The sequence below is a fragment of the Sinohyriopsis cumingii genome, chromosome 9, assembly GCF_028554795.1.
Source record: "Sinohyriopsis cumingii isolate HCF-2022 chromosome 9, ASM2855479v2, whole genome shotgun sequence".
Taxonomy (NCBI): Eukaryota; Metazoa; Mollusca; class Bivalvia; order Unionida; family Unionidae; genus Sinohyriopsis; species Sinohyriopsis cumingii.
In genome coordinates this window covers 18,346,760-18,490,938 of record NC_142969.1, presented here as the reverse complement: position 1 = coordinate 18,490,938, position 144,179 = coordinate 18,346,760, and the positions used below count along the sequence as shown (strand labels likewise).

At 35.3% G+C, this 144,179-nt stretch overlaps 1 protein-coding gene across 5 annotated transcripts; it reads right to left on the bottom strand.

Moving 5' to 3' along the window:
• Positions 1-27,624: 27,624 nt before the first annotated feature.
• LOC149791331 (uncharacterized) lies at positions 27,625-141,034 on the bottom strand. 5 transcript variants are annotated; one of them, XM_089969861.1, is made up of 34 exons: positions 139,237-141,034; positions 120,574-120,649; positions 115,852-116,229; positions 114,031-114,480; positions 89,615-90,079; positions 86,813-87,262; positions 83,330-83,446; positions 82,592-82,705; positions 81,594-81,710; positions 80,389-80,505; positions 78,545-78,658; positions 75,713-75,826; positions 72,859-72,983; positions 71,536-71,859; positions 70,878-71,073; positions 69,983-70,251; positions 67,894-68,107; positions 63,974-64,216; positions 63,489-63,629; positions 62,583-62,783; positions 62,062-62,307; positions 60,933-61,143; positions 49,561-49,730; positions 48,566-48,727; positions 44,645-44,767; positions 43,047-43,175; positions 42,363-42,494; positions 41,690-41,806; positions 41,109-41,366; positions 36,260-36,388; positions 35,777-35,902; positions 35,221-35,346; positions 28,343-28,468; positions 27,625-27,787 (listed from the first exon to the last, which is right to left on the bottom strand). In XM_089969861.1, the coding sequence occupies exons 2-34, from the start codon at positions 120,632-120,634 to the stop codon at positions 27,768-27,770; spliced, it is 6,285 nt and encodes a 2,094-aa protein (XP_089825987.1). In that variant the 5' UTR covers positions 120,635-120,649; positions 139,237-141,034; the 3' UTR covers positions 27,625-27,767. The 5 variants fall into 5 exon arrangements, with proteins under 5 accessions (XP_089825987.1, XP_089825988.1, XP_089825989.1 ...); XM_089969862.1 differs by lacking the exon at positions 78,545-78,658 and having other exon boundaries at positions 139,237-141,033; XM_089969863.1 differs by lacking the exon at positions 83,330-83,446 and having other exon boundaries at positions 139,237-141,033.
• Between the last annotated feature and the right edge of the window lie 3,145 nt (positions 141,035-144,179).

The following is a 144,179-nucleotide window of genomic DNA, read 5'->3' as shown; positions in this document are numbered from 1 at the left end:
AAAGCCAAGATACCGCTCATCATTTATTAATTCCATGCTTCTCCGCTTGTATTACTAACATGGGAATAATCTTTCGGATACTCATAGGTGTTACCTTCATTTACATAACTTGATTCAGACATTCTTCGTACATTGCATCGGTTGTGATGTGCATCACCAACGAGTTTTTGTTCGCATAGAACATCTCGCAGTAGTTAGGTTTGACATTCTAATAGCAGAATTTGAACATGAACAGCTTCGTCAAGTCCAAAATATCTGCACCAAAACAGAATAGCTTTGCTGACTTCAGCCTGGTTTCTTTGCCGTGAATGGCTACCAGTCATTAAAAGTAACTAAAATGCCTGGTCCACAGTGAATCAATTGTGTTTGTCGTGTTCAGTGTCACCGACAAAATATAGTTCGTGATAGTTTTGCCATAGACAGCATTATACGTCAATTTTACCAAATCTTTTTCATATTCGTTTGTGACCTTTGTACCCGGTGGACTTTGGTTACACTCATTCCTAATTGCAAGGAAAGCACAGGTTTCGTACATGCAATAAATAGTTGTTTTTGGACTGAAGAGATTGGACAAACATGGCTCATTCCGTAAACTTTCGCTTGGATTCGTCCACGCTTGCGCATTATATGGAGACAAGAAACACGAGGCACCATCATCGCTTCATCAAAGGTTTAGAACGTCTTTGGTAATATGCTCTTGGGATAATTGCCCGGTAATCGCGAACATTACGACAGCTGCTAAATTCTAGAACTCATCTACCTCAGTGGCAATAGTGGCTGAGATACATTGATGGTTTTGACTATCGTCGACTATACGTATACATTCTGCTCGTTTGACTTGTATAGAAATCATGGCATCTAATCGTACTGAAGTCGCATGCAGTTATCGCACAGTTATAAGTGATGCAAGTGTTAGACCTCAAAACTGAAGTATATCGGCTTTTCTTACGCTTCTTGGTATGTACATATTACGCTCATGCGTGGTTTTTTCACCTGTGCTCGTAATGGTGTTGTTACAACCATCTGTATTTGAAATTGATCCAAGTATGTCAGCTTTTCACGTACGGCTTGGTATTCGCATTGCACGCTGTTGCTAGATGGGAGTAAATTGCTTAACAGTGTGCATCCTGCTATATATGGGGAAAAATCATCGATCACTTGTAAATGCTGTTAATAACGTTTTAAACGTTTTACTTTACCACAATCAGGAACTGCAGTTGTTTAAATCCTGATTATTGTTTATTTGATATATGTATATATGTCAAATTTGTTAGGTACTTCTACAGTCCCTTTGCCGAGTACTTCAAGAGTTCTATCTTCGCGCGTTTCTGCAATCATAGGTTCAGAGATTCTTCCATGGTGCCCATGCTGATACTAGTGAGCACATCCGCACGGCTGGCACAGTTGATTACTAGACTTTGTTGTTGTAGTGTTTAACGCCATTTTCAGCACAAGATAGGCTATACATTGCGGCCAGTATAAATGTTGGAGGACAAACACTGGAAAACCCCAGAAAGAACCACCGGCCCACAATAATCTACTGGCAAGCTTTCTCACGTACCCACATTGGCTGAGCCCGAGACTCGAACCCTTGCAAAGGTGAGATGGCATTGACCCGTAACGGTGAGCGCTTTAGACCACTCGGCCACAATCCTGTACCACATTTAATGGCTTGATCGGCCCAGTACCGATCGCAATGCAAACAAATGTGATTTAAAGAATTCGTAATGGCATGTTCTTTAGCATAATTCATGCTTCCGAGGTATGCATCTAATACCACTGAATATCTTATTTCCAATGTCGTGCTTTATATATATTGAAATAAACATTTCGTTATCAAGAGGATAATGTTCGTATTTACGGCAATTAATTGTACGGAGTTTTTGCATCTGAGGTAAATTTTAATCTCGCATTAAGGTTCTCCTAAACAAAATGGCTCATCACCTTTGTCTTGCACAAATAAGTAAGGTCCCAAGTCAGACACAATTTCAATCAAATTTAAATCAGACCAAAGTACACATTTTGTAATTTGAGACTAGCTAGGATACGTTCTAGCTCCTTTGATATCCAGCAATCTCAATTGTTGTATACCAATTAAACATATAGCTCATGCTGCTGGTTCTGTGATTAAATACATATTTGGTAAATGTATCACATACAGCCATCTGCCTTGCTTCTGCATCTCCTTAATTATTTTATCCTTGATGATTTTCATTGCTACTAGATGTACTATATTCGCTACATTATCGGAAATGCAATGCATTGACCTAGTACCATGACCTCAGTTGAAGTTCACGACAGGGGAATAGTCACCAAGGGTTCGTGTACAGGTACTTAAATTATAAAATAACGTGTGATTTACTGGAAGCTGTGCAGTGAGAAAGGGATTTAACTCTTTACATTCCTAACATGTGCACGCAAATAAATGTAATTTAAAAAACTATTTCCAATATTTTCGGAAATTGTTCCTTAGTTTCTTTTATTCGATTGGTTTTATCGTTAATATTGATTAAAATAGAATTTGTTTAAATGAAGAAGAACACATTGTACTTTTAGTGTTCTGAACACTGAAAATGGTGTCTCTTACATCAGTCGAAACCCATAATAAGAACAGATGCTTATTATAAAGAATCAATCTGTGTATTTTGTGTTTTTGTTAGTCTATCAGCTGCAAGGCAAGTTAATGACAGGATCAAGACGGAACCGAATCAATGATATACAGCTGAAACTATAATTATATTGGCATTTATCTGTTATGAAGAATTCATTGTCATAGACCGACATTAATATTGATAACTAATATTGCTTGATACTAATACCTCCGAAGCAACGTTTAAGAAACGTCAGAAAAAGGTGAATAATGAAGAAAGCAGCATGGCAACCACATCAGATAGACACACATAAAGTGGGATTATTAAATATATAAGGCAGACTTTCATAAAACAAATTTCTCTACAAAGTTACAGATGATGCTGTCAATCTAGGTTAAGTCTCTGGATAAAATTATTATTGCCTGTTCTTTCAATGGATATGTAAGAATTGATAAAGAATAATTTCGCCATTTAAACAAGGATAAATAAGGATAGAACCCTGTATTGGTATAATTGTAGATAACTAACTTCTGCTTGTTTTTACAATGCGTCCATCCTACTTACCATTGTCATTTTTTCTGTAAACAAAAGTTTAAATGTTTAAAATATTTGTGTGGTGTTATTAATATATATATTTTGTAACATTTATACTAATGCATTTCAAAATATTTTACTTGTGTTATTCATCAGCAATATACAACAGTAATTTTTAACACATTTAATTACTTCACAGATAATGATAAATAACTAGTATGTGTAGAAATATCCAGAAAACCATCGTTTGCATAAAGAGTTGTGAAAAATATTGAAACGATGATTATAAGATTGAATCGAAGGTAAGTTCCATGAAAACATTCTATACAATCCTTATTACTATAGGACGTGTGGATTTGGCTTTTTCACGTAGCTTTGACAACGTTCATGCCGTAGACATGTAGCATCATGTCCCACCCAGTCACATTATTCTGACACCAGGTCAACTAGTCCTAACACTAGCCTCTTAATGCAAAGCTCCAAGTGCGGCAGCTGCTAGTACCATTTTTGTAATTCTTTAGAATTGCTTGGCTGGGGTTCCAAACCGCGACCTCCCGCATAAGAGGCTGATGCTCAAACCACTTATGCCACGGAGCGGTCACTAAACAACGTAATTATCTTTATTGCCGACAAATTTCTTTTAGGAAACAAATGCATATGTAGCCTTAAAATTGTAACCCAAAATTTACTTTAAAGAAATAGTCAGTCGTAGAGGGATGGTGATATCTGATATTGGAATCATCAAGAAGCTTTCAGCTTCTCAAGACGAACGAGCTCCTTGTCATGAAATTTCACATTTAACTACTTTTGCATTTCGCTTACTATTCTCACATATATATTTATTTTAAGATTTGTTTTGGTCTAACAATTGAAATCATAAACGTTGACAAAATCCTTATTTCAATTTGCCACATCATGTAAAATGACATATACCATGCATTATCCAGGTTCTTTTTAGACTTTTCGCCAAAGGCAGGCAGAATCGTAAAGAATAGGCTGGACTGGCATGTCACTTCCATGAAGACCGCTCCGGTGGTCTAGTGGTTAGAGCACCCGCCTCGGATGAGGAAGGTCGCAGGTTCGATCCCCGGCAAGTCATACCAAAGACTTGTAAAAATGGTACAAACAGCTGCCTCGCTTGGCGCTCAGCATTAAGAGGTTAATGTTAGGACTGGTCGGCCTGGTATCAGGATAATATGACTCGGTGGGACATGATGCTACATGTTTGCGGCATGATGCCCCAGTGCTGGACATCATTATAAACTGCCACAGCAGAGATCGTAGCGATATGACCGAAAATTTGCTAAAGCTACGTTAAAAATCCAAATCACACACGCACACATTTCCGAAACAGGTGGTTTGTTATTTTGTTAAACAAGATGACTCTGGTAGAATTTAAATTATGGAATAAGATTAAGCAGCATATGTTTGCAAGAAATCATTTCATATATCTATCTATTTATCTGTCTATATCTATCTATCTATCTATCTATCTATCTATCTATCTATCTATCTATCTATCTATCTTTCTTTCTTTCTTTCTTTCTTTCTTTACCTGCAGTCTGGTAATCCATCTGTAACCTTGCATACATAACCATCTTTGCATGTCGCAGAGGACATACGAAATATCTTGCAAAGGTCTTCGTCGGAGGGATTTGACGGAACTTGAAAAATGCATAAATGAATAATGCAAATTAAGCAAATGAGGAGTTGAACATATATGCTTATAAAATATAGTACGTATGTGTGCAAATGTAAAATATTATATACATTCCACCCGAGAGATTAGAAGCAACCTGAAAGAAACAACGGCTTTTGCAACATATATGTTGCAACAAGTGGTACAAATTTCAGACATTTTTAAAAATCTTCCTACAGCAAACTAAAGTCTTACAACGTAAATTTCAACATAAAAATATATTGATAATACACTTTTGTTTCGAACTGTAAAAATAAATTCATTTATAAAATGTAGTATCTTGGTTTTTGCCCTCCTTAGCATATTGATGCATGGTAGTATTAATAAGTAATGAACAAGAAAACGTGACAGATGTCTTTCGATACTTTGCACTGACGCTAATCCCCCTCTTCGCAATGTTGGTCTGTAGTAAGATATGTTTAATATACAACAAAGGACACTTCAAATATTTTCATTCCAGACATGTATGCGGAGCGAAAACGTCAGAGAGTACAAAATGGCATAAAATATGACAGTTACTAGCAAGTCATTTAGTTCTTTTCCTAAATACGATATAAACAGAAATTATGTGCCATTTTGGTAATGTTAGTGACGCATGCGTCGTTGATTATATAGTGCGAACTTCACAGGGCTCAGCATAGTCTGCTTAACATTTCTGCCACTGTATCTGTTTTCTGGAAAATGTGCTTTTACCCAAGCAGTAACGTGCATTTCTATTTTCATCTGTCAAATTTACACCGTGATGGTCATTCATTATTGTTGCTCCTCACTGTTATTATGTTGAATGATTATTTTATTCTTTCAGTAATGTAAACCCCATAAGCCTGGACAGCAAGTAATAGCTTGCATGATTGTGGATTTCAGTATATTTTAATTGATGCTAATTTTCTACACTCCTCCCTGGTGTCCCACAAACTTACATCAGATCACCCCTGCATTGTATGCAATCTTGACGTATCAGTCCCCAACCCTCCACCTTTATTTGCTACTAAGAGAAACCTCCGTATGATAAATAGAACCCAACTAATGCATGACATCCAAGCAAACCTAACAACTTGGGTACTTCCTACAGCAGAACAACTTGATAACTGTCTGCGTTCATTGGTTGACAAACATGCCCCGCAACCAAGTGCAGCGTATAGATTAAAAATGTGTTCTGCGTGAGATAGCAGTGTTAGGGATCAGCTTCGCACTGCTAAAAGAGACCACCGTAAAGCTGAGAGGCTTTGGCTTTCCATCAGACTCACTATTCATAAGCAAATCGATGAAGCCGCTAGGAAGAATGTCAGGAACAAATTTCCATGCAGCGAAATCAGCCCACTACAGTACTAAGATCACGGAAAGTTTCAGCTGTAAAGAGCTTTTCGAGATTACTAACAAGCTAATGTCAAGGAACAAATCAACACCACTTCCATCCACCTTCTCTGCAGTAGACCTACCGGACATGTTTGCAGATTTCTTCCTGGACAAAATATAAACCATTATATATAAGCTAGACAACATAATTTCAGTTGGCTCGTCGTCACCATACAGTTGCGATACAGAATCTCAGCGGCAACCGTTAGTTGCGTTTGCACCTGTCTCTGTGGCTCTAGTAAGTACAGTTGTGGTGAAGAATGCATCAAAGTCATGCGAAATTGATCCAATTCCATCATCACTGCTACCTGAATGCCTTCACTAATTGATGTTATTAACACCTCTCTCTCATCCTAGGAATTCCCATCATTTTTCAAAACTGCCATTGTAAAGCCTCTTGTTATGCATTTTTAAATTAAGTTTTTGTCTGTAAGTTTTAAATTTATTTCTTATTCCATTACATGATATTGTAATGTACATTACTTACTGGACTTGACCATGTCCAAAATTGAGTTCAGGTCTGTTTCACCAGATTGACATTGTCACGAAATTGTGTATGAGTCAATACCTAGGTTATACAACGCCATATTAGAAATAGTATGACTTGGTTCGAGTTAGCTATTGTAACTGAACAAACAAATATATATTTAATTATACGCTGCATGCATTGAACGATTAATGTACTGGGTAACGAATTCATGTGCGCGCATGCGCAACATATATCAGTGCAGAAGTATTTATCCGTGTCATATGTTCTACACGGTTTAGTTGTAACTGTAGCTGCCTTATGCCTGACCTTGTATATGGTTTGATATGGAGTCACCAGCTGAAGAGCTGCTTTATACATGCATGCCATGCCTTATACATCGTTGAATGTGGAGTCACATAACTCTGTGGTGTTTCGTGTGACGTATATCCTGTGTTATGGTGACGTTTGATCGGAAGAGTGGACTGGTTTTCTCGATGCGAGGGACTAGGGCTTCGCGACCCTCAGGTCTGTGATGTGGGGGCTCTAGAGTGATCCTTCAACAGACTGAGAAGAGCGAACCATGCATGGGTGCTTCTCTGGCCATTGACTAGAGCGCGCGGACGTCAAATGGGCGCCACTATAGTTATATATAGTGTTCCATGTTATTTCCACTATTGCACCTAATAATTTCATTCATTCCTATTACTATATCGTTATGTGAACGATCGATTGATTCGTAATTTCATTCATTCCTATTGCTATATCGTTATGTGAACGATCGACAGGTTCATAATATCATCCATTCCTATTGCTATATCGTTATGTGAACGATCGATAGGTTCATAATTTCATCCGTTCCTAATGCTATATCGTTATGTGAACGATAGATAGGTTCGTAATTTACCTGCGTTTCAATATCGTTTTATGAAATATACATCAAAATTACATTCTTTGCTAAATCGTTGTATGAACGATACATTCATGACTTTCTTTATATTGGGATGTAGATCACTTTTTTTTTGTCGATCGGTGATAGGAATTCACTTTTGTTTTGAAATTCCATTTGTTTAATTCATGTTTTTTTATCGTTGATTTAATTGTTTTTGATAGTTCCATGTTAGGAACTTTTTACTTTTCCTTATCTTTTTGTTCATAATGGTGTCAGATTTGTTAATATTTAAATTGCGTTCATAAATAAACATCTTGTAAACGCAGTTGCTTTTGGTGTCTTCCCTAAGCCAATCCCAACCCGGCGTCATCCTGTGACAGAAATTTTTTATTTCATTTATGTAAACATGTTGATTTGGGTCAGGGTTTTTGAGATTCCAATGTGAATTGTATAGACTATTATGTTTTAAATAAACACGGCCCATTAAATCATGCAAGAAAGTTATTTCCATTAGGTAATGGTTGCTTTTAGAAAATGCTAATTTGTGACCTGAGGTCAAACAGAGAACTGTATTATCTTGAGGCTGTCAGAATTTAATTAGTCGCGAGTCGTGCTTTAACACATAGCACTTTAAGTTGTGACCCGTTTTGGCTGAATATGTATTTTCTTTTAATTATTGAATTCAAGTGATTATTTTTCCTAGATATACAATAGTACTCTGCTATACAAGGCAATTCTTGGAGGCAGATAGTTACTGGATTTTTATACAGAATTCAAAACTGGAATAATATTTTCTGTGATTCAACAAGACGCTGTTGACACACCAATAAAACCCTGACTATTACATATGTCATCGCCTTCCATCTTGAATTTCATCAGGATTTGAACTGAGATTCACTTAGAACTTTTCATTGATAGGAATTGTGTTGTTTAATTATTTTATTACAATTTGGATGTAATTCGCAATACAGTAATTTCTTTTTATCATTTTTCACTATTTAGTCTAGGGAAATAAATTATTTGTTAAATTTTTTACAAAACTAGTTGTCTTCATTCTTTTTTGTTACTTATTTTAAGAGCAAAGATTCGTAACACGCTGCTGAAGAAGCCATCACTCGAACATACCGATTTAAAGAACTACCGCCCAGTCTACAATCTCTTCATGTAAAAAAAAACTTAGAAAAGTTGTTCTATCCCAACTTGTATCTTATCTGAATTCAGTCTTTTTAGCAATGTACAGTCTGCGTATCGCCCCCCCCCCCCGGGAGTCCGGGGTTGTAGAATTGGCCCGACGTGCCTCACTACGTGTCGTAAGAGGCGACTAAGTTGAGGCAACCTGTTTGCCGTGGGTTGCGTCCCGTGTCGACTTAGAAAAGGATTCTGGTACTTGAGCAGAGGCTTTCCGATGAAATGCACTTTGGCTTCTACTTCTTCTAGATGGGTGGTCGGGATGGGCCCGGTCTCGTTAAATCCGCCGGTTACGCCAAGCCCTAGGATGTTTTTATTTACTCGCTCACCTTCTTTATCTTTCTTGTATCTCTCTTGACATCACATTTGCCCCTACTATCTAACCGTTTATTTTTCCTTTGTCCTACTCTCAGAAGACTTAATAGAAGGTGGTTACTTAACGGGTCAATGGGGATGTGTCTTTACTTAACGAGTATACCATCCCTGACACTTGAAAAGTGTCTCTTTGTTGGAGTTCGTGGCGCCTGGGTGAACATGGGTGAGGAATATCAAACACAACATAATGGAAAACAAAAACAGAACTGAAGCGTTGTAAACCTCCTACAAACTCATATGACGAACCATGTAGCGTGGAATCATTCCCACGCTTCATGGTTATTCAGTCAAAAGATCAAACAAAACTGATTGCTTCGCTGTCACCATTTATAGTCGAAAAGACCAACCTTGGCCTAATCGGCACGTTAAAAAGTGTGAAGAAACTGAAATCGGGTAGCTTGAAAGTTTGATGTGAGCGCAAGGAGCAGACTGAGAATATTAGGAAAAATCAGACTTTCTATGATATTCCAGTTGTTACTTTCGCTCATTCGACATACAACTTGTCCAAAGGTGTCATTCGCTGCCGAGACTTCGTTAGCGTCACCGACACTAAAATCGTCGAGGGAATGAGAAATCAAGGTGTTACTGCAATTGGACGAACTCGTATTAAACACGGTACACAATTGCAGGACACGAACACCATCATACTTACCTTTAACACACCAACACTACCTAAGGTAGTAAAAGTTGGCTTTTTAAAGGTTAAAGTTGAAGTAAACATTTCAAACCCTGTACGTTATTTTAAGTGCCAGAAGTATTGTCACCACAAAGAGAGATGCTCCAGAAGCCCATGTGTGTGGCCGAAACGGTGACACCAGTCATCATGAAGCAGACTGCGGCGAGAACCCACTCTGCAAAAAGTGTGACAAATGTCAATAGGCCAATTTTAATGATTGCGAGGCCTGGAAACTAGAGAAGGAAGTCCGGAGGGTAAACTATACTTCTATCATCCTCTTTCCAGAGGCCAGAAAGATGGTCGAATCTCGAACCCATCTACATGGCCTAAACTTCTCAACTATTGTAAAAACCAGTCCATAGACAACCAAGGATGGACAAACTCAAACTGATCTACCCGATATAACATCAACTAGTAACATTTCACACTACATGGCACAAAGAAACACAATCTCCACGCAGACAACTTTCAACAACCCCCAGTACATAAATCTCCAAAAAAGAAAACTAAGCAACAAATAAAACAGGCAGCTAAAGGGGTCTGATGACCCCATTATACTACACAATAGGTTTTGGTGATTTTGAGCACATGGATGCAGAAGAAACTGCCCCGTTTTTCTCAGGGTAGCCCAAAACCTGCAACCAAAACATTTAACCCGATACGTCCTTCAGAAAAATAACCGAATGGAATACCGCAGCGAAAGGTCCCAGCTACATAATCTCTACTTTAAACTTATAATGAAGAACAATATCATATAACGGAACTGCAGATGATTTAAAACCAATTGCTTCTAAATGAATATGATACTGCTGTACTAGGCCTGCAGGAAACACAAATCTGCTAGCCATTACTGTAAGCGTCTCTCTACATCGAGTGATTACAGTTTGTTATATTTTCTTATCACCATAAACCAACATAGTACCAAACGAATTAGAAAATCTTGTTCAAGAACTTCGCACTATTTGTTTACTCTGGGATTTTAGTGCCCATACCATTTTATGGGGATCAAATCACATAAATGACAGAGGCCACAAAGTAAAAACCTTCATTTCTAGACACGATTTGTGTCTATATAACATCAAATCACCGAATATTTACACACAGGAACGGGTACATAGACGTGTATCGATTTTACAATTTGTTCCCCGTCGCTGCTTTAGAACTATAAATGGAAGGTCGCTGATGACCTTAACGCAGTGATCACTTTCCAGTCTCTTTTAAGTACACAGACGTTAGAATTGAATAAGCAATTCTACAATGGCATTTAAAGAAGGCCGACTAGGCCGAATTTGAAACTCTTTGCACAGCTTGGCTTAACAGGGATACCGTTTTAAACAACAATGACCATTTTCAATATTTTGCTTCTGATTTAATCGACGTTGCAGAAGAATCTCTTCCCAAGTCCTCACCACACTGTATAAGAACCCCAAAACCGTGGTTCACAGAAGAATGTAAAGAGGCCATTAGACATCGCCGAGAAGCAAAAAAATTAATCGTCCAACGCCCGAAAATTTAACTGAGTACCGTATTGTTCAGGCCAAAGTCCGCCGCATGATTAAAGAATGTAAAAGATCATCATGGAAAAATATGTTTCAACTTTAAATTCTAGTTCCTCTATAAAGAAAGTTTTGGGACACGAACCGCAAAATACATGGAAAGGGAAAACACAATTCCTTTCGACATCTCAAACTAAGCAACAATAATTTCATTTTCAAACTTGACATGGAAGTACGGGATACTAAATGACCTGCACGATCTGGGTATAAGAGGCCGTCTGCCTTCTTTCATATCAAACGTTCTCCCAGACAGAATTCAAGGTACGAGTGAGCTATACCCTCTCAGATCTGCACGAGCAAGAGATGGGTGTGCCCATAGGCAGTATTTTATCTGTGACGCTTTTCAGCATAAACATCAATAGCATCACCAAGTTTATGGCTCCTGGTGTGGATTGCTCGTTATACGTTGAAGATTTTCTAATATGTTATCATCAGAGCACATGCATACGATTGAAAGACAACTATGTCAGTTACGAAGACATCATCATGAACATAAACTCACGATGGATGAAACAACTATTCCAGCTGTTGAGGAAACAAAGGTTTTAGGTATTATCTTCGACAGAAAGCTGACGTGTATTCCACACCTTAAAAACTTGAAAGCTAAATGCTTAAAATCTTTAGATCTACTTAATGTAGTAGCGCACACTGACTGGGGTACTGTTAGAAAAGTCATCCTCAATTTGCATAGAACGTTTATTCGATCCAAATTAGAGACTATGGTTGCGCTCTTTATGGTTCAGCCAGAAAGTGGTATTTGAAAATGCTTGATTCAATCCATAATCAAGGAATACGAGTCACACTGGTCGCATTTAAGACATCCCCGTGTGTAAGCCTCCTCGCTGGAGCGAACGAACCACTTTTATCACATCATAGAGAAATGCGTTCCGCACATAATGCTCTCAAATTCAGATCAAACCCTCTGAACCCGCTTTTCGGCTGATTTGTATTCCACAAATAAACCAAACGCCATAGCTTCCTTTGGCATTAGAATATTATGTAGCCTTGACAGGACAAAGATTGCTCTTTCTAAAATGCAGAAAACGCCCATCTCTGAAACACCTCCCTGGCTTCTTAAACAACCACAAGTACTTTTTAAGCTGCACGATGGGAAAAAAAAATCCGAGACAAACGCCTCTATCTTCCACAACTCTTATGAACTCCTCACCGAATTTAAAAAATACTGAAGAATTAATACTGACTGATCAAACGATGAAGAAAAGGCTGTTGCAGCCTTCGTTAGTTGAAAACACACAAGTTTGCTTACCAAATAGCACATATGTTTTTTTTCTCCTGCCGAAATCAGAGCAAGAGACATTGGTCTGCAACATTTGGAGAACAAATGTATTTTAAACTACATCATCTTCTCAGACTTCTTATCTTTACTTCAGTCACTACACAATAGAAAACTGGAGAATCCATTGTTGAGCAATGTTCTCGTCAAAAATTGTAAGTTGTTTACGTACCACAATATCGTATACTGTTGGTTACCTAACAATGTTGGTATTAAAGGTAATGAAAAAGAAGATCGCGCTGCTAAAATGGCCATAACTCAAGAATCATCTGATTTTAAAATACCGTATACTGATTTTAGGCCTAGTATCAAGCATACTTAAATCAGATGTTGCCGACATCATGGATTGAAGCAGTGAATAATAAACTTCCTGCCATCAAGCCAACCATGGGAGAATGGACTCATCATGGAATGAAGCAGTGAATAATAAACTTAACGCCATCAAGCCAGCCCTAGGAGAATGGACTCCTTCCTATAGAACCATGCGTAGGGAGGAGGTAGTCATTGCAAGAATTCAAACTGGGCATACGCATATAACCAACTCCCACGTACTAAAAGACGAAGACCCACCAGAGTGCGTTTCTTGCAATGAAACATTCACTGTTAAACACTTTATGATAGAGTGCTTGGACCTCCAACCTACCCGCGATCACTGTTAGAATGTAAATGACATGAATGATCTTTCTGATACAATAAACGTGACTTGTATTATAGTATTCCTGAAAGCAGTAAACATTTACTCTAAACTCTAACTTTTATGCCATCACCTTGAGCATTTTTATGTAATTTGTTCCCGTCCATATTTTCAAGAGCTTCTAATTTGCCTTTATTAACATATACCATTTACCTTCCCCGTTAATCGGGAAGCTTTATATATTGCTCTTAACCATCGTATCGTTCTACTTTCAACTATTTGGGTTTGATATAAAATCTTTACTCAGTTTTAAATAATCATACATATAACCTTTTATATGGCGCTAAATAGCCTAACAGTGCTTGTGCCCCGTAACAAAAGCAATCAATCAATCAATCAATCAACAGTCGGCGTATCGCCCTTGCCGCATTACTGAAATTACTCCTCTGAAAGCAGTTAATGACCTTCTCTCTGCTTTGGATAGCGGTCAGATTACAGTCCTCACCCTCCCTGACTTGTATGCAGCATGTGACACAATGGACCATGATATATTACTTCACTGTCTCCAGCATGTATTTGGCATTCACGATACAGCCTTATTCTGGTTCAAGTCCTACTTGGTAAACATGACAGAAATTGTTTCCGGAAATGGAAAACACTCAAGCACAGTTGTTTTATGTAGTGGTGTTCTATAGGGGTGTTCCACAACGCGTCTGCCCTTGGACCTGTTCCTTTCATTCAATACACTCAGCCGCTCTCAAGTGTCATAGATCATCATCCAGGGTCTCACAAATTGTACGCTGACGACACCCAAATATACATATCTAGCCAACCAGCTGAAGTTGATGATACCATTCAAGGTGTAGAAAGGTGTATTTCCGGTCTTAAATCATGGATGACCTGTAACGAGCAGTAGATGAATGATGACAAAACTGAAGCCATCCTGATTACAAAACAAAGACTTTCTCATTCACATCCTTTACCTCAAATAATACATATCAGCAACACCAACATTAAATTCACACAGTCAGTAAAAAGAACTAGGTGTTGCTCTCGACAGTACTCTGTCATTGCACCAAATTGCCATGAACATATGCAAGGCTGCATATCTTGAACTGAAACGCATCAGCTCCAGTCCCAATAATCTTTCAGTTGATACTACTAAAAAAAAACTTGTGTGTTACTTGGTACATTCAAGACTGGACTATTGTAACTCAGTTATGTCTGGTTCATCTCAATATCTACTCCAGAAACTTCAAAACATAGCTGCCCGGATCATCCTTAGAGTACCAAGATCAGATCACACATCCCACTGCTCTGTACCCTACACTGGCTATCCATTCGATCCAGAATCAACTCAAAATGTGTTCTCTGTGCTACGTTTCACTGACGGTCTCCAGTCCAACATATGTATCCGACCTCATCCATGTGTACACACAAGCAAGTTACTTACGCTGAGCATCTGACACGCATTTACTTTTTATTCCAACATTGAAAATGAAGCCACATGTACAACGTTCTTTTGCAAACCATGGCCTATTAACGTGGAACGAATTGTCCACTGAACCTAGATACAAATACACAGTGATCTCATTCAAGAGCTCTTTTAAAGCTCATCTATTTCGATTGCAGGAACAGGCTTAAAGACCTAATAACGTTTCTTTACCTTAAATATTTCATCACGTCTTCTGTTTTTTTAAAAAATTCCATGGTGTTTGTTTTTTGCAATGATATTACTATATAGGTGTTTTGCAGTGTTGTAAATCCCGTAGAGCTTCTAAACATTAGGCGCTATACAAAGTCCTCCCCCTCCTCCTCCTCCTATTAGGAGGAGGAGGACCTTATTATTATTATTATTATTACTATGAAGCGCCACAGCCTTATCAGTCAACTATAGCTTGGTGATGCAATCCCACAGTTGTCCAGTAGGTAAAAGTAAACAGTGGACTGTGCCAGGGCCAGAGAGCTTAACTCATTTGGGCGTATCTAGGGTATAGATCTCTTATAATATTATTGATTGTCTACGTCTTTTGGTCACAATGGAACAGAGGTACATGGGATTGATTTATCATGCATGCTCCTTTGAGTATTTGGGGAAGGGTTTGGAAACGGTACATGTGGCTAAGTTTCAAGGATTATTTTCCTGGCTGTTTGCACCGGTATAGATGCATCTGAATTGGGCTAGTGTTCATTATGAATGTTTCCCTGTGTGTTTTGGAATGAATGGAAGGAGCTGGTGAGACCAAGTTGGGATGAACGGGTAATGAAAAGTACAAAATTAGTGTCACACTCTGCTACGTTATAGATCTAAGACTTGTGTGATACACATCCAAGACTTTGTATTACTGAAACGTTGGAACTCAAAAACCATAATAGTAAAGTCAGATCCATGAAGGCACGTTTTGTACCTTGACAAAACCTACTTGAATGAAATTTAGCAATCTAGTCGACGGTCTGAAAACTATTAAAGTATGCAGTTCTGAATCTATGGCATTGAAAGTCACTGCTTAAAGGTCTCAACCTTAGGCTACTGAAGAATCGTTTAGGGCTGTGTTTTCACAAATATTTCTCTGACTGTTTGGTTGGGAATGAACAAAAGGGATTGGTGCATGGAGTTGGCATGTATATTTCTGTCTTTTGGGGCTGGTATGATAGGCGATGCAAATCATTGAACTGACCAGTGTCACGAGCTGCTATGTTGCAGATTTATGCCTTATGTTATAAAAGTACAAAGCTTTGTATTCTCAAAACTATAATATTCGAAAGCGTAAAATCAGGTAATATACTTGGAGTAAATCTGCTGCAGTGACATTAGCAATCTGTTAGGTGTCAGAACGACTTAAATTCATTAGAATCGTTAAGTTTGAGAATTATTGTATGAAAAGCCATTGATTTAACATATTTTAATTTCAATCAAGTGCTTAAACGTTCTTGCTAACTGAGATCAACAATTGCTGGCGGGTTTGGGAAGTAATTTGTGAGCAGAATGTAAAATTATAGAATTACCGATTTATGCTGTTAGCGTTGTATTTTGGGAAACTGTGAACTCATTGTTTTCCATTAACTAATTTTTTTTATTTTCATGATATCTTGGTTTTCTCTACTGTAACTTTGCTTGTTTTGTTGACTGATCTAACTTATGTCTAGTTATGTTTCATTGTATTCATCGCACTAAAATTAGGACATACCTACTATTCCAGCAACTCTTACGTCTAGTACTCCAACAGACGAGTTTTCAAACCGAACTGAAGCACCGGAGGCTAGTTCCACGTTTGTTACTGTTAATTGGGCAACAACGTCTGGAGTATTGATGATGTAAATGTAGTAGTCAACTATCAAGCTACCTGATCTGAAAGCGGACACATTCAGTTAAAACGCTGAACACTCGAGATGTTTTCTTGGTTTTTATACATGATCAGGTAGAAACAGATAGCGAGGAAGCTGATACTATTAACGAAAATAAAGATGACGCGAATGAAGATGAGGATAAGGATGAAGGTGAAAACAAAGATCATGAAAGTGAAGATTAGTAAAATGAAGATTATGAGACTGGCACTAAAAGAGGGAAACGATAATTAAGAAGGAGAAGAGAAAGAAGAGGAAGAAAGATATGTATTCATTTGAATTAATGATTATTTGACTCATTTAATATGCCTGCACACCATGAATAACAGTCGGAAGTATCTGGATAATACACTAAACTAAATGAAACTAAATCTAGATTACAAATTAAATTTAAATTAGAGGATGTCCTATCTTGTAATAACATTATTAATTCAAAGAGTAAACAAGTTTAGAAATATTATAATTGCACTTACCGCTAAATAATGCAAGACATTTCACGTTTCATTTATTCGTCTTTAAATATAATAAGCACTATCAATGAATGATCTAAAGCTCATGACTACTTACAATAATTGTATCAACCAAATCAGACCAGAACGTTGGTTAATTCTTGCGAAACCGCTGATTAAATGGACTAAAATAGTAAGCCTTGCAAATATTGACGTAAAGGATAACAAAAGGACCTGCTTTTCTTAAACAAAATGAACTATATTAGATGATTGTCTTGGCTTTCTTTCTAATATCTCAAGTTAAACAGGTTTTCATTTAGTGCACAATGCAATACTGGAAAATGACCCTAGCTGTTATATGTCTTTTTTAGGTTGCTCAGATGTTTGGGTCCTTACTTTTTCCGCCAGTCTTTTTTTGTCTATGTGTATATGGTGTACAGAGACCGAAACTATTAATGAATATTTATACACAACTGTGTCATGCCATTATCCCAGTTAACGTTGATGATCACAGCAAATTTAAATTTAATAATGATACTCAGAATCAAACGTTAAGACGGAACTTTAAAGAGTTGTGTCGTACTTAAAGTAGTTAGACTTCATACTCAGAATTTACGAAAACTGTTTGACTACATACGCCAGTGATAAAATTACAATCCTTTTGAGATTATCCATCATCTTTTGGTGATAAAATCCTACAAGCTGGAAAGAAAAACAGAAATAGATGTATGTATATATATATATATATATATATATATATATATATATATATATATATATATATATATATATATATATATATATATATATATATATAGAGAGAGAGAGAGAGAGAGAGAGAGACAGAGACAGACAAAGACAGAGAGAACAGATTAGATACAATATTCTTAAAGCTGCCTTATGTTTATTATTCATCCATATATAACGGATTGGCATCTGCATACACTATTTGATTGGATAGTATCTTCACAATTTTTCAGTAGCATTGGTTAGTAACTAAACATGTTTCGAGCCTTATTTAACGATTTATCAGGTTTGTTATGCATCTGTTCTGGGATTTGCAAACGTAGTAGAAAAGAATAGTGGACAACAAACGATGCTGCTACATTGGCAATACCATTGGGAATTTACGTCAATACAAAATATATGGTTTCCCGTCACCTTTCAATGATTTAGAAACAATATTTACTTTCATTTCCAAACCCTTCATTTTTGCATGCCCCAAAAAGTTATATATGGACATAGGGAAAGATCAAATAATTTAGAAGATTTAACCCTGGGGCTATAGGTACGGGCCTCGGGATATGTATCAGTAGCATGCAAAAATGTGAGTTGCCTACAAAGGGTGTGTCGATGTTATTGGGTGGGGTCTGAATAATGTCGGAAATATAACATTGGGAGTAACTCTTCGTTTTATGTAGGAGCCTTGGGCACACTGTCAGTAGAATGTACAGATTCGACTTGTCATGACCAGTAGTTATATGTATGATAGTACGGTGAAGACCTCAATATTTTCAAGCAGAGGGTCACTGCTTTAAACCATCAGAGCATTGCCATCTGATCTTTTGCGAACCGCCAGATGACATTTGTTATGCTTGGATAAGCGACAGTACAGATGAACCCACATATACAAAGACGGCAGTTCTAAGACATTTTGGTCTCAAAAAGTTGAAGTTATTTTAAATTGATGCGAAACCACCCCAACGGCCAATGTTCACACTTACAGCACCCAGCATAATTTTTGTCAAATATATATATATATATATATATATATATATATATATATATATATATATATATATATATATATATATATATATATATATATATATATATATATATATATCTTTCTGCCTAAGCAATGTTATCATTGTAAATGTTTTCATTTTCCCTCGATTGTTGTCTAAATATCATTGACATGTGAAAGTTACAAAGAATGCTTACCGCAACTTTGGCTGCATTTGAAAGGTACTCGTACGTTGCCGTGACATTGAGATTCACACCTTTTTCTAAAGGTACACCCAGCTTTACAGACATCAAGACAACCGTCTCATCCACTTTTGTCATGCATTGCAATATAACATAAATGTAAAGTGATTTTCTATGCAACTTACAGGTTATTAATAGAGTGCAACGATGACTCATATGACATATATAATAACTTGACATTTAAAATCAGTTGTCAGCGGATATACTGTAAATCTAAATTTCAGTGCGTTTTCTCTACTCTTTCGCTCTCACGACACCCCCATATCTATCTATCTATCTTACTCTCTATCTATCTATCTATCTATCTATCTATCTATCTATCTATCTATATATATATATATATATATATATATATATATATATATATATATATATATATATATATATATATATATATATATATATATCTTATAGTAACTAGTCTGGATTGATATTCCTTACTCGGAAATATAAATGTGTTTACGTTGAAACTTTGTATACAGCTTTGCGAATGTAGCGATGATTGCTAAAATGAAAGTGATTGATATTCTGGTCCGTAGTTAAAATTTAACTTTGGTTGAATTTGTACTGTCAGCTTTTAATATTGATTTATGCAAAACACAGTACTTATTACTTATTGTTTTGTTCTTCCTCGTAATGACGTAACAAGAGTATATATCGCTATATCGTTGGATATCGGTAAAGTTTGAATATTTTATGCTCCATGACCTCCGATTCATTTAAAAACTCAGGTCATAAGACCTATTGTTGGAACTTACTTCTATCCAATTTCAGCATATCTTTCGACTGTAAGTTTAAATTCTGTAAGATGATTATCGTTTTCAAAAGTGAAGGATACTAAACTTTACGTATTGAACTATGTCTGTTCTCCTCATTAAAAAGTTTGTAACCTGGAGTTCAATCATACTGTTCATTTATTGGCCCTGATATATAACATAGCATATATATATATATATATAATCTCAATGGGTAATGATTTAATATTGAATTTATGAAACGAGTCCAGCTTTTTGCGAGCCTTTTTGAGATTCTTTTTATAACAGTTTTTATTTCAGTAGAACTTTAGATAGAAAGAAGAATGAACAATATCGTTCATTCTGACAGACGCTGTACTTTTCATTTGTTGTGCGTAAAAGAATAGTCCCAAACAATGTTGAAATAGTAAATGTAGATTATATATTTTTGATAACTATAAATTAAAGAATAAGCGTCCATCCCAAAAAAAACCCAGAAAATTTTTACAAACACAAAATCGTTTGTCAGCACAAAATGTTCAATATATGTGATTTGACATTGTTTGATACGATGCACATTACATGTTTGAACTGGCATACACAGCACAGTGCCAATGTTTAGCTTGAAATTCCATGTCGCAACTAAACATTACATTGTTGCAATATGTTTGTCAAATGAAGAATACTGGATGCAGAGATACACATATTTACTACAATGTGTTTTTGACCGGATATTTGCAGTATCTGAATTGGAACATTAAACTGTACAGAAGATGTAAACAAATCTCTTTTTGAGTCGGACTTGCATTGCATATTTAAGACGTAAATATGCTGTGGTTGGATAAAGTACTTTCAGTTTGGGTAGACCGGTTTATATCTACATTTTTCTGTGAAGAAAGGTGAGTTTATTTACTTCTGTTAAGTTAACATTTAAACCACGATTGATTATATGGTGTATTCCACGCTACATATATACTGCCTCTCCATCCCACCCAACCGCCGCTATCAACTGAGCAATACCTGTAGTTTTAATTCTTGTTATTGTTCTTGTCTTGGGGTTTTTAGCCATTTGTCATGTCATGATATGTTATAATTGACATAACAATACGTGTAGAGGTAAATTGGCCATATTGAACCAGACGAGAAAATTTTCCCCAATACCCTTTCGCGAGTCGAATAAAAAAATGGCGGCCCGAAAATATTCATTCAAAAGAAAAAATTCCAGAAGGAGGAGTTAAAAATGTTTTCCCACCATCGCAGCCAGTCACTAAACAGGATACTACACAATATGTGATTTAATTATATGGATCAATCAGAATCACATAAAGTGATATTTTAACGTGTGGTAATATAAAAAATATAAAACCGCACATACTGTAGAAAAACTGAATAATGTGATAATTGCTTGTATGATAGTTCGAAAATTGAACTATTAAACAGTATTTCTCCACCCAAATAGTAGATTGGGATATATATTTAAAATTCGTTGAAATAAATATTTAAAAATTAATGTGTCTCAGAAAAATGGAAGACGGACGGTCCTAAAACATAATTTCAGTAAAAATTAAATTGACGTTCTGTTGAATAAATATAACAGCTTGAGAAAATATATAAATTTAAAGATTATAAATTATACGTACCTTGTGGGGCAGGCGTTGATGTTGATGTACTGCTTGCATCTATAAAGTATTATTCAAAACGTTCAGAGAATAACCCGCGTTTGATTCAGCCCCCAGCCCCCCGACGACCAATAAGCTGTACAATTTATTTTAGAATATGAATTGCTACTGTGAAATACGCACGACCATTCGTGGTAAATATTTGCTGAAATTAAATGGAATGGAATCTGAGATAGCATAATTTCCAGTTCCTAAAGAAGATTAAAATAACTTTTTGACGATATGTTAATGCTTTTAATTTGATTTCATACACAAAGGTAAGTGAATCAAAATTGATCTTCATACATTGAATGCCTACTTAAGATGGAACAAATTTAAATTAGCATAATTCAGATAATATTCTTTGTTTCTTTCAACCAAAAAGTTTATTTTTGTGCAACATAACGAAAGGGATGTTTCAAACAGAAAACACCTGACATAACTATACCACAGGAACCCTAAAATTTATTTTTGAGTCCGACTATCATTGTAAATATAAACTTTAATACTTTGAAAGAGACTGTGCCATGTTAATTGTAAACAAAAAATATTTTTATCTGCAATATTGTTAAATGCGTCTTTTATTTGGATTTCTTTCTGGCAATGTATATGAATTTTGTCTCATTGGCGGCATTGGACAGAAAGAGAAATGTCTACAATTCTTTTTACAATGGTTTTATTTTAGCAATTAAAATATTGGAATTTAAAGTTAAAATAAACAGACGTTCCATGATATATGAGATGTGATTGAAAATCTCAATTTATGTTAAGTATTAAAGGTAATCATAATATGTCAATCGGAATCAACCTTTATCTTATTTAAACACTAACTACAAAACAATCTTTTTGCGAAGATAAACCGGGTAAAATCTGTTATCAAATTTAGATAATTCTCATATAGGGTTCCATTATACCTGCAATACATCGGTTGTTCTGCCGTGCATAGCCCCTGAGGCATGAACATTCATATCCTCCGATCGTATTATGGCAACCTGTATTTGGAATTTCCCTACATCTGTGAATGTTACGCGTGCACTCGTCAATGTCAAGGTCGCAGGTTCCCTCCCAACCATTTTTGCACATGCACGTTCCATTTACATGATTGCATGTCTGAGTCTCATCAGCTGCGTTATATTGGACACACTCACATTGCTTCGTGCACCCAGTGTCGTATGTGTTATTATCACAAGCTGCAATTATTTAGGAGTATTGATCAACATGATCAGAAGTAAATGTTGATAGTACGTCTATAGCTGAAGTTTAAACAGGAGAAATATATCCGCGATTGCGATTTTGTATATTTTTCATATTGTTTTTTCTTCGATAAAGTGTTATGCATATTATTTGGAACAAGTCAATGAGGATTCCATTAACTCCTTTCCTAGAGATTTGAAAGTAACTTATAGAACGATTGAATCAGTCGAATTCGACTGCTTATAACATTTACGTTTACTAGGTTTCTTTGTCATAGGTGCAAACAAAAGTATATTATATACATCAAATTAATGTGTGCCCAATTATGAGAAGCTACGCTAAACTGAGGTCGGCTTTGATTCTGCTTTCAATTACTATATGAGAAAATTTCCATTTTAGAAATGCTTTTAGAAAAATAGTTCTAATATTTGAATTATTGTTAGACGCAATATCATGTAAATTGCTCAATGGCTGTCGTATCTGCCAATACTTATAATTTTCACTGATTATATATGTTCGAAGAATGTTGGCAGGTTGAAATGTATTGAATACATTCCGCGATGAACAGCCATGTCGACTCATTGTTAAAGTAGTAAAAAAGTATTGACATACACCGATAAGGAGATAAATATATTAAAAAGTGTAGATCCGCACACACATAGATAGATAGATAGATAGATAGATAGATAGATAGACAGAAAAATAGATAATATCAGAAAAGTTCTTACCAACACATGTAATATTATTTTGCAGCAACCTATAGCCATCAGAGCAGGCACAAGTGTACCCGCCGATTCCTTCTATGCATTTTTGGTTACAACGTGCATTTGAATTGCAGTCTGGGATGTCTGAATGTATATAAATATGTGAATGGTACAAATTAAATTCCTTTGACATTACACAAATACTGAGAACCAGTTAGGTCCATGATCATTGATGCAGTATACTGATGCATGCCTAATACTTTTTTTGCATGCGAACAATCCGTCACGGAGGTTGTTAAGTTTATATTATTTTTCATTTCTTTGAAATGCTTTCTTGAAGCACATATCTCATTCTTTACTTAATAGTATAATTCTGTTTGAGAAATCTTAAAAGTTAGTTTGGGATTGCAATTATTTCTACACTTTTGTCTTCCAAGTATAACAACATATTTCAAAATGTTAAATTTCACAGATTAAACGGAGACATTGCCCTATAATGAGTTACAAAAAGACATGTGAGTGTACAATATTTCGTTAAATCTGCAGAAATAAATGTTATTTTGATGTTATGATATAGTTTTGAAAGCCGAGAAGCGTGAATTTGCATGAAATTGTTCATTGTATGGAAATACTTTGAAAAGAGTATACATTTTACAGGAATGAAATTCATAAAAGGTTTTTGAATAGCTCTCAAACATCTGATGCAACAAATTCCGTCTTTTACCTAATTAATGAATGCTTTCATACAGAAAATGCAATAATCTTTTACCTTAAAAGATGTTGTTTGAAAAAGAGAACTGGACTGGAAGTAGCAATATAGAGCAACTAGACTCAATATTTACCATATTTAAACTAAACTTATTAGCATGTAAATTTACTTATTAATGTGTCACGTACTTAGATTGTTTGTTCTCCTCTGAAAGGTAACTTTTGTAGCCATGACAGACTTGTAATTTAGTTTGATAAAAAGATGTTCCACCCAATGTTTGACAGCCAATTAATGTCGAGTTGTTTGGACCCGGTAATGTTGTTGGACAGCCAATTAATGTCGATTTGTTTTGACTTAATGTTAAGTTGTTTTGACCCGTTACTGTTGTTTGCAAGCATTACAATGAGTAAGCTATTTCAGTTCAGTTTATTAACCATAATTTAGTACTATATTAAGTCCAGAGTCTTGCCACATTTTTAAAAATATTTTTGGCATAGATTGTAAAGTTCTTTCAATAATATGTTTTAATATTTGTGTAACGGTCGGTTTTAAATACACCAAAGCATGAAAGTTACATGCTGGTTTTTCATTTTCCATAAAATTTTCAGTAAATTAAACTAAAATAAATGTTTGCAATACTTCCTCCTTGATTTCATAATATACAGTATTGACATCTTAAATGCGCATATTTCGTCTGTACGAGAGAGAGAGAAAGAGAGAGAGAGCAAGAAGGAAAAGAAGTATCACAGATTTAAGACTGAATGTCTTATTTGCTCAGTTGCTAAAAAAAAATTAAATTTCATATGTGATATCACCACAGGGACTTTTGTTATGGTCTCGTACTATTAATTTGGGAAAATAATATAAACTCTCTTTCTTCGCCATAAACCTCACTGCTATTCCAGTACCATTAATAAGTTTTCCTACAGATTTCAATTTACATAATATAATAAATCTAAAGCTCTAATCTAAAAATATTTTTGTTTTTGCAATGAGTCACTTATTCATACTCTAAGGATGCAATTTTCTTCCGCATTGTTTCTTGGTGCAATTTTATTTCGAACTTTTCTCTTGTTGTCTTAATCTCTTTTCAGCGGTAGGAAAATAATGGAAGTATTCTTTAGCAAACACCAAGAGTATTCACATTCGAATACTAATGTTTCAAAAATAGAATATACAAAAATACTTAGCTCTATATTTTGCATATAGTAAACAATGTACACCCAAATGAAGATTATTACCGTGTTGAATCTTACCTATACAGTCCTGTTTTTCCTTGTCCCACTGTAAACCTTTGCTGCATTGACAAAGGGCTTGTCCTCTGCTGATCGCACACTGTGCGCCTTTCGATGCACATAATTCAGTTTCATTTTGAGGACACTCTGTTATTGCTGCCAATAATAATAATAATAATAATAATAATAATAATTATTATTATTATTATTAATATAAAAAGTAAACTTGAAGATATATACCTTTAAGGAATGTTTAATAGCATATCGGTGCGTTACTGACAATAAATTGCCGAGTAGAAAATAATTTATGCAAATGTAATTATATTTATTTGCAAAATGCTTTCAATGATAAAACTTCCAAATCAACGAAATATTAAATGCTGTTAAATAAATAAGTACCAGCAGTCAAGTAGAAGGATATGGCATGAGTGAAACGTGATTCAGAATACACATTCGAACACTTTCATAGACATTATGTCGGGGAAGTATTATATTTAAGGCTGTAAGAATCTGGAAGATAGATTATATGGCTGAATCATTCCGGAATGATTAATGTAAGGAATATTGTAATTGGCATATTAATATATATAGTAAATGATAATTAATGTAAGGAATATTGTAATTGGCATGTTAATATATAAAGTAAATGATAATTAATGTAAGGAATATTGTAATTGGCATATTGATATATAAAGTAAATGATAATTAATGTAAGGAATATTATAATTGGCATATCAATATATATAGTAAATGATAATGACGCACATTTATGTTTGAGATTGATGAATAATGAGCTTGAAATCCTTACTTAGTTTTAACAGTATATTAACTAAACTGGAAAGTTCTTACGTTTGCATTTTGATTTGTCACCCACGTCAACCTTAAACCCAGTGTGGCATAAACAACGATAACTTCCTTGCAGATTGTAGCAAATGTGCTGGCAAGTATTAGGCCTTTCACATTCATCGACATCTGTAAAACAATGTTCACAATAAAGATTAATTACGATGTTAGTTCATTTGTTTATTTAAATGTATAAGCGAAAACGCTAACGGCTTATCAATGTGGAAAAATCATTATTCCTGATCAATGTGGAACTAGCCTCTGAAATATATGTAAGAACGTTCATTATATCAATTGCTATATTGTAGACGTTTATTCAGGAGTAACATCTAGGAATACCCAAAAGTTAACTGTAAAATGCAAAATAGAACCTGATCTATTGCATATGTTGCCTCCATTGTTAGATCTTCAGAAGGCATGTTTTATAACTTAACCTGTGAAAATATATTTCCAAATCAAAAGCTTCCCGTATTGGCTAATTGGTTTTCAAAATGATCAAAAATACAAAACATTCAAAAACAAATAAAAATAACAAAACTAAAAGAAGTTATACATTCTGAAAATTATATGCGACATCTTACCAACGCAGCGTGTTTCCTGTAATCGAAACCCCTCGTTGCAAGAACACATATAGGATCCATCTGTGTTGCTGCAATTCTGGTCACAATTATTCTGCTTTGTGTCTTCACATTCGTTTACATCTGATATAATACAACATAGACTACAGTTTCATTTTGGAAATATGAACCAAGGTCCATAACATTTGCTAACATTATTACGAATAGTAAATTAAAATGAGAAAGGTATGTCCATATATGTTCTATTACAATCAAAATGCAACAAAAACACTTTGTAATCATAGATTTAAAGGTCACTGTTATACAACATTCTGTTTCTGTTTTTTTATATCATGCAAATATTATTATCAACTATCATTGATCGTGTTGCACCAACTATTTCATATGCTGTAATCCTGAGGTTTTCCTTTTCGTTTGCTGATATTTCATTTGTTCAATTTAGATTTTACTTCGAATAAAGTCGGAAATTGTCGAAACGTTGCTGTGGCTCAGTGGCTATTATACCGGAATAGTAACCAGAAGGGTTGGTTCTGTCACCAAAGTGTTTGTCTGGCAATGGCACTTTATTCCAAATGCCTTGACACGACATGATCTTAGCTGTGTTGATATCGAGCTAAAACAGCAATTATATATATATATATATATATATACATATATATATATATATATATATATATATATATATATATATATATATATATATATATATATATATATATATATATATATATATATATATATATATATATATATATATATATATTTTGTTTTTTTTTGTTTGATTGTTTGAGGAATGTCATGTCTCACCATTGAAAAATTATTACCAGTGCATTCTAAACTAGTGTTACTCTTGAGACTGTATCCTTGCTCACAAATGCATCTATATGACCCTGCAGTGTTAATACATTTGTAGTTCTTTCCTGGACATATACTGTTATTCAAATAACATTCGTCGACGTCGTTGGCACATCCAAGTCCTTGCCATCCTGGTTTACACATGCAGCCTTTTATTTTATCACATTTGTTTGCTCCTATGCCGCAGTTGCACGTATTGTTACAGTTTTTTCCCTAGTGAAACTCATCACACTCTGAAATGAAATATCTTAGGATATGTAAAATGTATTCTGAAAGTTCCTAATAAAGCTAATTACTAATTTGATAATGCTAATTATTCCTTAGTGGCTGTTTTATATTTTTAGAAACTATAGATAAAACTGTACCTCGGTCATGGACAGAAGAAATATGTCCTACAGTTTCTGTTCTTTAAAACATTTAGAATATTGAAGTGGACATAAAGATAAAATATCATTTACAATAAACACGATTCAAGTAGTACCAAAATCGAAAATGATTAATACAGAAACAGTTTGTAATGCATTGCTTAGGTTTGTTACTCCCACGCAATACTAGAAATTAAATAATAGAACATTCATTTTTTTCACAACATCTTTGTAAAAGCCTGGAAACGGGTATTTTGATGTCTCACAAAATGATTTGTATCCTGGTGAATATTATAAGCCATCAATAGCAAAGAACTTTCAAATAATATTTATTGGCTAGTCAGGAAACTTCCTTTAGTTGCAACAAATCGATTTCGGAAGGCATTACTTCCCGCTCCCAAAAATTGTAAAATACTAATTTACCTCTACATGTAATCCCGTCGTTGTCCAGACGATATCCATCATCACAAAAGCAGGAAAAACTGCCATCTGTATTCACGCAATTACCTGGCTGACTACAGGGGGTATTCTTCCTACATTCATCTATATCTTGCAAAATAAAATAATGCACAGAGCTGACATTTTATCGTGTGTTCATATGTTATATTTAAAAAGCCATAATGACATAATCGTATATATATATATATATTTGTGCTCATATATATATATATATATATATATATATATATATATATATATATATATATATATATATATATATATATATATATGAGCACAAATATTGCCAGTTTTCTACATTGACATTTGAAATACTCCCTTTATATTTTCAAAGAAGAGGAAGAAATGTAAAACAAGATTTCCTCTCTATAATAATTGCGAAAATCTATGAGCTAGTTTTGCATCATTGATCCACGGTAAGTTTATCATGCTAGGCAGACTCGGAGGGAATGTACTTAGGGTCACAAATGGCACACATGATGTAACAATGCTAGCATTTAAAGAGCTGTTACGAAGAATGCGAATCGATTTCGGGGGTTCAGCTGATACAATAACGTAGTATGCTTTATATTACATTCACTATGACATGTACCATTTTATTATCGCGACAATGAGCAATTTCACGTTCGAAAACAATGACCATTTCGTCTATATTGAAAATAATGAATAGGAATCATAAATATAGTGAATCATATTTCACCAATGATAAAAACTCGCTGCTCGATGAAACTAGAAGAATGGAGATTGTGTTACTAATATTCCAAGGGAAGACAACCTAACATCATTACGGGAATTGCAGTTTTATCACGTAAGGTATCTGACAAAAGCATGCATAAATAACACTTGTCTCAGTATTATTGTGCTACGTATAAAAGATTTTAGCATGACCCCTCTTCTGAAATGGGGTCATTGTAATGACGGCTTAATTTGTGATGTCACGTGGATGTACCAAGTTGGTTTTGTCTTAGTGAAGACTCGTAGGCTGGTTATTCAAATAATACTATTTATAAGGTATGTTTATTAAGAAATGAAAACGTACCTACCCGAACATCAACAATTCCGGCCCCATATAGCTATACAATAAAATATGGATATGATGGACTATGTCAGTTAGCAAATTCGTTCTACAAGTATTCTACACATGAACTTAATACTGCTACGTGAACGGCACATGAACTCTAAAAGTAGTACTGATAATTGTTTTTAACATGTGATTTCAAAATATATCCGCTCATGTAACGGAACGTATTCTAATTGCCTATTCAACAATACACATTATCTGCTGCACATATATCCTTATGTTTATGAGCTAAACAGTTTGTTGAATCAGTTTAAACATTTGTACAAGTTAAGCTTATTATTTAATAATAATAATAATAATAATAATAATAATAATAGTAATTATTGTTATCATTATTATTATTATTATTATTATTATTATTATCATATGTTCTTTGCAACCATAATGTCCCCATGCGGGTCTGGGCTTGTAGAATTGGCCCGATGTGCCTCACGACGTGTCATAAGAGGCGACTAAGTAGAGATAACCTGTTTTCCGTGGGTTGCGTCCCGTGTCGGGGGAGGTAAGGATCCTGGTAGTTGAGCAGAGGATTTCCATGCAATAGACTACTTTGGCCTCTACTTCTTCTAGACGGGTGGTCGGGATGGGCCCGGTTTCGACATATCGGTTGGTCTCGCCGAGCCCTAGGAAGTCTTTATCTACTCCCTCACCTTCTTTATCTTTCTCGTTGAATCTCTCTTGATACCACTGTTGCCCCTATAGTCTTTTCCTTTATCTTTCCCTTTGCCAAGTCTTAGAAGACTTCCTAGAAGGCGGTGGCTTAACGGGTTAATTGGGAGGTAATTTTACCGACCATAGAAGGTGGTGACTTCACTTGTCAATCAAAGGTAATTTTATTATCTGAGTATGGCATCTGTGTATCCCTGGCACTTTAAAAATGTCCGCTTGTTGGGCTCCATGGTGGGCGGGGAGCACGGGTGCTGAGATTTTCAATACACCAACATGGAAAATCAAAAGAATCAAAACAAACGTACCAAAACTGGATCAGAGTCGGATGATGAATCATGTAGTGTGGAATCCTTTGCTCGGTTCATGGTGATCAAATCGAAAGACGAATCTAAACCACTTGCTGCACTATCGCCATTTATAGTCGAAAAGATTATACTTGGATTAGCCAAAAAGTGTCCAAAAAAAAAAACTAAAATCAGGCGGCCTACTTGTAGAGTGCGAGCGCAAAGCACATTTTGAAAATATCAACAAAATTAAAATGTTCTACGATATTCCAGTAACCTGTTTCGCCCACTCATCAGTTAATACATCAAAAGGCGTTATTCGTTGCCGTGACTTAGCTGGAGTCAGAAACAAAGAAATCTTCGAGGGGATGAAAAATGAAGGTGTCACTGCAGTCCGTAGAATTCGTATCAAACGAAACAACAATCTGCAGGACACCAACACCATTATACTCACCTTCAACAAGCCAACAGTACCTAAAGTGGTAAAAGTTGGATTGCTACAAGTTAAGGTTGAGATATACATACAAAATCCCCTCCGATGCTACAACTGTCAAAAATACGGCCGTCATGAAGACCGATGCTCCAGAGTCCAAATATGTGGCCGATGTGGAGACCCCTCTCATCGGGAATCCGAGTGCAAAGCCACTCCGCATTGCGTCAACTGCGGAAAGGAACACCATGCTAATTCAAAGAAATGAAACACATGGAAACAGGAGAAGGAGATATAGAGGGTTAAACACTCATCCAAAATCTCGTATCCAGAGGCCAGGAAGCTTGTACAAGCTAGAACATCACTCCCCTGCCCGTCCTTTTCAATTGTAGGGAAAAGTAACCAAAAAGCAAGAAAAACGCCCAAACCCAAACAAACCCACCTGAATCCCCTTCCGGCTCGAACATTCCGCACTACAAACCCCTGAAAATCTCAATATCTACTCAAACAATTTTCAACAATACACCACCACCACGATCACCAAACAGTAAAAAAGAGTCGCAAACAAATAGGCAACAAAAGGAGTTTGATGACCCCATAAAGCTGCACAATAGTTTTGGAGACTTTGAGGATATGGATGCAGAAGAAACTGCTCCATGTCCTCAAGGTGGCTCCAGACCTAACAACAAAAAATACACCCCCGTACTTCGTCCAGATAAATAACCAAACAGATTGCCTCCGCGAAAGGTCTAACCTAGCTCCAGAATCTTCAATATAAACTTGTAATGAAGAACACCATCATACAATGCAACTGTAGAGGACTTAAAGCCAACTACCATGTTATTCTTCTGCTTTTAAACGAACATGATCCTGCAGTACTATGTCTTCAGGAAACAGTGTTGAAAGATACTGATAACATCACACTTAAAAAAATACTCCCTGTTTAACACCTACTCTCAAAATGTTGACAGGGCCTCAGGAGGAGTCTCTGTTATTGTGAACAACATAGCCTCTCATAGCGTCACCCCTTTAAACACAAATTTACAAGCCATTTCTGTAAGCGTCACTCTAAATCGAGTGATTACCTTTTGTTCTGTTTACATACCATCAAACACCAACCTAGTACCAAACGAATTAGACAATCTTGTTAAATAACTCTCCGCACCCTTTGTTTTACTCGGGAATTTTAATGCCCATAATATTTTATGGGGATCAAATCACATAAGTGGCAGAGGCCACAAAATAGAAGACTTCATTTCCAGACACGATTTGTGTCTATATAACACCAAATCACCGACATATTTGCACCCAGGAACGGGAACATACACATGTATCGATTTGACAATATGTTCTCCTTGGACTATGAATGGAACGACGCTGATGACCTTCACAAGAGTGATCAGTTTCCAATATTCCTTGGAAAATATTAAGTCTACGATTGATGACGCAATTCCACAATGGAATATAAAGAAGGCCGACTGGGCTAACTTTGAAACACTCTGTAAAACTAGGCTTAATGAAGATACATTTTTCAATGGTAATGACCCTATTCACCATTTTACAACCATTTTAACCGAGACTGCAGAAGAATCTCTTCACATGTCCTCACCAAACTGTAAAAGAACCCCAAAACCTTGGCTCAATAAGGAATGAAACGAAGCCATAGACAACGCCGAGAAGCATTAAAAAAATTACAATCGTCCGACTCCCGAAAATTTAAGTAGATATCGTATTCTCCGGACCAAAGCTCGCCGCACAATCAAAGAAAGTAAAAGAGCATCATGGAAGAAATATGTTTCTTCTTTAAACTCTCGTTCCTCTATTAAGAAAGTTTGGGACACGATCCGCAAAATTAACGGAAAGAGAAAACACAATTCTCTCCGACATCTGAAACTGAACAATAACAATTTTAGTTCAAAACGTGACATAGCAAATGTTCTTACTGACACATTCTCTAAAACTTCCTCATCATCCAATTATTCAGAAGCCTTCCAAAAACTGAAAACTCAAAAGGAAAAGTCACGTTTAAAATTCACATCCAACAACTCGGAAAGTTATAACCAACTGTTCTCACTATCAGAGCTTATGGAGGCTTTAGATAAGGCCCATGATACATCCGTTGGACCTGATGAAATACATTACCAGTTTTTAAAACACCTTCCAGGATCATCATTAACATCTCTTTTGAAAAACTCTTCAATGATTTATAGATTACTGCTAATCTACCTAAGATTTGGAAAGAAGCAACAGTAATACCAGTTCCCAAACAAGGTAAAAATAGCGAAGATCCTACCAACTAGCGACCTATTGCACTCATAAGCTGCGTGTGCAAAACAGTGCAACGAATTATCAATTCTCCGCTTGTATGGTACCTGGAAACTAACAATTTAATATCTCCTTTCCAAAGTGGCTTTCGTTATGGACGGAGCACCAATGATTATCTGGTTAGAATGGAAACATTTATTCGCGACGCATTTATCAAGAAAGAACATTTAGTAGCGGTTTTCTTCGATTTAGAAAAGGCATATGACACGAACATGGAAGTACGGGATTCTAAATAACCTGCACGATCTGGGTCTAAAAGGCCGTCTGTCCTCTTTCATATCCAACTTTCTCTCCGACAGAGAATTCAAGGTACGAGTGGGCCCTACTCTCTCAGATACGCACGAGCAAGAGATGGTTGTGCCCCAGGGCAGTATTTTATATTTTACGCTTTTCAATATCAAAATCAATAGCATCCCAAAGTATTTGACTGCTGGTGTGGATTGCTCGCATTATGTTGATGATTTTCTAATATGTTATCGATCAAAGCACATGCATACAACTGAAAGACAATTACAGCAAAATATAAACAAGATTCAAAATTGGGCTAGTATGAGCGGCTTCAAATTCTCAAAATCAAAAACGGTACGGATGTATTTCTGTCCGTTACGACGACACCACGATGAACCTAAACTGACGCTGGACGGAACACCTATTCCAGTTGTTGAGGAAACAAAATTTTTAGGTATTATCTTTGACAGAAAACTGACTTTTATTCCGCACCTAAAGAACTTGAAAGCTAAATGCTTAAAAGCACTTAAACTACTTAAAATAGTAGCGCACACTGACTGTGGTGCTGATAGAAAAGTCATCCTGAATTTATACAGAACGTTTATTCGCTCCAAACTGGATTATGGTTGCGTTGTGTATGGTTCAGCCAGAAAATCGTATCTTAAAATGCTTGATCCAATTCATCACCAGGGAATAAGACTGGCTTTGGGAGCATTTAAAATATTCCCGTGTGAAAGCCTACTAGCTGAAGCGAACGAACCACCGTTATCACATCGTAGAGAAATGCTTTCCGCACAGTATGCTCTAAAATTAAAATCAAACCCTCTGAATCCTGCTTTTTCGGCTGTTTTTCAACCCAAATACAAAACATTCTACGAAAATAAACCAAACGCCATACCTTCCTTTGGCATTAGAATATCGTCTAGTCTTGACAGTACAAAAATAGATTTTTCTAAAATTCAGAAAACGTCCATCTCCGAAACACCACCCTGGCTACTCTAACAACCAAAAGTACTTTTTACGCTACATGATGGAAAAAATCCGAGACAAACCCTTTTGTCTTCCACAACTCTTACCATGAAGTCCTCGCCGAATTTAAAAACTACACAAGAATTTACACCGATGGATCAAAGGATGAGGAAAAGGCTGTTGTAGCCTTTGTTTGTGAAAATCACACAACGCAAGTTCGCTTACCCAATGGAACATCAATTTTTTCAGGCGAAATCAGAGCAATTGACCTTGCTCTGCAACATATAGAAAACAGACGTATTTTAAACAGCACCATCTTCTCCGACTCACTATCGGTACTTCAGTCACTACACAATAGAAAACTGGTAAATCCATTATTGTAAAAAATACTCGTCAAACATATCGACCTGAGTGTCTCCCACAATATAATATACTGTTGGTTACCTAGCCATATTGGCCCACCAGAGTGCCTTTCTTGCACTGAACCATTCACTATTAAGCACTTTATGTTAGAGTGTTTTGACCTGCAACCTACGCGCGATCAGTATTACAATGTGCATGACATGAAGGAACTTTTTGATACAATAAACAACACTTGTATTATAGAGTTCCTGAAAGCAGTGAACTAAACTCTAACTTTTATGCTATCATCTTGTGCAATTTTATGCAATATATATACCGTCCCTTTTTTAATACCTTGTCATCATTCTTCATTAACATACACCATTTACATCCCCCGTTGATCGTGAAGCTTATATATATATATATATATATATATATATATATATATATATATATATATATATATATATATATATATATATATATATCTTTATAATGTAATTAAACTGGGTACCTTTACATGTTCTGTTGTCTGTATCTATAAAATACCCCTTTTTACATTCGCATTTTGGCTGCCTATTTTCTACCAAGCATATGTGACTGCAGTTTGTATGGCCTATCTTAGCGCAGATGTCTTCCTCTGCAACAAGATTATTATGTAGGTGGATGGGTTGTATAATAAATGCTCTTAAAAACATTCTATACATTTTAAAATTTAATTTACTCTCTTTTAAGAAGGTCTTCTTTCGACAGCTGATGTTCACAAAAATGGTATTTTTCTTCAGTTACAACTACGCCAAATAACTTCTTTATTCCAACTGCATACATACAAAATTTTACTTTTCTTGCAATCTTTGTCATATGTGGAATAATTATAATTTGTAAGGGCAGGTTGTGTTCATGGTTATGACTATTACAATTGGATCAATACGGTAAAGACATTATACAGTAGCTGTTGGAGAAAAAAGTAATCCATACTATTGTTAAAATTTGGAGATCATATCGTTATTTAAATATAGATGTTTTTTCATCCACAGAAAGGAGAGAAAGAAGAATATTTACAAATTTACCTTTCTCACATGTCTTTCTGTCCGTTCTTAGTTTATATCCATACTCACAATAGCAGTTGAATAAACCTGGAGTATTTTCACATATATGTTCACATCCTGATTTTCCTATTTTACATTCATCGACATCTGTTTCATTAAAATGCAAAAGAAGTAATATAATATAATATAATATAATATAACGTTAATATAATATAATATAATATAATATAATGTAACGTAATGTAATGTAATATAATATATAATATTACACAATATAATACTATTCAGGTAATTATAACAACAGATATAGATATTATTCAAAACTGAATCTGCTCACCATCAAAAATATATATGAGCAACTAAGGTATCATCATTGAGTTTCTTCTAGAGAATATTATGAAGAAATATGAAGAGTTCAGGTATTATTTTCATAACTTTGAAGGGCTAATACTGTTTCTATGAGAACACATTGTAAACAACTTTAGAGAAGAAAAAGGTTCTTACCAATGCATTTGTATTCATCACCTTGATCAAGCTGGTATCCCTTTGTACATCCACATATGAAGCCACCCAGAGTGTTAGTACACAATTGCGAGCAATTATTGAAGTATGAGTAGGAACACTCGTCAATATCTGGGAAAATATGCAGAGTCGGATTACAAAATATTGAATATCAAAGATGTATAGCTGGTAGGAAACATTTCATGAGCTTCCTCTCACATACTGATTGGCCGTAATGACGTGTATATGCATTCAAGTGAAGATAATTAACTATGACTATATATAAAGAATACAAATCATATGGCGAATAACGATCCTTTCAAGTGCACTGGATCCAGCAAGGGATCACGTTTGTCAGGGATTGATTAAGATAAATGCAATAAACTGATTACGAACAGTGCAAAACTAGTATCTAGATAGCCGTAGCGCTTTCGGCTCTTTAATGAGTCTTTTTCAAAGGCAAATACAAAACATAGACAAGACAAATAAAACAGAATAATGCATATGTTAGTGAAACGTTACATGACTGATTCTACAGGACTTCAACCTTTGAACTATTATGTGTCAACTAGATTACTTCAGCTTGCTGCTGATACTAGAAAATATTTGTATTGACCTATAAATTGATGAGCTATAACGACAGCTGTTATTTTATTTAAACGTATGTAAGCGCAGATTATATCCCGTATGTTTCATTTTTAAAGTAGTCATAGGCTATTAAGCAAATTTAGAGAATTATTTAAAAGAAAATGCACCTTTATATCCTCAAATGCTTTTATATTTATACAATTAGGAAGTAATTACATGATTATCATGCTGGGTTATGGATGAAATTATGCGGGTCCTTTGCTAGAAGACTGATATTTGGGTGTGATTAACCGGGTCATAATGTTTTCAAAATATTAAAACTCAGTGTGTATAACGAAGACGAGTATATCGAAATCGCGTTGTCTTCTACGTTGTGACACGAATTATTGAAACAAAAAGTCATGATAAATAAATACATTTTGCGCTGACGATTGTCCTTTAGAAGTTTATATATTTTCAAGAGCAGATAACAACTACTGTTTTAGTGATGATAATGATGATGAAATTAATAATAAATATTGATTTCAATAGTATGAATGTAAATATATGAATACATGCATTAGCAAGACTGCTTCAAACTGAGCAATGGAATATTGGATGTTTATTTTTGCTTGCTTTGGTGCTTTTATAAAAATTATTTCACTCATTACCGGAACTAACTGACTTTTATCAGAGGATAATCCCGCGACTAACAGAAATGTAAATAACCCGAACGATAGAAAAGGAGTATTAAATATAAAAGAAACTTTTGGATTTTTGGATCCGTTTGGAGAATAAAATGCAGGATTAAATAGAAATAAAAGGAGAAGAAAACCTCCTCTAAAACAAGCTAGATTGGATTTCATTCTTGTCATAATTTCTGTTGTCAAATATAAGAAAAGTGACAGTTGAACCAAGTTATAGGTCTGACCTCTCCATGATAATATTGCATACTTTCATAAGTTCAATAATTTAATAAGAGGAAAAGGTCTATGGAAATTTAATATTTTACTGTTTGATAAAAACCATATTGGTGAAAACGAAAATTGCATGAAAAGAATAAGATCACTATGTTGCAAATGATTGGTGGAACTATTGACAATGTATTGAATTCAGATCTAAGTTTGACTGTATCATATTCCTTATTTTTAGATATATTTTGAAGAAAATCCGTGGAAAAACTATTTCATCTGCTTTATGTAAAAAGAAATGTAAATTACAGCCGGAAATAGAACTTGTGCAGAAAATACAGTCCATAGAAAATGGTTCCCTATGATCTTATGATTTAGACAATGGTCAGATAATTTAGTCCTTTCCATTTAAAAAGAGCGTTTTATAACAATAAGGGACGTAAAACTATTAGAAATCACTTTTCGAAAAATGATGTGATGTCAATCCAACTAGTGAAAATAAATTTAAGGAAATTTTTAATTTTAATTTGGCTATATGGCCTTATATATATGCTGAATTTAAAAAAACACGACAAGAAACGTAAAATTACAATGGTTTCAATTTCCTATTACTGATAGAATATTGCCATGAATGCACTTTTGTGTATAATAAAACTGTCCGATAACGATACATGTACTTTTGTAAAAAGGCACAGAAACTAATACTGCATTTGTTTCGGTCATGTAATGTGATACATAGGCAGTGATGGAATGATTTGTCCACTGGAGTCTGTAAAAAGTGAACATAGATATTTTGCCAAGTACAAAAACAATTAAATGTGAGAAATACAATTAAAGATAGAATATATAAAAAATCTTTATTTTTTTTCTAGCCAAATACTACACACACACACACACACACACACACACACACACACACATATATATATATATATATATATATATATATATATATATATATATATATATATATATATATATATATATATATATATATATATCTGTGTGTGTGTAAAATGAAAGGGATTATGCCTAAATTAAATGGGTCGAATGTTTTTCTTAAAGACCACTATAATCTCGAAATACATTGTCATACAATCGGAAAAGACAAAAGCATTTGTGTTGATTTGGGAACAGTGAAAGCCATTATTCCACCAGGAACTAAGAATGATGTGTTTTAACTCAAAAATGAATGTATAATAACATCATGCTATATTGTAAAATGTGGTTGTATTATATGTTAACAGCTAATCAAGCATAATTCAACGATTCTGATTCGATCGTAAACAGGAATAAAGGAATGTCATATAACAAAGTCTATGTAACCTAGATGATGCATGTTTTTATTGGTCTATCCAAAATGGGATTGTTTACTGTTTGAATGTGTGTATACATGATTGCATATGTGTCTGTATTATTTGTTCTTAGACCACATTTATTGTCCCTAAGTTATGTAAGGTTGCAAGGTGATCTTGGGATGGTTCCCCGACCCAACTGTCAACCCATTAATGGATACTAACAAATTATTATTATTATTATTATTATTATTATTATTATTATTATTATTGTTGTTGTTGTTGAATATCAGTTATAAGCAGTGCATGAACCAAAATTTGAAAAATAACGTTAAAATCTGTCTTTGAAAAAACTTGTTTACAGAATTATGCATCGGGTATTCTGGAATAGCTACAGATCAGAGTGATTACATTCTATTATTACTGTATTCTGCAATAGCTAGAGATTCAGATGATTACATTCTAGTGTAACAATATGCATGACCAGAATATATTTAATGCATTAAATTTATAAAGCAAACGGTACAACAGTTGTTGATGATGCTACTGCTGACTATTACAAATACCACAACTGCTGACTATTACAGCTACCATAATGCTGACTATTACAATTACCACTACTGCTGAATATTGCTACTACCACTACTGCTGACTATTAGAAATACCACTACTGCTGACTATTACAATTACCACTACTGCTGAATATTGCTACTACCACTACTGCTGACTATTAGAAATACCACTACTGCTGACTATTACTACTACCACTATGGCTGACTACTACTACTACCACTACTGCTGACTATTGCTACTACCACTACTGCTGACTATTACAAATACCGCTACTGCTGGCTATTACAGCTACCACTACTGCTGACTATTACCACTACCACTACTGCTGACTATTACAACTACCACTACTGCTGACTATTACAACTACCACTGCTGCTGACTATTACTACTACCACTAACGCTGACTATTGCAACTACCACTACTGCTGACTGTTACAACTACCACTAACGCTGACTATTGCAACTACCACTACTGCTGAATATTACAACTACCACTACTGCTGACATTTACATCTACTGCTGACTATTACATCTACCACTACTGCTGACTATTACAACTACCACTACTGCTGACTAATACATCTACCACTACTGCTGACTATTACAACTACCACTACTGCTGACTATTACAACTACCACTACTGCTGACTATTACAGCTACCACTACTGCTGAATATTACAGCTACCACTACTGCTGACATTTACAACTACTGCTGACTATTACATCTACCACTACTGCTGACTATTACAACTACCACTACTGCTGAATATTACAACTACCACTACTGCTGACTAATACATCTACCACTACTGCTGAATATTAGATCTACCACTACTGCTGACTAATACATCTACCACTACTGTTGAATATTACAACTACCACTACTGCTGACTATTACATCTACCACTACTGCTGACTATTACAGCTACCACTACTGCTGACATTTACAACTACTGCTGACTATTACATCTACAACTACTGCTGACTATTACATCTACCACTACTGCTGACTATTACATCTACCACTACTGCTGACTATTACAACTACCACTACTGCTGAATATTACAACTACCACTACTGCTGACTAATACATCTACCACTACTGTTGAATATTACAACTACCACTACTGCTGACTATTACATCTACCACTACTGCTGACTATTACAGCTACCACTACTGATGGCTATTACAGCTACCACTGCTGCTGACTATTACAACTACCACTACTGTTGACTATTACAACTACCACTACTGTTGACTATTACAACTACCACTACTGTTGACTTTTACAACTACCAGTACTGCTGACTATTACATCTACCACTACTGTTGACTATTACAACTACCACTACTGGTGACTATTACTACTACCACTACTGCTGTTATTGTTACTACTGCAATCACTATGATTAATGAAGCTAGTGCTACTAGCACAATGACTACTATTCCAGCTACTACTACTGAAGACTGCAACTACTTCTATTAAATGCTTGAATGGCAGACCTTGACAGCGTCCAGTGTCGTTCTTCTTGAAACCATGCACACATTGGCAAGTATACATTCCCGCCAAATTTTCACAATATGAGTAGGGATCGTCACAAATATTTGGATCTTGCGTACATTCATCGATGTCCTGCTGACAATCTTTACCCTCCCAGCCCTTTTCACATTTACACCCTTTTACAGGATCACACTGTACTCCGTGTGTACCGCAATTGCAAGTTTCTTGGCAATAATTACCATACTTTGGGTATGTGCATTCTGTAATAAAAATTATAATGAATTCGGAGTGTTTCGTTATGGTGATGATGATACGATTATTATTATTATTATTATTAGTGGTGGTAATGGTGTTATTGCTTTTGTTTTACTGTTGTATAATAGGCACTTCACTTTAATACTTCCTTTTCATTTTCAGCAAAACAAGGTGCGTACTTATCTTCATCTATTTTCTTTGTTCCGCTCTATATTTTAAACTTTTAAACATATATAATGAATTCAAAGTTATTTTTCTTACTATTGTATTGTAGAATCTAACATTTTCTGAGTGTTAGAGATTAAAAGGTAATACTGTTTTAACTAACCTACACAAGTGTGGTTATCCTTTTCTAATTCATATCCTTGAAAACAATGACAGCTAAATCCACCATCAAAATTGTTGCAACTTTGGGAGCATGGACTAGAGTCACATTCATCTATATCTGTAAGATTACACGAAAGAATATAAAGTAAATGAGCATAAATATGCGCTGCATTTTTGAGTTAACATGACAACTTATTTAATAAAGCTACATCTTTAGGTATGTGTGCGCGAGTGTGTGTATGTGTGTGTGTGTGTGTGTGAGAGAGAGAGAGAGAGAGAGAGAGAGAGACATTAAAATGAAGAAAAACGTTCAACAGTAAAAAATCTATTTACACACAAAAGGTTTTAATATTCATGGAAACGTAGATAATTTAAGGTATTTATTCGATTAAGCTTATGTTTTAAACCAATATAAAAAAAGAATTTGATGTTAGCAATAAAGTGAAATTAATCTGGTATTTTAATGTCCCCACAACACTTCCTTCGTAACTTTCAATTTATAGGTAAATTTTGTTCCCTTTCGCAAGCTGAAATTCTTGAACCATTTACAAGGCTTGTCATTTTTACCAAATAATTGTGTTTAGGCATGAATTTATGTCGCAGTGTTTAGGAGATGTTAACAATGTCTAGAGATAACGCTAGACTATGCATATTACATCCATCATTTTACTCACCTAAACAAGTTTTACCCTCCTTTGATAATTTGAAACCTTTTGCACAGAAACACATAGCGGTTCCATTATTCGATGTGCATCCAGCAGTTTGGTTACAATCTGTTTTGGATCTCTCACAAACATCAGGCACCACTGAAGAGAAATAATTGCTATAAGCTTACAAGGATTCTTAAGGTACCGACATAGATTTGTTTGAAAGCATATAGGTGTACATGTTAATGGAAGACATTGCAATTTTTTTTATTACATCTATACTTTCTGAATGACAGGTAAGAGCGAAACAATCTAACGTATAAAACAGATCAAATGACTGTGTTGAGAAAACCTTGGAATTCACACACGTCAATGATGTTTAAGTAATCTTTGCTCGATTTATACATTTGCATATGGAGGTGTGTAAGATAACATGATAATAAGATGGTAAATTGGAGATTGTTGATACATTATTGTTCATTATCTAAACAGTTTTATGTAGGATATGATGACACACAAATAACGGAGACGCTAAATATATTCAAGACAGCATCATTCACATCATCATCTGCGCTGTCGCTCTAACCGTTATCATTAGCATCAACTTAACGTAGCCAAAATTAGAGGCAAACAACATTATTTTCATTCAAGTTTACATCGATTATGGATGAATGTTTAAGAAACGTACAGAGAATGATATACAACATTTACCAGTTCGTATGCATACACGTATGGAGACATTGTAGCTGAACCCTGAAAAACATCCACACGTAAAATTCCCGATCCCGTTTGTGCATGTTTGTTCGCAGTTGTGCAGGTTTCGCTCACATTCATCAATGTCTGAAAGAGGAAATACCTTCGGCTTGTTTAATCCATTTAGGGTTACTGCAATCTGTTTTATCAGAGGGAGAAACAACATGTATCAACTAGTGAAACGTACGACACCAAATATGACAGAAACTTCGAATTATTACATATTTTAATAAAAGGGATGATCGACCGAGATAAATAGCTATATAAAATGCGCTTCATGCCTATTTGCATTTGGACCATACACTGAAGTGAGACTGAAAGTTTCCTATGTCTGCATTAAGATGATTAGATTGGTGTTTTTAGATCGAATTGCAGTTGTAACATTCATTATCACTCATACCCGTTCCTTGAATATAGGTCCATCTTAGGTTAGACTCGGTTTGCACCATCTCCAGGGTTTTGCTGTATTGTTTGCTGAGTTGTAGCTTTAATCCGGTTTAGCATTGATTTACTTGCAAATATGGCTATTGCTGTTATTAACTAATTGTCTCGATATAATTGTTTCGCCATCAAATTTTAAAGAATCGGTATTGCATGTCAGAATATATAATACGTTTCATGCTCGACATCCTTATTTCAGATTGTTAGCATAGTCAACAGTTCTAGTGAACCAGCAGAAAAACATGTATATATATATATATATATATATATATATATATATATATATATATATATATATATATATATATATATATATATATATATAAATATATATAATATATATATATATATATATATATATATATATATATATATATATATATATATATATATATATATATATATATATATATATATATATATATATATATATATATATATATATATATATATATATATATATATATATATATGACCTTCATGTTCATCTGTCGTATATAATACTATTTCATTTTTATTTTGTTCAATATATTCTTTCTTGTTATGATGAACAGTAAAAAAATTGGCAAAATCAGAATGTAATCTTCTCTAGTCACTTGACGTGTAAATTCTGCCTAACCGCATTGCTAGAAAAAATCAAAAGTGCAATGCTTACAGTTGTTCACAGAATACCTTTTCCTGTAGGACTTTCATAATTTGCATTATCATCTTTTTATTTTACATGAACCAATGCAGACATGACGAAGGAAGATATTATTTGCCACATAATTTCCTTAAAATGTTAGAACTAAAAAAAGATGCAGTGTTTTCGTTAGCAATTTGTTTTCATCGTAACAAATATACAAAGCAATATACAAATATATTGATGGTTTGCTACTGTTCATTTACAAGCTGAGACAGTCAGTTTAGTTTAGCGTCAGTCTCAATTTTATGAAGTTAGAGAGATTACAAGTTCATTTTATCCAGAACTATTGAATGTACAGTACGTTCAGAAACACGTGAAAAAGATCGAAATATTTTTACAGCCTGACAGATGGCATACAACATGACGTTTAGTAATTTACTGATTATGCGGCTCATTCCATTGAATAGCACACGAAACGCTAAAGGATTACCTTCGCATGTTCTTCTGTCAGTACTAAGTTCGAAGCCCTCCTCACATTCGCAAGAAAAACTACCATCTGAATTGACACATTTCTGGTTACACTCTTTTCGGATTTCACTGCATTCGTCAATATCTGTCAAAGAAGTATTTATTTTATTGACGAGGATGATTAAAACAACAATGCATATTTCTCCGTTATTGCATTGCTATTATGTTTGTTTCATTACTTTCGATGTCAAATTAGATACTAGTTTCCTAAGATGATCTTACAGCTGCTACTGGTGTTAAATATGAAAGATGATATTTTCAAAGTCATAGCCATGTGTTCCGTCAAACCATACGTCGAAAATCTGTATTCGTATGATTTCAGCATAAACCGTACATGTGACGTCACTATACCTATACAATATTAACATTGCTGACCATATTGCTTAAATAGACAAGACAGTCAGGAGAAGAACTCACATATCAGCATATAAATATATATTAGCGTATAAATATTAAGCCTATAGTAATATTGTTCCACATTTTCAGTTCAATACATCCAGCAACATATGCTAAGAATACTTAACATGAAACGATGCAATAAGCTTTCTTAAAAGGTTGGAATGTCTAGTATATCAGTGGAAATACAATACAAATGCTTCTGTTAAATGCAACAAAACTTGGAGCAGTTAAATGAGTATTCAAAACATCACATACAATTTTAGTATAATTCATTGTGACGAGTTTAGAGACAAACAAAACATAAACTCCCATCATATATCTGCCTTTAAAGTGTATATGGGAACATGATAATATTATCATAGAAATCTATTTGAATACAAAATACTGATGTAAAAGGTATTTTCTATCACTTGAATCCAAAAGTATTCACTATGTGAAAGCAGGTTAGCTGCTAAGACACGCTAGATAGGAACTTACAGCATATCAAGCCATAAACCACTACCAAGACCACTACCCAGTCTGTATAACTAGACATGTTCCGAAATCATCTAAAAATGGCCAACACATTGAAATTCAATACAGGGACTTCAAACAGTTTGATGAGGAAATGTTCTTAAATGATTTAGTTTGCAAACCTTTCCAATCAGTCTGCACTATAGCTGATGTCAACACTGCCTTGGACAAATGGTATCAGATGTTCAATGCAGCCTTAGACAAGCATGCCCCAATTAAAACAAAAAGGGTTAAACACCAAATTACACCCAAGTGGATTACCCCTGAGATCAATGAGGCTAGGCACCTAAGAGATAATTTCCACAAGAAAAAAGACATGAAAAGCTATAGAAAGTGGAGAAATAAAACTAAGTACCTGATAGATAAGGCAAAAGAGAACTACTATAAACAGGCTATTAATGAAAGTAAGAGTACCAAAACATTGTGGAAGCATCTAAAAGAGCTGAACCCACGCAAGAACAGTTGCCTTCCCCCTAGACTTAAGCAAAATGATGATATAGCAACATCTGTACAAGACATTGTGGAAATGTTCAACAATTTCTTCATAAGCATCTCCAGTAAGAGTATTCAGAACCAGACTAATATCCCAATTGAACTTGATGCTCTTCTATTATTTATAAAAGCTAAAATTCCTGATGAAAATTATTTTTCAATAGCTAATGTTAGTGAAGCTGATGTTTTTGATATGCTAATTAAGGTTAATATTAATAAATCCTCTGGATTGGATGGTATTGGTCCACGAATTCTTAAAATTACTGCACCAGTAATAACAAAGTCACTAACGCATATCATAAATTTAAGTATAATGAGTGGTAATTTTCCAGAAACATTCAAATGTGCAAAGGTTACACCTATCTTTAAGAAAGGAGAAAAGGAGGATCCAGGAAATTACAGACCAATATCAATTCTACCTGTATTGTCAAAACTATTTGAAAAGCATGTAGCCATTCAGGTCTATAAATTTTTCGAAACATACTCTCTATTTCATAAAGGTCAATCAGGATTTAGACAGTACCACTCGTGCCAAACAGAACTTACCAAATTAATTGATCTTTGGCTGAAGGATAATGGACATATGACTGGGATTGTTTTCCTTGACTTCAAGAAAGCCTTTGATCTTGTTGATCATGAAATTCTGCTGCAAAAGTTGAACTGTTACAGATTTGACAATCCTTCTTTAAACTGGTTTAGATCATACCTAAACCAAAGGTCTCAACAAGTAAGCATTGGCAATATTAGCTCTCAAACTCGCACTATTCATTCAGGAGTACCTCAAGGCTCAGTTTTGGGCCCTCTCCTCTTCCTTATCTATATCAATGATCTACCATTAAATAATGAATCCACAAACACAGACTTGTTTGCAGATGATGCAACTTTGTATACATCTAGTTCTGATACTGAAGTTATCCAAATGAAATTAAACTCAGACCTTATCAGAGTCCAAAACTGGGCACAACAAAATAGGATGGTAATTAATGAAGGTAAAACAAAATGTATGATTTTGGGGACACCACAAAAGCTACACAAGTCAGGGAACCCAACACTGTCTCTTGCAATAAATAATCATCCATTAGAAAATGTCAAACATGAAAGGCTTGTAGGTGTGTCTGTAGATAATAATTTATTATGGAATGACCATATTGATAAGCTTTGTAAAACACTGTCATCCAAAATTGCCCTTCTCAGCAGAATCAAGAAATATTTACCCATGGAAACTCGCAATCTATACTACAAGTCGTATATTCTTCCAACAATGGATTATTGTTCTAATGTATGGGGAAACTGTGCCAAATCTGAGCTTGACAGGATTTATAAACTTCAGAAACGAGCAGCACGTGTAATTTTAGATGCATCTGTTGATCATCCCTCAAAAGCATTATTTACAGAACTCAAATGGTTCACAATATATGAGAGGATAGATTTTCACAAGGCAGTTCTTTTATATAAATGTCTACATGGAACTGCACCAGAGTATCTTCAAGACTTATTCAGGCCTTTTTCAGCACAATACCAGTTGAGATCAATATCACATGGAAGCATTCTAATACCAAAACCAAGAACAATTTAAAAAGAGTTTTCAATATTCTGGTACAGTTCTGTGGAATAAGCTTCCACTACATGTAAAATCTGCTGAAAATATTAGAATATTTAAGAAAAGATATCATGAGCATGTATGTGTTTCTAACAGATAATGGAATTTAGTATTTTAATACTAAACATGTTAAAATAAACAGTAATTATTGCCATCTTCATATAATGTGCACTGTTATACTCTCCTTAAGAGGGCCTCAAGGGAGAATAGTCCTTGACTAATGAGTCACCCTCTATAAATAAAGCATTATTATTATTATTATTATTATTATTATTATTATTATTAAACATCAAACCTATAATGTTATCATTGCAAAAGTGCACTTGAATGCTGAAACTAATAAAGAATATATTTAAGTACAAAAACGTCAAATCACAAAACTGTAACATTGTTTGGAAAAATGCCTGCTACATCTCAACATGCTTTCGCATGTTAACAAAAGATAATAATAACATATATTATATTATTTCTTGGATTATGACGTAACACTAATTTCAATATTGTTACCGGGCTTGAAATTGGCATTATTTTAAAAGAAGCAAAATGGCAGATACAAAGAGCGGGCGACTGATATAAACGTTGAATTATGAAATAGTGATAGACAAGAGGAAATTTATTTGCAAATTGATTCAAGAACTAAAACTTAATTGCAATATCTTACATTTCAAAGCATGAGTGTTATGGATCTATTTACAACTGATTCTTGTTAAAGTTTTGAAAACGGTTTATGTGTGTTGAAAGACAATGGATTAAAACTGCATCTTTTAATCCTAAATTCTTTCAAGGAATAGTAAAATGGGCGAGAACAAGTTGAAATGGCATTCCTTGTCCTTAGCAGAAAAGGCAAATGATATATGATTTAAGATGAGGTAGCAGTACCTAGGCACTTGTCGCCGTCTGTCAAATAGCCTTGTGGACATTGGGAACACTTAAATGCTACCCCAGTATTCTTGTGTTCAGATGCATCCACGTCAGTACAGGAGCGATTCAACGAACACGGTGAACCGTTGCATCCATTAAAATCTAACTGACAGCTGCTGCCTGAAGAAAAAGATGATTTACATTGTTATATTAAGCGTGTATTTTTCACTTACAACTTAAGAATTCTACACTGAATAAATAAAGGAAAAGAGACACATCACAGCGCACGGATGAAGGAAACATAACAGAAAAATAAGAAACAGTATTGTTTATGTGATAGAATGTTTGCGATGCGTACCAGTATTTAGTTTAACCTATTTTATAATTGGTGTATATAAATGTTGGGCTACCCAAGCTAAATGTTATGCTATCAATTATGTCTCTCTAGGCCAACATGTAAACGGACTTGATTTAATATCTTATAACCATTCATTTCCATCACATTTATGTCATTTAGCCAAATTTTGGTTCTTCATTCTGTCAAGAGTAGGCACTTTCGTTTCTCAAATCATATTTTGATGTTTCGTATTCACCTTCTTTCCATAAAATTTTGTCACGCCAGTTATACATTCTTACTATACTTAATTAAGACACTCAAAAGAAGACAGGTCGCAAAGATATTATGTAGACGAATGACCTATTGTTTAATTAGGAAATAGATGAGTAAGAATGTCGGTGGTGTAGCAAGTAAGTATAAGAACGGACAAAACAGTACGAGCTTTGCAAAGTAAGCCAGTAAACAATTTTATATGCACTTATGTATATGTATCTTCGTATGATCACTTATTTAAACATTCACGGCTTTGGAAAAACGGGTGAAGTATGGCCATGGATCATGGGGTTTCGAATGCATCCTGTATGCAAGTGTCTTTCAGCGGCCAGTATTTCCATGTACGTGACAAATTCTTCAAATCATTATGCTAGAATTTAGAGAATAGTCAAGAGAGTGTTACCTTCCCAGTAGGGTTCACATATGCATTTGAGGATTTTTAAAGAGCACGTTCCATTATCTGTTTGGTATGTATTGAAGTCACATCTTCCATGTCCACTGCATCCATCGCATATATTCAAATCAAATATGATCGTCGGAGCAAAATAGCCTTGTTCGTCCTGAGCTGTGATGCTATAAAAGACCCATAATATCACTGCAATTTTTAAATAATTAATTACATTGAAAGCAACTTTTGTACCTATTTATTATAAATGTTGTCAGCTTGAATCTGAGCTGATTTAGATAATTGTTCCTTGCATTCTGTTTTTGTTTTCTTAGATATTTCTGGTTTGGATGGTATATTCTATAAATGCTATGTCATCAGCTAGCCGTAATAGCTTTTATTTTTGAAACAAGACCAATCAATTTTGTAAATTTATATGCTGATAAAATGGTCAATCACCAGTAGAGAGCGGTGCATTCGTACGTGTTCTATGACACATGTTTTCTAGCTTCCAATTAATAGCCATAGGGTTATGTTACATTTTAATGACTTCATAGTATTATTACTGAAGATCACATAAGCTAATTTTATTTATATGCATATTTCCATATCTGAAACTACTTCTCTATATATTTCTTAGATAATAAAGCATGATATGTGTCATTGGATTTATGCAGGTTGAATTGGATGAATGAATGGATGGATGGACGGTTTAAATGAATATAAAATGACGGCACGCTATGTGATGTCATATACGTAGGTACGTATGTATGTGTGTAGCTTTTAAATAACTGTCTATTTTAAATCTAATGTAATAATTAGAGTACCAATGAGGGTTTTGATTTTTATATGAAATACGTCAATGCCACCTATTCCCATTGATGTTTCCTCATTTTATCATAAAACCCACATACTATACACAAGTATCGATGGTGCAAAGTTTGTCTCTATGGCACATGTGGTGTTCATGTGATTGAGAATCAGCTTACGGCTGACACACCCACTAGAGCATTAGAATAGAGTTTGGTTGCAGTTCCGTATTGTGTGGAACAAATTGTAATTCCTATCACACAAATGTCCTGCTTGGTCGGCGAATATCACTCGGCATTAGTTCCCCCTCTGACAGCTTCAAACAGTAACCTGTTGATGGTCGTCGAGTATGGATCATCCGGAGATAGTAAATGCATCGCCGAACCAGTCCGGGTCAGTAGCACAACTTTGTCTCACGGTTCATACAGATACCGAAAAATTGATTTCCTAGGGGTTTTAACTGCGGTGGTTGTGAATTTAGTCCAATTATGTGTGTAATTTCATTATTCAATCCTGATTTGACTAATGGAAGTCGTGTTACCCAATCTGAGGTCACACAAAAGTGCTAGCCTTTTGGGTCCGATATCACACAGCCCTTGAAACGTTATACCTCGTCATATATTCATGCGCGTAGGAATGTTCGAATAACCGTTCTGCAAGTGTACATTAAATCGTTATATAATGGCTTGGCCACAACGCATATTAGTATATAAAACATGAACAGGTATTTGTAGTCTTTTTAACAGCACAGTAATAGATCCGAGACATTCATTACCAGGACCTATATGTAGTAATCGTGGTCATGTTAAGGTTGAACGTGTATTCCATCTGTAACACTTGCAGAACCTCTTACTGTCAACGGCTGTTTCTTTGTACCTGCTGGCTACATCGACTATGGTTAACGCGTATTCGTAGGTGTGTCCCTTGACATGATCATGTGGAATAAAGAAGAGATCAGCTTGATGAAACTCATTAGGTGTTGGGACATCAAACCATCCACATGAACTTTGTATTGGCACAGATAGGTATATTTGTAATAGTGACCTTTGGCGCACTTGCTTACTTTCTTCAGATGCTTCATGTGTCCAATACCCACGCGGACTGTATTATATATATTTGATAATGTCCGGCCTTTGTACCCATTATTTGCATTAACATATTTAACATTGCCCCCCCCCCCCAGCAATACTGGCGTTCATACCGCCTTTGATATTCAATCTAGCTATTCGTTCTCCATCACCTTGTCATACAATCGCATGCAGGTTTTGGATTAGATCCACGTCGTCACGTCGACGCACACGGAATTATTTGATGTTTCATACACAAGGAAATGTCGACAGCATCACTTGGTTGTTAGAATCAAATCTTATTTTCAGCCTTGTCCTGATCCAATATTAATTGTATCCATGTATATGTTGTTCACCGTGGTGTGTACTCCACTGTGGGTCTGGTAATTGCGGTAACATGTTGTTTTAAACCATGCATATTTACAGCCAATCAAGCTGGAAATGCGAATAAAAGTAAATGTGTTTGCCCAATATCGAACACAAGTTCCCTTGATTGTTGCCATACCAGTACTAGTCAGAACTCAATTTGGCTTTGCAGTGTGGGTTTAGCTTTGTGTGACATTGCACACAGTATCAAGACATGATTGTATTTTTATTAAACCATTGTGCTATAGAAAAATTTAAATTTTCAATGGCATCACGAAAATGAAAATTCACAGATGCTTTCAGGAAAATCAAAGATCTTTCCGCCATTGGTTTCTCGTTAAAGCTACACCTAGACCATTCAAACAATGTGATAGAACCAGTTACTTGTTTTCTCGCTTCCACTTTTGACCCTACTGGATCAGGAAAAACAACTGCTGCTGAATATGATTTTACGGTGGTTGACATAGAATCTGTTGTGCGTGATTGCGCCTTTGGCTGATGGTCAACCCGCGTAATGATGTTCTCACTGATCTAAAAAAGGATTTGAGCGACAAAGCATCATCGTCATCCATTTATTTCTTTTCCACAATTAACGAAGCACAGAGCAATGGCGATTTGAATTCAAGTGAAAATAGTCCTGTAGTTTACAACGATGCGATTCTTAAAAATCAAATAAATCTTGCGATAGAATATTTTTCACGATGTCGACGCAAAAGCACAGATTAGATAAAGTTGATTCTACAATGCGAACACGTGCCTATGATGATACTTGATAAGCCTAACATATTTTATTTTGGACCTGGTGTGCTGCGGTCCACACGTAGGATGAATTTGGTGAAATGTTTACACGAATCACTATACATACTTATATTTTTTTTCACCATTGATTTAATAGATGGGTCTGGACATGAAAAAGTCTTGCAAAATTATTGTGCGGGTCTGGTTGACTCACAGAGCAATTTAGCAATCATAACAATTGGATAAAATGTTTAAACCCGCCAGTAATGTATGGGTATGGAAAGTGACATAAAAAAACCGGCAGGGAACGCCAGGAACTGATTCAAATGTTATATAAAGCCGCAAAGGTGTCATAGACAGTCCTGGCAAATTACTCGAGAGGATGTCACAAGCATTTAACGAACAAAGTTCATTGCCAAAAGTGCAAAATACATTAGAAATGCAACAAAAGTAACGAAGGAACAAGTTGCAGCGCAAAAAGAAATAGAAGAAGAACCGGGTCCAATCCGAAAATAGGCAAGCGCACTAAGAATATTAAGAAAGCAACAAAAGCATCCGCATATACTTTTACATAACTGCTAGTGGTAAATGCCTTAGTCAAAGAAGAAGTTGGAGAAATTAGAAACATCTCAGAAGTGCAAACCGTCAAAAATTACTTCAAAGAATTTCACCTCCACTATCACTCGTATACCTGTCAATGTTAAAAACACCACAGCAAGTTTTTGTTGAACATGATTATCAAACAATGTTTGAAAACGCTATATATATATATATATATATATATATATATATATATATATATATATATATATATATATATATATATATATATATATATATATATATATATATATATATATATATATGACTTTATGTTCTTTATGTACACCTCGACTAGAAAAAGGCTGATCAAAGAACCATCACAGAATATAACAAATGTATGGACCAAGTAGGTATGCAGGGAAGATTACTGGGTCTAGACAAGCCTCTGATACATTGTTTGATGATGATAATAACATACTTTATATGATTGAAACTGGAGAAGGTACCCAGGCCAACGAAGTGAGGAAAGCTCCCGATTTGTAAACACCAACCTTACCCGATATTAAATTTCTTTTAGATGGAGAACTGGAACTAGAACAAACGTTCATATGATGGACAAAATCAACATGGATATGACGAACAACAACGACAACAAAGTGCATCAGGTATAATCCAAATCAATTATTGAGCTGTGACTCAGCAGAGTGCTTACTTAGCAGAGTATATCACCTGCGAATGTACCAGAATAACGAACCAAATTTGAAAATAAACATTAACCAATGTCAAAGTGAGTGGAGGAACAACCTAAACCCGATATAATATGCTGACTTGCTAGACGAGCACAACATAATATGGTGCCACCAACAACGAAAACAAGGAGAAGGCCTTCGTGGTTTCTGCGAGCCTAAAAACCTCACTGATAGATCGGAAAGAGTTGTGGGATCAATTCGTGCGTGCGTTCATGAAATTACAGCGGTTTGCGCACCAATCAAATTATGGACGAAGAAAGCATATCTCGTGTTGAAGCGTGAACTTGTTGCAGACATTAATGATGTATATTACCTCACCCATAATGAGTTCAGAGACGATTGAATCACGTTTGTGTGATACGCCAAAAATGTGCTGCGATGCAACAGGTTATTGTAAAGAAAACTCAGGGCGTTACCTCGATGATCACGATCTCTCCAGCAAAACCAGAATATAATGTGCCTTTTAATATACTTGTTACCGCTGGAGAATCACGCATAATCGAGACTGCGCTTGCGTAGATGGGAATTTATTATAACTGTCCTTTCATACTATCACATCCGTTTGGTGGTCTGACCCCAAACAACTGACTTGTTATTCAGCAGACACTGGAGTCACGTGGAATACTGTAGAAATTCTCGTTGGCGCGTACGATATAAAATTAATCACATAGAAGTGATTCGACAAAGAATCACATTGGTTACTGGCATATACTCTGAAATATGTATATAATAACAGGATCCCACTCTCACGTTTGTCATCTCGAAGGATTAACCGCATGCATGAATTCAATCTGTCGTCAGTAAGATCAGTGTTGGGTTGGTACGATGACATATCAGATAATACACGATTTTACTAATGGAATATCATGTCGCACATGACATTGTCAGAATTAGGTCAACGATGCAAATCAATGTAATCTGTGACGGTTATGAAAACGGATTTTCCTCAATTGTGGCCGTTGAGGGTTATATACGGCTTGAAATGTGACTAACTGTGCAACCAGATCATTGATATCATTAACGCATGCGTCTCCTGTATATATTTCACGTCATAATAATCGTTGACATATATTCGTTTTACCCTTGTGGATCGAGACAATCATATCGTAGATCTTGACGGTGAAACTTTGATAATACAACTGTAGGTTAGTGATTGACCTGATTTATACTGTACTGGCAGTCGTATGTGGAGAAGTAATGCAAGTGGGCGTTGTTAACGCTACAAAACGCGCTTGCGCGACATATTACTGCAATATCATTAGTGACGTTGTTTGTGCATTGGTCACGTGCGTACCAAAAGTGCTTGCAAGATTTCATTCACTCGTTGTCCCATTTGCTAAACAAGTTGCAATGCGAATCGTTGATAGCATCAAACATTTTGCAACGGATTGATTAATGAATCAGGGATTGTGATCGGTTCAGTTGATTCGAGATTGACTACAACTTACACCATCAAAAGTGGTACGCTAACATCAACAGAAACAATGATGAAAAATTATTAATGAAGCCTCTAAACAACAAATTTCAAAATAAGTGATTGAAAATCTGACAATGAGGAGTGCATTACGATTGTCTTGGAAAAGGTATTAGATAAAATCAATCATGTATAAACAATAACCCAGTTCGAAGATGCATCAGATTCGGCAGTTTACTTGCCTGTGTTAGTTGATCACAGCCAGAACTTTTCTAAGTAGTACTCATACCATGCTAGGGTCCCTAATCAACAAGTCCGGGACACGTTAAGGATTTTTCTTCCATGTAAGGCTTTTCAAGAAATTGAAGGAAAACTTGTATGCCTCAACAATATTAACGATTACAATGCTAATGTCCAAGTTAGATTTGCCAACAATGGCATGATTACTTTGTTTAACAGTACACTTTAATGACAATGTTGGTGTTGTAACGACAATTATCGGAATCGCCAGAAATAGTTATGATATCACGGGAACCGCTAGTAGAATAGTCATATTTGTAAAAGATGCAAGTTATAATGGCAATGATATACTATTAGGAACGTGAGAAATGCTGCAGAAGATGGACCAACGCCTGTTGTAATTATCGCCAATGTTAATTTCAACCTTGGATTTGTACGGCGTCGATCAAACCTTATTAGTAGTTTATTGAAAATTTTATGTGCAGTTCCTCTCAATCCCATATTTGGGTTTTGTAAAGATGTTCTAAAAGTTATTTTTGGCGCTAAACACACATTCACTTTATTTTGTAAGAACAACGTCAACGATTCATTATGGCGTAAATCAGGTGCTGCTGGTGAAGTTGAATTATCAGTGTTGAAACCGTGAATGCCTACGCTAACCCCTTCACTGACTAACGAATCACTCTAGTCATCGTTTAGGCAGTCGGGAACCGCTTCTGCCGTGCCATTTCTCGCATGTCAGATGCGCCTCTATCAGATCATAAGGTGGGAGTATTTATATGGAAAACAAGTATTCAACATAAACTTACTGCACCAAAATATGTGTTACTTTTCAACTTAGAAATAGAGATAACAGACTTGAGAATTGTAAGATGATATCTAACCACTTAACAGTGACTAAAATTTCTTTGCGGTTATACGGTCATCAGTAACCCCCTTAGGAAATTAGTCTTGACTATTGAGAAAATCAAACCGCCTGAGCATATCACAATCTGTTGTTGTTGTTATTTTCAGAAAAATCAATCAAACATGTTCGTGGTCTCTTTATACAAAATAAACTTGTGTGGACTGCGCCACACACACGTGAGGTCGGCACTGTCAATCTGGATTTTACAACAGGACCTGACACTCAGAGATAGCATATATGGTTACATATCAACATCATTTGCATTTCGACTGATATAGACTTGCACCAACATTTGAAGTTGTTAATTATTTAATTCGGGACTGTGGACAACAACCACTGTTCTATTCGACTGTACTGTTGAAAACTCGGCTTGATGTCTCCACCTTGGTCATCTTGTTCTTGAAACAATGCATCGTCTGGCGGGAAGTAAAACATCCTCAATAATATTACACACAATATATATTACCATTTACGGACGTTGCACAAGAAGAGGTGCAAATGTAGATTGGATCAGGTGTGCTATTTAAGCGGATTTGAATGTGATTACCAGCCGGTCTATAACTAATTGTTACTTTTAAACGCTAAACTGGTAAATTGCAAACATAAGATGTTATTATCAGATTGGAAGTCGCTATCGTAAAGAACGTTTTTGTACTCACTGTAAAAATTGGCACCAGAGACGCAGGAGTGTCGATTGCGTTCAACAAAATCTATATTGATATAACCAAGCCTCCGGTAAAACAATACATGTATGCAAAGGTCGGCTAGCTGCCCCAACACCACGCGTAATAACTAGTGGGGCACAATTAATGCAACATTAATCAGAGAAGGAAGGGGAAGCTTTGATGAGGCAACCTTAATAAACGGTCGACTTCATTTCACTTCTACTGAAGATGTGTTTTGATAGGCCTAAAGGACACACCATAAAGGTGCCCGAGTCAGAGTCATACTTGCTAATCATTACCGGAAGGAATTTTGCTGGGGTCGAATGGGAATCCTGATTATTGATAAGAGTCATCTTGGACTTCATTCTGGACAGGTAATGTGAGATATTAGCACGCGGGACAGTCCAGAAGTTTACACATTGGTGTTATCTGCTTCGTATATTACCAGAGATTAATTTCATATCGAAGCATTTCACATTTATTAACGAGGATTAACTTAACCGTGTTTGGTATTTGTATTTAAGATTAGATTAGCGCAGTACATATTATACTCTGTTTGCGGTGGTAAAGTTGGGGAATGTACCAACTGTATGTTTGACCGATTGAAAGCGGATATTAACATCAATAATAATTTTTGCTCTTTCTGACAACTATAACATTACTAAACTCTCTTGTACACTAAAATATAACCAAGTTAAGGACCAAAAAGAAATAAACCGTTGGGGCCACTCTGATGTACCAATACCAATCCGAGGTCAGCTTGGAATGACTGCTGCAACACATGAAAACGCCATGGCAGCAACCGTTGGTTTGGATTGTGCACCAGTCGGAATTGTTATTGTAGCTATATTGCAATAATTGGTGTTGAGGGTGGTGCTGGTAAAATAAATTCGATACGAATATACACCGTGTAACAATTGGTTTTTATTTCTGGGTAGTAAGTGTTATTTCCTAGTTGCTTATGCCACAAAAGTATAGAAAAGGGCTATTATTCCCACAAAACTTTGATTGTGTGACCAGGACAGTGCTATTTTGAAATTTACCTATATCCAATGAGAAAACGGGCGAATTTGTGTTTTTTCCAGATAGATTAAGTGCTGAGTAAACTTGGGGTAACTTCTAGAACTTTCTAGAACATTCCAGTAATGTAAATAGTAGTATAAATACAGGGCCTTAAGCCCACAGTTCAGTGTAGCTCCAGCTACCTAAGTGGATACCTATCTGCATTATTCTGAGATGGCATCAAGAGGCTGAAAGCATCCAGCAGACGCATTTTGCTATGTCTGTGGCCAAATGATCAAGACAAGAGTGAAAATGTACTCCGTGGAAGCGTCTGCTAAGACGTGTGAGTCCTACAAAGCGTATTTCAGCATGCCTGTCGGGGATCAAGACAAACACTGGGAACCTCATTTTACCTGCGAGCACTGCAAAAAGTCTGGAAGGTAAGATGGACAATTGTTGCTCGGAAAGTTATGTTATAACATTTGTTTAAATTTTTAAAATTGTAAAAGCTTTTAATTTTAAAATGTTTCACAATTTTCAATGTTATTCAAAAAATATATATATGAAAAATGTTGCGAGAATATCTTACTCATTAGTCATGTGTGAAATAAATGTATTTTTATAGGATGGTATAGAGGGGAAAAGAGAGCCATGAAGTTCGCTTACCCAAGAATTTGGCGGGAACCAACTGACCACTCAAGCCACTGTTACTTCTGCGTGGTGGACTCTTCGAAACGTCGGACTGGCAAGAATGCACCTTCCTCCCTCCATCGCCCCTTTGTCACCATACACTAAGCTCCCCATACCCACTCCTCCGGAGAGAAAGCATCGCCTTTAGAAGAGCGCAGAGTCAGAGAGTGAGAAAGACGTTGTAGATCCAGATGACAGTTTCAAAGGTGGAGTAGAGGAGAGAAACCCATACTACCCCAACCAAAAAGACCTCAACGACTTTTTCAGAGATCTTCGTCTTACCAAGTCCAATGCCGAGCTTTTCACGTCTAGGCTAAAGCAGTGGAACTTACTGGATGAAAGCGTGCAAGTTGCATATCAGAGGAAGCGTCATCAAGCTTTTTCCAGCTTCTTCATCCGTCAAGATGGGTTCTGCGTCTGCCACAATGTGACCAGTTTGTTCGAGGCAATCAGAGGCGTCTGTAACCAGAATGCCTCTTCATTGACAGCTCACCCGGGAACCTCAATGCCATTCTACTCCATAATGGGAACAAGTAACCATCTCTTTTCCTGGTTCACTCGGTGCATCTCAAAGATCATTACAACAACATCAAGATCTTGCTGGACAACTTGAAGTATGATGAGCACAACTGGGAGGTCATCGGAGACTTCAAAATGGTGGCATTCCTGATGGGTCTTCAAGGAGGTTTTACCAAGTTTCCCTGCAATCTTTGCCTTTGAGACGGCAGGGACACCAAGACCCACTACCACAGACAGGAAGAGCCACAGCGGACCGAGTTCGCTGTGGGGAGGTACAACGTCATGTGGGAGCCACTGGTGGAGCCCCGAAAGGTGCTGATGTCACAAATGTACATCAAATTGGGCCTTATGAAACAATTTGTCAGATCTCTAGATAATGAGTCGACAGCCTTCAAGACTTCTTCCCTAAGCTGTCTGAAGCAAAGCTCGAAGCCTGTGTCTTCGTCGGATAAAGATCATGGAGTGAATTCCCCAAGAAGTTCACTAGTAATGAGAAATCGGTTTGGAACAGCCTTTTTGCAGTGGTTCGGAGCTACTGGGCGATCACAACGCTGAAAGCTATGTAGAGTGGTTGCGACTCTGGTGAAGAAATACAGCATAAGGGGCTGCAGGATGTCCCTCAAAGTCTATATCCTTGATGCCTATCTTGATAAATTCAAGGCGAACATGGAAGCGTACTCGGAGGAGAAACGCGAGCACTTCAACCAGGATATACTGGACTTTGAACGCCGCTACCAAGAACAATATAACAAGAAAATGCTGGGAGACTACATTTGGGGACTGATTCATGAAAGTGATTTACAGTATTATCGTAAATCGCTTTATAACTACTCATTTCTAAATCTGTTGTGCTCATTTTTGCATTACGTTAGTATTAATACATGTTAATTTTGATTTATATGTTGACTTTAAGTGTACGAAAAGACACACATTTTCCCGTTTTCTCATTGGAAATAGGTAAATTTAAAAAATCACTATTATGGTCACAAAAGCAAAGTTCGTGGGGAATAATAAGCAATTTCGAAACCTTTTAGGCCTAAGCAATTACGAAATAACAATTACTATCCATGAACAAAAATTGTGTTAAATATAATTATATGCACTAATACGAATCTATTCCGAATGTTCGCAGAAGCTTAAAGTAGTCACAAAGTGACTAGTAAACAATGTTCGGTTGCTATCGATGATACAATAATTAGCATGGCCAAGTTCGAAATTATGTTGGCAGAAATAGAAAAGCACATAAAACTCGGAGCACAGATAAGGAACCGCATTTACAGACAAAAAAGGTCGGATAAAACGACTACCTTAGTGGTGGCATAAGCTGGTTTGCCAGTTAATGATCCCACTGTATCTATCTTGTATGACTCCAGGTATTGTTTGGTCGCATCACTTTTGTGGATTATTAAATATTGGGTGGGTTTTATGATAAAATGAAGAAAGGTTAATGGTGATAGAAGGCATTAACGAATATCAGTATAACCCCTCGCCCCAAAATACCAACAAAAGCCTCTTTATCACTTTATTTCATGTATATGTATGTATATATATATATATATATATATATATATATATATATATATATATATATATATATATATATATATATATATATATATATATATATATATATATATATATATATATATGTATGTATGTATGTATGTATATATATATTACCCCAGTTCACATTGATCAGCTCTGCGGATTGTAAAATTCACCTCTGCTGAGTTACTATCTGTTTGCACAAATTGTGCATCCACCGTGTTTGCCTCAAAATGGAACGTTACCGGTCCATCGTCGGTAGCACTAAATTTTAAGTTGATCGTCTCATCCCGTGTGACGTTTAATTTCGTAATCCCTTCAAAACGTAATGATGGAATTTTGTTTGCTGAAATACATATCATAAATATGCAATAATTAGTTAGAAATCGGGCCTACATAGACATGTAAACACTTTAGCCTCCTCGTAAGTGATGATCGTGTTGTTGCTGCTACTACTACAACTACTGCTAAGAAGAAAAAGAAGACTTAATCAATACACTATCACAAAAACAACACCACACCACACAACACAACCTACACACACACAACACAACCACACAATAATAATAATAATTATTATTATTATTATTATTATTGTTATTATTATTATTATTATTATTATTCTTTTCATTATTATTGTTATTATTATTATTATTATTATTATTGTCACTGTGGAGCTAATTATGTGGTAAGTCGATACTGCTTTCTCCTCTTTCTTTTTTTATTCAGCTTCATTAACTCTTGTTCTATAATTCCATCTGGTTTTTTCTCTCTAGGAGTACTTCCAGTAGTCTTAAATATGGAGGACCTTCAACAGTATTCGTGGTTTTCATAAGGGTACCGCTTTCTATAACAGGTCTGTACTAGTGATTTTGTATAGAGCGTTCAGCCTATTTCCCATTTGTCGGTCTATCGCTTAGTGCTTCAGCGATAATTAGTATGAATTTCGTCTTAGCTTCCAGTTTTTTGTAACTGAAGTATTTTGGTGCAATATGAGGTTCCTTTAATTGTCAGCTAGATATATGTTTGTTTTCCCCACGAAATTCAGTAATTCACATACTTTATAATTATACATACATGCATACATACATATGTACATACATACATACATACATACATACATACATACATACATACATACATACATACATACATGCATACATACATACATACATACATACATACATACATACATACGTTCGATTCACAATTGGGACCTAAATAATTTATATTTACAGAAGAAAATATAATAATGCTAACTTACATAGTTCATTTCTTCCTTTCTGGGCTTTCTCCTGAACAGTTTTTGTGTTTGCTGCCACATGCTCATTGTTTGTCATTATAAAGTCATATGAACATTCGGAGTTATTTCCACAGTGGATATATGCTGACTGTAGTTGTTCCGTCGTAGCTTCGTCAAAAAATTTCGGGGTGATATTTCTATGATCAAAGTCCGCATGAGCTTTTCCTTTGGGGTATTTGAACAATGATTCAGAGTCAACTATGGACCCTGAAGTAAAATGAAATAATATAATTCACTATATATATATCCCTTTGAATTTCTACAGACAAATGCTACCTCCCACACACACACAGATATATATATATATATATATATATATATATATATATATATATATATATATATATATATATATATATATATATATATATATATATATATATATATATATTTATATTCACACACACACATATAAAGTTTGATCTATACTGTGAATGCTCGAGGTAGTTTATAGGTCTGGAATGCTGACGAATGCAACTTACAGCTGATTCCATAACTAAACAATGTCCTTTCCGTTGCGTTTCCTTCGAGTACAGTTCCATTTGGATATATAAAATCGTTATTTGGATCACCATCGTAATTCCCGAGAAGACCTTTTGTTTTATTTTTGAACATTGGTGGCATGACAACTGCGAGAGTAAGCATTTCCGCTCCAACTGTTACATTTAATGATACTGGTTGTCCTGTTGATGAAAATCGCAAGAAATTAATGCGATGTCTTTGCAAAGCATATACACAAATTTTGATACGTTACTGTATTTTTAAATTAAAGATAATTGATTTATTTTAAAGATGCATGTTAAAAATCTACAACACACACATACACCCACACCCACACACCCACACACACCCACACACCCACACCCACACCCACACACCCACACCCACACCCACACACACACCCACACCCACACCCACACACACCCACACCCACACACCCACACACCCACACCCACCCCCACCCCCACACACACACCCTCACCCACCCACACCCACACCCCCACACCCACACCCTCACCCACACACACACCCACACCAACACCCACACCCACACACACCCACACACACCCACCCACACACCCACACCCACACCCACACCCACCCAGACCCACACCCACACCCACACACACACACCCACACCCTTTTTGACCATATAAAATATGACCGGTAGGAACTATTGCCGATTCCTTTAACGGATTGGAATTGATATTAATAAATATGCAACGAATTAAAGATATTTGAAACAGGTGTTTTGCATTATTGTGTCTCTCACTTATATTTATATCACGTTTTGGCAGACTTTGTGCCTGAATATAATCAAGTTTTTATTTTTTGCGAATGTTCATTAAATAGCGCGTTAGAATTCTTACATTTCAGCGAATACCAACCTGTAGAAGGAAAGAGGATTTTCAAAGTGTTTGTGTCATTAGCACGCGTAATGGTCAAGTTTTCCGTTGAGACAATAACGTCGGTCTCCATATTTGCAATTGCTACTGAATAGTCGATACCATTTCCGTAGATGTATGTTCCTGCAAAACATAATGCATTTACCAAATGGTATTTGCAAATTTTATAACATTAAAATAGAGATATTAAATGTTTAAAAAATTAGACGTAACACTTTTTCACAGAATTATCAATGAAGACAATATACAATCGAATCTTGTAGACATTGTGATTAAGATTGTTGTTTAATACTTGTTTATTATTCATTGCTATGCTTACCTGAAGAAAATGCGTGCGACAAAGAAGAAAGTTGCATGATTCCTGTCAAGTTTGTTGTACGAGTCAGTATTTATAGCGACATAATTCTTGTTTTGATATATCATGTTACTACACTTTAATGGTCTGTCAACTCTACAAACTTTCTCACCATTTCGTTCGGCACTAATTTCAACATGAATGCTTGCGTTGTTATTATCTCTTGCTGCAAAAGCGGTAAACACGGTAGCATCGGTGAGTGTTCCGTTCTTATTTCTAGCCTTATCTGTTCGTCCTTGGAGAATGAATGATGTATTTTCCGTTTTCAGAGAAATCAAAGTAAATTCGCCCCATCCGTTGAAAGTGTAAGTTTTCGAATCCAAAGTCTCAATATGAGGGTCACCCCAAGACAAGGCTGAAATAAACGACGATGACAAATGAAAACTGTTGTTTTTAAAATCACTTTCTTATTATCACGAAAACTCTTTGGTATATATTGTGACAGGGTGAAGCCTGCTGAGATTTAATTTTCTAAGACATTGAATTCATGAATGAGATTTTATTTATAATTTAAATGAACGATGAATGAAACCGACACCATGCTCATGTACTTTAAAGTTAACAGTAGATTTAGCAATAGATTTACCAATGGATTAGCAATCTATTTATCAATGGATTTAGCAATGGATTTAACAATGGATTTAGCAGAACGAAGCGCATCGAGTAAATCAGCTGATAAAGGATAATGATGCCGTTCCAAACTGAAGTCAAACAGAACTTGTGACTTCAACGTGGGAATGAAACACTAATTCACGGATGGAGCTTATGCACATATGTTATTGATACATGGGATATCACCATGGATGATCAATGCATAGGTTATAAACAACAATATGAACAACGTATGATCTACCACCAAATGTATCAAAGTATGGAATATATACACGACTGTGAACAATGCTTAAATCTGTCAACAAGGGTGATCAATTTAAAGACTGTATTAAAATATGAATAATGCTTCATCCTCACGTAAGACATATGTATTATTGATTTTCACTCATACCCCGATAATGAGTTATTCATTGCACTCATATAATGATATTGGACATTGATCTGGAAATTGATCTTATATATGTCACATTATCCAGTTGCCCGTCAAGCTCCACAGCTCTCGTCGAACGGTCAGTTTGTCACTATGAATCACCCGCCTCTTCCAATCTGCCGAAGTATCCATCAATAACTTCCCTATTCTCTGCAGACCCATTGGTCACGACTTTTTGCTTCCTAACTACGAGTAAACCATTACCGTCCTCTGAGCCAAAGTCAGCACCGACCGCAGCATATGGATTATACCAAATCACATTATAAACATGACAGGTCTACAGCTAAAGATTATTCCCAAAAGGTGGACAGCTTCCTGACAAAACTCGATGCATCTTGATAATGCAAGAACCGTTTGTTTCATAATTCCCTGATTGTACATTTTCAACCATAGCTGATTGTCATTGTAAACACTTTGCTTGTCCAGCAACTGGTGAACCGAACTCCGTATTTTGAAATAGGAAAGACGAAAACAGATTGTTGCATATGTGCAGCAGACTGCAACGGCCACCTTCCCTGTTCAGTGACGGTTTGTGCACAAAGAGGCACATCGATTATTTAACCCCACGCCAAACCAGGCTTGATCTCAATCTAAGATTTTTCACTGAGTTCCAAGTTGATACTGTGGCCGGAGAAAATATCGTGGATGTGCCTTGATACTTATATATATATATATATATATATATATATATATATATATATATATATATATATATATATATATATATATATATATATATATATATATATATATATATATATATATATATATATATATATATATATATATATATATATATATATATATATATATATATATATATATATTCCTTGAATCTCGTTTTAAACGTCCTTTCCGTTTTCCGAATATAGACGTTATGGCAGAGACTTTCAACCTGTCCTTCACACTTGATAGGTTCCACAATTATCTTATCTTTCTTATGAGATTTATCTGTTAACATCGCTCACCGTTCCTTCGAGTGATGTTTAAAATATAATTAGGTCAATGTACCTATTTACGAATCCTAATTGAAGGTCACCTTTAAGAACCCTGACACTTTGACCTTATTCATAATGTGAATTTGCAGATAGGTGTTTGTGGTAATTTCTTCTGTTTATTGCACAATCTTGTGCAAATGGACATGTATGCTGTCATTGCTAGTTTATTTCGTATACGTTCAATTTTTTATGTACAAATCTAGAATTATAGTCTAAATGACAGTTTTGTTTATCAGGCGCTCAAGGTCATACTACTCACTATCATGCTGTGCGCATAACATATCAACATGAAAAGTCTTTTATGTACTAATTAAAAATTCTTATTGTAGGTCCTGTCATCCTGGCAATACTTCGTATGGGTTAATATCTGACTCAAGCGACTAACGGAAGTCCCTGACATAATGATTACCAAGAACTAAAGGCCGTACAACGCTGTAGGCAGATTCCATAACATATTTGTATGCAGCCTACCGTATGTACTTCATCAAAAGCAACTTCGTATTGATTTATTAAAACAATAAAGATTGGATTCCATCATTTATTTCGCAATGATTGTTTTTAATACCTACTATATACACTATCTAATGCCAATTGGGAAATCTGTTTAAGATTCCCAATGTCCTGATTGAGAGTCCTGACGTCTTTGTGCCATAATTGTACGTTATATTTAAAATCTACTTTTGGTGATATCTCAGTATAGGTAAGATCTTCGTACTTATTGTGATGTCTTTGCTTTCGGAATCTAGTGGTTTCAACTGATGACATTGTAATTTAAGAGTCTATTTATTTACGCCTAAGTATCTAACTTGCCTTGCAGATGATGCTTATTTGTACATTAGGTGCTTTGGTTGATGAATAGCTGAGTCTTGTTAATTCTGTACAATGGTTGTCTTATGTAATTACTGACTTCATCATGTCTAAATTTATTGAAGTGGAACACAGGCGGGAAAAGTAAGCTTTAGGAAATTTCCCCTTGTGCCTAGTGCCGTCTTAATTGGCAGGCAAAACAGGCAACCTCCCCGGAAGTTAATCCCGAAGGACGCGTGGACATTTCGCCGAGTTTGCTTATTGTTTTCTGAGTGTGGCGGTCGCCGAATTAGTCCAACGCAAACTTCCGATGGCTGTCCTTGTACCATGTAGTCTTGAACAGACTAATGTAGTTTGAGTTATTCGACATGTAGTTCAGTGAATTCTCTATAATCTGAAATACGAATTTCTAACTCGTGAGTTTAATATGTGAGATGGCAATGGATTATTGGAATACCTTAATCACGAGTTCTTTATTGTTTGAGTATTGTAATTACTATGGATGGTTGATCACAATTATTGGAGAACATGAATGAGAGGGCTGAAAGGTCAAGCATAGCCCAATTGGCAATTGTACCGTGGACTCTTTAACTGACTGCAAATGGTCTTTTTTATTTTTAAAAATAGTGTATCTTGTTTAAGCCAAAGAAATGCAAAAAATATGATTTGATTGGAGGTGGCCTTGTATTGATTTTGTCTTGCTTTAACAAAACTGGAAACTTGATTATATAGTTCATTATGAAGATTATGAATGATGGTGCTTCTCAAACATTTGAGTGTTAGTGCCATGCTGTTTTCTTGAAAATTGTGAGGAATGGAGGCCTAGTGCTGTTATGAAAACATTTTGAGAATATCGTATTTACTAGGGTCAAGCTTCGTTCATGACTCTAAGGACACCCTTAACGTTGTTGAATTCTCAGATCGAGGACTCTAAAACTATAACTTGTTTAATTCTTCATATACATTTAATGATGTAACGCATCTTGTAATATCCCATTGTAATCAACCCTTTGTATTAAACATTTAATTGGTCTTTCAAAATACGCCAGAATGACCTAGTAGACTGCATATTATTTCATGTTTTATTTCATCACTTAACAAACAAGAAAAATGTAAAGAAGAAAAGACAAGAACAGTCCACCCCCCTAAAAAAAATCAAAAAGAGGAAATGCGAATAAATGGTACCAAAATCATATGGAAAATCTGAGTAGCAGTCTCCAACTGGTCTCAGTGTGTAATATAAATGACAGTAGTCGCTCTTCTCACAGCATATTCGTCTCATATGTAGGTCCTCTGCCTCAAATTCTCTTTTCCTTGTGGTTGGATGAAATTTCAGAAAACCTCCAGCTCTGGGCCAGTCAGATATAAACCCTCCGGTATTTGTATCAAAGCAGCATAACTGAAATATTTATAAAATACCACTTATTTATAAGGTGGAGACATGTCAATATGTATGACACATGCACTAACTTGGAATGGAAATGAAGGAATGAATTTGCGACTACAAACAAATACATTTAATACATGTGGTGACTCTGGTTTGAACTCCAATGTCGTGTTGTAAATGTTTTAACCAGGATGTAAAGCTATTTGAGAATCGATTCCAGGTAGAGAACAGTGATAGATCACGTTTGTAATTCAATAGGATTTCATATATATATATATATATATATATATATATATATATATATATATATATATATATATATATATATATATATATATATATATATATATATATATATATATATATATATATATATATTATTACAAACTATGTCAAGTTTTAATAAGATAGGTCAAAGTTGATAAACAAATGACACATACAATTTATTTAGAAACCTGTTCCATTTTCAAAGATACGAAGGATGTTTGGAGTACTAGACAATTAAAGAAGACTGATGGAACTGTGAGATGTGTTTTACTAAATTAGGTAATAAGCATTCACCAATTCCGATAATTCATCCTTGATTACAGACTGCATACACAGAGAACGATATCTCAAATCCCTTTTGACAATCGATAATTGTATAAACTACTCATAATGGAGATACAAGTTTTCAGCCATTCTTTGTGCATACATTTTAAACTACCTGCTACAATGTTTCTTTTAGTGTCCAATAACACAGTTATTGATACAAATTAGTTTCTTACAGAGGTTGCGTAGATTTAATGTATGAACGCATTTGTATTTATATAGCGTTTATGATAATTAGGATGAAAAGGCATTAGTAAAGGAGACAGCGATTATTGTATAGATACCAAAAACTAAAACTAATTATTATCTGACGAGAATAATGGCAAATACAATGACAAAAGCTAGCAAGGACACAAAAGTTCGTTTTGGGTTCACAGAAATTTGCTAGAACGACGCATTTTTCTCACTATAGCATACAATTTATTTTTTGGTTCATTAAACTTTAAAATTTGTTCCTATTAGTCTTGGTAAAAAGGCTTTGAATCAATAAAATTGTACCGGATTTAAATAACATCTGATTTTGTTGTTTATGCGTAGGGTAATTAAAATAAGAACTAAAATCATTACAGAGTTAATGAACTAACATAAACTGATGGTCTATATCAGCATCTCTGCTGAATGTCTACATTTCCTGACTTGACTCCAACGAATATTTCTGTGACATTAAACTACAATGTGTACGTATATCGATATAAGCAGTCCATGCCGTTCAAATCGAACTCACATGAAGCTTATATAGGATGTCTAGAAGCATATTTAAAGGTCCTTCACGTTTTACATCTGTTTTAGTGGAAATATGATATAGCGATATGATTGTCTATTCCCCGAGCTTCCCCCGATCTAAAGTTTAAAGTATATCTTAACCTGCCACGTCATTGTTGTTCTCAACTTCCTTCAATTGAGCGAAAGGAAAACGGTGACCTACAAGCGATTAATGTGCCTGCTTTCTTACTCTCCTGATTCCTTGTCGTACATACTTCTCTCAATCGTTATTTACAAACAAGTCGTGTGATAACCTTTTTGTCTATACACTGTCGATCTGTTTAACTTTGGATTTATTTCAGATCTGCACAAATCATAGCTTTTATCATGAAACCCTTGCATACACATCGGACGGAGAAAGATGAAGAGTGATTTTATTTTTATTTTAAGACTTAGAAATGTTTCATACTTTCTTGTAGTTATAAAGCGAATATAACTGAACTTAGCACCTAATTCTTTTAAAATATATTACACGATAGATCCCACGACAATTAGTGATAGATAGAAGAAATATATTGTTATTGAGTTGTGTACCTTTCCATGAGGGTTAAATTTAAAGCTTGGTGCCATGCCTGTGCAGCTGGTGTTTACGTCATTAAAGAAATTCTGTTCAGAAGCAATAAACCATGGGTCATAAGTAATCCATCGTCTATTACATGGGCATTTCGGCATTTCCTCGACTTTTCTCTTATATTCTTCTTGGCGTTCTTGATTTGATTCAAACCATTCCAGGCACTGTAAGTCGAAGTTTGATAACGATGTCTCCTGTGATGTTAGACGATATAAAAGCAAACCGGCGTAACCTGCAGAAAAGGTAAAAGTGGTATTAAAGAAATACAGGAACAAGTTTTGAAAAATTTGGATAAATTAAACCGAACAACATGCATACTAAGTGATCGAATAAATTCAAAAATATGAGTGGTGACAAACGATTCAACACCTTACATCCCCGATGATTTATTCAGATTCTTCCTTGATGCGAGCATAACTGGTGCCTCTATATTTTCGGCTTCTTTTAACTGTGGTTTTTCTTTTAGATGTTCGGTCTTGACAGGTTCACTAGACTACATTCCATATGTGTTTCATGGAAAACTTTACATTTTCCTAACAATGGATATCTAGATGGGAAAATTAATTCTGACTTTTCCGCTTGTGTAATGGATAAATCAGCTGGCAGTGACCCTTGTTTTATTGAAGCAATGTAGATTATTGTAGAATTCTCAGCATTTATGTCACTCCAACTCAAGAAAACTAAAGAGTAAAATTTCATTCATCATTGGAGACCAAAGTAAACAAGCTCTCTCTTACTGCTGTTTATGAGCACAACCGAATTGTTATGGAAATTGTTTATTAAAAAATGTATGCCATGCACTAAAAAGGCAATAAACTAATTTGAAATTATTAAATACTGCTGATAGCTGAATTGTACCTTTTGTGTCCACATGCATGTCAATATTGGCCGCCTGTGATGTGAACGAGCTAAGGTGAATTTTAAACTCTCCCGTATTGAAATGATATCCGATAAATACATTGTTCTGTCGTAAGTTAATCTGTCCAGGATAGTATGCGTACATCGCAAAAGTATTGTACCCGTCTGTTGCTAAAACCAACTGGAAAGTGGCATTCTGAAATTTCAATTTATATTTCTATGTTATTCTATGAACATGACAGTTTGCTTTAAGATAGCATTTAAATGTTAACTCCATAGATTCAGGGAAATGTATCAAGAAGAAGAAGAAGAAGAAGAAGAACAATAATAATAATAATAATAATAATAATAATAATAATAATAATAATAATAATAATATCAATTCTGATGATAATTCTGATATTACTACTACTAATGTTATTAATAGGTAAGTAAATGCTTCTGCTTTTTCCATTTCTTTTAGTTTTTATTTTTGTTTTCTTAATCCTCCTTCTCCTCCTTTTCTTATTCTTCTTATTGTTATTAGTATTATCTCTGCAGAAAACAGTTTCATACGAGGCTTCACTGAATATTATGGATATAAACCAGTAACATTACATTGGCTTTACTTTTTCAGCAATTACTTAAATAAATAAGGTTATGCTAATTGAAATATTACCTCATTGCTCCTTTTATCTGCCGGGTAAGGTGAATTATTGTACCAAGTGGCAATAAAAATCATTGTAGCCGTAAAATATTCCGCCCCTTCCAACTCATGCAAGAGTTTTTGTGCTTTGAGAACATTGGTGTTGTTTAGGAGATGCTTGTTTCTGAGAATGTCATATTGTTGGTAATACACTTTCCCGCTATTATTTACTCTAGTGGTATCGAGGTCCGTATAGTACGGAGCTAATAAAGAGTGTCCTAGATATGATTTCACATCAGCAGAAGGATTTGGGTTGGTATACTCCTTTTGAAAGGAAACAAGACCATTTGTGCAAACCTAGAAATACGAAAGTAGTTAATTAGTGAAGGGATATTTAAATTTGTCACACACGCATTAGAATAGAATTCGGCAATATACAGGATCTTTGCAGATAAGCACTGCGATACACATAATATCAAGTAGGGTGCAGTGTTTTCAGGTTCAAAATTCTAGACAAGAAGAGCGTGTGGGAACATTAGCTGGTCCAGTAATAAATAATGAATATCATCTTTTAATTGTAAGAAAGTGTATCATAACTAAATATAAAATTGGCGACATGACAAAACAGTCCAGCGTACTCAGCTAGTGCGAAACTATAGTTAGCTCTCAGTATAAGGAGCTAATTTGGATGCAAAATAGAATGTTGATCAGTAGATAAGATTGATTAAATTCACTGGTAAGCTTACAACTTAAAACGTTTAGTACAGTGGAAAATGTTAAGTCGGTTATCATATATTAATGATATAAACAACTTAGTTTTTGTTATAAATGTTAGCCTTCTACCTCAGTGACAAATTCTAGCCTTGAATGTAATATATTTCTATTATAACTGCTATTATAACTGTAGTTATTGTGTTTAGTAATCGTATTATATATATATATATATATATATATATATATATATATATATATATATATATATATATATATATATATATATATATATATATATATATATATATATATATATATATATATATATATATATATATAACTTCTTTAATCTCTGAAGTAAGGCATGTTTAGTTCGATGTGCTGGAGGACTGTTTTGAATTTGTGCCATTATTTATTATGGTGTCAGTAACTTTATAGAACGGAATATCCAGCAGTTGCATAAACTACGAAGTCAGCTATTATTTTATTTTCAATATTAAATTAATTAGGAGAATACACTAATGATGGTTGTCGAACAGAAATAAGAGCTTATTATGAAAATTTAGAACATATAATATTTAGCTGCATGACCTAGAATTCATTAAACGTGATTCTTATTGCTATTAGTTACAATGGTTTTACATAGAGTATGTCATATTTCCTTCCAAATATAGGCACTGGCAAAATAGTTTGTGGATCCCCGCAGAAGTCATCTTTGGCCTTCAGAACTTTGTCATTGACGTCTTCTCCAAATGCAAATATGATGCCTGTACAAAATGAAATGAACAGAGGATTATTTCAAATTTAATATTTTAATTATTTCCCAAAGCGAAAAACGTTTACATGATTTTATTTAGTGTTATTAATATGAAAACATACAAAAACACAGTAAAGATTCAAACACTTGGTGTCATTGATCTCGTTTGTATCGATATACCATATACAACGTAAAGACAACGAAGATTGTCTAGGTTTCTAGAAGTATTCATGTTCTATTTTACATTCAAATACACTTAGTCTGTGTTATATTTATTCTTGAAAAATAACTTTGAAATGAGACATGTTTGCTAAACCGCACAAGATCAGGAATGTAAATCGGCTTTAATCTCATCTAAGTATTGTCCAATTTTATACTCTACATAAAAATAAGTGTGGCATCCGCGTACTCAAAACCTGCCAACAAATTGATAGATATTGAATGAATTGTGATCTCAATTAAATTATTAACAAAATTAAAATAAATAGCAACTAAATACTCCTGTACACGAGATCAAAATGGTTACAGAAATAGCGAAGTCCTGAATGTAACATCACAGAGAATTAGTTGTCTTTGTACATGGATCTGTCGTTTCTTAGCTTTTCTAACTTTGCATATGAGAATGTTGCTCTGAATTGGAAGTTTTAGAGAATAAGTCTTAGCTTATTGTAGGACACTGACGAATGGAACTTGTATTTGCAAGAAGATTTGAACTGTTCGGAAGGATAGACGGGTATTGGAATAAACGATTGGATAGTCTTTAATTTTGCAAAATATCTGTCGCAGCAGCTTTTGTGTACACTGTTTAGAGAAAATTGACGCGGGCACTTTGGTTTGTGAACGAATTTGTGACGTTTCAGCAACGCATTATTTGAATAGAACACATTCTGCAAAACATTCTCTGAATAACATATGTTAGATCAAAGGTTTATTCAGTGTTTAATCTGAAAAGAAAAGAAAATTCAGGCAGTGGTCTTAATGTGCGTCAAGAAAGCTGGTGGTTCATTTTGCTTAAGTCGCGTATTTACTTCAAAGATGGAGTTGTTTATGTTATCAATGAATCTATGCAAATTCAGTCTCATTTTTATCCAGATCATAGACTGTCAAGAAAAGCAGTGTTATATGAAATTTGTAATTTAAAATTTGTATTTTGTCTTTCTTGCAAATACATTTGATTGATTTACATGTATATTTAGTCTTTTTGCTGTTGGTTCGTCCACATGACAGTTTCATAATCGTTGTCGTTAAAATAAGTCATTCTAATTTATAATTTCTTGTTTTACACTACGTTTAAAATTATTATCTTTGTCTATAAAAATATATATCGTGGTTTGCTGTTACTAATAACAATAATACTAATGATATAGCTCACATCCGGTCGCTAATTTGTTTTTATTAATATATTCATTTATTTATCGTATATTAATATAACTCTGAATTTCTCAATCAGACTTTGCTTATGTGATCTCATTCGTTTATACATATATCTGCAAATATAAGAGGCAAACAATGACAGAATTCGTTCGTGTTATATGAATTATATAAAAGCTGACTTTGTTGCAATCAATATTGGCAAAAATTCAGCTACATTGCTAATACGAAGATAACAACAACACAATACATCTTCATTATATTGAAACTGACCTTGAACGTCCTACCAAATGTGCAACGGCAATATAAAATATCCATGCTAATTTATCCCCATATAAATATTTAGCTCTTAGGTTCAACCAAGTTGAGCATATTGGTGTGAAAGAACAATAACAGTGGCACAGAGTTGTGCAAAGGGATGTCTTGCCATCATTGTCATTAAATACAGGAATATATGTGCAGTGCATTGTGTAGATTATTATTGATGAATCAGTACAATGTTTTCAAATGAATATGTGGTTTAGCATATGATTCACTGTATTATATTTATTGAACTTTACCTTCTGACATTTAATCAGCATTTTTAAATCAGTCTAGGTCATATTATACATATAATTTATTATAATTGAGACAAATTAGGTTTTAATAGTTTATGTATAATTTTGTGTAAATGTAGACTAATATCCTAGTACTGCTCCACGATTTTTCGGTCTATATGCAACGTCAGTGTCATTCAAGCATGTATACAAGGTACTTGCAACAGTTAACCAAATAAAAAGAGTAATGCTGGTGCTATTTTTGTTGTTAAAAGGAATATTGAGGCATCATAGCAAATTTTTCTAAACGTGAAGTTTCCCTTTGGCACATCTCTAAGCAGCAAAGAACCATCTACGCAATTGCTGCTCGAGAAATAACATTACTTTAATCCCGACCACATCGACATATCGAGCACACTTCATTTGTGCATGTACCACTAATATAAACATTTCGATAACTTTATTTCACTAATTACCACATCAAGACACATACGACAGACACATCGTTACAGTATTAACTAACACTCTTAATTTAGAAGTCAAATAAGTAAGAAATCAGTGTTTGATCGCTAAAACGCAAAGAAAATAATTCAATTTTTTATTATAATATTCTCAGTCTCCAAGCTGTTTACTGCAATATGTCGGTATATTGGTGAAGAACACTTCTTCTCAACGGAGGAAAAACAAAGATTAAGAAAAACGAGGAGGTGGATCTTTGACACTTCATATTCCGAAACTACAGTTTCTTTCTCAAACTGTATTATGCCGATAGGTATTTTATAAGGCAGGTGAAATGATCAAATAATGAACATTAACATGATTGTGTCTTTACCAGCTGTACAATCGGCCCCTGTCCATCCCCTTGGGCAGATGCATCTGTATGAGCCATTAATGTTTATGCAGGTACCACCGTTTGCACACGCAGAACTGATACATTCATGGCTGTCTGAAAAGGAATACGAACAGTTTCATGCTTGATACATTCAGAATATATGTTAGCACTTCAATTAGTTTTTGCAGTCTCAGAAATAAAACTCTCTCAATGGGCCACGTATATGGCTTTTTTTTCTAGCAATGTCGCTGTAATGATGAACTGTTTTTAATAGCAGAAAGGTTAGTAAGGAGAATAATTATTTATAGACACTTCCTTTTGGGCTGACACCTTAGGTAGTCTTCACTACCAACCCTATTTCTTAAAGTATATATACAATATATACAATTACCAAGTGTCCATTACTATGTTACCGTACCTACATTTTTAGAAAATACATTCAAGTAACAGACGTTGTTCAGTTTAAACAAGAAAGACATATATAAAAGCCCAATGTTTTGAAAGGCATGCTACCTTTGCAGAAATGTGCTTGGCATGAAGACAATGCAGGTGCAATAGAAAAATCTTGTAGATAATTGAAACCATGTTTTCATTGTATCTTGTCAGATGTCGCCACATTAGGTATATAACAATATGCCCATACAGGTATCCTACAATTATAACCAGCTGAGAATAAATACTCGTCAGAGATGAGGCGAGTAAGAACTTGGATTATGCATGTGCGATTCGTACAGGATTAATGTCATTTTCTAAGCTGTATCAGTAATGAAAAATAACATCGAGATTCAACCTACCGACAATAAAACAATCGCAAAGTCGTACAATATTCCCCTGTCCATGAATTTGTACAACTGCTGCTGTATGCAGCATTTATGTGTGTACAGGTACCACTGTTTTGACACGGGTAGAAGTCGGATCATTGATTGAAGTATGCAACTGAATACGAATAAGTTTAGTTTCTCTAAATGTTCAGTAACATCTAAGAAATTCTCATCAGTGTTGTGAATTCCAGAAATGAAAAATGCCATTTGATCATGGTATGTCTGTTTCTAGCAATCAGATGTATGATGAATCAAAATATACTGTATGATTATTTCAAACTTTAAGATTCAAGAAGTCTAATCAGGAAAATATTTTTAACGATAAAGTCTTCCATTGCGATAACATTGAAAAACACGTTGAACCAATTATATAATTTCTGAAAAATACTTTATCTTACAAAGCAACGTCCATGTGTGTAATCTCACAAATCCTTACGTTTCCCAGCATCAGTCAAACAGAAACGACGCGTTTGTCAATAATATCAAGTAGAAAACTTTCAGGTATATTTTTCAAACAAGACGAAGACATGGAAACTATTAGAGCATGTATTCTTTCCAAAGCAGTTTACATAAGAAAGATATTAGTATGTATCTTGACAATGCAATAATAAATAGCTTAACACAAGCCGGTTAAGAAATTCTTTTCATTTTGTTGCAAAAGCACTGTTGAGTTGCTTACATGATTGGTTGATGCAAGTGGTCGCACATAAGTGTTACCACCAGGGACATATAAAACGTAATGCCTACAATGCATGGACATTTTCGGATAAATGTCCCATCTTTCTTCCAAGCTCTGCCATAGTTTGAAAGACGATTCATATGACATACAAATGTTTCATGTATATCGACAATACTAAGATTGTTTCTTTTCCAGTTGTACAGCTGGTACCTGTCTATCCACTTATGCAGCTGCAGCTGTATGAGCCGTCTGTGTTGGTACAGGTAGCACCATTTTGACATGTACGGTTGGATGAACATACATTGATGTCTGAAATTCAATATCAAGCATTGAGTAATACGTTAGCGGTCCCACTAGTCTTCTCAGTCTCGTGGAGTAGATAGTACCATATCATCACATTTACAACTTTTCTGCCATTTAAATTAGTAAATATTTACGTGGTACTGATGGAGTATTTCGAAATAATGGGTTGATACAAATGGTCATGCATACATACTACCAGCAGTGACATCAATCTTAAATCAAACGACGCATTATAATTTTTGAATACCGATACATATTTTTTATTTTTATTCGAAACTGTAACATATTTAGAATTATAATTTATATATATATATATATATATCTACAGATTCGTCAAGCCTATCAGCAATACTAATTTTATATTAACCAGTTGTACAGTTAACGCCTGTCCATTAACTTGTGCAGTTGCAATTGTATAAACATTCTGTGCTGGTATTTAGAACCTTAACACGGAAGAACTGTGCTACAGGACATATTTATTCGGAGATAATCGTTCAGTATGTCAAACTTCCAACTAAGACTTAAACATCTACCGCCCATTCATGTAATAAATACTTTATATCATAAAGATATTTTTTCATGACGTTCAATACATAAATGATACTTCATTGATACGTGTACTAGTAACTTTGGCAAAGAAACGTTCCAGGAAGTTTCTTTATTCCATTTTAGCATCACATAATATGAACAGCCCCATAGTTTCCACCGAGTGTGACTTTCGTGCGAGATTACACGTTAATAGTGGAAAGAAATCATACATATTGTCATTCAAATTAAGAGAAATTCCTTTCATTTTACTGCATAAACATTTGCAAATTTGCTTAGAGAACAGATTGCTAGAAAGGGTTACCTACTCATGCTACCTAAATAAAAATAAAAACTTTCAACAAGGCTGATTAATAAAATCGTATATAGACATACATTTCCAACTCTCCTTATCTGAAGAGAGTACATATATAGATAAGATAGGCCGTTTGCATGGTCCTAGTGGGATATACTATATGAATTATAATAAGAGTGTCTCTTTACCAGTCGTGCAATTCTGCCCTGTCCATCCACTTGTGCAAATGCAACTGTATGAGCCTTTAGTGTTTAAGCATGTACCACCGTTTGCACATGCAAAATCGAAGCATTCATTGATGTCTGAAAAGGAATGCAAACAGTTTCATGTTTGATACATTCATAAGAAAAGTTAGCACTTCGAATAGTCTTTGTAATCTCAGAACTAAAACTGTCTCATAGGACCACGTATATTGCTTATTCCTAGCAATGTCGCTGCAATGAACGAAATTTCTTGATGAACTGTTTGTAATTGTAGAAAGGGTAGTAAAGAGAATATATCTGTATAAACAAAATATATTTTGGGCTGACACCTTAGGTACTCTTCACTATCAACCCTGTTTTGTTAAAGAATATATACAATACCTACAATATCCAAGTGTGCATTATTATATTATGGAACATTTCCTGGCGCTAAACAGACTTCACCGATACCTATAGTTGTACAAATCACATTCCAGTAAGATACGTTAATCAATTGGAAGCTAAAGACCTAATTAGCCGCCAAATGTTCTGAAAGGCATGCAACTTGTGCAAGATTGTGCTTGGTATGAAGTCGATGCAAGTGCGAAAGACGTATCTTATAGACAATTAAAACCACGTTTTCATTGTATCTTATAAGATGACCCACATTAATTATAGAATATGTTTATAAATGTATCGTACACTTTTTGCCAGATGAGAAGAAATAATCGTCAGAGATGAGGCTAGTAGGAAGTTGAATTATGTATATCCGATTCGTAGAAGATTAGTTTCAATTTCTAAGCTGTGTCAATAATCAAGAAAAAAATATCCAGAGTCAACCTGCGGGTAATAAAACAATTGCAAAATTGTATAATATTCCCTTGTCCATGAATTTGTACAGCTGCAGCTGTATGCATCATTTGTGTTTGTACACGGATATAATTCGGATCATTCATTGAGATATGCAACTGAATACTAATTGGTTTAGGTTCTCTAAATATTCAGCAACATCTAAGAAATTGTTATTAGTAATGTGAATTCAAGAAATGAAAAAAAGGCCATTTGATCATGTTATGTCTGTTTCTAGAAACCTGCTGTCTGATGAATCACAATACGATGATTGATTATTTCAAACTTTAAGATGCAAGAACTGTGATCAGGAAAATAGTTTTAGTGATAACGTAATCCATTGCCCCATTTACATAGTTTATGACAAAGAAATTATGTCACAAGAACTAATCCATATATGCATTATCATAAATCATTACGTTTCCCAGCATCAGTCCAACAGAAACAACGCTTTTGTCAATAATATGAAGTAGGAAACTATCAGGTACATTTTTTAAACAAGATGAAGACATGGAAACTATTAGCGCATGTATTCGTTCCACAGCAGTTTACCTCAGAAAGATATTAGTATGTGTCTTGACAACGAAATAGTAAATAGAATACAAGCCAGTTAAGAAATTCCTTTCATTATGTTGCAAAGGCACTGTTGAAATGCTTACATGATGGGTTGATAAATGTGGTCTCACATAAGTGTTACCACCAGGGACATATAAAACGTAATGCCTACGGAGCATGGAAATTTTTGGATAAATTTTCCATCTTTCTTCCAAGCTCTGCAATAGTTTGAAAGATTATTCATATGACCTAAAAATCTTTACGATCTATCGACAATACTAAGATTGTTTCTTTTCCCGTTGTACAGCTGGTGTCTGTCCATCCACTTATGCAGATACAGATACATTTACCATATTAGTTTTCGAAACTGTAAACTAGTTAGAGGGAAAATTGATATGACCTTCAAAGCTTTAATTATATCAGCAATATTATAATTGTTTCTTTACCAGCTGTGCAGTTATCGCCTGTCCATCCACTTGTGCAGTTGCAGCTGTATGAGCCGTCTGTGTTGGTACACGTAGCACCGTTTTGACATGTAAGGTTGTAGGAACATTCATTGATGTCTGAAATTCAATATCAAACAGTGCGTATGTCGTACAAATTGAGTAATACATTGGCAATCCCATTAGTCTTCTCAGTCTCGTGGAGTCTGTAGTACCATATCATTACATTTACAACTTTGCTACCATTTAAATTAGTAGTTATTTAGGTGGTACTGATGGAAAATTTCGAAATAATGGGTTGATATAAATGATCATACATACATACTACCAGCAGTGACATCAATCTTGAGTCAAACGGAGCAATAGTATGTTGGGATACCGATACATATTTTGTATTTTTATTCGAAACTGTAACATATTTAGAAGGATAATTCATATGATCTACATATGCTTCAAGCTTATCAGGAATACTAAAATTGATTTTTTTAACCATTTGTACAGTTAACGCCTGTCCGTCCACTTGTGCAGTTGCAACTGTATGAGGGGTCTGTGTTGTTACATGTAACACCGTTTTGACATGTAAAGTTGGAGAAACATTCATTGATGTCTGAAAATATTCAATATCAAACGTTGTTTATGTCGTAAACTTTGAATGATACATAAGAGCTCCCAAAAGTCGTCTCAGTCTCGTGGAAAAGCCACTTCCAAATGATCACATTGACAATTACTTGTACCATTCCAATTAGTAGCCGATTCCGTCATGCTAATAGAGTCTTTCAAAATTGATAGTTGCAACTGTATGAGCCGACTGTATTAGTACAGGTAGGACCGTTCTGACATATAAGGTGGGAGGAACATTTATCGATGTCTGAAATTCAATACGAAACGTTTTACATGAGGTAAACCTCAAGAAAATATACGCGTTCCCACCATGAGTCTCAGTTTCCGTTATGAAACAGTGCCATATGCTCACATTTTTAGTAGAAAATTCTTTCATAGTTACTGACCATTTAGAAATAATGGGTTGATGCATACATACATGCTACCAGCATTGTCATCTCTAATGTAATACCAACGGCATATTAGTAGTTTTGGATACAGATACATTTACCATATTAGTTTTCGAAACTGTAAACTAGTTAGAGGGAAAATTGATATGACCTTCAAAGCTTTAGTTATATCAGCAATATTATAATTGTTTTTTTTACCAGCTGTGCAGTTATCGCCTGTCCATCCACTTGTGCAACTGCAGATGTATGAGCCGGCTATGTTGTTACAGGTAGCACCGTTTTGACATGTAAGGTTGTAGTAACATTCATTGATGTCTGAAATTCAAAACGAAATGTTTTACATGTAGTAAACCGTAAAGAAAATATATGCGTTTTCACTAAGTTTCTAGTTTTTTTTTTATACGACAGTACCATATGATCACATTTTTAAAAATATCTACCATGAAACTTTGCAGGAAATTTTATCCTACACATGGAGATTTTGGAAAATTAATACGTAAGAACTGTGCTACAGTACATTTTTATTCGGAGATAATCTTTCTGTATGTCAAACCTCCAACTAAGACATATACATCTACGGCCCATTAATGTAATAAATACTTTATATCATAAAGATATTTCCTTATTTGCATTTGCATATTTTCATTTCCTGCAATACAGCAATCATACTTCATTGATACGTATAGTAGTAACTTTGGTGAAGAAACGTTCTATGAAGTTTCTTTATTCCATTTTAGCATCACATACTATGAATAGACCCATAGTTTCCACCGAGTTTGACATTCGTGCGAGATAACACGTTAAGAGTGGAAAGAAATCATACATATTGTCATTCAAATTAAGAGAAATTCTTTTCAGGTTACTGCAAAAACGTTGTTTGGAGAACAGATTGCTAGAAACGGTTACCTTCTCATGCTACCTACAGAGAAATAAGTACTTCGAAAAAGGCGCATTAAAAAAATTCGTAGATAGACATACATTTCCAGAACTCATCTGAAAACATATATATATATATATATATATATATATATATATATATATATATATATATATATATATATATATATATATATATATATATATATATATATATATATATATATATATATATATATATATATATATATATATATATATATATATATATATATAGAGTGGGGCATATTATATGAATTGTAATAAGAGTGTCTCCTTACCAGTTGTGCAATTCTGCCCTGTCCAGCCTCTTGTGCAGCTGCAGCTGTATGAGCCAATTGTATTTATGCAGGTACCACTATTTGCACATGGTAAATTGAGGCATTCGTCGATGTCTGAAAAGGAATACACAGTTTCGTGTTTGATACAATCAGAATACAAAGTTATAACTTCGATTAGTCTTTGCAACCTCAGACTAAAAGTGTCTCATAGGACCACATATATGGCTTATATCCAGCAGTGTCGCTGCAGTGAACGATAATTTATTGATGAACTGTTTGTATTAGAAGAAAGGGTAGTAAAGAGAATAGTTATGTAAAGACAAAATTCATTTTGTGTGGATACCGTAGGTGCTCTTCACTATCAACCCTATTTTTTAAAAGAATATATACAATAAAAACAATATCTACGTGTGCATTATTATGTTACCGTACATTTCCTGGCGTTGAACAGACGTCGCATACATTTACATTTTTGCTAAAGATATTCCAGAAAGGATAGATTGTAGAAAACCAAGCAAGTTAAGGAATTCTTTTCATTTTGTGGCAAAAGCACCGTTGCATCGCTTACACAATGGGTTGATATATGTTACCATCAGGGACATATAAAACATGAAACGGAGCTGGGATATTTTCGGATAAATTTTCCATCTTTCTTCCAAGCTCTGCCATAGTTTGAAAGATGATTCATATGACCAAAATTTTTCAAGTTTATCGTCAATACTAAGATTGTTTCTTTACCAGTTGTACAGTTAACGCCTGTGCATCGGCTTGAGCAGCTGCAACTGTATGAGCTGTCTGTGTTGGTACAGGTAGCACCATGTTGACATGTAATGTTGGTTAAACATTCATTGACGTCTGAAAAAGTTCAATATCTAACTTTGTTTATGTCGATAAATACATAAGATGTCCAACTAGTCTTTTCAGCCTTGTGTAGAAGACAATGCCATATGATTGCATTTACAACTCTTTTTGCTATTCCAATTAGTAACCGATCCCGTCATATTTATGGAGTATTTCGAAATAATGGGTTAATAGAAATCGTCATACATACGTGCAACCAGCAGTGACATATCTAACTTAAATCCAACGGCTCATTAGTAGTTTTGGATACAGATACATATTTCTATCTTGATTCAAAAGTGAAAAATATTTAGAAAGACAGCTGATATGACCTACAAATGCTTCAAGTCTGTCAGCAACACTAAAATTGTTTCTTTACCAGTTGTACAAAATCTGACTCTTATTCAAATAGTAAAACACTTACAGTATGTCACCAGTGTTTTGGGCATGTTATTCATGTTTTCCTATTTCCTTTATCTGTATTGCGCTTATTTAATCTTCATTATGGACGCTAGGAAGAGTAACTTACTAAGGAACCCATCAACATGTAATTCTATATGCCGAGAAAAAATAATTTACTTCAACTGACCTCGTCTGAAAATGAAGTGTCCAGAAGAAGGCGAGACAAATCAATTTGCATTATAATCCTATGCTGATAGCTGTAGTTATTTAACTTGATATTCAGGTTCCATCAGTACAGTAAGTTGTTGGATATTCGTGTGATAGGATTATTACGAAACATTAGGTCGTTTGAGCTATTCTATAGTGTAAACATGCTGTGGCTTGGTATAGAACTAGCGTGCTGTTAGTTCAGAGACCGGTTTATGTCTACAATCGTCGATGAAAAGAGGTGAGTTTATTGGTATTCCAGAAGTTAAACGTTAACCGCCCACCCCTCAACTAATGCACTTCCTCACTTGACCAATACTTTAGCTTTATGTACTGTTGTTGTTGTTGTTGTTAATTGAATTTTAACAACGTTATTCAGCACATGATAGGCAATACTTGTTATAAATAGGTCACTATTCACTATTTTCAGAAAAACTTGTTCCCTTATTCCCAAGTCCTTTTGTGCAGCCGATTCGCAAAATGGTCACAAAAGTGTTGATAGTATTAGGAAAACCGAAACCTTCTAGAAGGCGGAGAAAAGTATACCACGATCGCAGCCATTCGGTAAAGAGATTACTGCGCAAGAGTTTCATAGTCTTATTTGGACCAATCATAGAGTGATATGGCAACGTGTTTTAATATCACAAATATCAAACTGTACATATGATATGTAAAGTGTCCAGCCTATGTAATAACAAATGATTGCCTCATTTAGTGTTGTGGTGGTTGAAAGACATGGCAACAGCCGCCAGAATTTAATAAGTTAGAGATAGTCTACATCTGTGGCAATGCTGAAATATATCAGCAAAATATACTTCAGTATTTTCAGATATTGATTACTTTAGGGGCAACAATATCTTACAGAGGCATAATTATTGATTTGATATGCTAGGAGTGAAGACTAAGTCCTAAATCAGCGTTATTGTTTATATACTCATACACATTACACCAAAATTTAGTGTCCACGGCACGTGCAGCTAACCAGCATGATATGAATACCCTACGGACTATAATAGCTAGTAATTAAACATAAATGTCTCATTTAGTATTGTGGTAACTTGAAGATATTCCAAAATCTACCTGAAAAATGTGAAGTTAGAGGTTTTCTCCGTCTGTAGGAATACTGAAACATAGCTGCAAAATATTCGTTCCTTTCCACAGGTATTGTTTGCTTAAAAGGAAACATTTTTTTTAGAAACTCCATCATAATCAGAAAATAATCTGCTACCTCTGATACCGCTGGCGAAAATGGAAAGCCCCAAATCAACCTTATTCCTGAGAAGTTTGCAAGGAGCAAACAACGCGAATTCAATTTAATTCACTGATGGAAATGACGATATAAATATGTATGTATGTATATACATACATATATATATATATATATATATATATATATATATATATATATATATATATATATATATATATATATATATATATATATATATATATATATATATATATATATATATATATATATATATATATCTCGCGTTTGTGCGTTGCATCAAAATTATGTTTAAAATAATTTAAAAGATTGACATCTTTATCTTTTTCCCAATTGCATTTTTGAGATGAGTTTTTCCAATCCCTTGCTTTTTCATCCTTAATTAGGCAACACTGTAAATGTCATTATTGCATTATTTATTCGTGTTGTGATATCTTGAGGAGACATCAAAAGCTGCCCGAATTTAGCAAGCATAATTGTTCTCTATCTATAGCAATATTGAAGTATAGGTGCTGAATATACTTCCCTTTTTATTAGATTTTGTTTGTTTTTGGGGTTACACAATCTTATAATACAGAAGCATAATTAGAGCGTTATATCGTGTCAGTGTTGAAAACTTCCAACCTATCGTTTGTTATACACATCAGACAATATTTGTGAGACAGGCATATTACATGTCGTAAAGAAAACGATGATTTATTTGAATAAGTCCATATTGTATAACATTACTATATACAAAATCAATTAGCATTTCTTGAAAGAAGGGATATCAGAATGTGTGGCTCCAATATACAGCCAGGTATTTGGTGCGGATATATTGTCCCTGAAATAGTTCGAAATGTTTATTCCAACAAATTTGTCTGAATAATATATATATATATATATATATATATATATATATATATATATATATATATATATATATATATATATATATATATATATATATATATATATATATATATATATATATATATATATATATATATATATATATATATATATATATATACTGCAAAAATGGGATTACTTTAATTTTCATTTAAATAGACGTTTGAAATAAATTCAAACATTATTGTGCATGTGACAAATTAATGACTATCAGTTTTATTGCTTATTTATATAACAAACAAGGAATGTATTGTTTTATTTCATTTACATGCGTACATGTTCTTTATGGCGTGTATGATGTGTTTTATGGTCAATCGTATACGTTCAGCATGGCTTTGTCACAAGTCTTCTTGTTAAGGGCTTGTGTATGAACTATTCCTTAGATGCGTTAGGCAGTAAATTATAAAGAAGACATGAAAACTATACCAGTTAATCAGCTAATGTTATGTTGCAGTTCAAAGAAGTACAACAGGAATGAAATTATAAAACCGATGAACCATGATGTATGGGCTTTTGTATAATGTAATGATATATACATTTGTCAATTATCACATTGGGACTAAGCACGGTTATGCATATGAACACATGCAACTCGCCTATAATGCGTTCACACAACATAACGTCTCCAAATCTTCAGATTGCTGCATATATACCTGCAGTAGAATTATAAGTGGTTGTTGACGCGGTAGAACTTGTAAATGCTGGAACCGCAGATGTGTTTATTGTAAACTGCGTCGTGGTTCTTGTTGTTGTTTGAAACGCTGCCCCACTACTGGTCGTGGCCGATGTGGTACTTGTTGGTTGCTGAATGGTTGAAATAGTCGATACAAAGGTTTCGCTTGTACACGTAGGAACTTCCGTTGAGGTGGTGGTTGCGGCTAGTGTGGTACTGTTATACATTATTGTGGAAACGGCAGACTGGATCGGTGTTATTGTGGTGATTGCCGTCCGTGTCTCTATGGTAGAACTATCTAAGACAGTAGAGTTGGTTGTTTCTGTTGTTGTCACCTCTGTTATACTTGCAGTTGCCAGTGGCGTCGTGCGTGTTGCTTTTGTGGTGCTCGTGGCAGGTTCAATCGTTGTGATTTTGGACGTTATTTCCTCTGCGAGTATAATAGTAAAAAATACAGAGGAATGAACTCTACCTATATGATGACTGAACAAGTACGACTCCGGTGAAAATTCAAAAAAAGTATACTTGTATTCTAATTACAAGGTTATATATATATATATTTCTTGTAGCATCGATTTATCAATCTATGAATTGTAAATAACGTCCGAATTATTCGAAAGGTTTTCTTGAAGAAAGATGGATAACTTTATCTATCAAGGCCCCAAATATGCTGCCAACAATGTCTGCAACGTTTCCTAAGTCTGTATTGATGCTCCTATTCAAACGGAAAAAGACTCTCAGAATCTGATTGGATTTGTGTGCACGTTATTGTTCATTTTTTGTTTCTGGATTGAGCATCATTTATTGAAACTTATGAATGTTATCAAGCGGCATTAGCCATGAACTGAACAGTATGTAATTTTACAGTCATGTTAGGATATTTACTTCAATGGACCTAATCCGCAAATGACGTTTCCAGACGAAGGCATACCAGACCGGTTTGCGTGAAAAATTATTGGTGGGCGAGGTGTCCATGACAATACTTTGATATCAAAGATTTATTTCTACAATTGCTGAATGCAAATGAGAATTTGAACTGGTTTATAAATATCAAGGACAAATGCAGCTAATACAAAGTGATATGATTTTCTGAAAGAATACAATAGTTTGCAATGACACACGATTGCCTCATTTAGTATTGTGGTAATGTGAACATATTCTCAAAGCTGCCCGTATTTAACAAGTTAGAATTTGTATCGTCTGTAGGAATACTGAAACGTAGCCGATACATCTACTTCAACTTTTGGGTTTATTATTGGCATGAACTGAGACATTATCTTAGAAAACTCCATCATAATTAGTAGGTTATGCGATTCCAGATGCAACAATGAAACATCCCAAAATCAACTTTATTCTTAATATGTACATCTCATAATACTTTTTTAGAAAGTTGGTCTACATTCCGCAAATAAACTCTTATTTGAATTACATGTTGTATAATAGTCTGATATTTGAAACCATTAACGGTTGATTAAAAAAAGAATATCAGAATACAGGGTGATACTATATAGACAGATTCATGCTACGCATAATTGATTTTCAGTGAAAATGTTGACGTTTTGCTTCCATGCTCTTATTAAAAGGTTCTCCCTGGTAAACATGCACCGAGTCAAGTTGAATTTTATTTAGTGTCCGTGTAGATTTCGTGATTTTCCGGAGAAAGCGTACCATGATCCCGTGTAACTGGAAGGAGTTGACTACACGAATATCTTCTAGAGAATGTAATATAATCCAGTGATGGATAGCACGTTGTATATATGGGTGCAACAAGTGTTTTTCCGTCGTATCTTAATGATATTTAAAATAATGTTAAGGATTGGTGTCCGATAATTAATGGCAATGTGATTTGAGAAAGATGGGTTGAGTGAATTATAAGCATTTCCATTTTTAGGTAGACAAAGCTGTACACATTAGTACTGCATTATTATTATTATCAAACTGCCTCATTTAGTGTCGTAGTGATGTGATTAGATGATAAAAGCAGCATGAATTTAGAAAAGTATAATTTTCTCTATCTGTAGCAATACTGTATCTTATGTACATAGCAGTAATATCTTTCCTTAGGTACTCTTCGCTTAAGAATATTATCTTATGATACAGGGGCATAATTAAAGTGTTAAGTGATGTCAGTGGTGAAAACTTAAAAATAAAAGAACAACCTTATATTTGCTATACACACCACAACATACTTATGAGGCATTCGAAATACTTGTCATAAGAATCCATTGATCTATTTTAATATGTCCATGCCGAAGAATATTGTTTTGGAAAACAATTTGCCTTTCTTAAAATAGTGAATATCAGAATCATTAGTAAGTTTCCGGTGTGGATGTCTTATGTCCATAAATCTGTCTGAAATGGCAATTTCTTTCTCTCAAGAAACTGGAATGAAGGATGTGTAAAGACGATTGGACCGTCTCTGAAAATGAGAACCTGCATATGGAGAGCATACTATCTCTCTCCCTACATATGAATGCGTTTGCAAACAATCATATATGATTTTCATGGCTTTTCTCTAAAATTTGAAGTCAATTAGCATTTTGTTTTCTGTTAAGGTTTCAATGATATTCGGAATAAATATAAACAACCTTATTTTTATCGAAAATCTGAGGGAACAATAAATCTTCATGTTTGGGATTTAGTATAATGAAAAAAGTTTACTTGTTTAATTATTGCATTGCTGTTGAATATGTTTATGCATATTTTTGTAAAATGTTTAAACTCGCCCAAGATGTGCTCAGGCCCATCAGAAATATACAGATTTTATGTTCTACATATATACCTGCAGTAGGTTTGGAAGTGGTTGTTGGGGTGGTTGTACTTGTACTTGATGGAACTGCAACTGTGGTCGTTGTCACAAGATTATCGAGTCTCATAGTTGTTTCAGCTGCTGTCGTAGTGCTGGATATGGACGTTGTTGTACTTGTTTGGATTTGGGTTGTTGTACTAGACGAGTCAAGACTAGTGCTTGCCTTTGTTGGAATCTCAGTTGAGGTGGTGGTAGTATATATTGTTGTACTAATATAAGTTGTTGAATGTGTGGTGGATTGGATGGGTATTATCGTGGTTCTTGCGGTCGGTGTCTCTATGGTAGAAGTATCTAAAACCGTGGAGTTGGTAGTGTATGTTGTTGGCATATCTGTTATACTTGTAGTTGTCAATGGTGTGGTACTAGTTATTTTATCTGTGGCATGTGTGGCAGGTTCACTCGTTTCTATGTTGGTCGTTATTTCCTCTGTGATTATAACTATAAGAAATAAAGAGGAAGGAACTCTAATTTATCACAAAACAGGTACAATTCTGTAGAAAATTCTAATGTGTTGACAAATATGTATACAGCTAAAGTGTTGACCAAATCTTTATCCATTCTCTTATTTAGTTGGCAAAATACTCTCAGTGTGTGACTGGACAATTGCGTACGTTGTTTATACTATTTCTGTTTCTGGATTGCGCTACTATAATCATCAGTTGTTGCTGCTTACGAATATTAGCAAGAATAAGGTTAGTAAACAACTGAATAGTATTTAGTTCTCCATTATGCCTAGAATTATATCAGCAGGGAGGGCGAACAGACCTAATAAGCCGAGCAAAACTAAACCCTTCTAGACAAATCTCATCCGTATAAATATTTATTCATCTATTCGAGACCACCTCCAATGGTTATAACTATATTGGGCCTCAATCCGGATATAAACATTTCGTTCGATAACCGAGCTGCCTTAATACTCTGTTCATGATTTTATTTCATTCTCCGTTACAAATTTTCGGTGAAATTGGTCTATCCGCCCTCCCTGCTGCTATATTATTTAAGTGAATTTTAAAAAAAATTATTATTAAAGATACCGTTTATACCAATTCGATCTAAATGAATTTTTAAAAAAATTATTATTAAAGATACTATCTATACCGATTCGATCTAAGTGAATTTTTTAAAAATTATCATTAAAGATACTATCTACACTGATTCGATCTAAGTGAATTTTAAAAAATTATCATTAAAGATACCGTCTAAACTGATTCGATATCAGTATTATCTACACCAATTTTTTAAAAGATTCTGTCCAGACCGACTCGATATCTGGTTCTTGGGTCACACAAATTTACTGTGACAAATCCATATGGTGTGGACTGAGCTCGTCCAAAGAAATTTTTAAATTTATTTATATCCATGTCGCCGCTACACCACGTTTGTTGAATATTTCTTAACGTGTGCGTATCCACACCGTTGAAGATCGCTAACATGTTGCAGTTATCTCTGATTACTTTAGGAATTTGAGTATATCTCTGAGTTACATAAATCACATCTGTGTTTTTATGGCGACCACGAGAGAATATTCTACCAGGATTAGATTGTTTATCCAACATGACATCGTCGTAGACAACTAAATTGTTTATTGAACCATCTAAAGAATCAACTGATGGTGCTTCTTCTACATCGGTGATAAAATCAATTATGTTCTCGCCGTTATTTAGCAACGCCGCATTTTCATTAAATTCTTTCAATACCTGATAGCATCGCTGATCATCTACAGATGGTGCGACTAAATATAATTTATCCCATTTTAACCATCTCATTATCAGATTCAACAACAACTGCGTTTTACCCGATCATGATGGTCCTATTATAATCATTCTGATCGAGTTGGGTAACACGGCATGATGTTTGAATGGAGTAGATTTCTTCGTGGCTAAAAAATCAATTACATCCATGATATACTTATAATATGGATTTATATTGTGTGCGGTGTAAAACACGAACTCCAACTGCGGACGTAACGAATGTCGTTACAAAAAATAACAGATCGGCTGTCACTGGTAAATGTACAGTATGTGGCACAAAGAAATTTAGATTTACTTCATCTGGTGAAGAGCAATTGGTAAAAAAAGGAGGTGATATCACCTCAGGGTTATCATCATTACCAGGATTCATCTGGGCCAAATACCCAGGAGAAAAACACCTACCAGGATATAACTACTGCGGACCAGGAACACGACTTGATATCAGATTAAACGATCAGGATCGACCAAATCCTGGTGAGGATCAGGTAAATGAAATTGATCAAGCTTGTTATATTCATGATCTTGCATATCGAAGTAAGGATCTGCAACAACGGCATCTAGCTGATGTAAACTTAATTCATGCGATAAATTCGATAAAGGATAAAACCCTCAAAGAGAGAATAGCTAGCTGGGTTATAAAAGCTGCTATGAAAGGTAAATTAGTTTTTGGTGGCAATTAATACATGGAAGAGATTTATTATTCTCCAGTTGGATTTTGGAGAGGTAAATCGGCGATTGCAAAACTAGCGAAAGCGGCTAAAGTAAAACAAACATTGGCTGCTGCATGGTTATCTGAACAGGCTATCTGGCAAATATATTTACCACCGCCCAAACGAATAGAATACGCACATTTCGATGTCAGTGTTCCGAATGAGGTCCATCAAGCCGATATAATGTTTCTACCACACGATACCGTTAACGAGAAAACATACAAGTACGTGTTGACTGTTGTAGATATCGCTAGCAGATACAAAGAAGCCGAACCGCTAATAACGAAAACAGCTGCTGAAATAGCTAACGCATTTGAGAGAATTTATCATCGCGGCCCGTTAACATGGCCAAGATTGCTTCAAGTTGACCCTGGACGAGAATTCCTTGGTGCTGTTACTCAGCTAATGAACAAGAAGAATGTAGCAATACGACGTGGAAAAGTCAACATTCACAACGATCAGGCAATTGTTGAACGGTTCAACAAAACACTAGCTGAAGAACTATTTGGCTATCAATACGCGAGAGAATTCATTCAGGATAAACGATCTAGTGAATGGGTCATTAGGCTACCAAATGTCATCTCGGCGATAAATAACGAGATAACATCAGCGATAAAAATGAAACCAGCAACGGCTATACAAAAAAAATTTATACCGATCATCAGAAAAGATCTTTCAATTCGGCCTGTATTAGGCGATGTCATCGTTAGATATTTATATAAACACGGTGAGGCTGAAGGTGGCAGAAAAAGAGCAACTGATCCAATCTGGAGCGTAACGACGCACAAGATAGCATCTGTAACGAGATCATCAGGTAGACCAGCAATCTACAAACTTGATAATTTCGCCCCTCAACGTGGTTTTACACGAGAGGAGTTACAAGTAATTCCTGCTGATACCCAATTACCACCTCATTCAATCAAATAATCCACGCCGCGTTTATTACACTCTAAACAGGTCAGAGTAACATTTTTTCTGTTATGTCCTAGATTGTTGTTTATTCTGTCCACGGTAAATTGTCGAAAATCGTTCTTTTGATACGTCCACGTCATAATACAATTACAACCGCTACAATGATTATTTTGTTTATCTTTCAGCGATAAAATGAAATCCACATCCAGGTCAAATTCGTGATTATTTTTCTTATCAGTTTGTTTATAGCTGAATAATTTTTTTTGATCACATATTCATTGATTTCATCGTTAATAATAGTTCTATCTAATACGATTCTGCCCAACTGAGATATTTTTCTCACTCTATAAACGGCTAAATACACCAGATTAGACCACTCCACGTTATCGTCCACGATCCAGACTCGACAATCTGAAATAGTCAATCCCTGTGAAGAATGAATTGTCATTGCATATCCCAGAGTCCACGGCGATTTCTCCACAAGCATATCATTAACGAAACAGATATCAACAAAAACAATATCATTCAATACAAGATTTTTTTACCCCGTCCTGGTATATCGACGTCAATATTTTGTAATCTTGTGTCAACTGGTCTATAACATAACGGAACTGGCACCGATGAGAATTTTTCCTGATGTATTTTGAATAATTTCTGCTGAAGTACGTCTCTGATTATTTTTCTACTGGCAACGATCAGATCATTCGGTGTCCATTGTGATAGGAAATCCTTCATTGGTGTTTCCTGAATAACTACTCTCATTACGTCACATTGAATTTTATTTGATTTTAATCGAATTAATTTTTTAAATTCACTCAGTCCGCTATCCAACGATTTATAATCGGTGTCGACCTCCTCTTAATAATCAACAAATTCCTTCAACCATTCATGAGGCGATTCTCTATCAATAGGATTTGGTTGGCCGTGATCACCACACATAATCACAGCAGTATTTTTCGTCGATAACCACTCCAAAAACATTTTTAATGTACCAGTGAATACAGTACAAATTTCAGCCCAGATAATTTTTTTATTTATGTATTTTTCTCCCATCCTGGACGGACTCCATGTACCGCCAATATACTTGAAAAAACTATGACACGTGCACGAATTTACTCCTCAATTTTTCATTTCTCGTGCTAATCTGTGTGTTGGTGTCAGCACAATTACATCAGAATTTCTAAATAATTCAATCATTCTTGTCGTTTTACCTGATCCACCTGATTCGTTTATATACACCATTTTATATCTTGTAGCGGGATCATGCACAGAAGGCGCGACAGATATTTCTGATACGCTATCTGAGTAGTATTTGTTTTCATCAGATACGTCAGCGTCCTCACAATACCATAAAATATGCTCATCCTTCACTCGCCACGTACCCCATGAACCATCTCCGGTCAAAATCTCCAATTCTGGTAAATATTTTTTGTCAATATAAAAAGAATCAGTAGCTGTTCTGACAACAGCATCTGGAAATCTATTTATCATCGACAAAAGATTTATACTCGCATATGCCAACATCGACGATCTTAAATGAACATACTGCGGCGATTCTCCATCAAGATAATTAACCACGGTACCAAGTTTCGTTCCATCAGCGACGTAAGCATCTTCTCTGGTACAAAATATACCTCGTTGTGCGGTACCAGCGATTATAAAGTCCAACTCAGCCTCATCCATAATCAATCTGCAATTACGTCTCTGATGATCATATGCTCCACCTTGAGTGAATTTGCCAATGATCTTTCTACCCAAATCCTTTGCGTCATCGTGTTCAGTTGATAGCCAAACATCAAATTGTTTCTGATACGAAATAATCGCTTCGCTGACCGTCAACGACGTTAACATAGCAGAATCCAACATATATCTCAATAACACTATCGGAGTCCATCTCCGTTCCGAAAGATGCCTACCAAACCAAACATAACATATTCGATGTAATCCTGAAGAAAACTTGAACGATGTAACCTTGGCGAATCCTGTCAGGGTGAAATCCGGTAACGGACCATTAATCGATACTCTTGTCATTTCGTCTCACGGATGTCCGAATTGAGTGAAATATTTGTTGCATTGCCCCATTCCGAGAAAACTACCGGGATAACATGCTATCATGTCAAATGAAATCATATCAATAAAATTATATTTAGTATTCCATAAACCGCCGTGGCCATATTCGACGCAACTCTGCTGAATATCCTCAAGAAAATATTTTCTGGTTGGTTTCCACAAATTTACATCCCGCGCCGCATGAGCAACAACAGATGGAATTGTGAAGCAGTTAACAAGTAATTGTTCATTTACTGAATATTTTTTCGCTATCTCCGTCATAGAATCATGTAATTTTTCACTTCGATACATATCCCCGTTGGGTCTGACAAACTGATCGTATCGATCATCACTGTAGAATAACCAGACGGATACTGGATCCGATTTACTCACCTCGTGAATAAAATCAAACATATTCCCCGCAGAATTCTCTGCGGCGGGATAAAATTTAATATTACGTTCTCGAGGAAAAACAGTCACTGCGCTGCTCCAAGCATGTGAATTATGATCAATTATCTCGATAGGCGCGCCTTTGGATTTGTAGCGGACGAGTATAATACTTCACCCGATATCGTTTTCACCGTGATTGAGAATTTTAATTTCGCTGATAACGCAGCAACATCACTTATGGATGCACCATCAGCAACTGATTCCGCCCAGTCGTTTATTTTTTCTCTCCTCAGGTCTGTTAGGCCATTTTCGCGTTTGATATTTGTGAAGTGTTCTATCACTCTCTCAGCTACACAATTGATTTTTACTGACATTTTCATCTTGGCGAGATTCTCAACGACTGGCTTATTCAGCTTGTAAATACCATAGACAACAGCCGCTACAGGATAGGCTCGTACGTAATACGGTTTATCAATTCCTGTGAGTAATCCCGGTCTAGAATCTCTACTCACCACGTCGGATTTTTTCCCGTTAATTACAGGATCGCGTTTATCACGAGTAATCCAAATGTCATTTTCGTTGTTTACAATAAATTTTATTCTGAATATGTATTTGTCGCTAAGTGATTTGATAATATTTTTAGCTCGTGTGTCGTTCATAGTATTATCAATATCAGGTGTTTTCCATGTTGACCAGACATGAGCCGCGCCGTCATCGTAAAACTCTTTTTTCGCCTGATCTAGTTCAGGAATGGCGTATTCTATTTCGTCAAGATCAAAAACCATTTTTTACTATATTTTAAACAAGTATCTAAATAATAATAATAATGAACAAATGTCCGTGATTGAAGATCGGTTCGTTTGAACTCTGTAATAAATCATGTAGAAAAGAATATTGTTGGGTGCATTCATCTTATATACGACGAGGCGGAATTGGTTCGACGAGATGCATCAAATACAACATTGGAATTCGTGGAAAAACAATGCGGTGGGAAAAAATATAGAGAACTAAAAAGACATTATGATAAAAAAATCAACTAATAGTGATAACGCTATTAGATGTGAAGAGGATTATTTGAAGAGGTTTTCGAAACAAACTATGATTTAAACATATAAATTATTATAGCATAATGAATACCTTTTACAATCGACACCAAATCCATGATAATTATGAATCGTCAGTTGACGGCACAGTCAGAAATTATAAAACAAAAAAAGATCGTAGGCAGCATGAATAGATATGGATATCTCCATTTCAGAGCACGTGGAAATGATTATCTCAACCATAGGTTTATTTACAAGTGTTTTCATGGTCCGATCGGGCATAAATTGGTTATTGATCATATCGACGGCGATACACTTAATAATAAATTATCAAACCTGCAGGCGATCACGCAGAGTGAAAACGCCGCAAGGGGGAATACGGGCACAAACAATAAAAATCCAAGAATAATAAAGCCACAGACGAAATAGGCAAGGATTATTATTTCGACAGCATGAATTCCGCTGGCAGGTATTTTGGAATTTGTTCGGCATCGGTAAGAAGATGCGCGGAGGGGGATTACAAATCCACATATTCGTGCAAAACCAATAGTCGGATCAGGTTCCAATATTTCCGTCACGTCGTATTAGACGGAGAAATTATTTATGAAATATGAATCAAGAAAATATAAATTTATTGGTAAAATCCATTGACGAGTTAAAAACCAAAGAAATATCATTATCAGACGATTTGAATTCTGATAAAATTATTTCCGATTTTGATACAATCATGCAGCACAAACAAGAAAACGGGTACACGTTGTCGTCCGAATACAGACTCATAAAAAAATACAATCTGCGATGTATAAATCGCTCATCAACGTTAACGAGGCCGCCATAATAGATTTTGCTCCGTTAGCACGTGTTGTTGAAAAGATTCGATCATCGCTATCTGATGAATACGAGTCAAAAAAGACGATGGACACACGCGCACGGCAACTACGAAGACTGATAGATCGCGATTTTCACTGAATTTTGTGAATTCTATCTTCTCACTGAATTCTATCTTCTCACTGAATTTTGTGAATTCTATCCTCAGGATTGTAATTCTGAAAATATTCTCTCACGGGGAGTAATTCTGAATTTTTTTTTGTGAATTCAACAGGTCATGATTTTATCAATAAATTTATGCTCAACGTTTCTCCGCGCGTATCCAACAGATGACCGGATTGATCAGTCAGTGTGAAATTCACCTGCTGAAACAATCTATTGTGACACTTGAGATAAACAGGATTAATTGGTTCTTGTATCAGCAAGAATCCTGGTGGATCCTTTGGTGAAAATGAATACAAAAAGAATCCTTGTTTCGCCTGATCAGACACTGATGCATCAGCGATGTAGCTATTCTCGATGATATCGCATTTGAGATTGACCGCGATGGTTGTTGTTATATTAACTATCTCAGGTGAGAGATGCCTGCCAGTGCCATCTTCGGCGTTGTCGCGCTTGAGAATAGCCGGCGGTGGTAGTTTTTTTCTCCATGCGGCGTGTAATTGGGAAAACTTTTCATCAATTGTTTTAGTGAGGGATTTTCTGATTTCGTCCACGGTGTATCGGGGGACTTTAAAATTTGGTATATCGGCTTCGTATATCCGATATATCTGCATGAATTTTTCTTTATTGCCTGTTTTATTATCGATTATTGCCTGAATTATTCGTGTGTGAATATAATCCATATCCGACGTTAATTGATTTATTGTTTCCACGCATAAGATGACCGCTTCACATGCAATCGATACATCAGAGATACACTCGTGAAAAAATCCTTTCAAAGCAGATAACATCGTTTCACAGGCTGTGGCATAGTTATTAAAAATAACGATTAAATCATTAAATTCAAATGTCAAAGCTTCAGTCATCGATATGCCGTTGGGGGTAATGTAATCTTTAATGTCAAAACGGAACAACATGTCATCTCTTTTTCTGAAGGTGAATATACTCCTTAATGTTGCTGTCCTGAAGATCGTTGTTCCATCACCGTAACCAAAATGAAAAGCTTTTTTATCCGTGACAAAGTCAGATTTTTTAGGCTCTGGCGGCATCGATTGTTTCGGTGGTTTGATCTCGGGCCAACCCAATACGGTTCTTATTGAGCTGGCGTAGATATCTATCTGATAATTCGAGCTGATTTCAATGATTGATTTTGATATTGGTTCATGTACGGTTATTTTTATTCCAGGATCGGATCCTGTTACATTCTTTATTTTGTGTATGAGCTCGTCGTTGATCTGATCGATCTGGTAACTACCCGCTTGTAATCCAACAACGTTCCAATCAGGAGTACCATCATCTTTGTTTTTATAAGCAAAAACGAAGGAATTATTTGAGTGTAATCCACCAAATGATTTCGATCTGATATTTGGCCAGCTGTAATAAACACGTAACTGAGCCAGTGCTATCTCGTCGATGGAAATAGGAGTAGGAAAAACGATGCTGAATTCGGGTTTAGTTGAGCTAGCGGATATCATCGTCGTTCTTGTCACCGTTGTGTTCGTTGCAATCTGTTGCAGTAACTCGGTCATTATTTATATTGATGTCTTTAATCGCTTGATTGTAAATCCTAGATATCAGCGTGAATTCTACGTCGGAAATAACGCCGTCGTTGAGACTCTCTGACAACAACAGAGATAATTTAGATACGCTGCCGTTGCTGTGTTTAGTTTGTCCTTGTACGCGATTAATTTTGTGTTAGCGCACGAGGATATCTTCTTTGTTATGATACCGAATACACCAGCTAGCGTGGTGGTTGTTGAAACAATTATTGTGATAACAAGCGGGGCTGTCATCGTTAACGCAGACAGGATTATTCCAACGCCGTAATAACCGCAGAGACGGAATAAACAGCAACATCGATGATAACCAATCTGCGTTGGTATTTTTTTATTTTTATCTGATGGACGTCGATGATACTCTTCAACGACATCTGCCACGCGCGAGCCTGACTGTACCTGTATTCCATTATATTTATCGATCAAAAACTAAATGAAGAAGGTATCTCAGCGAGGAATTCTATGAACCACCATATAGACATCTCTGGTGGTGCTGGCCTATTAGCGTCAGCAAATTCGAATTTAATTGTCTCTTCGATATTTTTATCCAACAAAATATTTAAAGTACCAAGAAATCTATCTGAGTGGTGTCGCCATTTATATTTTTCACAAGTGATTCTAAATCGGTCAGATGAAAAATGATTTATTCTGTATGCGCCAGTGACGGGCGCTGTGTACCTGATGGCATTTGATGCATTCGTCCATTTTAATACTCCTGATGCAATGATAGGAGTTAGATTGATGAATAGATCCTTCATCTCTGGTGGGATCTTGTTAAAATCAATTTTACCACTGATTGAGGTATCAATGGTGTAGAGTTTTTTTTATTGATTTTATCAATATCATCGACGCCAGCTTTTTGAATCATTTGAGTGGATATGATCTCGATATCTCCGCGATTTCTCTCGGCGGCGTTGGTATTTTTCCTGGTATCCTCTTTGACGACGCTAAAATCAGCTAAGTGAGTGTTGTATTCATTTCGTTTGATTATATCGCCTATCTTCACGTTGCTGGTTTTTAGTTTTCCGTATTCATCCTGAAAGACAGCAACCTCACCAGGATCCGCTTCCGCCAGCGACAGAATATTGTTAACGTCGTCTTTTGTTGCGTATCTTGATAAATCGCCAGTATCAAATTTTTCTCTTTCTAGGATTTTTCTTATCGTTCTTGTTAAGAGGGATCGACCGTAGATGTCAACCATTACACTTTATTTCTGGTTTAATTTATCTGACGTGTATTCGTGAACCGTTTCATGATACGGTTTTATCGATCTGGATATCGCTGATAAGATATTTATTGCCTCATCGCCACATATCGGTGGATCCGTCAATGTTTGTATCGGCAGCGTAGAATACCACGTTGGAGTACCCAACTGAGGTACATAATCTAAAAATTCTCTGGGTGGGGCTAATCCGTATGAGTCAGCGTAGATAATCTCGCGTGGATTTATCGCATACGCTACCCAATGAGTACCTGGTCCGGTGTTGCTATCGAGATTTATGATTCCCGTTTCGTATTTATTTGGACGGACTGGTAATTGGTCCCGCATAAATACACCTCTGAAAAATTTTATTTTTTGTTTTTTAGCAGCATTAATTAGATCGTAATTTGACATCGGTGTTATCTTCTGTACCACAATGCAGGGGTTCCTGGCAGAGTAGTTCCTTTCCCGTGGTACCATGGAGGAGTCCCCGGTAATCGGAGTCCTCGTCCTTTTTTTTATTGTATTCACCACCAGTAATCTTATCAATGACCTTCGAACCTACAGCACCAGCGGCACCCAACGCGACCGCTTTTGCTACGGATGGAGCAGCAGCAGCTATTAACGCTGGTATCGCAGCCAACAGCGGGAAAATACCGCCCACCTTGACCATGTCTTTTATAGCAGCTGCAGATAACATAATTTGTATTCCTTTATTAGACGATCTGGCTGCGTTAAAATGTTTTTGCTGTCTTTTTGTCAGAGATAGTTTATTTGGACCGCCTTGAATCTGATCGTGTTTTAATATTAATTTTGTTCCACATTTTTTTGCTAACTCTGATTGTAACTTTTATCTGACCCTGAGTCAGAGTCACACTAACGTGATCATACGGCATTTATACATTTATGATTGAATCTAAATCACATTTTTTCTACAGGAGCATCAATAATTCTCATTTTGCCCTCAATACCCTCGAGAATCATGGTTCTATCGCTGAGTATAACAGCGACGGCTCTGAATGCAGCAGCGAGTGCGTTAACTATTCTGGCCTAAAATGTATATCAACGACGGATTGCTTTATCAAATCCATGTGTTCCAGTGAAAAATAATATATCGGATAGAATTTTTGGAAATCTAACTGAGATATTTGCAATCCAGTATCAATATTTAGATCTCGACCAATATAACTCCACAATCTGTGATAGCCACGCGCTACTGATCCGTCTGTGTAATTTAACTGAATTTCCTCAATTGGTTCTTGATGTCCATTTACCCTCAATGATACATCGCTGGCGTTGAAATGATCAAAAATCATATGAGTTCGAGTTTGATCACCTACTCGACCAGCTAGTTGAAGAGCTATAAAGATATGTCTTGGTGCGGATACGTCCTGTTGAGACGCTATATGCCAGGTAAAATTACCGTTGATGTTACTTTGAATGCTATCTGTGTACGTCGTCAACCATGACATGACGAATTTACCACCTCGATCCATAAACGATAACAAATTTCTCTCTTCGTCTATCGATGGTGTTATCGAAGGCATCCACAGAGTTAGTTTTTCCAATACAACCTTGCCAGGATCACCTGCTTTTCTCCAGATAGCATCGTTGCTGTCGCCTTTTCGATAAAAAACAACGCTGTGTTTAGCCCCTAAAATAACTTTTCTGAAATCCCTGCAGAATCCAAAGATATGAGACAGCGGAATAGCGCATGAAATTTTTTTACTGTCACCCTTTAACATGGCTACACGAGCGGCAAATTCGAGATTGTACCCGTCGTTTTCGTTTATAATCATATCTTCGATAGCAGCAGCACCAGCTGGATCATTGCGATTATTTGGTTGTCGCACGAGAAAATGTGTATCCTCGGCAACATCTGAGTTATCTTTAGTAAACATCATGCTAGGACCAGCCGACCTGGTGAAATCATCTGAGTACCTCGCTAAGCCTATGATCGTGGTTGCAACATCGACGTTGTCGTTAATTGATTCGATTTCTCTACCATCGATCATGTACGCGGCGCTCTTGAATAACGCCATAATACCGTTGTTGACCAATCCAACCTTGACAGCTGCGGCGTAATCAGTATTATCGTTTTTTACGATCTTGCCAACAACCTCAATGAACGCCTCGCACGGTAGAAAATACCTTGTTGTGTCTTGTACTTGTAATTCGATTCTACTGGGGTTGTTTGGTACTATCGCGTCGTATGAATAATATTGATAATCTCGTACTGAGTCGTCTCTCTCTACTGGCTCATCCAATTTATAAACCTCATTAGATGTCCGCGAGAACATATTTATTAATAAAATATTTTTATCGTCTAAAACGAAGACGACCTCCAAATGCGCTGGTACTGATTTCATGTTGTGGTGGTATTGAGGGTTTTTGCATCTGTTCTAACGCTAACGTTGCTAATTTTTGATTAGGAGCGTTATTTATAATTTTGCTGACATCGCTAGGCATCTCAGCGGTAATTGGCAATTTACCCCCAGGTTTTGATTTTCTTTTCACCAATAGCAGTTTTCCGTCTTTACTAGCGTCATATGCTTTGCTAGTAACATCGCCAACGGTGCCTATGACCTTGTCGCGAACAATACCTATTGCTTTTGACGATAATTGTTTGGCTAACGGACCGACTTTAGGAGCTATTCATGTAAAAAATTTAATAATCGAATCTCCTATTCCCGATCCGTATTTAAGTTTGTATACGGGTAATCTCGAGTTCATGATGCGAACCTGCATCGCTCTCTGATGGCTTTTATGAATAATCATTTTATTTATAATGTAATTATTTAATCACTGTGATGATCATCAACGAGTTCATCAATGAGATTACGGTAAATATGTACATCGATAACTTTTCCCTGAAATAATCTTCGAAAGATATCAGTTGCTTCATTAATTATTTCGTGTGAATTATTTCCGGCTCATTTTCCCCCGAAAAGAACCTCTAGTCGAGATACATCATTAACAACGCTATGAGGGCAAATGGTATATTTTCTTGGATTTTTTTCCCTCTATAGATAATTTAATCGTTGAGGCATCTTTTTTCCTTTCACCTCCTTAATAAATTTTTTATAATCTGGGTCGTTTTCATTTATCTCTGATCGCGTAGAAGCAAAATATAATGCAAGAGGCCAATCATCAGGTGAGATTTTTTCAACGTATTCAGGTTTCAAATATTCATCTCTATTCTCGTATTTTTTTAGCTATCTCGATCAAATTATCTCTATCTTTGATATCTTGAAGAGTATTTTCGGTAAAAATGTCGTGTAGCATAATTTTAAGTTCCTTTTCAGGTTGAAATCGTTGTGTACCTCGAGATGTTTTTTTGAATTCTTTTATTATGTTTTCATAATCAGAGTATTTATCATCAATCTTATCAATGTTACGATACACATAGTAGATCCATCTATACCATTTTTTGCTATCACCGACACTATTGACATATTCAGGTTTTAAAATATCTCTTCGTCGATTAAATGAGTCAAAAGCGAATCTGGCGAGAGTGTTGATATCTGCTATTGCTTTTATTTCTGCTACTCTTTCAGCTTTGAATTTATCAACGGCGCGAATCTTAGTGATTTGTTTTTGGATTCTTTTCAACATAGGAAGTACTCCTTCTTTCGCTGCTTCTTTCGCCGCCTCGGAATCTTTTATATCACCTATGAAAGCTTTCTCAGTTGCTTTGGTCACTGGTTTAAATAATTCCTGTGTTGTCTCAGCAAATCCCTCCTTCATTCTTTTAACAGCTCGTATTTTCTTCTTGACTTCTTTTTGCACTGGTAAATACACTTCTATTGCTTTTAGTCGTTCTCGTGCTATTTTTGCACTAAGTGATTCCCCTACAGCCATATTATTTTATTTTTACTCGTATCTTTAATGATAATTTTTTAAAAATTCACTTATCATGGTATCTTTAATAATAATTTTTAAAAATTCATTTAGATCGAATTGGTAAAGACGGTATCTTTAATAATATTTTCTTTTTAAAATTCACTTAAATAATATAGCAGCAGGGAGGGCGGATAGACCAATTTCACCGAAAATTTGTAACGGAGAATGAAATAAAATCATGAACAGAGTATTAAGGCAGCTCGGTTATCGAACGAAATGTTTATATCCGGATTGAGGCCCAATATAGTTATAACCATTGGAGGTGGTCTCGAATAGATGAATAAATATTTATACGGATGAGATTTGTCTAGAAGGGTTTAGTTTTGCTCGGCTTATGAGGTCTGTTCGCCCTCCCTGCTGCTAATTATTGCTTCAGATCTTTTTAGCTGCAAATCATGTTTCCGGAAGAAGGAGAATCATACCAGTTTGCCTTTTAATCCTATTGTAGGGTGAACAACTGATATGAAAAATTATCTAATTGATCTTAAAAGAAATTATTGGAAATATAAAATGATAATAAAGTCACTGTATATGAAAACCTTATTCTTAAACAACATGTGGTGTGACGTCATAATAGCGGCTCCAGCATCCCAACTACCATTTGCATGGTTCATTTCATATAAAGGAAAATGCCGTTTTGCGTTCCTTACGGGTGTAATAGCACAGTAAGAAAATGCTGTGGACTACATTTCTTTTCTTTCCCCGAATGTAAAGGCATAATGAAAGGATTGATACATTATTACAAGCGAGTTGATTTGAAAGCAACATGATACAGAACTCTGTGCTCCTTACATTTCTCAGAGGAATGTTATGAGATGGATCCTGTACAAATGGCTTTTCTTGGATACGCAACTGGTATAGTCCAACACTAAAAATTGGCGCTGTTCCAGACATACCTTTGGATATTTTAAATCCTGGGAAAAACGTTAAACTTGTGGGTTAAGAGAAAAGGCAGAAAACTGAGGTATGTGACCACACCTTGCAACAATCAGTTCACGGATCTTTTATCTTCACTAGTTAGGTATACAAACTATTATACAAGACACGTATATAATATCATATTTGACCATACGCTAATTGTATTGTAGCATACATGTAAAATACACTGTAATTGAATTATAAGATGGAAGCTTTTTAATGTTCAATTTAATTAAGTTATGAGTTCTGCTTTTCTGCCTTTTTTGTTTGTTTGAGTTACGACCGATGAAAACTGTTCTCAACGCCTTTTACACCTACCAGGTAATGTATATCGTTTCACATACAAGTCGGTCCCCGTTCAAGTCTCTTCGTCCAGAATTCAATATTATCTCTCAGTGTTTCAGTGCTTGATGTACATTTTCGAAATATTATCCTTAGGTGGTGTGTATATGCGTGTGCTGGGGATTAATTTACATATACTATGATTGATCCCAAAGCTTCGTAAATGAATTTATTGCATTTGGTAAATTTGAAAATTTACATTTGACAACATTACTTAATCATTATCACATTTTTCACAGCATATATTTTTAAAAAAATTATTTTGAAAGTTTATTACTTTTTAAATTCGAAACATATGAAATACGAGTACCTTTCTTACCATTGTACATTTCTGCTTTAAGGTTTGAACACATTGTTAACACACAATAGTGGGGAAGCTGAACATGCCTTAAATATCATTCCACAGATAGTAGTGAGCATATCTCGGAATCAGATTCAACTTTCAAATGTGCAACTCAGATGTGGAGTACTCATCAGAAAAAAACAAAAAGGTGTAATGTACAATGTCAAACAAATTTTAAAACAATATTAAAATATAGAAATAGGAGTGTGCAGGCTAGACCTGATGTACAATCAAAACGCACACAAGCAGTGACACATGTGTCAGATGTTGGAATACAGTGCAGCCTAGTAAAATTTCAGCTTCTGTATATTTTGAGCAGGATACAACTAAAGATGAAGATCTAGAGATTTGCTTGGATTTAGATGAGACTCGAAACATATTTTCAAACACAGATTGGGATCCTAACTGTGTACCTGAGAGTAAAGTGCGCGAGGTAGAAAACATGTAAAGCGATCCCGATGAGCTACTACAACCATTAAACCAGTATTTCCTTCTGTTTGAATCCAACCGGTTTGAACTTCTAAATATATGTCTGCATTGTAAAAAACATATCTGTAGTGTACAAGTCAAAAGTGTTTTTTGTAACTATGATAACTGTTACTTCCATCTGCAGCCATGGTCACACTTCTACATGGCACAGTCAGAATATGTGCCAGAAAATGCCACTGGTCAATTAATTACTATCAAATGCTATTTGAGTATCGGCTAACAGTGGCTCTCGGATCATCAGCGTGTTCCACGCATTGAACCGACCTATAGTTTGCGATAGAAGGTATTCCAGTCCGCAGACAAATTACCTGATTCCAAGTGTTTACAGGCTGTGGGATCGTCACCAAGCAGTCAACATCACTGCATCACAGGGATCAATGTTGATTCTAGGAGTGGATGGAAGTCTGTCTTTGACTTGGACACCAACGTTATTCTAGACTTGCAGATAGTGCATGTAATAAAGCTTTATGATCAGTTCATTAAAACTTTACATTTGGTCATTTTCATTATGACCAGATCAATTGGATATGATCTAAATTTGATCCAAATCTTTTTGCATGCTTTCTGTATAAAATAAAGTTGTAATATGAAGTTAAGGACAACCACTCTCAAAGAAACTGGAGAAGGCAGCAAAGAAGAAAACATTCAGAGATATTCGTCCTTGGATTAAATTCGTCGTGAACCACATTTATTGGGTTGCCTCATGTTCTGGTTCTAATGGACAGGTGAAACATGCAAAATGGTTATGCATCATTAACCATGTCTCAGATATCCATGAAGGACATAGTTTGGAGTTTCCAAAGTGTGAGCATGGTCCACTAAATGCTCGTAAGTCGATTAAAAAATGGTACAGTAATTCATAATTTGTACAACTTCTTCCTTGGCATACAATGAAGAATATACATTTGTTATTATATATGTTTATTGGTTATCCCTACAACTTTACCAAAAGGATCATAGTCACATAAATCCATTTTATAAATGATTTATCATGTAAAGTGGACTTGAAATCTTCATCGGTGATGTGACCCATTATGTACCCAAAAGAACCCATTTTGTCTTTCCTGCAATGCAAGCAAGGTAGGGTGTCATCCTTTTAGGACAGGAATGTGTAGAAGCAGCGATAAGATTACATACTTGTCTTTATTTTAGATCAAGGGCACTGTGCCATTACATACAGTACACTAGGACATATAAACTATTTTCCTTTTAAAAATTAGGAAATATTATATGCTTCACAACATAAGGTGTACATTTTGTGTGTGCAATGGTTTTAACAAAATGTGAAGTGAGGTGTATGTTTGATATTTTACCTTTTTGCCACTTATGAGAACATACATAGATATTCTACATCATATAGATGGAAAGTGTGTTGCCCCAAGTCCAAAAAGGACAGCAGGGAGTTGTCAAGCCATGCAAAGAAGTGTCAACATATGGTTAGTTATTTCATTAAATTGTGAACTAACTTCCTATTGTAACGGCAAGAGCACAGGATGCGCACAATATTGTTCCAACATAGCATACAACATTCACAACATTCATATAACATTCACACACACCCAGCACATACATGCGCACAAATAACATCTTTGCATTTGCAAAAAATGTTAAATATAACATATTTGTCTCCTTTGATCAATGTTTTGAAACGTAATCACAAACTTTACACAGTGAATTGGTCAAGATAAGTTTTTAATAGTTTACGTCCAAGAGTTGAAAGAAGCAGTCCTGACATGAAGGACACCATTAACTCAAGTATGAACAGGATTTCAAGGAGGCACAGAAAGCTTTAGCAGATGTTACAGAAACCTAAGTGATAACTATGCTGAAGTAGATACAGAGTTTCTAGTAGAGAAGCACAGATCACGATTTCCATTCAAACCTATGTAGACTTTTCATTCCTGATTGGAAAGAGATTGCATATAGTTGTAACATACTTTCTAGCTCAATCTTTGCAGCCATAATAGTAATCCAGTCCTGTCAAGGTCAAGGGGTGTACATGTATTTGAAGAGAGACAAAAATGTTGAATACATTCAATTTCATACTTTCGAGATTCAATAGGAACATGACACATATATATTGCACAAAGCCTGATGTATGATTTACATTTTTATGCGTAATTAATAATGAAATAGTCATATACTTGAATCCAGCTTAATTTGACAGAGGATTAGAATATGTGTCCAGATCACACAAGATGGAAGTATTCTTCTATTTCACTTTCCAAGGTGATGCGAGATCCAACTCATAAATTAGCTACATATCTGTATATGCTGGGAAAGACGAAAAAAGTGTTATATAAGTTGTTATTCATAACGTTATTTTAATCATTCACAATCTTCCATAACATTGCTTACATTAAGTATGTACAAGAATTTATTTTTGTCAACAGTGATTAATAAAAGGAGCTTTAAAATTGAATTTGTGTACGCTTTGGTTAGATTTCCAACGCGATATATTTTAAAATAGAAACACAAGAAAATAGGGATAGATGTTTGAATTCTCCAGTAAGCCTTACAAGTTCTCTTAGATAATGTAATATTGTATTTTTCTCATCTTAATATTTTCGTACAACAGTGTTATGTGGCATGTCATTATTCCTCTCTTATCGATATAAGTTGTCCGCTTTATCTTCAAAAATGAACATGGGGAGGGGTTCTTGTGCATTTTCTGTTGTAGAATCAATACCGAGTGCTTATGAAAGAGACCATTCTCTACAGCTCTAATTCTAATACCACGATTGATATCTAGAAGATTAAACTTCAAAACTAGCGTAAATACAAATGGCCTAAAAGGGCACGGCCTTATTCTTTGATAGGCTCATTGTCATCTAAAGGACCATCTTGATCAACCATTATAACGATCCAAGCTCACACAGTGTCTGTTTAATCAAGTAGCCTGGAATGCATCATACTCTGTGATGCATGCAATGCATGGTTCATCCATTTAGGCACTTATGATAGACATTTTAGTACAACACAAACACTCATCTTCAGAAGGCAGAGCCTTGCAATGCTCACAATCACAATTGCGAAATGAGACAAATATCTATGCATGAGATTTGTACAAAATTATAATTTACCCTAGAATTGAACAGCATGCTCCTTATCTGAGGGTGGTATTCACTCTCTCTCTCTCTCTCACATACATACAGCAGGCATATAAATATACACATTTCTAAAAGTAAACTCTGGTCACACTATCTATGCATGCATATATGCACATAGGTACATACATACATACCACATATTGTAAAACTGGACTAAGATGTTGGGATTAATAACACGTGTATACTTATAAATCAATATATTGATAATGTATATTGTGCACCGGGCAACACAAATCTAATCATAGATATTGACCACAACTTTATTTCTTCTTGATTTTAACCGTTATATTTTATTACACATGTATATAAAGTGTACATTCGAGGAACATGTATAACGTGTACAATCAAGGACAAATATGCCGTTTCGTTTAATAAGTTTAAGAAATTGGGGAGGGAGACAAACAACCAGGAGGGTGGTGTGTTAGCCAAAGACACGTGCATATCTGCACATTGCATAATCAAATTGTTATAGTGTTATTAATGACCAATATTAAGCCAATGTACAAGTCTGTCCCTTACAAGTAAATGTTTTGGTTATGTTGCAGTGATGCCAGGGTCACGATAAATTGCCATATTGTATAATTGGTATATTATAATTTACTAAAGATTTGCCGGGTAGAAATTATTTGTGGTACAGTTTAGGTGATGCACTGTCTTTCAATATTCGGATCCGGAATAACATCATCAGTGGCCATATTTGTGGTTTGCTGGCAGATTTTCTGCTGATCATTATGTGGAAGTTCAATTCAATTTATTGAATCTCAAGATACTGTTACAAAACACACATATACAAGATGTAAACTAGACTTTCTGTCAGGATCTACGTTTGCAATTTATATGTTGATTTTTACTCAGTGTGCCTTTTTAAAAATGGCAATTTTGTTGGTCACATATAGGAGAAACTGCAAGGTTGCTCATCTTCCAGGTAAAATATCTGCTAGTGACCTTATCAGAAAGGATCTTTAGTTGGTAAATAATTCATGGGTTGTTTTCGGAAAGTATACTAAAAAATATTCTCTAACTTTGAGGACTGCATTTGTAATGTTCCTAAAAGAACAATTATGATGAACACAAATGTCATACTGAGAAGATCTATCTCAACAGCAAATCATATGCTCAATCAGTGGTTAAATCTATAAATCTGTATCTATTATATGTTGTCCTATTCCAGCTGAGGTCTTGAACTTGCTATAATTTTACTAACGCTGTACAATGGTTATGATTGTGCTGATTTGCCAGTAAAACACATATACATACATTCATTCATTCATTCAAAAATGTTAAAACTGCACTTTCCCTTGAAACAAAAATAATTTTATTATATGACAAGTGAAAACTTAACCAAGATTTTGGTACACATAATGTCTTTTAATTTATTGGCCAGTACAGTTGATTACTGTTGCCATATTTAACAGACATGTAATTGTACTATCTTTCATCCACTATTGCTGTACGATGACTTTAATACTTTTTCAGCAGAACGATTAGCTTTGAAACAACAAATATATTGGTTCTAACCTAAAGAAACCAACATATTCCATTTCGTTATCATTAGCATTTTTAAAACTAATTGTGAATGTCTTAATATGTTATTGTTCTCCGTGGACGTTGCTACCGTGGTTACACTCTAAATGCAATTATCACACGGTAGCATAACGGTACTAGTACTGGACGATAATTAGGCTGTTACATGTATAATATGATGATGTTGGATACAAACCATTGGTGTGCGCAGTTCGTCCTCTAGTTCTCTCATTTTTATCTTGATCGCCAATTGAAGAATAACACTGCATGGAACTATCATCATCATCAATGTTAACAATAGCAGAGTCATCACTAAGTGGTTCAGATAGGTACGGTTTGATCTCTGTCTCGCGGGCCATGTTTCTGATTGTATTCGAGGACTGGCTAGTATTGCATCACGGGAGCAAGTGATCTGTCGTCTCATCGAAATTTGGGAAAACTCGGCAATTTACGAAATCGTATTATCTTCTTCGCAATATATACGCTATCCTCTCATGATATTTTTTTTATAAACATTATAGTCGAATTAGAATTTGTAAAGAATTACATACATAAAAGGAAAAGTTTTATATCTAGTCTCCTTTAATGTTTTATTGCTACAGTTCATTGAATTCGAAAGCGAAAATGAATAATACATATCTAGGACAAACCGGTAAGACGTTATGGTATGAATACCATAAAGACTACAAAAGCTTGTAATAACACATTATTATCTCATTTAGTTTTGGGGTACTTGGAGCATATTGCAAAATTGCCATCTGTATGAATACTAAAGCCTAGCCAATGAAACTGCTTTTGTTTTCGTGGTCATTGTTTACTTAAACGGAAACACTATCTTAGCACACATCATGATTAGAGTGCAACGTGATTCCTGCGGTGAAAACGAAATGTCCCAAATCTTTATTCTTGATATACACATCAAAGAATTTTCGGAGATTGTTTGAATACCTTTTGTAAATACACTCTTAATTGAAATACCTTGCTACATGTTATATAATAGTCCTATAGTTGAGGGCAGTTTATGGTTTATACAAATAGGGAATATCAGAATATATGGTGATACTGTATAAAAGATTCTTGCTATTCATAATGGATGTCCATGAAGAATGTTGACCTTTTGCATCCATTCTCTAAACAAAAGTGGCTGGCGAAAATATATTTCATGCATGCACATAGCGAACAACAAGAAAAGCTCGCAGAGGCGTGGCTCTTTAAAAAAAAGAAAACCTTCATTTATATTAATGTGCCAACATTGCCTACAATTCTTTGGAAAAGAATTATTAGTGTTAAAACCCATTTAATTACAGATTAAATATAGAGAAGGCATTGAAGATGTATCGGATTCCATACTGCAGAGCTGGCGACCTTCGAAACTAAATATTTAGTATCTACCTTGCACTTTACGAGACCAATAGTCTCGTGGTATGCATGGTAAAGTGCACCGTGTCATCTTTAATTAATATTTCACCTTCTTTGTAATGGAAATGGCCAGAATATATAAGAATTTTTATATATATAACCTTATGCTCTGCCATATTTAGACAGACAAAGTCGTATACGTTAGTACTGCATTATTAATGTATGTATCAAATTGCTTCATTTAGTGTCGTGGTGATGGGAAGAGATAACAAAATCAACAATTTAGAAGAGTATACTTTCGCTGTAGCAATATTGTATCGTATGTACATAACATTATTATTTTTCCTTAGGTACTCTTTGCGAAAGAGAAAACATTATCTTACGATACAGAGACATAATTAAAGTGTTATGTGATGTCAGCGGTGAAAACTTAAAGTTAAAATAAACACCTTCGTTTGCTGTACACGCCAAAATATACTTTTGAGGAATTCAAGATATTTGTCATAAATAATCCGTTGATTTATTACAATAGGTCCATTGCTGAGTAGGATTCTTTCTGAAAAGAACTTGCCTTTCTAAAAATAGTGAATATCAGAATGTGTGGCCCCAATATATAGTAAGCTGTTGTTGTGCATATATCATGCCCAAGCTCTGTTTCGTTGCATCTAAATGATGTTTAAAATTATTTCAAGGATAGGTATCAATGAGATTTGAGAAAGAGTAGTTATTGGAATCTTATTCTCTCCCATCTTTAGCCAGACATAACCGCATACGTTATTACTGTAGTATTTATATATGTATACAATTGCCTGATTTAGTGCTCAAAAAACAACCTTTTAGTTTGCTATTGACACCAAAACATGCTTGTGAGATATTCAAAATACGTGTTATAAAGGATCCGTAGATTTATTTGTTTATCTCATTGTTGTGTAATATTTCTATATTTGAAAACAATTTGCCTTTCTTAAAATAAGGAATATCAGAATGTGCGGTCCCAATGCCCCAATATATAGTAAGCTGTTGGTGTGCTTTTATCATGTATCTATCTATCTATCTATCTATCTATCTATCTATCTATCTATCTATCTATCTATCTATCGCTCTTTCTCTCTCTCTCTCTCTCTCTCTCTCTCTCTCTCTCTCTCTCTCTCTCTCTCTATATATATATATATATATATATATATATATATATATATATATATATATATATATATATATATATATATGTGTATGTATGTATGTATGGATGGATGGATGGATGTATGGATGGATGGATGGATGGAAACTTTAATGTGTTTTGCATGGCTTTTCTCCAGAATGTTAGTCAAGAATACTGCAATAATATAATTATAATTAAAGTACAAATTGTCCATGTTCCAGATATATTGCAATGCAATAACTAACCATAAGTGCTGATGCTTCAAAAAGATACTTCCTATGTTGTATTGCAATTAGAACAATGAAGGACCTTTCGTTGTAAGCAAGCATTGCGAAAGTGCCCTAATCACAAATATTTTCGTTATCATCGGATGCAAACGAGAAAGTTGAAGTAAATATGATTTAATTTGATGTCAAGGTTTCAATGATATTCCGAATAAATGCAAGCAACCTTAGTTTTACCTAAATCCTAGTTAATAATACATCATGATATTTGCGATTTAGTATAATGAAATAATAGATGACCTGTTTAATTATTGCATTTCTATTGAGTAGGTTTATGCATTTAGAAGACACGAAAGTTGCCCAAGATGTCCTCAGGGCCTTCCGAAAACGACATATGTTATTTTCTACATATATACCTGCAGTAGAGATGGAGGTGGTTGTTGGAGTGGTTGGGCTTGGGTTTATTGGAACTGCAGCTGTCGTCGTCGTCACGAGTGTCTCGGGTGTTATAGCTGTTTCAACTGCTATCGTAGTGTCGCTCTTGGACGTTGTTGTACTTGTTGGCAGTTGTATGTTTGTACTAGTTAAGTTAAGGTTAGTGCTTGCCTTCGTTGGAATATCCGTTGCTTTGGTGGTAGCTTCTATTGTTGTATTAACAGACGTTGTTGAATGTGTGGTCGATTGGATTGGTATTATCGTGGTGCTTGCCGTCGATGTCTCTATGGTAGAAGTATCTAAAACCGTGGGGTTGGTAGTGTATGTTGTTGGCACCTCTGTTATAGTTGTAATTGTCAGTGGTTTGGTACTTTCTTCTTTTGTGGCGTTTGTGGCTTGTTCAATCGTTTCGATGTTGATTGTTACTTCCTCTGGGATTATAAATATAAGAAAATGCAGAGGAAGGAACTTTAACTAATTAGACGCCAATATATATATATATATATATATATATATATATATATATATATATATATATATATATATATATATATATATATATATATATATATATATATATATATATATATATAAAGTGTTTACCAAATATGTCTCCACGCTCCGACTGCATTGGTTCATTTGTAATCCTATATTTGAATGTACTTAACGCTTATTCTACAATGGGATCTCGCTATATGTGGCATACTATTTAGATGTTACTAAATGGGTCTTGAGGAAGTATATTACATGCATGCACATGGAAGAAAAGACGAGAAACTGGCAAGCTATTTATAATTGTCTTTTCGTGGAGTGCGCTTACATATTCGTCATTTATTGGTACTTATGAATGCTAGTTTAGTAAGGAATCCAACAATATCTAATTTAACATTTGGCCAAGCATACTTTACTTTAGCAGACATTGCTTGGAAATGACGTGTCCAGAAGAAGGCGATGCTCTAGTCTGCCATCGAATCCTGTGGTGGAGTATGATGTTGAGTACAATAGTGTTATATCCAGGTTTCAATTGTTTTAGATGTATTGAATAAAAATATGAAGCGTAACCTTCAAGACAAATTTAAAAATTATCGTAGAATACAGTGACATATTTCGGGATTATGGAGAACGGATTATAAATACAAGCATAACAAAATAATATATTATTTGGTCCAGCTAAAGTTTTGAATGAATTCAAGGACTGGCGACGATGAGACAAATTAATATGTACCAAGGGAGGGATTTAGTTGCAAGTATGCACGTTATTTATGGAAGTACAGGCATTACTTTACATTCAGTCCAGAATGCAAATATAGACTTTTCACAGCATCCTAACTGCAATTAGTTGTTTTTTTTCTATATAAAATCCAGTGCGTAAGTTACCAGTGTAGATGCTTCACCGCTATTAGTGTTATGTTAGGCACTAACGTGCACACAAAATACTGAAACCATTATAATTCAGGTTATATTGGATGCCGAGAATAAAATTAATGAAATTTTCATTTTGAGCGGTGTTACCGGTATTTGATGAATCAAACAAACCTACTTCTATGCAACGGACCAGAGCTGAAATAAATCAGCATACTATTGTCTGTTGAGGCATCACTGAAATGTTCAAATGAATTCATGTAACGTTTCGTACACACAATCAAAAGTAAGGTTTAAGATTATGTCAAATCTATATGTTGATGTCCTGACAGATTATTCCCTGAGATATTCCATTGCAAATCTGTATATATATTCATGGATCTCGTCAGGGCGTTCTGAAATGTTCCGATTTATTAAGATTATATATTCTGCATACGTACCTGAAGTAGAGCTGGAATGTGTTGTTGGCATAGTCAAACCTATACTTGTTGGATCCATTGCCCTGGTTGTTGTCATAGTTATTCCTAACTCTATGTTTGTAGTGGTTGTTGCTGTCGTAATGCTTTCTGAGAGCTGAGTGGCGGTACTAGTGGAGTCATGTGTAGGGTTCGTCGTTGTTGGAATCATCGTTGATATGGCAGTTTGGGGGAATTTGGTACTATTTATCATCGGAAGGTGTGTGTTAGACGTAGCTGTTTCGGTTGGGGCGTTTGTTGTCGACGTGTCTGTTATCGAACTACCTAAGCTCATGTTAGAGGTGGTTGTCATTGATTGCTTCTCAGTGTTACTTCTAGTTGTGGTGCTGGTCGTTATTTCCTCTGAATATATAAATCATAGGTTGGGTGGTGGAAAGATATCGGCCTATGCATGTTCAAAATGGATATAATTGTCAGCAAAAGACATGATGGGAGAAGGGTATGTTTTATTTCTTTCTATCAATTACCCAAAACGTCTGACTAGGATTCTAAAGATTGATATACAGTAATGTTTCTGGTATGCTTTGTATAATGTTTATAACGTAAACAATAATGTCCAAGAAATGTTACGCAACCACGGCAAAACTCGTCTGTAGATAAATTGTCAAATTTGCTTCAGTGAGTCTGTCAACAAATTTCCGAATTGTCACTGAATGTTCTTTGCAGGTGTCGATGTAGATGATGACATCATCGATGTAAGCATCATACTTATCTAGACCAAATGTAATCATGGTCATTAAATGTTGAGAAGTACTAGACGAACCTTTCATCACAAACGGCATCACTTTATGCTGATAAGGTCCTCTGGAATCACTAATGTTGAAATTTCCTTTGCCATTTTCTTCAGTGGCATTTGTCAAAATCCTTTCAGAAGGTCAAATTTGGTGACATACTTTGCATTTCCAATTTTATCAATGCAGTCTTAGATTCTTGGAAATGGAAATACAGTCACGCTGTTCACCTTTCTATAGTCAGCATTATCTGCATTCGGTACAAGTGTACATGGATACTGTAGTCACTTTTACTCGGTTCTTTTAAATCGTTCTCCAGGAAATACTGAATTTCATTTCTGAACCATTCCTGTTTGAGAGGGTTCAACCTGTGTGGGTGTGGTTTCACAGGTGTTGAATTTACAATTTCAAAGTCATGATAAATTTCATTTGTTCTTGTAGGAACCTCTGGAAACAAATGCTAATATTCAAGTAACAAATGTTTAAATTCATTCTTTTAATGTTGCTGCAAACGTGAAAGTTTATGATCCAGGTTATGCATAATTTCTGAATTCGGAAGACTTGTTACTTCAAAGTCAATACAGTCCGACTGCATTCATTCGCTTAAATCCTCACTGTGGGGGAAAGGTGCAACTAATTTGATTGCATGATTAACATTTTTCTCTCTCTCAATATGCCCCGTTAACATATTTATATGACAAATCTGTTTTTGGTTTCGCCTCCCAGAGGTATTGATGATATAATTTAACTCATGTACTTCCTATTCAACTGTGCAAGGATCATACTACGTAGCCTGAGAGTCATACCTCTATCACCCGGCTGAAAACCCCCTTTTCTATGTATTGTTATCATACCTTAATTTCATTTTGAACTGAGTATAGTGCAGATTAGTTCTTGATACCTCAAAAGCCTTGTACAACTTACAATTAACATTGTAACCATAATCGAGAAGATTAATTTATGTATCTTCGTTAGAAAGTTTTTTTTTTAACAACGTTAATGGTCCACGTATATTATGTCAAAAACTAGGTCAAATGGATTGAATCATAAAGATATTTGAACTGATTCCTTTACAGTAAACAATAGTAAATGAATGACGTCATCCCAATCTTATCCAGTATCAAAACAATATGACCGAATTATATTTTTCTGAGTTTGATGAAATATTTCTAAGGCCCCGTTGAGCTCGGGTGATAGGCAGAAGACCTGAATTAGTGGATGCCTAATTAGTATATAACATGTGACTCTTGATAAGATTGGACAGAGTTGGAAGACCAAGTTGAGTACAAAAAAATTATCAAAGCTTTAACTATTGTTTTAGTTTTAACACTCATCAATGAAATTCTGCTAAATGGATCGGCAATGCAAAAATTGGGTGCAATTGCTCGTTAGGTATCTTCAGATTGGGTTTTCCGATCATTTGACAAGCATGCAATATTTACAAATATCACTTTTAATTTTTGGCCAATAGTAGTGATTCAAGATATTGAGATACGCTTTATTAAACCCTAAATGACGAACCTCAGGAGTTTTATGGGCCAGACTAAGAATTTCCTGTCTGAATGAATTTGGAACTACAATTTGATAGTTTATCTGAGTGCCTAATAATAAATGAATGCCCTTAATGGGTAAAGGCGATACTGTTCCGACTGTCAAGGGTCTGGTAACAAATTCACACATCGGAGAGTAAAATAAACAAAGCCGCATTCTATTCCCGGAATAAGAACACTCTCAGTAGAAGAGGACTTCCCAGAAAAAGGCAAGATGCCTGATAATAAAATACTCCAAGAAACTCCTGTGTCTCTTAAAATATTAATAGGGATAGTACTGACGGAATCACCCATTAGTGATATATAACCCTTCGACATGAATGGTTCGTAATTCTCCTTAATCCAATCAGACGGGGGTTTATTTGACCCAACAAATGTATTGCTTATAATACATGACCATGACCTTGAAGCAGAAATGAACTCAATTTTGGACTAGGTCAAGTCCAACATACAATGTTAAATTACAATAGCATGTAGTGAAATAAAACAAATAAGTTATCTAAAAGCCATTTTCAAATTAAATATACATGTTTGTTGTGTGCACCGACGGCTAAAGTAAAAAACCAAAATACAGAGTGAAATGGTGCCACCCTGCTTTAGAAGGTGTGTCACTACCACGTAGCTGTTAGACATGATGATCATGGCCTTATTCTGAAAACGGTCGCTCCAAAAGATTGATGTTGAAATCTGTGTCCTCCGAAATCTACTGGTCGCTGACAGTGTTGAAGTCCGGTTACACATGGTCCCGCCAACCACAGGCGCTTCCGTCTGTACACACTGAAACATCTGACGATGGCTGTTAGAAAGGTATTCTTGCCGTGAGCAAATCTTATTGACGACACTGGTACAAGAATAATAAAATCGCTCTGGTTACGATGATCGTCTAATCAAGCGAAATGGAATCAAAGTAGCGCAAATTGCAATTGGATTCAGGAGACGAAGTGTACGATGTTGTCAGTTTAAAATGGAAAGCTCAAATGTAATCTAACGCCAACTGTTGGCGCTGAGATTAGGTTATGGGTAAGAGTTAGTACCATTTTATGTGTATATTATAGTCATATAATAAGAATTGCCTTCTTTGGGAGGATGGATTCAGCAGGAAGTAGGGCTTATATTCGTAACGTTAATATGATCAGAAAACATATTCGAATGAGAAACCTCCGGTCAATAGTGTATAGGGGTTGCATTTGCTTGCACTTGGCTTAGTCAAATGTTTATTTGCCCAAAAGACATCAAAAGAGCTGTAAGTACTTCGATATATACCTTATCAATTGCTAATAATAAAGGGTATGCAAAATGTTTGGTCATGAGTGCATATGTTTATATAACCTGCATTATCTTGTGTAGTTCTAAGATAATGTTATCTTTATTCATTTACTATGTTTATTTCATTTGAACTTTTGTAATTTTAAAGCAGAGCTGTCTATAATAAAGAAGCATGTCTGTTGTAAGTTAATGCCTGAAATTTTACAGTAATGGTAACGCTTTGCTGAATCTCTATGCTTATTGATTTGACAAAAGCCACGTTCACCCAGAACTGACTATATCATGACATGAACGTTTCTTTACTTCATAAACTTTAGAATGTGCACTGATTAATTATTGAGAGATACAAGAGAGGGTAAGTGTCTTTTGAGCAAAATGTGTTTGAAATATTCATATATCCAAAATAAATATAACTAAAACACTTTAAGAGAAGGCGTAATTTGTATTAGTGTAAAATTTGAAATAGTAGTTGGAAATAGATGGCCAGTAATGGAAATGGTTGCTTACTGTTTGAGAATGATTTAGTTGCATTTTTTGAATATTGGTAGACGATACATCTTCTAATTCCATTAAGAAAATGATTCTTTTTATCTAAATAAATAATGTTCTGATAATTCCCTTTTTACTGTGTTATGTGTTTCGTCATTGTGAACATAATTTAAAGAAATGAAAAGTAGCAAACACAACATATACTGGATGATGTAATGTAAGCGTGCATGTTTATTGTTGAGTATGTTAATACATATGAAATAAATGTTTCTGATGTAAATTCGAAATGATGTCGCTCCACAAATTTCAAGTGCTAATTCCACTGTTTTGCAGACTTTAGTGTGATCGTTCTGAAACTTAAGGAATCTCAATTTCTGATGCTTTCGCCGTTAACATGTTCAAAAGCTTATCGTATAAGATTAGTTCTCGCTAGGTGGTGCATAACGGATTTATGTTACTGATATTGATTCTGGATATAACTGCTCAATATAGAGTTACTATTTTTATATACGACACTTTTACTCTATAATTTCAGCGCCGATATAAGTTCTGCCATACTCACAGCATTCATTAACTTATTTGCAGGTGGCTGGAGAGATACCCGGGAGAAATAGACAATTAGCAAAACTTATGATAGACATTTAACTTACTTGCAACCGTCAGGAGTATGAAAACGATGCATGAAAAGACTCCTGTTGATATTGCCGCCATCTTGGTTTTTCTTTACTGAAATACAGAATATTTTGATGCCATTTGATATTCATGGAAAACACTAGTTGTTAGAGATGACGTAAAATACTTTTAAAAATACGCGATTGCTACATAAATGCATTTAAATTGATATAATGGTCTGTGTTTAGATAACCGAAAAGCATCTAATCAATTTTGAGTAAAAGTTTATAAAGAAATAGAAAAGACACAAAGAATCCATCAGAGCAAACCAAACGTTGCGTTCCTCTACGTCCATATAATCTTTCAAGCTAGCTTAATTTATCATCGCGGATTGCAATTCTGCAGAATGAAAACTTGCTCTTGAGCGTAATAAGTTAACCTTTAAAACGTTTTAAACTATTAACAAGATACCTTTCCAAAATACAAACCATGCTTTCGGCTTTTCAGAGCAGTATCATTTAACAGTAAAACAAGTCACAAGCGGAAGTTAATTGAATATAACGTCTGTGATCCTTGATGAAATAAAGTTTAGCATATACCACGTGACAATTCTTACAGGAGACAGAATGCATATTAGTGAAATATAACTTACTGATAAAGCGCAACAATTTTGTCACATGATGAAGTATGTTATACTTAGTTATTCATATGTGCATATTAAGTAATCCGATCTCCCGCATCTTAAGCGCTGTCATTGCGGATAAAAGCACCTGCAATAATTGCGTTCGAATGATTAGAGTGAGTCACCTCCTTTTCGTCGCATGCCGAGATTTATTTGACATTTAGTAAATCTTTCGCTTCAAGGAGAACTTTCGGAATTCAAACGGACCTGTGAATATTTAATCCATACACTCAATAACACGCTGAAGATTTGATCTCTGTCCAGATTTTCAACATTCCAAATAATTTAGATTAAACAAAGAATGGAAAAAAAGACTGCATAGTGTAAAGCAAAAATAAAATGACAGAATTTTTATAATTTGTAAGTATATTAACTGCTGTAATATATAAATAATCTGTGACCAAAATTACTGTTCTGCAGAATAATTCTTCAGAGCATATAGTTATATGATCCATACACTAATTAGTCTAAGACTGAAATTGTTTGTATTTCATTGTGCTAGAAATGTAACATTTTGACCGCTCCCATGCACACATGTACCTTTCGGACTACTTAAATTTAGCCATACATAATGGTAGTCTGTAGAAACAAAAACTATAAGCAACCACACGGAGGCTCATTTAGCAAAATCATAGGATTATAAGGACAAGGTAAATATGATTAATTGCTTTTTACCGTAAGTGGTCAAACGTTACTAAACCTGAAGTTGTGGTTGAAAGATAATTTGATGTAGGTCACGTTTTTTCTTTGCGCATTCTTTAAATTACCTGTTACAACAGAACTGAAACTGTGTGTTTTGGATGATCTTATACGATAAATTAAATCTGGTGACCACAGACCATACGTTTCTAAACTACTACCAGAACGATACAAATTGTCACATGCAAAGTTAGGGTTGCCACCTTTATAATGGAGATGTGTTGTCTGGGATTTTTTTCTCCTAAATATATTTTATGTGCTTAGTGCAGATAAATGAAATGAAACACCCCCAGTACAGCATATAATATAATATCATGTCATACCAACTTCTTTTAATTTTATCTGTAATATGTTATGCCATCATTTAGAACAAGGTAGCAAATCAAACTTATTGAGGCTAAGACGAATATATCCAACAAAGATTTTCATATTTACTGGTCTCTAATTAACATAAATTTTTTAATTTTTCTTAAGTTTCTTTTTTCCCCATTGTTTCCCCTCCATTTTAATGATCTCTTTGTACACTAACTTTTCATACTTATTTCCATTTTATATTCCTTAAATATGGGACAATGTTTTTTAATCAATAAACCTTGTTCTATATCTTGTTTTTATATGTCATTCATTCAGTGTGAACATGGCACAACGCTATGGCATTTATCCTCGTTTTCAAATCTTTGACGATTACAATGGAGATTAATATAAATATCAAACAATATTTGGATAAACCATTACCAACATACGGTTTTACAATACCCGTATATGAAATTATAATTGGTAATTACAAAAATATTATCTTTTATGTTGTATACTACCTATTAATGAAAGCTCGGTCAAACATTGAGGGAGGTGTCCATGATTATTATATACATGAAATAGACCCAAAGGAAATATCTAGATGTTTCCATAATATAGTTTCCAGTATAAATGTCGTTCTGATAGTGTATGTGTCCTGTGTTGTTTTCAAGACCAGAACAAACGTTGAACTTCTCAAAGAGATCAAGAGCATTATCAAGTGAAATGTGGTATTCGATATATATATATATATATATATATATATATATATATATATATATATATATATATATATATATATATATATATATATATATATATATATATATATATATATATATATATATATATATATATATATATATATATATATATATATATATATATATGTATGTATGTATGTATAGCTGAAATGACTCCAAGCACGAAACTATCATACATTTCTTGGAAGTTATTGTTTCCAGCATCATAATTCATTCTAACCCTACTGAATGTAACGCGCGCATTGCAAAGATAGCAAAGAACGTTCATTTGCATGGACTGACAAGAATGTCTTACTAATTTGTATTACTTTGGGTACAAAGATTACTTGCTGTATGGCGGGTATGTGGTAAAGCTTGCCAGTATCTTTTCGTGGGTTGATGGTTCTTTCCGGGGTTCTTTCTCCACCAGTAATACTGGCCGACATGTATAGCCTATCTGGTGGTGAAAAATCAAATTAAACCCTACAACAACAACTTGCTGCATGTTCAGTTCTTACCTCCAATGCCTTTTCTTTCGATTCGTATGAACGTTATCTGATGTAAATCGCCGATATTGAGAACTTTATTCTGTACTACTTTTGTTCACCTATCACACTATGGGGAGGAAGAAGACAAAGTCACAATTTAAATATTTATGACCTTTTCTGTCGCAATGTATGTGTATTCCTATAGCTATATCTTAAATCATTTTTCGAATTGACGGAACTGGTCAGGGATTTTTCCATCGGCTCCATGCCAACAATGCTTTATTTATTTCCGTTTATGTGATTTGGCAAGAAATATGTAGACTCAGATTTATGAAATAAATACTAGACGTAAATAGAGTGTACCCATCTCTGACATACTGAATAACTTTTATATTACCTAGACAAATGCTTCCTCGGACTTGTGTCAGAGTAGTAATTTGCGGGAAAATGTCATAAATTTGGTTGACCGGGAACTTACTTCGCAAAAGGAAACTACAATCTATTTCGCCATCATTGTTATTTCTACCATAGGGTTAAACGCAAGATTAACCAAAACAGTAGCGTAATTAGACAAAATATTCTGATATAATCGTACATTCTCTGTCAATCCTTGTTTCGTTACCATCAGTGGTGGTCCGAATGGCAGCTATCGACATAAACTTGAGGCATCATTCGTAGCAGTGAACCTCATGTTTTGAATGGTAAAACGCCTTATCGGAAGATTACTCTGACATTTCCTTAAAATCCAGAAATTCTTTCAGAAGTAATTGTAATTTAAATGGGTTTTGGGAGGAGTGTACCAAAGATGTTGCGACAGAAATGTCGGCAATGTGTCTTTGTCTTCCTCCTCTTCCATATTATATCTCGTGAAGAAAGTGTTCTAAATATCGTCCTAAATGGATGCAAATTTCACACGAGGCATCTTTTTCGACTTGACAGACAAAGCTGTGGATCCTTCGACTGTTAAGAAAACAATGCAATAGAAAATAATTTATTTTTATCGACAATATTACTTTCCGTATCGGCTGCCGGTGCGTGAGTAGTGGGCAAGGATATAATGGGGTGGGGTGGGGCTGTTGAAAAGCAGAATTCATAAAGCTTCTTACAAGCTTTACTAACGATTATTTACTTGAAATCCTATTTGCTCATTGTATATCTTTCCTGAGTCAGACTTGCATTTTACAGTTTCTGCTCCATTACATCGAACAGTTTATGGGTCTGCTCAATTTCCATTTTTAATTTCCAGTTTAATTTTGTCATCAATTATGCTTTGAATTTATTTTCTTCTGTTTGTTTCAAATTGTGCAAACTTACCGTGAACTAATGACTCAGTTTGATGTAATAGGCAGAAACTCGCTTTTTAAAGAAGGTCAAACGTTCATGCCAGAAATTGTCCCTGACTACACTGCGAATAATATAGTAACATAATCCTCATTGATTCTTGGTATGAAAGCCACGAGATACTTTCAGATTAATTTATATTGTACCTAAAGTCTGTTTATTGCAGTTTCCGATGGAATAAAATCGTTTTAATGCTCAGTAATGATTTCTCTCAGAACTCAAATGGTTAAAAGCAGAGCGAAACATGAATGACATATTTGTTGTGTACTGGGACCATTGGGAGTCATTTAGTGTTTTAATATATTATCTAGTGTAAGTATACGCTATAGAAAGAGATGTCTATCTCTCTTTCATAATGGAGTTTTGTGTGTATGTGTGTGTGTGTGTGTGAGAGAGAGAGAGAGAGAGAGAGAGAAAGACTGCATTCTAAAATTTGTGTACTTTTTAAGATCTTATCCATAATTATAAAATGTGTGAGTCCACCTTTAGCTCTCCCAAATATAACAGGTTTCATGCATGAGTACTTGAAAACCAGTTTTATGTTGCAACTTTTTGAAATGAACGCAGTTATTTTAGCAGGATGCATTGAGTATAACCTTCGATGACGATGTAGCGTGTGCCAACATTTATATTTTAACAATTCCGTCTCCAATAACACTGTAAATGCTGAAATAGCAAAGCCTGTATCAATCGTTATGTCGTTGCAATCCCTACTGTTGAGTGTTTATATCAGCTGACGCAACGCGTGGGGTAAACATTTTGATTTTCTCTGTGTAAATGGTCTAAAGGTAACTGTAGTAGATTCAGGTCATATATTGATACAAATATTTTGTAACCAGTTGGGTGTCATCTAATGACAATCTTTTGGTCAAGTCGTTTGTTTCTAAATTTGTGTTTTGCCCTGCATTGAAGAAACGAATTTAAGATTTCTTTAACTGAAAAAATATTTATGTGCTAGCTTTACAGAATGGTCAAACAATTGTAAGAGTTGGCATTGTGGATACCTTTAAAGATGGATTCAAACATGTATGATTTAGAGTTATAGGTTCGAGAGAACCTATGCTCAAGATATTATATGATAAATGAAATATACTATAACCTACTCGATAACGGGATGGACATACTTACTAGAAATATAATTTAATGATTAGCGTTACTAAACCGTAAACAGAGAACATCACATACATAATTAATTGTAAATCTCATACATATCTGACATAAATGTAATTTATTATTACAAAATTCTTATCAAACGCAGTCATATGCATCCTTAATATAAAATTAACTGTGCGGGTATCCATCTCGATGAGGTGAATAGTACAAACGATTAACCACGCTGATATATGGTGTTATTATTATTGAATTAGAGTGTTACTGAAATTCTTTTCTTCAGAATACATTCATATCCCATGTCAATACGGAACAACATCTGTTAAATATTTTCTCCAAAACTATACAACAGTAAAAAAAAGACATAAGATATAAAAATACACAAGTTGTTCATTGCTTAAATCTCTCTCGCATCCGTCCGTCTTCCGGAGACGATGGTGTAGCTTACGGTTGGGTGTCCTATGTTCACCTTCGCGAGTGGCTGAAGAGTACGACCATAGAGTGACAGTCCCTATTACACTGGATGCAGGTAATTGTTGATGCTTGTTGAGACTTTTGTTGCTTCGCCTTCCTCCTGGCTGTCTTTGCAGCGAGGTTTGTGTTTCTTGCTCCTCGGCTTTATGAACACCCTGACTGATAGCTTGGTTCCATGTGCAGCGGTCTTCAACACAGCCCTCTAAGTCGTTGACGTTTATATGGACCGTCTTTATGTCCTTCTTGCAGACATCATTGTAACGCAGACGTTGCCGTCCAGTCAGTCTTGCGCATTCTGCTGGCTCGCTGTATAGCATGTCCTTGGGAATACGGAGTCCATTCTCTTGACGTGGCCGAGCCATCGAAGGCGCCTGTCGATGCGAATTGAAAACATGCTCATCATGTTGGCGCGTTCAAGAACCTCTGTGTTGAGTACTTTGTTCTACAATGGACATGCCCTGCATGCATGTCAGGTGGAAGCTGTTGAGTTTCCTCTTTTAGTTCGCATAGGCGGCCCATGCCTCACTGCTATAGAAGGGTGTGCTGAGCACGTATGCCTGATAGACGCAAAATTTGGTATTCTAAGCTAGGTTGGGGTCGTTCCTGACCCGCTGGTTCAGTATATCCATTAATTATGTTGCCTTAGCAATCATGACGTTCACCTTAGAACTAATGGAGAGCGAGCTGGAGATGTCGGACTCGAGGAATGTGAAGTTCCCAACAACTTCCAGGCTGTACCCATCGTTGGCAACGGTGTGTGGGGAGTCTACGTCCTGCGCCATGACGTTCGTTTTCTTTCGACTGATGTCCAAACTACTTGCAGCCATGGGAGAGGGCTGCATACAAGCTGCTGATGTCCATCTTCCGAGTGTGATGTCAAGGCTGCATTGTTGGCGAAGAGCAATTCACGGATGAAAACCTCAATGACTTATGTCTTAGCATGGAGAAGGGCGATGTGAGCAGCTTTTCGTTAGCCCTAGTATGGATGTACACTCCCTCGATGCAGTCCTTGAAGAAGTACTGTAGGAGAGTGGAGAAGAAGATGGCAAAGAGCGACGACGCTCTGAAGCCACGCTGGGACTCTGTGTAGACGCGGCAGGCTAGAGTATGTAAGCGCGCCAGGGCGACACGGTCGAAACTTTTCCGACTATGCTGGGAAGGGAGATGCCCTGGTAGTTGTTGCAATCGCTACGGTCTCCTTCGTTCTTGTACAAATTGACGATGTTGGCGTCCCGAATGTCCTGGGTGATGTGTCCATCTTCTCAGCAGAGGCATAGGAGTACGTGCAGGGGCTTGAGCAATGCTGATTTCTCGCTCTTGAGGATTTCAGGCGGCATGCATTCGCTCCCAGGAGCCTTCCCACAAGCGAGATAATCGATGGCTTTTCCGAGCTCTTCCAGGGTGGGTAGTGTGTCTAGTTCCTCCTTGACTGGCAGGTCTACGATGTCGTCCAGGGCGGTGTCTGTGTATTTGTTGAATACAGCTCGAGATCGAGATAGTGCTCAACCCATCGCTGCAGCTGTTTCCCCATGTCTGTGATGACTTCGCCCGTCTTTTAACTTGAGAGGGGAGGTCTTGCACGTGGAGGGGGGGGGGCCTGTCGCCTTCTTGATAATCTTGTACATGCCTCTTGCATCCCGGGTATTGGAAGCTGTCTGTATACTGGTGCAGAGGTTCAGCCAGTAGGTGTTGGCGCAGAGGCGGTCGGTCGTCTGTGAGTTGTCCGAGGGCTTGCAGTGTACTAGGGCTAGGTTCAGCCATGTATTCCAGGAGAGCTTTCCTCTTCCCCTCAGTCATGGGCTCCATCTCCTCTCAGTTGGCCTCATACCAGTCGTCCTGTTTGCGTCCCTTCTTCCTGTAGGCAGTGATGGCTGAATTATACACAGCGTCAAGGAGGTGGGACCACTTGGAGTCGATGGTGTCATCAGGTGTCTCTTTGGTGATAGCCTCTTGCAGTTTACTTATGAACAGCAGTGTCTTCTCTGGGTTGTTTGCACAGCCGGGTGTGATGTGTGGGCAACGCTTCTTCTTGGGTTGGTGCAGCTTCTTGTGTATTATTCGTATTAATGTATCGTTCACAAAATCAATATTATTCATTGATTCTAAGTCCATGTAAACACACAACCCCCATTTGCTAAACATATGACAGCAAAGCCTTTCAGTCAAATGAAAATGAATTACTACCGATAGTACATGATCAACAACTGATTTATAAACCTCAAAAGATTACACGCAGCTACTTCAAGAGATGAAAAACGTTTAATCACCATATAAGCAACCGACCGCTATTACCCATGAAATCGTGGAATTATGTTTCCTACTTCCTTTACTACAGATGGAATGAAACTATCAACAAGAAATAACGAATCGATTTAGAGAGAGATAGCTTCCTAAAGTTTGCATTTCAGGATATTTTTATATAGAAAAACTGATCTGAAATTTGACAATATTTTCCCAGATTTCTTAACAGGAAATCGACCTTGAAAAATGTACAATTCTATAATGTGTTTTAGATTCAAATTATCTAGCAGTCTATACATTTCTGGCCTATAGATTATTTAACTTGTAGTCTTGGAATATAATAGCTAAAATGATAGACTAAAATATCTCGTTTGCAAAAAGAAAAACAGCGGACAGTTTGCAAAGTTGGTCAAAGAATATTATTATTTTTTATATCCACATACATACCTTGTATACGTATAACGCAAAAACGATGGTCTATAATTAGCAAACTTATACTATGATGGTTTAAATCAAACCACTTTTTAAAATCATGTAATGCTGTGTATAATAGTTTCATCTTATTTACTCTAATATCACTAAAACTGAACAATGTACTTATAAGTTTGTCTTTAGCCCCTTAGTGAAGATACATGGTTTTTTGTTTTAACATCACACCTAAGCGATCCACGTGGCATGTGTTTGAACACTCTCAAAACCCATGAACACTCGTCTAAACTTTCATTTTTAAACATATTGATATTTCCGTGAATAATACAATGTGAAATTTTATAAATGTCCCAGCCTTATGGAGTACTCATTAAATCTAATTAGCACCTGATCCAACCCTGACTTCCAAAAACCTAAAGAAGCATATCATTTGAAACAGTTGGAAACGTGCAAGGTGATGAAAATACAAATTGATGCTTACGTCTTGATGAAACGTTAAGAAGTTAATTTACAAATAGGATGGAAAGCCAAGCGAATAAATCCTTAGCATGTTCCTAATAAAAAAGAAAATCTTCGAGAAACTAAGAAGACTATCTCTGCCAGACATATTTGAGTATAATCATTTTTCATATTTTTGAATTAATACCAATATGATATATCTAAACATAAACCATCATACCAGCACTACTTGTTCATCCAGTTGCTTGACTAATCTTTATTAGGGAAAACGTCAGGCGTTACCGCGTGATAAATCAATACCTGTGACAGGGGTTACATATGAACTTCTTAAACTTCTGACTTAACAGGTGTGCGCTACAAATGAACATCCACATTGAACACCTAAAGACAATTCAAGCTCATGTTATCACTACAGACTACATTCATCATCAAGCAATCCATTGAATAGCCGTTTGAGTCCTCAACGACCACAGCATCGAACATTTTGATCCCTCTTGAAGACGATATATTCGACATTATGAGAAGAAAAGCAGTATCCACTCAATTATATAGTGTGTGATTACAAGGATCTAATTATATTGTGTGGATAATATTGTGCACATTTTCTTCATAAATCCAGTCTGTGACTCTTCTTTACTGATTTTGTTGGAAGTATTGTCTCTAGAAATGACGATGAAATAGAAAAGTGGATAATAAACATTTTAGACGGCCGTCAGCGTCATTCTACATTTTAATCGTCATGTCAAACAGACTCGTCCTAGGAAAATGTATGGACCTCTTTTCTGACAATAACGTTTTCTTTCCACTACACATTGCTCGATGGTGACTTAAGTTTCATTTCTCGTTAGAGACTATACACTTTTTACCCTGTTTAACATGCCCATACAACCAAATCATATAGTGGCGTCAAAATAATGATATCAGGAGTATTTGCCTGTTTATAAGATAACTTGCTGGGTATTTCTAACAATCTTTCTCTCCATACGTACACATTGTATAAATAATATCACTTATAATGTTGTTTGATAAATAAAACATGGTAATTCCCAATGATGCAAGTGACTTATCATCGAATACTAATTGCACCTAATCACTTTAGAACACACACACTTTGGCACATAATAGCGCACATTTGTCAAGGCTCGCAAGAGCTGGATATTATTAATCTCGTTTCATAAAGTCAATGTTAAATCATTACCCATTTGAGATCCTCAATATATTAATGAAAAATACCACTCCATTGCGATAAAAGAGATTAATATATAATTTACCTTTCAACCGTATACTTTATTTGTAGATATAGATACGAGGGGTACTGAATATTGCATTATAATCTTTCTCTTGTTTTCAAAATGTCAATAAGCCAATCGATTGAAATAATAACGTTTATACAACGATCTGCACCTGCATGTACAGCACGCCGGCCCCATAAAGGTATATGCACATGACGTAATATAAGAAAATGACTGTGGCTTGAAAAGATCGGAGATCGAGTACAATTGTATTACTCGGAATGATCATATTGTAGAATCCGAGCCCAATCAAATCGTTCAATGATATCAAGGAAGGCTTTTATAAAGTTCACAGATGTGATTTGCTGTCATATACTACAAAATGTTGAATTGATTTCATAGTTTTAATGATGTTCTAGAATCCATGGAAGACGTCCCACATTCTGCAAGATTGTTGTATACAGGAAGTGGCTGGTTTAAATCGCCAAACGGCTATGCGTCAAATATGAAAAGATCTACATCAGCCATTTGAATAAGAATGTCACATGATGAAATAATACATTTGGATCGGAGAAAACGTACAGGGATTAAATATCACCCACAATTATGCTTGAACAGAAAGTCGTAATGATGTGGAGTTTTCAAGCGAACACTATGATACCCAGTTTGTTTTAAATGACAACGGTAGCGATCTGACGTTCAATATGACCCACATGTCATTCATATTGTTATCGCTACACTTCCTGAATGGAATGTTATTGCTACGCCGCTCCAAAATGGATGGCTACTATTTCGATATGGGACTTTCAACATAGAGACTTCTTATGATACCTAGTTGGTCCAAAATGAAAATTGTGCCGGTCGTACATTCAAAATGACTGCCGCCGCAACAGTCTTAAAAATCTTGCTATCCCTGATTGGATTGTCAGTATGACACGGAGATTTCACCAAAGATTTCTAATCATGTCTTATTTGCCCTAAATGGAAATGATGCGAAGCTAGCATCCCATACGTGTACCGCATGAGATAGTTTGAAAATCTTGTAAAACCTGAAGAATGTCAGAAGTGGTTTGAACAATAGGACGCTAAAAAGAAGCTATGGTCTTATCTTGAATTCATGGCAATTGTATTCGCCCAGAGGAGTGCCAGTGTCTTCTAAGGACTCTCGTTCATCTTTCTTTCTTTCTTTGTCCATGAAGAAAAATTCAAAGTCTATTAGCACAACATTGTCTTTAAAGACTTGAGAATAACTTAATTATTTATGCTTTGAAATTTTAATATATGTATATATTTATTTATTTATTGATAGTTTGCTTGAAAGCAGTCGAGGACGGTGTCGTTGATGAATCCTTTGTTTATTCAAACGTATTTGTCACTGCAGGTGAAAGCAATTCAAACTGACACGGACATATCACCAATAAAGATTAATTACCATATTCGTGCACATATCCATGCAAAACATTGCTTTATCTTTCAAGTGTTTTGAACAAGGGACTGGTTAATTTGCGTTGTTGATCTGAAGGCGTTCTATTTATTGGGTACAAGATAATACAGATATATTTTGCTGTACAAATAGAAACTTAACAATGCACTAGATTCTCGTGTTTCATATTTGCTATGCTAAGAAAATTTGACAAGTTCATTTTTTAGCCAGTTTAATTAATTATGCTGTTACAGTGCAAATGATGATAAACAAATATATGTTGTGAACGTGCATACAGAAGAATGAGAACACAAGTAGTGTCCATGTACTCATAGTATAGGTCCATCCCTCTCGTAAAATAAGCAATGGATTCCTGCTGATATAGAAGCCTGTTTAAAATCTCTCATCAGCCATTCAGTTAAAACATAAAAACAACAAAGTCTACATGACGTATAGGATAATGGAACTTAGATTTATTGAACAAATTTGATCTAACAATATTCATATCAGATTAGGTACAACTATATGGCATTATAAATGGAAACGTAGTGATGGAGAGAAATGTTTAGATCAGCATAACTGTGTAATCTATTCAACATGGTGATAATTACTGAAATCATTCCCCTAAAGAGTGATGTTTGACTTGTCATTCCCATTCGTGTGGGATATGTGTACGTCGTAAGATTTTAGCGAATGTTTGTTTTAATGGCTCTGTGAATAGATTTACGTCTTTACAAACTAGTAACAATATAATTTCACTTGATTATTTAAATAACGTGGTTGTATACAGGATGTAGTTCGAGGGAACATAAACAGCGCATATCCGCGAATATAGAACACTAAAGCTTATATATAATTCAATTTGCAAATACAAAAAAATAAAAATGCGGATTAAGCGTCAGACGATGCACATGACAATTATTAGTCCGATACCCACCCACCCCAATATGTGTTGATAATGATGGACGATCTGGGGGTCTGATATCACCTGTTCATTAAAATGTGCAATTTTGCTACATGCAAATAATTCTGGAACACATCCTGCTTGCACTTGAGACACAAACCGGCAATAGGTAACATCAATATCTAGCGCGAAAATCAAAATAGTCCCAGAACAGATGGTTGTGGATTTGCAAGTCAACAAACACAGGATTTGCTCCGGACATATAATGTACATATCACCAAAAGAACCCTTTAGCCGACAATAGCTCCACCGCCAATAAAAATGCCGGTAAGTGTAAAAAATGTGCACCGATGTGTACAGCCATTATTGGCAGCAGATAATTGCAGATTTTAATGAGTATGGTGATATCAGCCCCTAGCCCTAAAATCAATATCATCACGGGCGAGGTTTTATCATCCTAGACAATTATCTCTACAAAATATTCGTACACAGAGATAATATTGCGTTTCAATAGATATTATATTTCTTTCTTTCGCGAATATCATTTTTCTCCCATACTATATTACTTATATTAACTAATCCATGTCTTATTACGACTTTTACTGAATTTGCAGACAAAGTGTTTATAATAATCTCTAATGATAATCATACATATTTAGAACAATTTTATTTAACATGATATTATAGTTCCATTTTCATTGTATATTACATAGATACTACTTGTACTATTGTGCTGCCAATTTGGAATATGTAATTATTTGTAATTGTCATATATACATACATACATACATACATACATACATACTGAAAGGTCCGGTACATCACCCACCCACCTACTCAGTCACACAAACATACGCTCACACTATCACCTAATTGTCAAATAATAATAAAAATACTACTACTACTACAACTAATAATAATAATACTAATAATTGGCAACATATCATCATAATACTTGTTTGACATAACCATATGCAAAGCAAGACATTGGTAAGCGTTAAAGACTGATCATCAAAGCCTTTTTGTACTTGTTGGGGGGGGGTTGTTTGCTTATATTGCTAAAAGGAATACATGCACAAAACTGAGTCGAACGCTGCTAGTAGGATTAAAATATACATAACACATTCGTCTATGTTTACAATAATGCGCTTCGTGTATGATCACATGGATTACATTAAATTATCTTTTCGTGAAAGTATTTTGAAAGACGATTTTCGTTACTACATGGGTTCATATATCTTTAACATTGATCTGATTACTGAACAAACTGAACAAGCATAAAGATCGATAATATTCTAGATAAAATTCTGTAATCCTTAGACTCTATGAAATTAATTTGAATGTCAGTTTAATTAAAATGTTAAATAAATGTCCAATTTTCATGTAATATTTGGATGGATTTCAGCAGTCTATCCTTTCAGACCGTTATCACGAATTTGTGGTATTTTACGTTATTTTTGGTTACACACGAATGATGTTAAACCAATGTATAAAAATATATATAGCGTAATTTTGTTAATTTATTAGTATTTTCAGTTCAACACGGAGGACAAGTCAGGAAAATGTTTTTAACTAAACATCTGACGTGAAGATATTTAATTAATTTCCCTAACGGAAATATGCTTGCCGTACTTTCGCACATTTATGTCACCATGTTTCTATAAAATATCGTACATACAATTTTACCTGTTGTTTGGTGTTTAGGGACACGTCAGCACATTAAAGGCTATATTTTTCTTAGGAAAATATAATAAAGTTGTCTGCCCAAGGGGACGACAGTGCAACTGTCCAGTTTTATAATGGGCAGGAGTGAATTACGCAACGTTGTGTTTGCGAGTCCAGCACGCTAACCATTCATGCAACGCGTATATTCTGCTTCGATATGCGTCTGAGAAAACACGTCTTTAGTAGGCTTCAAAACCAAAATCTCCATATCAGGCCGGATATGATCCAAATGCATGTGTTATTCCTATGTCAATCTTAGGTAACTTAGCACACCCACACACTGACACAGACGCATATAAATACGAGCATATATTTACTTCATTAATGCAATACTTCCAGTATCTGCTACAATTAGTTATAAACAATATTTTAAGGACTGACAAGCTATATTGATTAGTTAGTTCTGTATACATCATTTGCCAATTGAATCTCAGCTACTCTCCAAAATTCTGCTGTAAAATTGTAGTACTTTGATTTCAAGTTGAATAATGTTAAGCTTTCTGATTAATTACGTGTTACCAGTTCTTCCTAAAGAAACAGATTGAACCATAGGAATCACAGGCTCAGCTCTTTGTTGTGTTATTTGCTAAGGTAAGACTAGTTATCCATTTATACTCAGTTTAAGCGAAACATTACCTAGATTATAGTTAGTTTCAAAGTTTATCATATACTTTAAACATCCTGGTCGTTTCCCCTAGCTTTTCGTTTAGTATGCAGTGGGAAAAACCAGTCACGTTCTTTTGAGATTAGTAGTTTCACTCTGTCTTTATTTTGTCGTTGCTATATAATTGTTAGTAAGGCCAGACAATTCCCAGCTTCCAAGCCCTTAATGCTGTACAGCAAGTTTATGCCTTTGGCATTTGATAGTTTGCCGCGCAGTTTATACTCGATAGCTAAGAACTTTACAGAGTAGATAAACCCAGAAGAATATTATTGAAATGTGTTGCGTATAATGCAATTATTCAACCAATACGAAAATGCTTAAATGTATGTTTTGAATCCGAACGCTACCAGAAGTTAAAGAGGAAACGAAGTTTTTAAAATAAAATATTTAACTGATCGCGAGTGCAGCTACTTTGTTTAAATAATTGTATCCCTGCGGGGTTAAGTTGTTTCGAGTTTTCGGACAGCTGTTGTTTAAAAAGAAATGTATCTCTCATGTAACTGTCTGCGTATGCAGTGTGCGTGAAGCAGTTGACTCAGTACATACCAAACAGCTTATGTTTATATGCCTTCGTACACAAAGAACTTATCTTATGTAAGCAAGATTTCTAATATTTTCACACTAATGAAATATATAAATTTTATCACAAGTGCCATGCATGTCTAGTTTGCAATATTCTATGATAATATAACTTGCAAAAGTAGGGTTGCAATTGTAATTTGTTTGACTTGATGTTTTGCTGCACAGCAACACAAGAAGTTTATTGAATGTTCATTCAAGTAGGAGTATGTTATCTTTTCCAAGGACACACCGCGGTAGCAGACCTGGGGATAATTAATAAATTATATAGGAGATATATAAACAAGATTACATACGTTTAAGACGCAAAGCAATATTTATCAGTTTTTCAAGCGGCTGTACTCAGATCTAATGTTAATAGGTGTGACATTTTTTCCTCTCTAGCCAATATGTTAACCTAGCAGTTTATTCTCTTTAAACTTTCACATTGATATATCTATCTATCAATACATTTCAACATGGTGGCCTAATATGACTTTCCCATAGACATCCATAAACCTTGTAACACGTTGAGCATGGGAGTCCAATATACACATATGTCTCCGGCCTATAATACCTTGGATATGCTGATGTCGAGTTAAATAAAGCACAAAAGCCCCATGATTCCCATATCTCTATGGTTATGTTTTATTGTTCTATTTGTTTCTAGCAATTATCTGTATGCAGTGGAAGACGCCAGAAGAAATTGTTTCGAAATGATGCATTCACTAATCGTTTACAATTAAAGGGACAGTGATTTTAATATCAAACCAAATCGCTTTATTTCAATATTATAGACAGCTGGCCCATACACAAAACTATATTTATGATATACACAGTTGGAACGCTGCATTGTCTTTCATACAGGTCAGATGTATATTCCTGACTTACTTCTGCATTTAATGCTATGTTGAATTCCGAATAGAAACATTTTCTGATGATTTTATTTCGATAGATATTAGAAAGCCTCTCTCCTACCAAATGATCTGTACAAGCAGTGTGATAAATTATACTGTGTCACAATATCACTTCAAGCCATAAGCTAGACAAAAATTGGTTGTACATAATATATATTTTTAGATTTTTCTTCTTCTAATAATATAATGTTCTGGCAAACTCAAACAAATGAAATTTATCCTCTATTATATAAATATTTCTTCTCCTGTACAGCTTACAAAATCTCGATATTCACAAAATCCGAATGTTCTATAATTTTTCTCTTTTTCATGTTTCAGTCATTAGTTTATTGCTTGCACACCTCAGCTGTACTAAATAGATTCTTAAATTAAAATGTGTATTGCATGAGAGGTATTTCTCACATTGTAGTAGGGATTTCTACTGACTACCGTAATAACATTTTGAGGGGTTAGTAATTTGCTCTAACAAACTTTGGAATGCAGTGTCTCTAATCCTTTGTGTAAACTCCGAAATAAATACATTTTGTATCGCCAACATCTTGTTTTCTCCATACATATCTAGCGCCATATTGATTGAGCGTATCTTTAATCTTCGTGACCCATGTGACTGAATCAAATGTGTCTAACTTTTTCAACATAATATAACACTTATGTGGATATATATCATCCGATAACCGCATACTTTTAATCTTTTTTTTGCATCTTACAATATATGAAGTAAAGAGAGGCAACGTACCGCATTCCTATATAAATATGGACACCCAATTTTTGGCATTATTTAAAACAAAGAGGTATCTCTTACTCAATTGAAACTTTACTTCCTCAATATTTTCTAGTATTCAAATCCCCATAGTTCCATAACATAACATTTAATCACTGAGTAAAAATATTTTAGACTTATTTGTGATATGAAATTGTCCGATCTACCTTTAACTAGGAAAATATTAGTATCGGTCTTTTGACTTGTGTAGCTAATATTTGTTTAGCCATAGACCACTTTAACATCTGTGTAGAAATAATCCCATATATTCATAATAAGGCACTACTGCTATTCGATGTAGAAATAATCCTATATATTTATAATAAGGCACTACCTTTATTCTTTCTTCATTAAATTACCATATTTACGTTCTCTTCACATATCACCCATTCCTAAATACCACTATGTTTGTCTTGTTGAGGTTTACCTCTATGCCAGTGCTATCACAAAACTTCCTGTATTATCTCTTTGTTGTTGCAGTGATAAACTGTATATATATATATATATATATATATATATATATATATATATATATATATATATATCGATATTGTTTCTAATTCCATAAGCTTGTTATTATTTTGTCAGTTCCATTTATGAACGATATCGTTGTGATACTTCCGTTGTTTCTCCTTTCTGCGCACGAGTGAGTTGGTGTATTTTGTTCATCATTAATCTGCGTTAGAAATAAACCTCTGTCACGTAATTGTGCTAATTATGTTCAATAAATCAAATCCAACATATCTTTTCCTGCTGCAGTTGTACCTGATAACTTTAGACCAAACACAAATCCATTGATCTAAAGGATAAAGACCTACTATGATTCTTAAGGATGATTCCGTGTGTGTCGTGTTTGACTTCGTTTTCATGGTAAGGACCCCGTTTGTCAGCAGGACTTTATACCTAGTTTTAAATTGGACATAATGATCGTTACATTTATGTATTATATAGCTGAGAATACAGTGGGTAGATTAATTCGATTCACTATTATATCAGGACTGCGTTTGTCGAAGGATTTTATAAAAAGCTTTCTTACAAATTTAATTGATGCAAATAATTAAAAGCTTGTAGTTGCATATTTACAAGTACGACGACAGGTCTGGCTAGCAAACAACCTGGACCATAATCTACCTAAACAAGTGCTGAGTCACACCAAAGACTTATAAAAATGATACTATCAGCTTCATCGCTTAGCAAGCAACATTAAGATGTTAGTGTTAGGAATGATGGGCCTGGTGTCAGGATAATGTGTCTGGGTGGCACATGATGCTACATATCTGCTGCATGATGCCCAGTGCGAGACATCACTGTCACACTGCAGACATTGTAGTTATATGACTGGAAAATTGTTAAAGCTGCGTTAAAAATCCAAATTACAAACATACACACTCTAAATAAACATAATCGAAATGATTTTATATATTTTTGTTTAATAGGTACTACTACTGCTACTACTACTACTACTAATGCTACTACTACTACTACTACTACTACTACCACAGCCACTACTATTACTAATACTACATTTCCACATGACAAATTAATAAATATTTCTTACCTTTAATGCTAAGTGCATATATTCATTTTTCCACGAGACTAATCCTAGTTTAGCAAAGAACAGAACGTTGAATACTTAGGCAACAATGAATGATCAAAAGTCACAACTGATCAACATGAGAGAATCTTATCAAATTGGGTCACGCCACTTTGAAAAAATAGCTATGCAAACAAGGAAGAAAAATACAGAAACCCTACAATATCTATTTTTCTCTCCACGACACGTACGTTACGATTCTGTTCTGTATTATTGAGTAAGGTGAACTAATTTCAAAGACAAATATCTCGGAACAATATCTGGTATCTTTCTATTAATGTTTTGTGCCTTAGATGTTTGTAACAGGCGTCATTTGTCGCACTACATATAACAACCGATGCATTAAATACTAGTCGCCACTGAGGATCTGGTGATATTTACCTCCTACGTCTATGAAGCCACAGGACCCGATGACCTAGATCACACTTAAGATAAGATAATAACTTCATTGCCTATAACGAACTGGCGATCGTGGAGCAAATGAATCGATTCGTCTCTTTAACCGCAAGCGACACAAGACTCTAAGGTACTGTTCTGGACTGAGCTCTGCATTCACGTACCTAAGCTAATTCAAGGAAACGTAAATATGATAGTTCTGTCCCACGGGACTGGAGCCCATGAGCTGTTAAAGGTACACACCAGATGATGTTCCACAGACATGGACTGGCACGAATTACATTGCATGTTTTACGAGGCAATGTCCATATCCAACAGTATCGTTACCAAAAGCCTGATCAGTAATGATTCCGGCTGGCCTTAATAAAGTTTGGGCTGTGTCAAATTTATGTCATGCAAATGCACTTGAAGGCATTAACCTCTAAAATTTGTCTTTCACCAAAATTTCAAGAGTTAAAACTGGTTACGAATACTGGAACTGTACGTGACTCGTCGCAACGAGCTCTTAGAAAAGCAAAATAGTCATCAGCTTGCACAGTATGATGTCATCTATGAGTTCGAAAAGATGGTTTCTCCTCTCATCAATTTCTAGGCCGCTAACGAGGTCAGAGGCATCAATCAGGCGTTCCAAGACATGATGTAGAAACTGCATCTTTGATAGGATGGGTGCCCGACGTCATCAATACTTCCCTGTTAAAGCTACCCCTGTCTAGAAATCATTTGTTAAAGTGTGCGTTCCGAGAGGTATCTCTAAAAAGCAGGTGTATAGCGTCATTGTTAATAAGTTTGCGAAATATTTTCTCACCTACACAACTAATAAGGCAAAGGTTAAGAAAGAAACCCATCACACTGCCGGAAAGGTCAAGCAAGAAACACAGGAGACTTGCTAAAAGGCTAAGTGTATCTACATTAATTGACAAATAATTTGATGCAGAACCACAACTCCATGAGGAAAACAAGGTCCGCACACGAAATATGTATTTCAGTCAATGTGATGACAAGAAACAAATGCGAGAGAAAGCACAAGCACTTGCTGCTCTAGAGAAACTGGAAGACATGCAGTAATTTATGATAGCACGATCATCTGCTTCAATGCTCAGACGAGCTAGCCAACGCCAGACGTTGACCGGGTCTTCCAAGTGTTATGCATATTTAATTTAATTGTCTGTTTGTTAGTGTTTTGTTTTGTTCCATTACTTGCTATTTTAATTTAACATTGTTTACTGGATTTGAAATTGTCCAGAATTATTTTTTTTATTTCATCGATGTAAACAACTAATAAATGAAACATTGTATCTAGTTGCTGACCATGTTCCAAAATCAGTGACAGTTTTGGTAAATAAATTTTTCTTAATTTTTTTAATTATGGTTCTCAGAGTAAGAATCACTAAGTTGAGTCAAGGTCATATATGGAATACGTGATAAGTAGCAAGTGTCAATTGGTAAACAAACTTCTAGTTTGTTTCCAAAAGAATGAACTTTTAATCCTCATCCAGGAATCTGTCTTGCGTTTTAATTAGTCATGTAACCGATGTTTTTGATAAAGTTTTGCCAGTCGTGCTTTAACATCTGATAAATAAAGTTGTATTATGTTGTAACCAGTTATTTCCTTCAAATTATGAATTCAAGTGATTATATTCTGGAAATACAAAAGTGCTGTGACAAAATTCTTGAGGAAAGAACATTCATTGGAATTTATACGGAATTCAAAACTGGAATAATATTTCTGTGCTCCAACAAGATACTGTTGACACAACAGTACCACTCTGACTTTTATAGACGTTATTGCCTTCCATCTTGAATTTCATCAGGATTCGAACTGAGATTCACTTAGAAATTTTCATTGATAGGACTTGTGTTGTTTAATTCTTAGATTATTTTTGAATTTAATTCGTAAAACCGTAATTTAATTTTTCTCAGTTTTGATTTTGTATTTTAGAGAAATAAATTATTTGATGAATTTTGCAAAGCTTGTTGTCTTCACTCTTTTTTGCTACTTATTTTAAGAGTATATACTAGTAACAACAGGATGGCAAAACCTTCTATGACCTTGTCTTGGCTACATGCTCTATAGCATTACTCCGGACAAGAGTAAGTCCGTCTCCGGCATTCTCACCGGTAATGCCGGGTAATTCTTTTTCAATGTCCCTGCATCAATACAATGTGATTTAATCTGACCGATCATGATGTTAACCTGATAGACCACTGCAACTGTATGTTCTCTCTTGACCTTTATGTCCCATATAAGTTACATTAGAGGCTGAAAAGCTGCAAATATCGTTCATTTCTCAGTCAGCCACAACCAAACCTAGGAATACGAGCTCCGCAATGCATAGTGTGAGTCATCTTTCCAAGGCTGCCTTTAGTATCATGGACACAATGGCAACGGTTTGGGAAAATTCCCCCAGTCCTAGTCGGGGTATGATCCCTAACAGCCACAACACTGATTAATGTTGCCGCCCGGCAGCTTGTGTCGTTGTCTTGCGTGCCGTCGATGCTACCAAGATGGGTGTCGTAGGTCAGGCAAAAGAATCTCTGCCAGCCCTGGCTGCCTCTAGCAGTCAAAGAGCTAAAGGAGCTTTACATTTTCACTTCAGAATGTTGACACATCATATGACACAGGTTCAACAAGGTAACCACCCAGACGGTTGTCGACTTGGTTCATACTGTCAATGCAACTTTACCGATGGCGCTACAAACAAGAATACGCCGTTTGAAAACCTGGCTATGGTCGCAGACCTGCATTTCGCAACATGTAAGAAGATGGAGGTCGGACAGTATATCATTAACAATAGCATATTTCCAAGATGTGCAAGACCCCGAACCTCGATATGTGCTTCTTGAAAACAGCATCCGTAGTACTGCTCTATCCAAAAGAAAATGGTCGTGCGGAGTTGCTGGTGCAGTACATCTCGAGCTACTTTCTGCCATTTGAAACATTTATCAATGTTATCGGCAAACTCAAAAAGTAAGTCATGATTAATTATGCCACACAGAGCAAGGTGGTGTTTGTTCAACAAGCTCGTTATCTAGCTGATACGAAAAAGTTGAATACTGCCTGGCTAGCCTCGCTATTGCCACAAGAAACGACTAATATGACCACGCCGACGCCAACTTGAGGATGTTAATGAAGAGATTACAGACTGCTTCAGCTTTGGCAAGTTCGCCACAAAAATAACCTGTATGACCCACGATTTTTTCCTTGGTTATTGCAGAATGCAATTATCAGGTAGGCGGACATGATAACTTTCCACAGTGTATACTATTACCAACATATTCGATGTTTGTACGCAAGATTATCCGCGTACACCGTCGCTCCAATCCGTGAAACATCGACAATGATGATATTTTCTGAGTGAATGCTGTGGAAGGGTCAATCTTTCAAAGCTCGCCATTTCGATGCCGGCCATGATGGCGTTACTGGTGGCAGATACCGACTTGCACAACTGCATGCAGGAGATGGACCACCATCATAATGGCCTTTTCTACCATGATTACGGGCTGCCAGCAGTTCGTTGTTAACGACCAGTTAGCCTGTCAAATTAATGCCCAGCAAATGTCATAGCATCCAGGCATTTATTCGCTGCATTTCTCCCATTTACACTCAGTAAAGAACATAGCCAATATCACCACTGCAGACGCTTTATAAGCGTTTATGGAGGTCGTGGGCAACGCTTTCAAACCACTTTGCATATGGAATCATATTTTCACAAAATGATAGCGGTTATCACATACATCAATCAGAATAACAGTTCATAAACCAGTGAACTGTCTGCGTCGTATTTGCAACTCTTATTGTGGGCGTAAACAGATTTGCTAACCATTCCCCGATTTAGTGGACTCATGCATTTGTTTGCAATACAACAGTTTCATATGGATATCATGGCTGTAGGTTAGATTTGCGTGTCCGCAGGGGAGTTAACTCACCCACACAACATATCATATCACTCTGCTTATAAGGGAATAATAATGTCGTTACACCCAAAAATCCCCGACCTATAATATGTATGTATGTTTGCTCGACTGGGATCGGATAGTTGTAATTTAATCGGCAGACAATGAACAGTACAAACGTGCAATAAACATGATGGATGGAGTTCATTACCCACTGATAGCTGTATCTCAGAGTAACCATTTCGAGTGGATTGGGCTATTGTGAACACTTGTTGATATCAACATTGCGATCACCTTCGTTTCTGACGAACATCCATGAAACCTACCACCCTTGACAATATCTTCGTCTTGACCGATTCAAAACTCAAGACAATTGCAGACCAAATATATAAATATGTAAGGGACAAAGTTGCATTCGAAGATCAGTTGAATCTCGCAGTTCAAGAAGATCATTATTGGAATCAAGAGCACATAAAATACGGGCTGCATCGCAAGTGGCGTGCGCATTAGTGTCAACTGAAGAATTGTCGAGAAACAAACTAATATACAGCGGTAATGTCAAATCCGGCGAGGAGATCGCGAAATATGTTGATGAGGGTTTCTTCATGAACTATGAG

Excerpts from the sequence above, each read along its gene's own strand:
- LOC149791331 (XM_089969861.1), bottom strand. The coding sequence starts at position 120,634 with ATGGCGGCAATATCAACAGGAGTCTTTTCATGCATCGTTTTCATACTC. Across the intron at positions 44,768-48,565 it reads AGACGGCGACAAGTGCCTAG|ATATTGACGAATGCAGTGAA; the intron begins GTACTGCTACCT and ends CTTCTTTGACAG. Across the intron at positions 27,788-28,342 it reads CGACGGGATTACATGTAGAG|AGTGTGATGAGTTTCACTAG; the intron begins GTAAATTAGTAT and ends ATTTCATTTCAG.